The following is a 144,179-nucleotide window of genomic DNA, read 5'->3' as shown; positions in this document are numbered from 1 at the left end:
GGAGATCTTCAAATCATCAAATTCCTCCTTTGATTATCCAAAATCCATGAAAACCATTGTTTCTCTCACTTTCTCTCTCCAAAATTTGAGAGTTTCTCTCTCTAAAAACCTAAAACTAACCTAAAACTACTAAAAATATGAATTCCCCATCTAAAATGAGCAAAAAAATCTATTTATAGCCCTTACTAAATTGCCTAGGAAGCTCCGCAAAAAGTCGAGCAGCGCGTAGAGGAGCGGGCGTGCAGAAGGTCGGAGCGCCCGCTCCAAATCTGGAGGAAACAATCTGTTTTTTTATTTTGGATTTCCTGTGAGGAGCGAGCGTGCAGATTTTGGAGCGCCCGCTTTTGGTGGTGGAGTGCCCGCTCCAAGAACATGAGCGCCCGCTCCTCTCGGACTGGGCAAACTGCTCAGCTTCAAATGAGCATATCTCCCACGTTTTACATCGGAATTGAGCATATGACCTGTCGTTGGAAAGCTCTCGAGATAAAATTTCATCTCCAATTAGAATCGCCCCAAAATGTTTTGTATATCAAAAGATATAGGCGTTTGAATTATGATCTTTGCAAATCAAGTGCACATTTCTTCATTACTTGTTCTTTTATGTTTTATATTTCTTCAATCTTGAGCAATGAACTTATCCAAGTGTTCCTAAACATAAGAGTGAACCAATAAAGTTTAATCTAATGTCATAAGCCACCAAAATATGCAAGAAAAGCCAAAATTGAGCAATAATGACATTTCACACACAAACATGACAAATGTAGTAAAACGCTATTAAAACCAAGTAAAAAGATAGAAAAACTATGAAAAACTAACTACAAAACTCCTAAAAATAGCGACATAAATGACAATTATCAAATTCTCCCAAGCTGAACTTTTGCTCGCCCTCGAGCAAAACAAAAGAAACACAAGGGAATGTGATGCATTTTATACAAACAAAGAAAATTAGAAGGAAAATAATATACACTAACTCACTTTCGTAGGAATCACGAATACATTTAGTGTATGCATCAAGCACTTTAAACCCTTAGATTGCTCTAGAGGACGAGTAAGCTCTCGTAAGGGTGTCCTAAGAGTTTAACCCATAACTCTTGACAAAAATCAAGGCAAAGCAATAAATAAATAAAATAAAATAAATCGAAGTAAGAGAAAAGTTACAAGCGTTCTAGAGTGGACTTTTATGACGGAACAAACACTAATGAATGTCAATATTTCTAAAATAATAAAGGTATGCACGTTCTAAGATGTCCAAGGTTGATTGAAACATAACATATGCTAAGCATAGAGAACTAAAGGAAACATATTCCACCTTTGTTCCAACCAATCATACCACGTTCTCTCTACTAGTTTCAAATCCACTTTCAAGTTAGCTTCTCATGATTCCACGAAGGAACCGGAAAATAAATAAGAAATTAAAAACATTGAGAAGGTTACCTGACATCTTGGCTATGCAAACTCGCTCTGTAGGCTTGATTCCTATTTCCCGCCATCATTGAATGACTTAACCCTCTAGGATCAAAAGGACTTTCAAGGTTGTAACATATAAGCTAGGAGAGTAAAGGTGTGGAGAACTCTTGAAATTGGCGGTAAACCTATGTGAAGCACGGGTGGAACTTCTTCCACAAGATCCAAACGATTCCAAAATAAAAGTGCCAAGTATGCTTATTAAATAACTTTCCCCCAAGCTTATTTAACACAAAATAACAAAAACAGGGAAAACAACAATAACAAAACCTCTTTTTTTTTTTTGTGCTTTACATTCTTCTTTACTTTTTTTTCGATATCTTTTTCCAAGCTTTTGCTTTTGCTCTTTTTTTTTTTTTTTTTTTTTTTTTTTTTTAATGTCCTTGCCTCTTTTAACTTTGGACGGCTTTTTCTCAAAATGCATTTGGTTTTATGCAAAAAATTATATACAACACATACTTGCTTTGCAAATGAACTCATAATTCTAAACTTGCACCATAAACAATAAAACAAGCTCCAAAACAAAATTGCTTCACAAACTAAAGGTAGGAGTTAAAGTGAAACCAAGGCTGGAAGGCTTGTATTGTGGTTAGAGAAAAGAATGTATATGGCTCAAATGGGCTATTAATAGGGGCAAATGCAAACCAAATCCAAAATTGAAAATTAATCCTATAAAAAGAGAAATGTCTTTGTCATCCCCTAAAGTGGCTCAGTCGCGATATTGGGAGCTAAAAGTCAAGTTCTAGATATGAGAATGCAATAGCCAAGGATCCAAATATGCCGCTCAACAAAGTATGATGAAGGCTAGAACAATTATACCTCACTAGGGATAGAAATAACTAACTCTTGATTTCATATCCACTATAGAGAGCAACTCCATCTTACCACAAGCAAGTGAACTAGAGCTTCATGGTCCCAAAGTTCTTAGCCAACTACCTTAGCATACCATATCCTAGAGTCAACCTAACACATTCTCAAACCGTGCACAACTCTAAAATTTAGGAAGAAAGACATTCAAGAATACAAGTCCAAAAGTATTATGTCCAAAGCAAGAACAAAAGAAAATACATTGCAAATCTGCCTTGATAGAAACAAAAATCTTTTTGTGATTTTCAAGACATAGAAAATGGAAAAGCATATACAAATGTGCATGGAATATATATGAATCAAAATCTACCAAATATGATAGAATACCCTCCCCCAAGATTGAATGAGACAACATGCTCAAACATAAATCAAATAATCCATGGGAGGGGAAAACAAGGAGATCAATCCAACAACCCAACATATCTCCTATTTCAAAGCCACTTTAGGTATCAACCAATGGATAAAGAGCAAGGAAAGATATTACCGGATTTTAGGTGGGTGTATATACCTGCAAATGACCCAATTAAACTTTTCAAAGCCACTCTTCTCAAGAATTGAATCTTGTTTTCCATATGCTAGCAATTGTGGTGCCAAACTTCCTTGATTCTTGATCCAAACCAATGCACCAAAGTATATCAAGTTATGTACCTAGAAAAAGGCACACAAACATTTCCACGAGAGAAAATCTATTCTAAAAAGAAAAGAAAATGAAAGCAATAAAACACGGGTTACTTCCCGAGAAAGGCTTGCTTAAGGTCCAAGCTTGACCGCTCTAGTAAATAATATTGCAACGATCGCAAGAGCTTGTCAAATACACTACTACACATCTCATAAGATAACAAGTAAGCAAATGATATAAGAAGGGCATGCACCAAGATTAGTGCACGCAAAAGAAGGTGAAGAGGGAGTTTCCAAGAAGAAGAAGAATCAAAAGAAAATTCAAGAAAATAAGAAGAATAGAAAGGCAAACTCTCTTCACAAAAATATTTTTGGGTGGCAAAATCACCCTTTTCCTCAATAAAAGACGAATGAGGGACATAAAAATATTCATAGGCAAGGGGGTCCCCAATAGGATCATTAACAAAGGAAGGAAGGGATATAGGAGTGTAGGGGATATGGTTGAAATTCCTTGAAAAAGGGACATGAGAGAAGGGGATAGAAGCAATGGTCTTACAAATATTCTCTTCTTCACCACCATTCCTCAAATCACCAATTTGAGCATGAAAATCAATCATAGAATCCTCAAAAGAAGAACAATCATGATCATGATCTCCCTCAAACATCCAACTTCCAAGAGGAACTACATAATCCCCTTCACTACAATCATGAACAACAACTCCCTCAACTTCCTTAAAGCCTAAAATCTCAAAGCCATGCATGAATGGATGCAAATTCATTTCAAAATAATCTCTCTCCCATGAAGCATTCTTAATGAACTCACTCAAAAGGCTATGGGTTTTCATTTGACACTCAATAAACACATTAGACATAACCTTAAATGAATCCAAATACTTATGGATAAAAGGATCACAATCATGCACTTGAGACTCATCAAGATGGGAAAAAGGGTTAGGATTTTCAAAATCAACACTCTCTTCATTCTCAACTCCTTCACCATCACTCATATGCTCACCAATGGGATCCTCACACTCTCTTGGTTGCTCAAAATCATCATCATCATCCTCAACACACACATTAAATTGGGATTTTTCACAAACAAGCATCAAGGGTGACAATTGGCTTTCTAACTCTTCTTTTCTTCTCCTTCCCTCCTCAAGAAGCTCCTCATTCTTTTTCATTATCTCTAATTGACCTCTCATAGAATTAAGAATCATTTCCTTACTAGGCCCAAGATCATTATCAAGCTCAATGCACCTAATTTGAGATTCAAAAGTAGCAATAAGGGATTCAAAAGGTGTTGAAGGTTGAGGCTCAAAAAGAGAAGAAGAAGTACAACCAAGATTGGAAAAATCAACATTAAGATCATGAGCATATACATCACATTGGGGAGTGGGGGCACAATCAAACACATGAGATTCATCATTAAGGGAACGAAGCACATCACAAGAAGACAGGGTAAATAATGAAGAATATTGAAACACACCATTAGCATCAACTTGAGCATGTACCTCATCATCATGAACAAAAGAGGAAATAGAGTTGAAATCATGTGTTTTAGGTTCACTTAAGGGATCATGTAACAAATCATGGGAATTCATGCTAATATTAGAAGTATCAACACATTGCATATCAATAATAGAATCATGATTACCCTTATTATAGACATCCCAAGCAAACCAAACATAAAAATCCCAAGCATCATCAATTGATAATGCTCTAAATTCACCATTATGCATGCATTCAACTTCATCCCTAGTTTGCTCATTCAAACCAAAATAACAAATCTCACAAGCCTCCCAAAGACTACAACAATCAAAATCCAAATATCCCTCAAGTCTATTGAAATATTCACAAAAAGGCTCATTGTCATATTGAGGAAATGAGTTACTTGCCATTTTTTTTTACAAAAACAAGCAAAAATAAAAAATAAAATAAAAAGAAAAGTATACACAAAGACCTAGACTCAAGCAATCAAAAACAATCAAGCATTGACACCGTTCCCCGGCAACGGCGCCATTTTGAGCGCGGGGAAATTAGGTCGTTACTAACCTCCTCACGGCCAAACAAAATTTATTATAATCCTAAACTAACCCCTAAACAAGTCTAGTGGTAAGTTCGGAGTCGAACCACAAGGAACGGTAATGTTGGATTGTTTTCGATCTAATGCTTAAGCTACGCCGAAGTCGGTTTATGGATAGTGGACACTACAACTACACTAACACACATATAAAGATCAAGATATTACAAAGTCTACTAGGGGCAAAGATCCACTTTGAACAATTAACAAGTTAATGGGAATCGATTTGATAATCAATCATGCAAAGAAAGAATTAAAATGGGAATTAATTACCATCAAGAGCAATCTCTCAAATTCCTAGCTAGCCTGGATCCCTCATTAACTAGGTGCATAGAAGAAATTTACCCAAAATGCAATCAAATATATAAATTCTAATTCACAATCCCTTGTCAAACTAGAACTAACATGCAATTAAGTTTGCTATCTTGGGAGATCAATCCAATCTAAAACAAACAACATGCCATCATCAATTCAATCAATTTAATCACACAATTATCATCAAATTTATCTCAAATAACTCAATTAACCATAACAAAGCTTCACTCAACACCTAGTAGAAGGAAATCTACTCAAACATGATTAACAAAGCAATTAATAAAGCATAAAGAGATAAGAGAATAAGAAATGCCCATTGATATAAAATGGAGATCTTCAAATCATCAAATTCCTCCTTTGATTATCCAAAATCCATGAAAACCATTGTTTCTCTCACTTTCTTTCTCCAAAATTTGAGAGTTTCTCTCTCTAAAAACCTAAAACTAACCTAAAACTACTAAAAATATGAATTCCCCATCTAAAATGAGCAAAAAAATCTATTTATAGCCCTTACTAAATTGCATAGGAAGCTCCGCAAAAAGTCGAGCAGCGCGTAGAGGAGCGGGCGTGCAGAAGGTCGGAGCGCCCGCTCCAAATCTGGAGGAAACAATCTGTTTTTTTATTTTGGATTTCCTGTGAGGAGCGAGCGTGCAGATTTTGGAGCGCCCGCTTTTGGTGGTGGAGCGCCCGCTCCTCTTGGACTGGGCAAACTGCTCAGCTTCAAATGAGCATATCTCCCACGTTTTACATCGGAATTGAGCATATGACCTGTCGTTGGAAAGCTCTCGAGATAAGATTTCATCTCCAATTAGAATCGCCCCAAAATGTTTTGTAGATCAAAAGATATAGGCGTTTTAAATATGATCTTTGCAAATCAAGTGCACATTTCTTCATTACTTGTTCTTTTATGTTTTATATTTCTTTAATCTTGAGCAATGAACTTATCTAAGTGTTCCTAAACATAAGAGTGAACCAATAAAGTTTAATCTAATGTCATAAGCCACCAAAATATGCAAGAAAAGCCAAAATTGAGCAATAACGACATTTCACACACAAACATGACAAATGTAGTAAAACGCTATTAAAACCAAGTAAAAAGATAGAAAAACTATGAAAAAATAACTACAAAACTCCTAAAAATAGCGACATAAATGACACTTATCAGCGGTAACGTCTTAGTTATTCCTAAATTGTGTTTTTAAAAGAGTAGAATGGGTATTTAAAGGAAAGGAATTTCTAGGGCGTTACAATAGTATCCTTGCCGTGAAATTTTTTTTAAAAGCATTTTACCATTCATGTGAGGTCCACAAACACCTTTATGAGTATTTTCCATAAGGCGTGTGGCTTTCGGTTGGCCTATACATAGTAAGCCTTGACTATTAGGTCCTTTTTTGCATAATTGACCATTTATTAGACCATATTGGGCCGCAAGTGTTCGTAAGGCTCGTTGGTCTTCCGATGACGTATTTTCGGGATATGTGCCATGAGTAATATATTGGAGGATATGATCATACTAAGGATCATCTCCTTCAATGCCATTTATTTCCTCTATTGCGTTACAATACGCTGGTTCTTCTCTTCTATCAACGCATAATGGCATCATATTTAAGTGATCTGGAATGTTGATCATTAAGGCTAATTTTGCTAGCGCATTGGCAAATTCATTGTCATCCCTTGGGAGATATTTAAAATCAATATATTCAAAATGCTCGATGAGTTGCTCTAGGTGTGCTTGGTATAATATCATTGTGGAGTTCTTTATTTTCAATTTTTTAATATATGATTTATAATCAAACTGGAGTCTCCATATAACTCTAATTTTTGCACACCTATGCTAGCTGCTGCTTTTTATCCAACAATGCACGCTTCACATTCTGCGGCATTATTAGTAACCTCAAAGTCTAATTTAACATAGATTGGAGTATGTGCTCCCTCTGGACTTATGAGTAACACTCCTACGCCACATCCTTTTTGATTGGATGCACCGTCGAAGTACATTACCCATTTGTCATCTTGTGTCATGAGAATCTCTTCATCCGGAAGATGAATAGTTTCTACATGACTTGTTTGAATTGGATGTTGTGCCAGGAAGTTGGAAATTACTTTTCCTTTCATTGATTTTTCAGGAATATATTTTAGCTTAAATTCAGCCAACATCCCCTACCACTTAGATATCCTTCCTTGTATGGGTGGTTGTTCAAACAAATACTTTATCGGATTTTGTTGAGAAATCACATGAGTAGTGTGTGGTAACATATAATATCGTAACTTTTTGGTTGCCCACATGTAGACACCCATTTGTGTCTCCCCAAAACCAAACCCGATGATGAGTACCTTTCACGTCAAATCATAATCGAATGAAACAAAGTGTGGAAAGGTCTAGTGTAACGGAAAGTTTTATTTCTTTTCTCTTCTCCCTGATTTTGAAAACTTTATTTTAAGAAAACAACCAATCCAGTTTGGTTGGTCCATGATATGGGTCCAATAGTGGTGTAGTTGGATGGGGCTTGCAAAGACTTTTCCAACGATATATTATAAGCCCAATTCCGATGAATATTGAGGAAGTTATGGCCAATTTACTAAACTGGGCCCGGTTTGAGCTTTATGTACGGCCCAATGATCTAGGGGAGGGCCTAATATGATTTATCATTCCTAATGCAATTAGGAATGGTTTTAGTCTTCTAGAATCTTCTAGAAGGTTCTTTTCATTCCTAATTCAATTAGCATTGATAAGTTGACTTTGTTGACTTTTCAGAGTTTTAATCAAAATCAAATAGCATTTTCGAAGAAATTATATTATTTTATCTTCCAGTACGGGAAATTTATCAAATTTTCGAAAACGCGTTGAAATCCAGTTTGGCGTCCAACCCCAGGCCTTGGCGCCAGGCGCTAGCCATTGGCGCCTGGCGCTAGCCACTGGTGCCTGGCGCCAGTTAGCCAGGGTTGGCGCCAGTCTTGTTTTGCGATCTCCAGACTCTGTTTTGTTAAATTATCTTTTTTGGATGATTTTCTCTATAAATATCGTATTCAAAAACTCCGTTTTAATTCATCAATTTACACCAATTCACCAATTCTCTTCATTCGCAATTCATTCATCTACAATCATTCATCATCTACATCTCTCATTCATCAATTCACAACAAACATTAATTCTTTAGCATTCTTTTCTTTCTTAAATTCTTTCTTTCCTTTTCATACAAAATTCCGCATTCACAAGATCTAGAAACACCTAGCCATATTCGAAGTTGCCTTCGCCCTAGACGTGAAAGGTTTAATTTATGAGGGTTTGGTCCCAAATCTCTCTTTCAATTATTTAATTTAATTGTTTTGATTATTGTTTTCCTTGAAGTTACTAACGTGTGTATTTTGTTATTAGAAAGAGGTACGAGGCATCAAAGTAAGTTCTTTAATTGATTTATTGATATTATGATGTAGAAATCATGTTTACGTTGATGTTCCTAGTATCATGTCTAGGTTAATTTTAATATTAAATATGATTGTTACGATGCTTCCTATGTTCTTCCTAATATTAATTCATGTTAGTATCATGTTAGGGCTAAAGATTTGATTTTTATTGCTTAGTGACATGCTAGGGTTTGTTATTAATCTTGTTAGTATCATGCCTAGGATCTTGCTATGCTTTAACATGATTATGATTATTATTAATTATGATTGATATTATTATTATTAATGATGTTGATTATTTATTATGTTTCTTGATATGTATGATATTTATTTTATTGCTTGATCACCTTTTTATGTATGTTTAAAGGGAATTGGCACTTGCAATCGTTCTTAATAAGATAATTAATAATCTTGTTAGGGTTAATTGTGATTATAATTCAAGTGATCGCCAATAATAGTTTATTTGTTCATTTAATTCAACCAACATAGATTAAACAGGTTTAGGGTTAATCTATTGATTGTATGTTAATCAGAAAGCGCACATGAATACGATCAGAATAAAGTAGAGGTCTGTTATTAGGGCAGGTTCAATCTCTTTTAGGTTGGATTTGTACCTTCATCCCCGAACCCTTATTTGCTTCATGGCCTTATGGAGTTGACAATCACTTGGATCGTTAAGGGGTGTAACCTTCACCTCGTGGACGGTTTACAAGTTCCTTAAAAACTTGTTGGCGACTCTTTTGCTCTATCTTCTTCCCTTTTGGACGCCACCGTACTTTAGTGTATGATCACAGTGGGGTTCAAGCTAGTGGGATTTTAAAGGCTTGAAATTATTCCCTACACCACACTAATGCTAGGCTTGTCTTTTCCAAAGTGCTATATTTTGTTTCGTATTGGATTAATTTTTTGCTTATATAATATATTGCACGTTCGACTTTTTCTACCTCTTGTGCTAACATGGCGCTTGTGGCTGTGTCTGTAACTGTAATGTATAGCCTAAGAGGTAGTTTGGGTACTGGTGGTGCTAAAATTTGTGTACTTTTGAGATAATCTTTGATTTTCTCAAAGGCCTTTTGGCATTGATCGTCCCATTCATGTTTCTCTTCTTTTTTCAATTTTTTAAATATTGACTCACATGTCATAGTCAATTTGTTGATAAATCGACTAATGTATTGTAACTTGCCAAGGAATCCCCTAATTTCTTTTTCTATTTGAGGGGGAGGCAGGTCAACAATTGCCTTTATTTTAGAGGGATCGATCTTGATGCCACGTGTGCTTACTACGCATCCGAGTAAATTACCAGAAGTGACTCCGAAGGCGCATTTTTGTGGATTCAATCACATTTTATATTCTTTTATGCGAGTGAAAAATTTGCGTAAAGCTTTTATATGTCCCATTCTATTTTTGGACTTCACTATCATATCATCCACTTATCTTCTATTTCTTTATGCATCATATCATGCAAGAGGGTCGTAGCCGTTCTTTGGTACGTAGCTCCTGCATTTTTTAAACCAAATGGCAAAACTGTGTAGCAATACATAGCCCAAGGGGTAATAAATCATGTCTTTTCTTCATCTTCTTTTGTCATTAAAATTTGGTTGTAATCTGCGTATCCACCCATAAAAAATAACATCGCATATTCGGCTGTGTTATCTACCAATATATCAATATGTAGTAGAGGAAAATCGTCTATAGGGCTAGCTTTGTTAAGATCCCTAAATTCGACACACATACGAACTCGTCCATCCTTTTTAGGGACTGGAACGATGTTCGCTACCCATTGTGGGTAATTACATACGTGAATAAAACTGGTGTCCAACTGTTTTTGTACTTCTTCTTTTATTTTTAATGCAACATCAGGTTTCATTCATCGAAGTTTTTGTTTTATTTGTTTAGAAGTAGGGTTCAAGGGAATGGTATGTTTCACGATTTCCCTATCTATTCAAGGCATGTCCTTGTATGACCAAGAGAACACGTCTTCGAATTCTTTGAGCGTCGATATGAGGGTCAATCGCTCTTCCGGATTTAGAGTTAAGCCAATTTTGATTTCTCTCTTATTTTCGTTAGTTCCTATATTAACTATTTCAGTTTCTTCAACAATAGGGTTCTTTTGTTCTCGTTCATTCATTAATTCAACCAATTTATTAATGTTATCATATTCATTAGATTGATTGTTAGAGCATTCAAAAGATTCAAGAGAAGGCATATACTCGGAAATAGAGCTCATATTATTAAAATCAAAAGAGAGTACATCAAGAGAAGAATCCTTTTTGGGATCTTCATCCTTAGAACTAGAAAATAAAGACTTAGTAATGGCCACAAGGCCTAGATTTTCAGCTTCCCTAGAGTCTACAATAGATTTATCGTCCAATTCTTCAAACATCTTCTCTTCGCCTATGACGATCTCCACTTTATCGCCTTTGTGATTGATCCATTTGAAAGATTTCCTCCATCCATGCTCAAAAGTTTCATTTAAAGGGGTGATCAACGAGGTTGGGTCAAAGGCTTCATCTTGAATGGCGTTTTAATTGTTCATTGTTGCGACATGATTTTGCTCTAGTCCAAATAGCAAGTTAAATGCTTACCCATCATAGCACCCTAGAGTTGGGTGTTTTGATTTAACGACACTAAGATCGTCATCCAAGAATTAGCAATCATGAAATATCTCAAATCCAGGCTTCTTGATTCCTTCCCAAAACTAAGGGTTCCGGAAAGTCGTAGCATGGGTAATCTTCTCCCTCCCTAATGAATTGTCCATTAAGGGTTTATTGATAGGATGGGAGTAAAGTGATTATCCCTTTCTTATTATTGTCTCTACGTGCTATGTTTTTGGCATCGTGAGACTCCAATTCTTCTTTGGTTGGTTTATATCCCAATCCAAAGGAGAAGCTTTTCTTTGGGATAGGAAGTAAGAGAGATTTCTTCATTCCTATTCCAAAAGGCATCCCAGGAAAGTAACTACTCTTGATCAAGATGTTGTTTACTATCCGAGTGGAATATGGATCAAGCTTAAATGGTTCTTCCAAGTCTTCTTCCATTTTTATTGTGAATATTAGCTCCACGGTAAATCCCCACATGTCCTCTTCATCATTATCATGGTTTATTTCTAAGAGTGATTGATCATTTATTGCTATTCTAAGTGAAGAAGCATGTATAGTCATAGGAAGCCCTTGATAGTTCAACCTAATCATTTGATGAAGTGAGGATGGTATTGCACCAAGCTCGTGTATCCAAGGATGTCCAAGTAAAAGGTTGAATGTAGGCTTTATGTCCATAACATGGAAATCAACCATCTTTTGAATTGGGCCTGTGGTAATTGGTAGCTTAACAGTTCCACACACCGATCTTCTTGAATTGTCATAGGCCCTTATGCTTTGTTTTGTTGATTGGAAATCTTTTTCTGGATTTAGGTCTAAGTATTTTTCCGTTCATAATGGGCATACGTTTACAACCGACCCATTTTCTACCAAAGTTAGAGGGATGTTGTATCCCTTGCATCCCACCGTTAAGTATAATGCATTGTTGTGGGTAATGTCCTTTAAAGGCAAATCATCATTAGTGAAAACGATTGACTTGTTGGATTTCTCGCTAGTAAGCAAGCTAACAAGATCCTGAGGGGTTGTGTCTGTACTTACAGACAAAGCCGTTAGAGCGTTCATGAGAGAATTCCTATGTTCTTTAGAAGTACTTAGGAGTTCCCAAATGCTAACATTCACCTTGGATTGGCGAAGTTGTTTGACCAATAGATCTTCCACCTCAAGTGGAAGTGGTATTGTATTTTGTGTTTGACCTAGAGCTTGATTTTGTGTGGTCGAAGATCCATTTGGTGGTGCTGCTTGGTAGACTCACCCAGAACGAGTTAAATGATCTATCTCATTTGAGTTAGTCATAGGAATCATAAACAAACTTTCTTCTAGAGGCTTTGGATGTGCCTCCATTTAAAGATGCTCCATGAGTTGTGCTTGATGTCATTGTTCATCCAAGGAGAGATTCAATAAGTCTTGTGATTTCCCCAAGAAATGATCCAAATTAAGCGTTCCATTTGTTTCATTTTGCAAACAAGATGGAGGTGGGACGGCGGCATAATTAGAGACATATAAGTCTTTAAAGTTGTCGTCCCATAGTCCACATACTTCATTAGTTGCCCCTATGAGTATTGTGGATAGAGGTTCTCCTATGGGTGTGATATAGTCCAAAGGATTGAACGTGTCACTTCCCATATGGTCTTCCTCGATATGAAACACCCCTAAGGGGGATGCATTATTGTTAGGTTTAGGCGTGGGAATTCTCCCATCGTCTACTAAATCTTGTATTTTGTGCTTTAAAACGTAGCAACGTTCAGTATCGTGTCCAATGCCTCTATGATAAGCACAATAAGCACTACCATTCCATTGAGGAAACCTCTTTTCTGGTGGAGTGGGTGGTGTTGGCCCTGTTAGGGCAAGTAAGCCTTTTTCATTTAATTTTTTTAAAAATTCTTTATAGCTTAGAGGAAATGGAGTAAATTTTCTCTCTTTTGTCCATCTTTTCCTAGGATCGTCATATCGATTCGTGTTATTGTATTGCGTGAAAGTCGTAAATACGTCAATAAAGGATGATGCTGTAGGGAATTATAGGTACTACGCAGCGGAACTAAACATGAATCATATTCATACAGTACCTAATCCCAAGATCTAATGCATAACACATAAAGAACATATAATCGTACCTTTGAAGCGTGATTCCACGTGCGACCGAGCAAGAACAATGGGAGATAAAGAACCCCAAGCGTGATTCCTCTACTTGGTCCACGGGCATAGATTAAGACCTCCACTAATGCTAGTTAGTTGCAATTGAACCCTTTAATTGACCTTCTATGGAGAAGTGCGAGCAACGAACCACCATGAACCACCACGAACCACCACACGCGCCACCAAGGTGGCCGGCCGTACGGACGAGGGGAGGAGAGAGAAAGCCGTGAGTTAGAGAGAGGAATTAGGGTCTTTGGGATTGGTTGCCTTGATGTCAAAATACACTGTGTGAATTATGACTGTTTGCCTGCAACCCTAGGCATGGATCTTATTTATAGATCTCATCTCTAAATAAGAGCCCATGTCAAAAGCCCAAAACTTAATTCCAATCTATCTATGCTAGCCCAATCCATTTCATGATTAGTTAATTGCTCATGAGGCCCATTAATGGGCCTCTAACTTGCTTAACCCAATACCCTTGTGTGTGACCTCATAGGATCCATTCTAGCAGGCTTTGGACTATTTGACTAGCCCAAAGATCATCTCTCATAGTCTAACAACAGATGATGACGCCCCAAGAGAACGAACTTATTATCTCCATAATAGTGATCCTTGATATATCTAGTAATTGCACTTATCGAAGACACAACTCCTTCAATCTCCCACTTGTCTAAGACAAGTGCGCAATATTCAAATTCCTTAAGTCAATGTGTGTCGATTTGATAATATGATTGCATCTCATGTCGTGATCATATTAGTCTACAAATCTTTTCTTGAAAACTGAGTGAGAATTACAAAACAAATGGTTACTATGTAATCCATTTGAGCATGGCCATGCATTTTCTGAATTCTCCCTCTTCAAGGGGCCAAGACACATTCCTAATTAAATAGGTAAACTTTATCCAATCTTGTGGCAACCAAAGCTCCCACTCAACTTCTGAAATAACCGGGAAACACCCTTTATAATCTCCAGTTACGGGCAGACGTTTGAGTGTACCACAACCATAACATCCATTGAATGAAATCAATGTTCCACTCATATCAAAGGAATTCACTAATATATCCGGAAGCTCTATACTTGAACTTCAAAGTAGGTCAATAGTTCGATCATGCATCATTCATGCATATCCATGTGATTGACCGAGCATCATCACTATGCTCCTATAGCCCATGAAACTGCACTATCCAATCAATCTTACATGCTAGTCCAATTTATGAAATCATTTATGTCCAGTTTAATGATTCCAGACTAGGAACTTAAATAACGTATGAATTTAGTTCACCTGTGGGGTTTCATTCAACAGGTCATCAACCTGATGAACCCATCAATTCATAATTATTTTGAACATTTTATTTAATCTTGAAACCACGATTAAATAAGATTGAAACTTTGTTTCAATTGATAAACATAAATCTGCAAATGAATGTATTACATATGTAACTTGTTTTTCTCCAAAAACAAATACAACTTATAATTACATTATTTGCCTCAATCCAGTTTCATTAGCATGTTTCCCATGCTTTGGAAATGGAAGGGGTTTACTAAGTAGAGTTCATGAGACATTCTCATAAACATGAATTTTGCAATTTCTAAATCTTATAATCATTTTCATCTCCATACACTAAGAATTTTCCTTCGTCCTTTCACAAGGAACTTAGAATCTTCTAATTTGTATTCCAACGTTACATTGGATTTTCGACTGAAATCTATCATCACTTGTTCTTAAAACACGTGAATCAAATAGACGAGTATGGTCCATGACATGCATGATGCATCCTTTGCATATTGCATAAGGATCATCACTCAAAACCTTAATTTCATCAACCTTTCTCAAGGCATTGAATCATTAAGCAACGTGTCATGTTACATGGGATTGAAACTCCTTTCAATATAATGTTGAACCTTATAAGAATCTTATCAATATAAGTTTCTTAACCAAGCTCAAACATCCATCAAAACCTATCTCTATAGATTTTGAATCCCAAATGTACTCATCTTCTTCTTCAAGATTTCCATACAAAATGCATTAGCCATCACTTGAGCCTTCAAGAAATGAATAATTGCTCTTTGTACTAGACCAAGAAGACTTCATAGCTCCCACTAAACATCTTGTACACACAAGACCTTTTCTTCACTTTACGAGAACATCAAACGATTTGATTTACTCACAAAATTAAGAACGCTAACTCCATGATGCTATGCATCCCTAGGATTATTGGATCTTCAAAGTTTTGATTGTATCATATACAAATATTCTTTCATGAACAATTTCAAGAAAGTGTTTTGAAATCCATCTACCAAATCTTATAAGGTAGAAATCATTGAAACATCTTTAATAGATCTTTGCAACGTGACTAATGTAAAGGTTTCATCGTAATCATAGTCATACTATGAATTAGTTGAATCCTTTAACAAGTCTTTGCTTACTTAGAAAACATTTTTCTTTCTTGTCTGTTTTGCTTATAATGGGTCTCACCCAATTAGGCAAATTATTCAAGTGTCATACACTTGCTTACAGACTTAGAATCTATTTCAGATTTCCTGGTTTTTTAAATCACTTGGAGTCATAACTTGTCAAATCATATTTATTACTTGCATAACCATCATGTTCCAAAATGAATATTTTAGAACTCTTAATCAATATGAAATCATATTTTTTTGACTAAGTTTTACATATGCTAGTCATTGTTGTGGGTTTGATGCAACAATTGAAACTCATACAACAACTTTGTTTAGTTTTCAATGAGAAATGACAATATAGGATGTGCACTTTGAATGTACTACCTTCGACACATGGTTATTATTCCCATTACACTTAATGAGACCATGCGTTGCTTTCATTCGATTACTTCTCAAATTTCTTCAAGATTTTCGAAATCACTTTTCTTGAACTCTTTCAAGGCTCTCGAACTTTTCGAGATTCTTATACTCCCACTTGCCTTTTTGAGGAGGCACTTTTAGCATAGGGTGAACCAACCAAGGTTTGAACCATGTTTGTTTGTTGCTTTTCTCGAACTCTTTCACGATTTACACTACTCCCACTTGACCTTTTGGAACAATTTCCATAAGGGCACCTACTTGAGCAACAAACATTTTGTGCTAAGTATGATTTGTGTAGTAGTACCTTGTGCTCTGTATAGGAATTGATCGTGCATTAAACGATTTAATACAACCTTTATTCCTTGCTTTGTAGAAAGACTTTATAAGAACTCTTCTTATCCATATCACATATGAAACCTTTGCTACAATTTGATTTGACCTATGTTTCTTTGTTTAGTTTTGTAGCTTATCTTAAAAGTATATCCCTTGAAAAATGGTTGGAAGATAGGTAATTTTCATCCATTATCAAAATATATCTCATATAGATTGATAGCTCCCTTCATAAATACTTCACAAGGTTTTCTTTCGGAGTATGTTGTAAAACGATTTCACAACTCTTGGATGTTCATCAAGGTCTTAGCTTAAATTTTCATTATTACGATCATATCGCAATATTTTGAATGTGTTGCCAAGTAAATGTCTTGACTCAAATTTTCACAATTACAATCATATTGTAATGCAATTATTATCTTGTCAAGTTGATACTGAACTTCATACTGAACATTTTGAACTTTTCAAAATTTTCACTCTTATGCTTCAACTAAGCACATGTGATCATATCACAAATGAAGTTTTATTGTGCGTCTCTAGTCTTTGAACCTTTGGTTTTATTACATCAATATGTATTCGACCTTGATTTCACATCATCATTTCTCTAAATGGTGATTTTGTCAAAATTTCAAATTAGAATGATAATTACATATATCAATGGATTCATAATCTAATGATATTGAAAGTCCATCCCTTTGGATCTTTCGCATGCAATGTTAATTTTTGTTTGAATTATTTGACATTTTAGAGACGATTCATTTATAGAAATGGTTCAATTATTTCTATCATATAGAACTTTGAACCTATTTAGCAACTCAAAACACATTATGACTCAATGAAGCATAGAATAACATTTATTCCACGTTTTTGAATCTTCGATGCTTAGTCAGTACTAACATTGAATGGTGTTTTGATGATGGCAAGAATAAATAACATTTATTTAATTCTAGTCAATAACAAGGTAAGGTGAAATATAGCTTTTACTTGTAAAGTTGCAACTTTTGCTTCTAGACTCGTAGATTCTACTTGTGAAGTAGCAACATTTTCTTCTAAACTTGTAGATTTATTTCTCCTTTAGCCATACTTCTTCATTTAGTTCAACCTCATTCTCAATGAGAGAGAACTAAACAAGACATCATATGTCCAAGAAGTAGCAATGTGCTAAATCAATTTCTATAATATACTTCTTAAATTGGAACATTTCCATTCTTTTACCTTCCAACTATATGAGGTAGTTTCTAATCAATTGGAATTGGTCCATTTAATTTGAAACATTTGTTTTTCATAACAACTTTTAGCATGTAAGTAGTTCTAGGTTTGAGAAGTAGCAACTTGTTTGCATTTCTTGGCCTATAACTTCTTAATGCAATCCTCATATATTCCTAAACCTTTCCCATTTGAGCCACTTAGAACACTTCTCTTAGGTTCAAAATGATACTTTGCTTAACTACTTTAAGCACTTTTCATGATTTTTCTAAGTCTATTCAATCATTATTTATAATAGAGTTTAATCAACTATTTAACTCTTATATAAAGTGGATGAAGAATAGCGTCATTTGATCAACTTTTGATCATAGAGATTTCCAATCACTTTCTTATATTCAGTCATATTGAATATAAGAGATTTTATTGGACTTCTATACTTGTCTTTTAGAGGCTTTGTACCTCCCATCTCATTATATCCCTTGAAACACTTTTCAAAATGAAGATGTGTTGGCATTTTACTCAAACATTTTGAATAAAACCAACCTTAGACATGTGACATGGATTCCTAAAACTTGTCTTTTAGCACCATCTTAGCAAAATTGGAATATAGGTTTATGGATTATCTTTTAACCTTTTGAGAACGTTTCTCAACTTTATTTTCAATCGAGGAGATTATATATAATAATAAAATTAGAACGACATGTTACTTGTAAGTAAATGCAAAACTCAATTATGTTTAATAAAATTTAAAGTGCCATAAGCGAATTAAATTGGCAACTTTAAAACATTCATTCAATTTAATTGATCCCTATTGAATAGAATGATTCCTAGATCCTTTATTTGTGCAATAATTGACCGGACTTTGGCCCTACCATCAACCATTACATTTTCAAGGTGAGTAAACTCTTTACTGATTACAACTCTTTGTAATTCTTGGTTGAATAATTAACCATCACATGTTTAATTATTACCCTTACCTTCAAGGTTCTAAACTCTTTAGGTAACCTTGTTGAGTATAACCAATCAAAAGTGTAAAATTTGTTTTACCCCCACTCCCCTAAGATATAATATGACACCCTGCTTTGGCATGACCCATCATAAATATCGAAGGTTTCATCGGGTTTTTGATTGGAAAAGCTACCTCAATATTTCTGGGACCTAGATTCATTATGTTGTGATTAAATAGTGAACTCTAGCGCATCATCACAAAACATCAATAAAATCTAACATGCATAAAATACTGAATGCATAAACAATACATAGCATGGCCCCTAATCCTAAGAAAACTAATAAAGCAAAAAACTCCCACTTGAACCTTCATGGATCTCATCCACCTTGCTCCTTTGGGCCTTCACTTCATGGGTTTCTTAGATTAACTGCAACCTGTAATTTTACTCTATTCTATCTACTACTTAGATAAAATGAAACAAAATTACAAAAATACTTTATCGGTACGTAGACCGTATTAACATTACAAAAATACATCACGATATGCAGATCGTATTTAGTTATCTACTGGGCCATACTAGTCATTATATAGCAATAAATAACATCATATATTATAAAATTGCCACATAATAAATCACTCATCATGCTTTCCTAAACTACAACATCGAATGTTCATAATTAAGGAAACATGACACCAAAATATCTCATATTGTAATTAATGCAATTAGATAATATCATATATTATTCATGACCATCAATAAAATATCATATATTCTAAATTAGTCATGAAATAGAATCAAATCTTATTTTAATCTTAAAAGATAAATCATATTTATCCTCAAAGATTATCCTAACAATGTTAAGAAATTCTATCCTAATTACTAGCCAATCACAAAATTTTAAATCAATTATTATCCAAAAATAATTATGGGATAATCACATTATTTAAATAAATTATTATCCTTTTGGAATATGCTCAGAATATCCTAGTCAATCTTATCCATAATTAACCACTTTAATTAGGATAATTACCAATTTAACAACTTTAAATATGGATAATATCAAATATAACAACTCTTGAATATTTGAATTTATCCTAAAATAAAAGATTTTATCCAAATAAAACCAATTTTATCTTTTAACATAAAAGATCATATTTATAAAATATTCTATCTTATCCAAAAATAAATCATATTTATCTTGAAATAATTTTCAAAACAGTTTTTATTTTTTTTGAAAACCGTGCACCAGCCATCGTGTTGTGGCAAGCCAAAGCCGGCCACGGTGGCCGTACACCGTGAGGTGTACGCTGCCGAAGCAGCAGTGCAGCAGCAGCGGCAGCAGTGCCGTGCAACACTTTGCACGGTGCTGCTGCTGCTCTTTTGATCTCGGACCCTGCTGCCCTCCCTCTTGGACCACCACCTGCGGCGGCCACCGTGGCTGCGCCACCCAGCCGTGGCTACCGCCCATAACTACACCAAAATAATTTTTTTTTTCAATTTTAATTAACAACTTTTGTTAAATAAAATTCATGTGGTCCATGATAAATTAAAACATAACTTTTATGCTAATTTATCCGATTAAAATTAAATTCACAATCTAATTTTTAAATCTAGGGTTCTTCATGAAAAATAAATCCCCTAATTTAATTTAACTTTTAAATCAAATCATTGATCATGCAAAATTCATAATTTATACATAAAATCAATTGGATTAAATTCATGAAGTATAAAACAAACGAAATCAAACAAAAATCAAGCACAAAAAATCAGATTTTAGGGCTAATTAGGTTCAAAATTTTCGAAAAATTAGGGTTAGGGTTCGAAAATTTCGAATACTCTAGGGCTTAATTCGGTCCTCTTCATGGCACTTTTGAGCATAATTAAATCACATTTAATCGATTCCAAAAGTTAAATCACATTTAATATAATAATTGACCCATAATTAAATTAATCTCCCTCTTAATTGAATTAAAATTGTGGACTATCAAAGAATTATAGTCAATATGCGTAGATGCAATAGGCTAACTGATACCACTGTAGGGAATTATAGGTACTACGCAGCGGAACTAAACATGAATCATATTCATACAGTACCTAATCCCAAGATCTAATGCATAACACATAAAGAACATATAATCTTACCTTTGAAGCGTGATTCCACGTGCGATCGAGCAAGAACAATGGGAGATAAAGAACCTCAAGCGTGATTCCTCTACTTGGTCCACGGGCACAGATTAAGACCTCCACTAATGCTAGTTAGTTGCAATTGAACCCTTCAATTGACCTTATATGGAGAAGTGTGAGCAATGAACCACCATAAACCACCACGAACCACCACACGCGCCACCAAGGTGGCCGGCCGTACGGACGAGGGGAGGAGAGAGAAAGTCGTGAGTTAGAGAGAGGAATTAGGGTCTTTGGGATTGGTTGCCTTGATGTCAAAATACACTGTGTGTGAATTATGACTGCTTGCCTGCAACCCTAGGCATGGATCTTATTTATAGATCTCATCTCTAAATAAGAGCCCATGTCAAAAGCCCAAAACTTAATTCCAATATAATTATGCTAGCCCAATCCATTTCATGATTAGTTAATTGCTCATGAGGCCCATTAATGGGCCTCTAACTTGTTTAACCCAATACCCTTGTGTGTGACCTCATAGGATCCATTCTAGCGGGCTTTGGACTATTTGACTAGCCCAAAGATCATCTCTCATAGTCTAGCAATAGATGATGACGCCCCAAGAGAACGAACTTATTATCTCCATAATAGTGATCCTTGATATATCTAGTAATTGCACTTATCGAAGACACAACTCCTTCAAATGTATTATCATTCCCCTTGTTGTAGTTATTCTTAGTTTGATGATGATAATGAGGTTCGTTTGCTTTTTCCTTAGCAAGATCATCTTCAATCCTAGTGGCCATAGAATAGACCTTTTGAAAAGTGTCTAGACCAAGGTAACGTAGATGTTTGTTGTACTTTTCATGATAATTGTCAATGAATTTTTGTACTAACTCGAGTTCAGGTGGCCTTTGGGCAAGGTGGTCCATCTTTTCTCGCCATCTACCATAGAAAGCAAGGAAACCTTCATCGTTGCCTTGCTTAAGCATCTCGAGTTCACGTAAAGTTGACTTGAACTCTACGTTACTCTCGTATTGGGTGATGAAAGCCGAAACTACATCTTCCCATGTTGCATTAAATTTTGGATCTATCCCATAGTACCACTCTCTCGCGGTTGGGTCTAGTGATATATAAAGGGAAAGTCAAAGCATAAAGCTTAGGATCAACTCCCTTTAGTGCCATTGTGCCAGTAAAACACATTAAGTGATTTTGTGGATTATTTGTCACCTTAAATATTGGCAATTCCGTAGCTTTGAACTTTTCTGGTAAAGCAAGTCCAGGGGGAGGAGCAAACTTTTCTGCGTCAAAGTACTTGTTCCCCATTGTAGAACGAAGAACTAGTTTCTCTAACGACTTTTCTTTGATGGATAGTTGCTCCATCTTTTCTTGTAAGGCTAACGCTTCAACTTTTTTCTTTTCAGCATTTTCCATCTTCTTAATTCTTCTCTCCTCGGCCTCTTGAGCCTTTTCCTCTCTTATACGAAGAATCTCTTGTTGAAGTTCTTCGACGGTTGTCATTGTTGTTGGACTAGGATTAGTTGTCGAAGGAAAGTGGTTTGCAAGGGGTTGATCTTTGGGTGGTAAACGTAGATGCGAGTGCTTGGGGGTCCTCTTTCCCAAGCTTGAAAACCGGCCCTAAAGGAGTACGAAAGGATAAGTAAATCGATACGCTTGCTTTTGAAAGGAAAAAAAAAGAAAAAAGACGTAAAATATACTCAAACGGATAACATCGCCCTTAACAATTCTTCAATGAAGATATTGTTCGGACGAGTCAATTTGTTTTTTAAGAAATCAAAACTGACTTGTCCAGTGGGTGCACGCAAGTTACTAAGTTGCGCGCGGCTGTCGAGCGCAACAAAATAAGTTGCGCTGGGAGGGGTCGCGCAACTTCTTGAGTTGCGCGCGCCACTGCTCGTAGTATTTTTTTTAATTCGAGCGTTTTTTTAGTCGATTTTGTTTATTTGACCCTCTTTTTTTTTCTTTTTTTTTTAATGTTATCCTTTGAATATGACGCTAAATCACGAAAAGACAACTTCGTAATTGGAAACCTAGACCAAACTAAAAAAAGAAAAAGAAGACCATCCTAACACATTGCACATAGTCACATAATCACATAAGCATGTTATAAGTCAAGATTCATGCAATGTCATTCTAAGGTAAAAAAAGGCATGGGTGTCCAAAGGTACCATACCTTAAGAAACGATGCATAAATCAATCACTCAACGTGTTGACCCATGTGTAGACACCCATTTGTGTCTCCCCAAAACCAAACCCAGTGATGAGTACCTTTCACGTCGAATTATAATCGAATGAAGTGAAAGTGTTGAAAGTTTAGTGTTGCGGATAGTTTTAATTTCTTTTTTCCTCTCTTTGTTTTTGAAAACCTATTTTAAGAAAACAGCCAACCCAGTTTGGTTGGTTCATGATATGGTTCCAATAGTAGTGTAGTTGGATGGGGCTTGAAAAGAGCTTTCCAACGATATATTATAAGCCCAATTCCGATGAATATTGAGGAAGTTATGGCCAAATTACTGGACTGGGCCCGGTTTGAGCCTTATGTGCGGCCCAATGATCTAGAGGAGGGCCTAATATGGATTTATCAGTCCGAATGCAATTAGGAATGGTTTTAGTCTTCTAGATTCTTCTAGAAGGTTATTTTCATTCCTAATTCGATTAGCATTGATAAATTGACTTTTGTTGACATTTTAGAGTTTTAATCAGAATAAAAGAACGTTTTTGAGGAAAATACAATTTTATCCTCCTGTACGGCAATTTCTATATGATTTTAAGAAAACGCGTCAAAAACATAGTCAATGCCAAACGCCAGCATTAGCGCCTAACGCCAGCTTGGCGCCTGGCGCTAACGTCAGCGTCCGACGCTAACCTTGGTTTTGCGTGTCAGAACTCTGTTTTGATTTTTTATCTTTTCGGATGATTTTATCTATAAATAGCTTCCTAAAAACTCCGTTTTTATTCACCAACTCTCATCAAGATTTTCTTGATTATTCTCTCTCTCTCTTTTCTAAACTAGCTTTCTCTCAAATATAAAAATTCCGCATTCATTAGATTTAGAAACACCTACCAAATTCGAAGTTGCCTTCTCCCTAGACATGAAAGGTTTTAATTTCTGAGGGTTTAGTCCCAAATCTCTATTTCAATTATTTGATTTAATTGTTTTAATTATTATTTTCCTTGAAGTTACTAACGCGTGTATTTTTTTTATTAGAAAGAGATACGAGGCATCCACGTAAGTGCTTTAATTGTTGCATTGTTATTATGATATAGAAATTATGTGTAGGTTGTTATTATGATTCCTAGTATCATGTTAGGATGTTTGATGTTTTGAATGACAACAATAAATTCCTAGCATCATGTTTAGGGTAAAGAATATAATGTCAATTATGATTTCTATGATGTCTTTTATTGTCTTTCCTAATAGTATTGTGTTAGGGCTAAAACTTTGATTTTTATTGTTTAGTGACATGCTAGGGTTTGTTATTAATCTTGTGAGTATCATGCCTAGCGTAGGGAATATTTCAAGCGTTAATCCCCTTAGCTTGAACCCCACTGTGATCATACACTAAAGAACGGTGGCGTCCAAAAGGGAAGAAGATAGAGCAAAAGAGTCGCCAACAAGATTTTTTAGGAACTTGTAAACCGTTCACGAGGTGAAGGTTACACCCCTTAACGATCCAAGAGATCGTCAACTCCATAAGGTCTTGAACCAAATAGGGTTCGGGGATGAAGGTACAAATCCAACCTAAAAGAGATTGAACCTGCCCTAATAATAGGCCTCTACTTTATTCTGATCATATTCATGTGTGCTTTCTGACTAACATACAACCAATAGGTTTACCCTAAAACTGTTTATCTATGTTGGTTGAATATTAATGCACAAATAAATCTATTATTGGCGATCACTTGAATTATAATAAAATTAACCCTAAACAAGATTATTAATTATCTTATTAAGCGTGATTACAAGTACAAATTCCCTTTAAACATGCATAAAAGGTGTGATCAAGCAATAAAAATAACTATCAAGCAACATAATAATAATAATCAAAATAATAATAATAATAATCATGTTAAAACATAATAATAGCAAGATCCTAGGCATGATACTAACAAGATTAATAACAAACCCTAGCATGTCACTAAACAATAAAAATCAAAGCTTTAACCCTAACATGATACTAACAATAATAAATATTAGGAAGAAAATAAAAGGCATCGTAATGATCATATTTAGCATTAAATCTACCCTAGACATGATACTAAGAATATCATAATAACAACCTAAACATGATCTCTACATCATAATATCAATAAAAACCATTAAAGTACTTACTTTGATGCCTTGTACCTCTTTCTAATAACAAAATACACACGTTAGTAAATTTAAGGAAAATAATAAACAAACAATTAAATTAAATAATTGAAAGAGATATTTGGGACCAAACCCTCAGAAATTAAACCTTTCATGTCTAGGGCGAAGGCAACTTCAAATATGGCTAGGTGTATCTAGATCTAATGAATGCGGAATTTTGTATGTAAAAGGCTAGTTTAGAAAAGAGAGAGAGTAATTAAGGAAATCTTGATGAGAGTTGGTGAATGAAAACGGAGTTTTTACGACATTATTTATAAAGAAAATCAGCCAAAAAGATAAAAATCAAAACAGAGTTCTGGCGCACGTAAAATTGAACCAGCACCAACGCTGGCTATTGGCGCCAGGCGCCAAACGTAGCGCCAGGCGCTACAGCTGGCGTTTGGCGCTAATTTGGAAATTCACGCGTTTTCTTAAAATCAGATAGATATTGCCGTACAGGAGGATAAAATCGTATTTTTCCTTAAAAATGCTCTTTGATTTTAATTAAAACTCTGAAAAGTCAACAAAAGTCAATTTATCAATGCTAACAGAATTGGTAATGAAAAGAAACTTCTAGAAGAATCTAGAAGACTAAAACCATTCCTAATTGCATTAGGAATAATAAATCTATATTAGGCCCTCCCCTAGATCATTGGGCCGCATATAAGGCTCAAATCGGGCCCAGTTTAGTAATTTGGCCATAACTTCCTCAATATTCATCGGAATTGGGCTTATAATATATCGTTGGAAAGCTCTTGTCAATCCCCATCCAACTATACTACTATTGGACCCATATCATGGACCAACCAAAATGGATTGACTATTTTTCTTAAAATAAGTTTTCAAAAACAGAGAGAAGAGAAAAGAAATTAAAATTATCCGCAACACTAAACTTTCCACACTTTCACTTCATTCGGTTATGATTCGACGTGAAAGGTACTCATCACTGGGTTTGGTTTTGGGGAGACACAAATGGGTGTCTACAGAAGCCCCCACTTTGACTGAGTTTGGAGAAACGCAAGTTTCTAAAACAAAAGTCAAAGTAGCGATAGGGACGGAGAATGATTCAGAACGTTCTGCGATCCTAAATCATTCTTGTAATGCCAATACCTGCAAAACTAGTGTTAGTTAAACAGATAAAAGAGATAAGAAACGCGTATCTTGCACCGTCGAGCACACGTCTCTGAAAGTAATCGATTTGTTGCCGCTTTACTGTTGTTTTGATGACCTCCTGCCAAGAGAATGCCATCCCGCTTGAAAACCGCTACACTTGTAACTGCTTCCAATATAGAAGACTACTTCGCTTGAAATGATCCTCTTATGCTTTGATAATATTCCACGTCCAAGGGAATACTATCGAAGATTGCTTCGCTTGAAACAATCCTCTTCCGCATTGATAATATTCCACGTCCAAGGGAATACCATCGAAGACAACTTCACTTGAAATCACCTTCAGTTGTTTTTGACAACTCTCCACAATATAGGGAATGACATCTTGATGTTTCGATGTTCACTCGTCTCTGAACAAAGAAATTCTTTTTATTTGATATGTTCACGCGCCTCTGAACAAAAGAGATTGAAAATAGGATGTCCACGCGTCTCTGGAGCAAAAGATCTTGAAAGAAATGTTCACGCGTCTCTGAACAATAGAGCTTGAAAATAGGATGCCCACGCGTCTCTGGAGCAAAAGAGCGTGAAAGAAATGTTCACGCGTCTCTGAACAATAGAGGTTGAAAATAGGATGCCCACGCGTCTCTGAGCAATAGAGCTTTGATAATATGCCAGCGCGTCTCTGGAGCAAAGAGCTTGAAAGGAATGTCCACGCGTCTCTGAACAAAAGAGCTTTAATGTATATGTCCACGCGTCTCTGGAGCAAGAGAGCTTTGAATGATATGTCCACGCGTCTCTGAACAAAAGAGCTTGATTAGTATGCCCACGCGTCTCTGGAGCAAAGAGCTTCGATGATTGAACATTTGTTGCGATAATATTCCGAAGAAAAATTTCCGAAGACCAACGCTTGCCGATCTCTAAAGCTCGCTTGAATTTTGCTTCCGCTAAAACCAGTATGTCGGTGTCTCCGTGATGAGACAATTCTTAGGCGCTTTAAGCTAAGTGAGACGATCTTTCATCAAGTCGATCACTTATTATGATTGTAATCAAACAGACTACTTAATCGTGTCAAATTGCTCATAGGGGCTAACTGTTGTACTAAGGAACCCGAAATTGATGTACGAGATTGAAATCACCTTTTTGAGAGGCTTCGAGCTGTGTCGCTACTGAAATATCGCTGGCGCCAAGAATTGGCTCTGTCGCCTGACGCTGAGATCTAGCGCCAAGCGCTGAAATCTATTTCCATACGCTAGATGTTGTTGTCTGGCGCTGGAGTAGGGTCTTCCCTACTCTGCTGCACCTGTTTTTATTTTTTACTATAGAACTTTGCCAATCTCTTTAATTATCTTAGGGTTGACCTAAGGTTTAATGTCGCTTGACTCATTGACTTGACACGACTCAAGGTATAAACTTGACTCTTTGTGACTGACTCGAGGTTGACTCGACTCGAAGTGTTTTACACATGTGTTAGAATCAAATCAAGGTGATATGACACGACATGACTCGTGTGTGCTTTGTAATGTGATCGTATAACTAAAAAATGCAAAAAAGCAAAAAGCAAAAATTTTCCGTCATTTTTGTGGAGGGTACCGACTTTCTCCCGAAAAAGAAAGACGCGAAAAAAGAATCGAAGTTTTGAGGGCATGTTGAATGAGCTTAGTCAAATGTTGTTTGATACTATCTCTCAAGGTGCAAGGATTAATCCATCCTAGGCTATCTCAATTGTTGACTCAATGATGAAAGCATTTGGGTAACTTAGGCACGGAGGCTAAGCACTTCGTACTTTGTGATGCAATGACAATTTTGATTGATGAGTGATGTGAAAAGGCATGCTTCAGCGTTATGTTAAGATTTCATGACAAAGGGTTCCTAAGGGAAGTATATTTGGTCATGTATCTGTGCAGTGTTTGAAAGTGATACTAAAGTTAGGCCACAAGGGCTAAGTGTGTGGAAAGATATTATTTTTTAAAAGGGTCAAATGGTGGTGACTCTTAGGCTAGGTAAGCTAATTATGTAGGGATCAAGCCCCCAAGTCTAGCTCTACATGGATAGGGATGAGCATAGGAGATCCCTTGATATGATCAATTATGAATGTAAATATGAATGCATTTCTATTACGGCCGCACCTCGATGTGAGGTTGCCTACGTATCCGTTAGGAATCAGGACGAACGTAGCTCTAGCCGAACCTCGCACAAATACCTCAAAAAGGTCTTTTGAAGGGTTGTAACGTGGTTAGGCTAAAGGTTTGAAGAAGAAGGGGATAAAAGGCTCAAGACCCTAGATAAGCCCCCAAGGTGTGCAACTTTGCTTTTGAATATTTGTATTTTCATGCTTGAGGTTTTCTACTCTTTTTTAGCTCTTTCTTTTGCTTTAGCATTTATTTCATTTTTATAAGTGTGGGCAATCCCAATCATGCGGTCTATCACTCACTTGGCATTCATGTTTCTCAGGCACGGTACCGAGCACTCGATAAGAGACGCAATCTGAGACGTGTTCTTATCAAAGATATTTTCATATCAACGACATTGGAACACTTGCCCTTTTATACACGTTTATTTATTTTTTTACTTATTTTTGCTATTTTAATTTTTTAAATCACTCAAGATTTTTTGAAATTGCTTAAGTTACACACCATCCCATCCCAAGGTTAGGTAGATATGGGTTGAAAAAATGAAGGGTCTATCGTTAGATGAGGCTCAAAGTGGTTTACCAAAAAAGGATGTATAATTGAAGGGTGAAAGGAGATATTATGTGGCTACAAGAGGTGCCTCAAATCATTGGTATACCTTGTGCTTAGTTCGACATGGATTTTATTTTTTTATTTTTTTAATGCAATATAATGAAATGATCATATGCAAGAAAATAAATGCTCATTTTATTAAAAAAAAAAAAAAAAAAAGGGAAAATAAAGAATCTACAAAATTAATCTAAGGGAAAAGAAAAGGTGCCTATGCTAGACTTATTGGGGGAAGGGTAAATAAAGAAAAAAGAAAAAAGATGTCATGAAATCTCGTCGTTGAAGCTCGCCTCATCACTCGCTCTTCTTGTTAACTGGAGGTGTGGAAATCTTGTTATTATCAATCAAATGTTGGATAGCCTCCTTTAGCTTCCAACAGCTCTCAGTAGCATGACCCCTACCTTGATGGTACTTGCAGCGCACATTGGATTCCAACTAGGCACTCTCTTCTCAAGCGGGGGATCTTGAAGAGGTCCAATAGGCGTAATGAGTCCTTTGGCATGGAGTCGATCGAAAGCGTCATCGTAGCTGATTCCAATAGGGGTAAAATCCCTTTTTGTTGCTTTATAAATCCTAAGATCTCATTAAGGTCGAAAGTACCAACACTGTTGCTAGAGTAGGTGTTTTCGGAAGAAGAAGGATAGTTGTTCTTCTTCCCTTTACAGCCACTGTTGTTATTGTTACTGATCTTGGCCTTCTTGTCGCGCGCAGGAACATGAAGGAGATTTGAATCAATAAGATCTTGAACACGATCCTTGAGGGCGAGACATACTTCAGTGGTGTGATCACGACCTCTATGGTATCGACAATAAGAATTTGGATCCCAATTGGGAAACCGTTTTTCATGTGGAAGGTCTTGACTGGGACCAATGGAGTGAATATGACCTTGATCATGAAGACAGCCAAAAGCTTCATTGTAAGTCGTTCCTATTGGTGTGTATTCTTCAATGGTCCGTTTTGCCCGTGGCTTAGGAGCATTGAGTTCTTCAGTAAACTCTTGGCGAGAATTTTGTTCGATGGCCATCACCCGATTTGCTAGTCCTTCTACCACGTTCAAAAGCATGGCAACGACATCTTAGTTTTCGAACGTCCTCTTTTAGACTTGACGAGTCTTCCTTGGTATTATCTAAGGAAATACTTTCATCCTCCTCAATCATAGCCACTTCATCGAGAGAGGTTATATAAACTGTCTCGATCATGGGCTCTCCTACAGGTGTGATAAGAAGTGATGGATCGAAGGATGCTTGATCATCTTCGATGGCTAGAATCTCGAAAGTTTCATTGTTATCGATCAGATCTTGAATAGCTTCTTTGAGTTTCCAACACTCCTCAGTGTCGTGACCCTTTTCTTGGTGATATTTACAGTGCTTATTAGGGTCCCACTTGGGTGGTCTGGCTTCTGGAAATGGATCTTTGATGGGCCCTATGGGCATGACTAGTCCTTTGTGATGTAGCTTCTCGAAAGCTGTTTCATAACTCATACCAAGTGGAGTGAACACCCTTTTTTATCTTTGGATTCGTGATTTAGAGGCATTCGTGGCATGTACCTCATTAATGGGAGAGGAAGAAGAAGGATGGTCGTTCTTCTTTGCTCTCACACTATTACCCTTCAGAAGGTCATCTTCAATGTCAATGCCTATATTATACACAGCCTTGAAAGTATTCAAGTTGTGTTGGTATCTTAAGTGCCTTGAATACTTCCCTTGGAGGTTCTTGATAAACATCCTCACAGATTCTTTTTCGATAGGATCCTTGACCATATTAGCGGAAGTTTCCCTCCATTTGTTGAAGAAAGAAGTGAACCCTTCGTTTTGTTTTTGTTTTAACATCTCGAGTTGTCTATGGTCTGTTTCGTCTTGAATGTTACGCTTATATCTATCTATGATAGCGTTTTCTATGGACTCCTAGGTGGAGGTTTTTTATTTCTCGAGAGAAAAGAACCATTACTGGCAAACGGTCTCGAGAGATAGTGGGAACAGAGAGAGAAAAACCTTCTTATCGATACCCTTAATACTCATTATGGTTTCAAAAGCTCTTAGATGAAAGTAAGGGTTATCTGTTGCCTTGAATTTAGGGATGTCAGAGGCGTTGAACTTATGCGGAAAAAGTTCCTTGTCCAGCGAGACCCCTTTTGAACTAATGTCCTGAAATTTATAGTCACTAGATAGCTTGCTCAAGCTTTCTTGCATGAGGTTCATTTGTTGTTGCTTCACAATGTCATCAATTTTGAGGGTTAAAGCCTTTAACGCCTCAGTCACGTCAGTCAATTGACTCCTAAGTTCATTGACCTCTTCTTGACTTGCCATTATCTTTTTAGCTTTCTTCTTTTGAGGGATTGGTTTATCAAAAAGTAAGACTTGAATAAAAAGGTTGTCCTTGATTAATCGCCCTTCTCTCCTCGACCAAGTACTGTGGAAAAGGAATTTGGGGATATTCATTGTTAATTATTTGACTCAAACTCTATTCAACATGCAATGGATGGAGGAAAGTAGGAAGAATGAAGGTTGTAATGTGAAGAAAGCATGTAGAGAATGGAAACATGATGTAGATGGAGAAATATGAAAAAATTAGGAATAGAATGTACCCCCAACTCAAATGACGGAGAAAACCGACTCATGCATGAACCTAAGACATGGTCATGGTGTATATACATATTAGTGGGTGCTTTATTGTGAGTGCAAGTGACATGTTAAGACTTGTGTCATGACCATGTGGCTAGACTATGTGACTAGACTCGAACAAAGACTAAGTTAAGACCTCACATATATGCATTAAACTGGACAGGCTATGGTATTTTTGTCATAACTTTTGATCTGTGACTCTGATTGGGATGAAACTAACGCCAAATTAAAGATAAAACTCGGGGCTACAGATTCATAGGTTTTACGACTCCAAAAAAATTTGGCGTTTGTGCAGTATACGGGATAATAATCCGGGTTTATTTAAAGGAACTATGACCCGATTTTAGGCATATTTATTAGCTCAAATTAATTAGTCAATTAATTAAGCAAAGTCCTTTAGTTATTAATTAGTTTATTTAGGCTTAATCACAAGTCAAACCAAATGGTTAGGAAAAAACACATAGAGTATGCACAACAAATAATGCACAATTAGTCAAGTAGGCACAATATGATGCAATGAGTTTACAACCTAACCATGGCTCTTGTTTTCTAAAGTTCGGGATATGGTTTAGTCAATAGAGGGTCCATGGTTAATTGTCCGAATGCCCCGCGCGAAATTCTTACCGTGAAGGGTTGGCGCGAGTTGATGGGACACCGCAAGTTTTAGAAAAAACTCGCTTCCATGGTTTGGTGAATTCAACATTCTCGGATGTACCCTTTGTTGGTCAGAGCGTTCAATCAGGTAGATGGAGCATGAATTCCCAGAGGGTTATGTCCATATGTAAAACACATATAGGTTTCAGAAAAGCGATAAAAACTCAATCAGGAAGTAGGATCGAGCAAACAATGCGAAAAACTGGTCGAAATTATAACGCATATTTTTGGCTCGGTATTGGAAGAATTTGGCACCAACAAACAGAACTTTGCGCCAGGTTTTAGCTGTAGCGCCTAGTGACAAGCCTGTCGTCTAGCGCTACAGTTAAATTTCTTGCGCCAATGCTTTGGTCGTTGACGCTAATTCCTACATGCCTCAGAAAGTTTCTATGCTCGATAAAATTTTCCAGTTTCGCACAGTGTTATTTCGGTCCTAGTTGTGAAAGATATTTCTCAAATTTCCTACGTGTAAAATCCTATGTTTTAACTCATTACGGATGGTCTTTCCAATGAGATCTTTTTTATGCATATGACAATAATGTTAATAAAAATTACGCACATGAAATACTTAGAATGTTTCGAGTCTCATCCACTCATTCTAAATCATTGCCGAAACAAATTCAGGAATTAAAATAGAAATCCTCCCCAATGGAGTCGCCAAAAACTGTAGGGAATATTTCAAGCGTTAATCCCCTTAGCTTGAACCCCACTGTGATCATACACTAAAGTACGGTGGCGTCCAAAAGGGAAGAAGATAGAGCAAAAGAGCTAAAGCCAAAAGCTGGCGCCAACCTCTGTTTGCTGGCGCCAAATTCTTCCAATACCGAGCCAGATATATGCGTTCTAATTTCTACCAGTTTTTAGCATTGTTCGCTCGATCCTACTTCCTGATTGAGTTTTTCTCAGTTTTTAGCATTTTATTCACCCTAAACCGCTTGCCATTTACAACATTGCAAGAGGAATTGCAAAACCGCTTGCCATTTGGGGCTTCCCATTACATTTATTCTACTAGTGCTTACAATGAAGCTTTTGATTGTCTTCACGATCAAGGTCTCATTCACCCCATTGGTCCCAGTCAAGACCCTCTGCCTGAAAAACGGTTTCCCAATTGGGATCCAAATTCGTATTGTCGATACCATAGAGGTCGTGGTCACACCGCCGAAGTATGTCTCGCCCTCAAAGATCGTGTTCAAGACCTCATTGATTCAAATCTCGTTCATGTTCTTCCGTGCGACAAGAAGGCCAAGATTAGTAACGATAGTAACAGTGGCTGTAAAGGAAAGAAGAACAACTATCCTTCTCCTTCCGAAAACACCTACTCTAGTAACAGTGTTGGTACTTTCGACCTTAATGAAATATTAGCCATGGATAATCGAGGATTTAGAAAGAAACTAAGAAAGGATTTCACCCCTATTGGAATTAGCTACGATGATGCTTTCGATCGACTCCATGCAAAGGGACTCATTACTCCTATTAGACCTATTCAAGATCCCCCACTTGAGAAGAGACTGCCTAGTTGGAACCCAAATGTACGCTGCAAGTACCATCAAGGTAGGGATCATACTACCGAGAGCTGTTGGAAGCTAAAGGAAGCAATCTAATATTTGATCGACAATAACGGGCTTCCAATACCTCCATTCGACAAGAACACCAAGTGATGATGAGCCAAGGGACAGGAAGAAAGCTTCAACGACAAGATTTCATGATCTTTTTTTCTATTTTTTATTCACCTTTTCCCCAATAAGTCTAGCATAGGCACCTTTCTATTCTTTTTAGATTTATTTTGTATGGTCATTATTTCTTTTCCTTAAATAAAATGAGCATTTTATTCTCTTACATATGATCATCACATTGCATTGCATTAAAAAAAAATCCATGTCAAACTAAGCACAAGGTATACCAATGATTTGAGGCACCTCTTGTAGCCACATCATATCACATTTCACCCTTCAAATATACAATTCTTTTTTTCTTATAAACCACTTTGAGCCTTGTCTAATGACAGGCCTTTCATTTTTCAACTCATATCTACCTAATCTTGGGATGGGATAGCGTGCAACTTATGCAATTTTCAATATCATAAAAAGCTTGAGTGACTTCAAAGATTAAAATAGAAAAAAAAATAATAAAAGTGTACAAAAGGGCAAGTGTTCCAATGTCTTTGACATGAACATTTCTTTGATATGAATACGTCTCACATTGCGTCTCTTATCGAGTGCTCGGTACCGTGCCTGAGAAACATGAATTCCAAGTGAGTGATAGACCGCATGATCGGGATTTCCCACACTTATAAAAATGAAATAAATGCTAAAGCAAAAGAAAGAGCTAAAAAAGAGTAGAAAACCTCAAGCATGAAAATACAAATACTCAATAGCAAGGTTGCACACCTTGGGGGCTTATCGAGGGTCTTGGGCCTTTATCCCCTTCTTCTCCGACCTTTAGCCTAACCACGTTACAACCCTTAAAAAGACCTTTTTGAGGTATACACATACTTGTGTGAGGGTCGGCTAGAGCTACGTTCGGCATGATTCCTAACGGATACGTAGGCAACCTCACATCGAGGTGCGGCCGTAATAAAAATGCATTCATATTCACATTCACACACTCACACAATGATCATATCAAAGGATCTCCAATGCTCATCACTTCATTTAGAGCTAGACTTGGGGGCTTGATCCTTACATCATTAGCTAATCTAGCCTAAGAGTCACCATTATTTGACTCTTCTAAAAATAATATTTTCTCTACACACTTAGCCTTTGCGACCTAACTTTAGTGTCACTTTCACACACATCACAGATACATGACCAAATATACTTCCCTTAGGAACCCTTTGTCATGAAATCTTAACACAACGTTGAATCATGCCTTGTCATATCACTCATCACTCATCATTGCATCACAAAGTATGAACTGCTTAGCCTCCATGCCTAAGTTACCCAAATACTTTCATCATGGAGTAAACAATTGAGATAGCCTAGGATGAATTAATCCATTGCAAAACATTTGACTAAGCTCATTCAACATGAACCTTCAAAAACTTCACTTCGATTCTTTTTCGTGTCTTTCTTTTTCGAGAGAAAGTCAGTACCCTCCACAAAAATGACGGAAAATGTATGCTTTTTTGCATTTTCGAGTCGCACGATCACAATACAATGCACACACGGGTCATGAGTCACACGTGTCATTTCACTTCGAGTCGAGTCATCCTCGAGTTAATCACAGCGAGTCAAGTTTATACCTTGAGTCATGTCAAATCAATGAGTCAAGCAATGCTAAGTCTTAGGTCAACCCTAAAGAAAGAAATTGGCAAAGTCCTATAGTCAAAGATAAATACAAGTGCATCCAAGCGGCAGCAAGAACAGAATAGGGAAGACCCGACTCCAGTGCCAGACGAAAACATCTAGCGTCTAGCAACAGATTTCAGCGTCTGGTGCTAGATCCCAGCTTCTGGCGACATAGCCAAATTGCGGCGCCAAAGGCATTGCAGTGGCGATAGAACGCTCAACTACTCAGAGCAGTATATTTCAACCTCTTTCAGCAATTTCGAGTTCCTTGGTACGCCAGTTAGCCCCTATAAGCAATTTGACATGATCAAGTAGTCAGCTTGATCACAATCGCAATAGGTGATCGACCTAACGAAAGATCGTCTCACTTAGCTTAAAGCGCCGAAGCATTGGCTCATCGGAAAGACACCGACGTACTGGTTCCTAAATAACAGAGACACCGACATACTGGTTCATAAACAGCAGAGGCACCGACATAATGGTTCACAAGCAGCAAACCGCCGACGTACTGGCATATAGAGGAAGCAAAGTTCAAGCGAGCTTTAGAGATCGACAAGCGTTGGTCTTCGGAAATTTTTCTTCAGAATATTATCGCAATAAACATTCAAGCTCTTTTGTTCAGAGACGCGTGGACAATCCTTTCAAGCTATTTTGTTCAGAGACGCATGGACAATCCTTTCAAGCTCTTTTGTTCAGAGACGCGTGGACAATCCTTTCAAGCTCTTTTTTTTAGAGACGCGTGGACAATCCTTTCAAGCTCTATTGTTCAGAGACGCGTGAACATATTAAAAAAAGAATCTCTTTGTTAAGAGGCGTGTGAACATATCCAAAAAAAGAAGCTCTTTGTTCAAAGATGAGTAAACATCGAAACAGCAAGATGGCGTTCCCTAGATTGTGGAGAGTTGTCACAAACAACTGAAGGTAATTTCAAGCGAAGTTGTCTTCGATCGTGTTCCCTAAGATGTGGAGGATGGTCATAAAGCGGAAGAGGATCGTTTCAAGCGAAGCAATCTTCGATAGTGTTCCCTGGCTTGCAGAAGATTATCAAGGCAGAAATTAGAGGCAGTTGCAAGCGTAGCAGTCTTCAAGCAATATGGCATTCTCTGACTTGCAGGAGGTCATCAAAACAGAAAAAGCAGCGAAAAATCGGTTACTATTTTAGAGACGTGTGCTCGACGGTGCAAGATACGCGTTTCGTAACTCTCTTATCTGTTTAACTAAAGCTATTTTGCAGGTATCGGCGTTACAAGAATGATTTAGGATTGCAGAACGTTTCGGATCATTCTCCATCCCTATCGATACTTTGACTTTTGTTTTCGAAACTTACGTTTCTCCAAACTCAGTCAAAGTGGGGGCTTCTGTAGAAACCCATTTGTGTCTCCCCAAAACCAAACCCAGTGATGAGTACCTTTAACATCGAATCATAATCGAATGAAGTGAAAGTGTGGAAAGTTTAGTGTTGCGGATATTTTTAATTTCTTTTCTCCTCTTTCTGTTTTTTAAAACCTATCTTAAGAAAACAGCCAATCTAGTTTAATTGGTTCATTATATGGGTCCAATAGTAGTATAGTTGGATGGGGCTTGAAAAGAGCTTTCCAACGATATATTATAATCCCAATTCCAATGAATATTGAGGAAGTTATGGCCAAATTACTGAACTGGGCCCGGTTTGAGCCTTATGTGCGGCCCAATGATCTAGAGGAGGGCCTAACATGGATTTATCATTCCTAATGCAATTAGGAATGGTTTTAGTCTTCTAGATTCTTCTAGAAGGTTCTTTTCATTCCTAATTCGATTAGCATTGATAAATTGACTTTTGTTGACTTTTTAGAGTTTTAATCAGAATAAAAGAACGTTTTTGAGGAAAATACGATTTTATCCTCCTGTACGACAATTTCTATCTGATTTTAAGAAAACGTGTCAAAAACTTAGTCAGCGCCAAATGCCAGCATTAGCGCCTGACGCTAAGCTTGGCGCCTGGCGCTAACCTTGGTTTTGTGCGTCAGAACTCTGTTTTGATTTTTTATCTTTTCGACTGATTTTATCTATAAATAGCTTCCTAAAATTTCCGTTTTCATTCACCAACTCTCATCAAGATTTTCTTGATTATTCTTTCTCTTTCTTTTCTAAACTAACTTTCTCTCAAATATAAAAATTTCGCATTCGTTAGATTTAGAAACACCTAGCCAAATTCGAAGTTGCCTTCGCCCTAGACGTGAAAGGTTTTAATTTCTGAGGGTTTGGTCCCAAATCTCTATTTCAATTATTTGATGTAATTGTTTTAATTATTATTTTCCTTGAAGTTACTAACGCGTGTATTTTGTTATTAGAAAGAGATACGAGACATCCAAGTAAGTGCTTTAATTGTTTGCATTGTTATTATGATATAGAAATTATGTCTAGGTTGTTATTATGATTCCTAGTATCATGTTAGGATGCTTGATGTTTTGAATGACAACAATAAATTCCTAGCATCATGTTTAGGGTAAAAAATATAATGTCAATTATGATTTCTATGATGTCTTTTATTGTCTTTCCTAATAGTATCGTGTTAGGGCTAAAGCTTTGATTTTTATTGTTTAGTGACATGCTAGGGTTTGTTATTAATCTTATTAGTATCATGCCTAGGATCTTGCTATCATTATGCTTTAACGTGAACATGTTTATTTCTATGATTATGATTATTATTCTTATAATAGTTGTTATGATGATTATTATTATAATTATGATTGTAATTATTTATTATGTTGCTTCATATTTATTGTTATTGCTTGATCACGCCTTTTATGCATGTTTAAAGGCAATTGGTACTTGTAATCACGCTTAATAAGATTATTAATAATCTTGTTAGGGTTAATATGATTATAATTCAAGTGATCGCCAATAATAGATTTATTTGTGCATTAATATTCAACCAACATAGATAAACAGGTTTAGGGTTAATCCTATTAATTGCATGTTAGTCAGAAAGCGCACATGAGTACGATCTGAATAAAGTAGAGGCCTATTATTAGGACAGGTTCAATCTCTTTTAGGTTGGATTTGTACCTTCATCCCCGAACCCTATTTGGTTCAAGACCTTATGGAGTTGACGATCTCTTGGATCATTAAGGGGTGTCACCTTCACCTCGTGAACGGTTTACAAGTTCCTAAAACTTGTTGGCGACTCTTTTGCTCTATCTTCTTTCCCTTTGGACGCCACCGTACTTTAGTGTATGATCACACTGGAGTTCAAGCTAGGGGTAATGCTTGAAATATTCCCTACACCATGACATCGCCCTCCCAACATTCTGTTGGTGATATAGGTGGGATGAATGTTATTGATTTTGGGATAGACGCCTAGTGTTGGCGACCCCTAGTCAATGAGTCAATTCCCAATGGTTTAAGTGCGCTATGCTTATGCATGTTGTTTGGTTTTTACTTTTGTGCAAAAGGAAGATATTATGCGTTCAAGTCTCGCTCTCTAACTAGAGATTATCCAAGTTAATTCTCGTTACAACCCATAGGCAACCTAGTGTTGGATACCTTGGACCATAACTACGAATTAATCATGTAACCTCTAAGTCCCCAGTGGAGAATTAATCATGTAAGACTAGAATCGAACAATACTAATTAATTAATTAATTCTAGTCTTTATTTAACGCAAGATACTATGTAGAATTGATTAATTAATTATTTTAAAAGTGATCGAACAACACTAATTAATTAATTAAATTCCTTTTAAACAAGAAAAATAAAGGTGATTTAACTAAGTGCTCGGGAATTTACCACTTCTCTTTGCTAGATCTCCGTTTAGAACACTTATGGACACCTTCTTGTTGAGGAACCTCCACCGTAGTAACAAAGTATCGAAATGGTGAGTGTTTAGGACAAGAGGGCTAGGTTGCACAAGTTCACAAGTTATTTCGCCAGAGTTTTAGGTTAATTTCTGTCTCTTGAAGCCTCGATTTAAGCTCGTATTTATAGAGAAGGATTAGGTTTAGGGTTTCGAGCAATCCGCCGCAGCAGGTGTCGCGCGCAACAGATGAAGTTGCGCGCGGAAACCCAACGCAAGTTATAGAGTTGCGCTTCTATATGCAGCGCAACTATTGGTCTTGCGCGCGGCTTTATGGTAAGATTCGATTTTATATTTTCCGTATAATTACAAATCTTCTGCAGCGCAACTCTGGAAGTTGCGCTGGGTGTCGCGCGCAACTGAAATAGTTGCGCGCGGCAGCCCAACGCGACTTTGTGAGATGTGCGCAATTTTTTCTGCGGCAGCACTAAGTTTTAACCTAGGCGCTCCTAAATCCGTCATTGTTAGGGTTTAAGCATGGGCTTAAGCCTAATTATGATCGGGTTTAGTTAATTGGACCTTTGTTTTGGCTTTTCTTTAATTTGGGCTAGTCTTTTGTGTTTTGTGGCTTAACCAATTATCCATAAGTATTCTTCACTTTGATCCAACACGAAGATAACTTTATTTTTCGTCATTGCACTTCCTGTCGGGACAGAAGGCCAAAAGTAGATGTCTACAGATGTCTATGAGGAACAACCTTTATGATTTGAAAATCCTAAATATTTTTACCAAATTTATGAGCCTAACAAAGTTCTTTAAATGTTGAAGCATACAGGTTCATACACAATGGTATGAGAGATTATTCAAGTTCCTTCTTGAAACTAATCTAAAAATTAGTTGTTTTACTTTCAAGAGGAACTTATTGATTTATTAGTTGTACATACTTATATTGTTTATATCTTTGGTGCAACTAACGAATCTTTCTACGAGGGATTTTTAACCTTGTAAAAGCATGATGGGGAACTCAGATTCTCTTTGGATCTGCATCCAAAATAAGAGAAAGGAATAGTGCCCTAATCGACAAAAATGTGACAAGTAACTTTCAAAGAAAGATGGTCAACAATATCAAAGTCACTTAATGAGTTTTCAAGTCAAAAGTGATTGTTCGCATCGAATGTGATTGCATCAAGAGGATGGAACGAATCCTTAAGGAACTCGTAACTTAGCCATCAAATTTCGGTCCATTGCAAATTTATTGTGATTCATGGTGAAATATAACTTGAGTTATGTCCTCTCATATTCACGATATTGCATAGTTGATGTTTTAATTAAGTGTTGTATTTATTAAGGAACTTGCAATATGATGTTTGAATACGTGGAATCTCTTTCTTATGCTTTCACCTAATTAGTAAAGTATGGAATGTTTTAAGGAATAAAATATATTGAAGCACGGCATGAGCATATATACATATTTCTTTCTTATAATTGTCAAGTGTGGTTTCTTGTGCACATTTTAAATGAAGTAAAATACGTATATACATTTAAGTGTATTGTGTCACACTTAATTATTGTGTTGTAAAAGACATATCACTTGCCTAAAAGTGGCAAAGGTCTCGTTGAGAATTATAGATGCTGTCAAAAACAAAAATCCTAAGTTGCCAAAGGAACAATGGAAGAAACTTTGATGGAATAGGACAGGTACATTCCCAAACTATTTTATCTCATATGGTTATATATTCTAGAGGGAACAAACCTACCTTTTTTCCAACTTTCAAATTATCCACACCATTCATGTTCGAAAACAACATTATTCTACAACATTATGTTGTGTGCCCGTGTTGTGTTATGGTTTGTGTTTCTCATTTTCATATTTTACATATACATAATTTCGAAGATCCTTATTCTCATTATGTTTTCCTTAACTCATTTATATCTTCCCACTTTATTTTCACACAACCCATGTGCTCTAAGTTAAAATTCATCATTTTTATGGTTCAATGATACATGAAGAGTTGGATGAATACATGTTGAGGGGGAATGTGTGGAAGGAGTGAAGTACTTGTGATTTATCATTTAATGTTTTGGAGGAAAAATCATCTTGTGGAATTACTACAAAAATATTAAAAAAATGAAAAGGAACTAAGGTGAAATCAGGGAGGAACCAATTAAAGTGGTTCATATATTTGGTGTTGGAAATCAAGAGCATATGAGTAAGTTCCATCTTCATTACTATACGTGAATGAAAGAAAAATTGAAAGTCACCCTTCAACAAAAATAAAGGTGATAGAAGTTACAGATGATGATGAATATTACTCATGAAGCTTGAGAAAGCTAAGGAACAGAAGGAGATATTGGAAGAACTTGATTATGAATCTTAATTCTAATAAGCATGTTCCTTAAGAAAGTTTGGTGGTTGAAGTGAAGGGAACTTGGTAAATTCATATATACCAAGGTAATGTGTGTTGAGTTTCGTTTAACATCCAAGAGTGTGAGATGAAGGTAATTAAGCTCTTATGATTGTTAAGAACCAAATTCAAACATTCTAAACTAAGAGCACAACATCTGTTTCCTTCTACTCGAAATATTTCCATTATATTTTTTTTTCATATTTTTTGAGCTAAATATTCATTATCCTTTTTATTTCTAACAAACTTTCAAAACCGATATTTTCTTGATTTTGTATCTTATCTGTCAAGTTCCTTCATTGGTTTTGAAGTTGGTCTTTGGATTGTGAATTGGAAATTTGTGTAGTAGCATCCTAGTTTGAAAATTGAGTCTCTTAAACTTTAGGAATACCAAGTGTTTAACCATTTTTATGGTGGTATGTGTGACATTTGCCCTTATGTATGTATGCATAAATGATTAAATTGAATTAATAAATGTGTACAACAATACCTTTTCGATAATGACAAAAGGGGGAAGAATATGTGTGTGCGATGCTTATTATGAGATGTGCTTATTGAAATTCTTATTTATTCATGAGTGATGCTTATTGAATAATGTAATTAAGCTAATTTATGTTGGTGTACGTCCATATAATGTACGTCAAACATGTTATTGTCCATTTATGAGTAGTTCCTTATCATACATGCATGAACTGGTCAAATGCTCCTAATTTGCATAATTAAGAGGGAATAATATATGTGCATCTTCTATTATTTATCTTGTGATAAGCATCATTTGTTTGTCATCATCAAAAATGGGGAAATTGTTGTAAGGTTTTGATGATTGTGAACAAATGATGATTATCTAACTAATATGTGTCTTAAGATGTGCATGAACCAAGTCATGAAGCATGAAGATGATTGAGTACAGATTAGATATCATTATTGAAGATTACAAAGTATGAATCATGCTTGAGTTCCTTAAGGGAACACAAAGAGAAGAGTTCCTCAAGGGAACGTAAAGAAAAGAAGAGTTCCTCAAGGGAACACAAAGAGAAGAGTTCCTCAGAGGAACATAAAGAGAAGTAGAGTTCCTCAGGGGAACACAAAAAGAAGATTTCCTCAAGGGAACACAAAGAGAAGAATTCTAAATGTTCAAACGTTCTTTTAGGCTTTATATGCATCTCCTAAGAAGCACTATAAGTTGGTTCTTCGACAAAGGGAACAAGCAACAGTTCCTTAATGGAACAAACAAAGAGAAGTTCCTTTGAAGGATCAAGAAGCTTTGGAGTAGAAGCTTCATCAGAGAAACATGAAGACGACAGAAAAATAGGAGTAGGTTTTTCTAATAATCATGTAAGTATGTTGGAAAAGAGAAATTGTTTGAACAAGCCTAAGGAACTAAATTGGAAATTTAGTCTAGAAGGAACTGAGTCTAACAACTTGGAAGGAACTAGGTGACCAGTCAGTTCCTTATGGGTCAGTTAAAGAAAGATAAGTAACGTTCTTTTTAATGAATGAGTTTATATTTAGTTATTTATCTTTAAAAGATAAAGTTTTTAAATGGATAAAATTAGTTTTCGAAAAAGATTTTTACTGTTTTGGAAAATAAATCTTTGATATTATTTTAAAAAAAGATTTTATTTTGTTTTTGGAAAATAAATATCTCAAATATTATTTTACAAAATATCATTTTCATCAAATAAGATTTTAACTGCTTACTTTATCTTCTCTCCAAGAAATCAATTTTCCATATTTTACTCCACGTTTAACGTAGTGCACAAGACTTTGACTACCACGTTAACACGTTTCTCTACTGCCCAAGTAATTGGCAGTTGCCTAAAAATAAGGGAACTTATTGTTAGTGGAGAATTAAGTGGGCGTAGTGGTTAAGTCTTATGCATGCTATAAAAGGAGAGTTAAGTTTTTTTTTCAATTTGTCTGACTTAAGTGAGTCATTCCAAAATAGCGTATGTTTAAACAAGAAGAGCAGTAGAAAAGAATTATATTTTTTTCTCCACGTTTTTTAGTCAGTTCCTTCAGGTTCCAAGTTCCTTACAAGTCTCAAAGTGTCCAAATTATTAGTTTTATATAGTACATCTTTCATATGTATTTGAAAGTTGTTAAAGGGTTTTAGTGAACTCTTGTAATTGGAAATTTATGAGGGTTTGAGTGAACTCTTATATTGGGGTGAGAACTTGAGTGAGTTCTTTGTATTGAGAGAAAGAGAAAGCTTTGAGTGAAGCTTGAGAGAAAGATCAGAGAAAGAGTAAGGCTTTGAGTGAAGTCTTAAGTCGTTAGAGAGAGAGTTAAAGTAATCAACTGATTGAGGGATTAGTTGATTGGGGAACTCGGGTTCGTTGAGGAACTCGATAGAGGCTCAAGTTCCTTATAGGTTGTAATAGAGCCGTCGGCCTATTTTAGTGGAATGTTTCGAGTCAAAATCCCTTGGGGTCGAGGTTTTTCACTTCCTATTTGTCCTAGGAAGTTTTCCTCGTAAAATCCCTCTTATACTATTTCTCTATTTTAGTTTAGTTTCTTTTATTTCCGCAAAAAGTGACTAGCAACCTCCATACTACAATTCACCCCCCTCTTGTAGTATTTCATCTAAATAACATGTATCCCCAATACAACCACTATAACGGCTCCTTCACCATATCCAACTCAAATCCTCTCATCCTATTCAGTGCAAATCTCCCAATCTTCAATCTTCCTGTCACATTGCACATACAGTTGTTAGATTAATTTTAGTAATTTCAAGAGGAAGACATCTTAAGAGGTAATTGATTAATTTGCTTCAATGTAGCTGTAAAGTTGTTTGATTTTTAGTGTTCATTGTAAAGTTTGGGATTTTTTTTATTTTTTTTTATTTTTATAATTGAACAATTAAGCAACATAAATCCTTCAATTCAAACCCAATTTAGCATTTGTTATTGGTTGCAGATGAGTTTGCAAATTGCTCAAGAAAATAGAAGGATTCGTAGATTGTAGGTGTGGGTTACCTACTTCAATCATGACCTCTTGGACAATGGAGAATCCGGGGAGACGATTTGTTGCCTGCAAGATTTTGATGCAGAAACAAACACAAGGGGCTGCAATCATTTTTACTAGCATCATGAAGAAATGACTCGGTTGCAAAGGGACACCATACTAAGGCTTTTGGAAGAAATAAAGGAATTACTGAGAGTTGAAAATGAGATTATGAAGTGTAGGCGTCGTTCGATGTGCGCCTACGTTAAAGCATGGGTGAATATGCTTGGCCGTCATAGGAAGTGGGAATTGACATAATACGATTAGGGACAAGTTAAGTAGGGAGCCGCCAACAATTTTTTGAGGAACTTGTAAACCGTTCACGGATCATAAAAGGCAACCACAATAAAGGGACAATGAAAGGGAACAATAAAATGACCCATGAAGGTTACACTCCATTCATAATCCATGAGATTACTAACTCCATATGGTTCAGAACCACGAAAGGAGGATCAGGGATGATGGTACGAAGTGAGTCATGGAGTCGCATTCGCCCGTATTGGCCTCTACTCGATTCTTATAGTGAAAAGTGATTCCTGCAATCTTAAAGGCATGCAAACAAAGATTTAATTTGCTCCAAACTATAATTATGATAAATTGGTTGTATATTAATGCAACACATAATTCTTAAATATTGTGATCACTTGAATTAATAACAAGATTAAAAGGATCCTAAACCGGCCGTCCAAATTATCTTATTAGGCGTGATTTTCAATTACATATTCCCTTTAAACATGCAATATGGTGACTATAAAAAATATAATAGAATAAACATCAATATTGGAAGCAATTCAACAGTAACAGCGTTAGTCAAATCGAATAATAAATTAACCTAATCATGATACTAGCAATATAAAAATAAAATAAGTAATTAAGTTAATAAATTACTCACATTCCGCGCGTTCCTTAAAATTGCTACATCATGAATAAATTGTTAGTAACTTTAATAAAAAATATAAATCAAATTGAAAATTAAATTAAATAAAAATTAAAGTTGATTTGGTCCAAACCTCAGTTAATTATACCTTTCACGCCTTAGTTTACGGACGGAACCTCGGGTTAAGAGCAAGTTTAGCCCCAAGTCTTAAAACTTAATTGGGGTGACATCATCATTTTGAGTCTAAAGATTTATACTTAAGACTTTTCCCATTTTTCTTCAAAAATCTCAAGCAAGTCTCAAGTTGAGTCTTGAAATTTCAAGACTCGACTTAAGACTTGAGATTGGGACCCACTTCACTTTTATTTTTATTATCCCCCTTTTTTTTGTACACTTTTCTACATATAATATGTCAAATATTTAAGTCTTAGGGCTAAAGTGATAAATTTGAGTAAGTCTTAGTGAGTCTTAACATGAATTTGATGACATCATTTTCAATGGGGACCACAAAAAATGATGTCACATCCAAGTCTTAAGACTTGGGGCTAAACTTGCTCTAAGTATGGACTCCTTGGAGTGCTGAAGGGAAGAATGGTGTAATTAGGAATATAGGTTTAAGGCTTAGAATATGAGAGAGAGAGAGAGAGAGAAGAGAATGATTTTTGGTGTAAACGAGAGGAAGAGAGAATGATTTGGTGCCCCGAATTGTAGAAAGGAGGGGGGTATTTATAGGGAAAATGAGCAGAGGGAACACACGGAACCCTGAACAGATAAAAACCCTAAAAAAAGGTTGCCGCGACACGGAAAAACTGTCGCGACACGGCAAAAATTTCTGTGGCACGGGAAACTCATGTGTGACGCGGCATACTCTGGAGTGACGTGGGAAATATTTGACCTACGGGAGTAAAAACACGTGAAGGGTTTATGCGGAAAAGACACGAGAAAATTCTATGACACGACACACGTACCGTGACATGGCAGTGTCCACCGTGGCACGGTACAGTACACCGTGTCACGGTAAAAAAAAAAACGCGTGAGAAAACATGGAAATGACACGGAAAAAGAACTGTGACACTATGGTGAGAAGTACCGTGTCATGGCAAAAAGGTACCGTGCCACAATTGAGTTTCACGCAAAAGAAAACATTGAAAATAGCACCGTGACATGTTGTAAATTACCGTGTCACGGCACCAGGCACCGTGCCACATCATCAGGCGCCGTGACACAGAGCTTTTACACTGTGCGCGGTAATTCCAATTTTTTACACGTTTTTAAAATCTTCATAACTTTTGATCCGTAACTTGTAATAGGGCATATAATATATCATTGGAAATATTATCAAGTCTTCTTTCTAATCCAATTAGAATCAGGTCAAAATCATTTGTATATTTTAATATATGACCGTTTTAGTACAAGGGTTTTGATTTTTGGCCGAGTTTAGGATTTTGCTCACATCTTCTTCGTTTTAAATCGGAATTGGGCTTATGATATATTGCTGGAAAGCTTATTTTAAGGCCTATACAACAAAATAATAATTGGATCATAATTTTTAGGCCAAAAAATCAGTTTCTCTCGGTTTTGTGATGTTGACACGAAAAGTAAAAAGTAATTTATGGTTTGGGAAAATGAGCTAGGAATTGGATTGGTTTATGAAACGTATTGGATAGAACATGGATTTAAGTACTCTGAAGATTAAATACTCAACCCGACCAATAATGGCGGTGAAATGTTGTTGATCATCAGGTTTGGTTTTGGGGAGACATTTTTAAGTGTCTACAGAAGCCCCCACTTTTACCGAGTTTGTAAAAAACGTCAGTTTTGAAAACGATAGTCAAAGTAGTCGATAGGGACGGAGAATGATTCAAGACGTTCTGCGATCCTAAATCACTCAGCATACGCCGATTGTAACACCCCAATAATTCTCTCTTTAAACATGTGAGGACCCTGAACAATATTCAAGAGAATTACTGGCGTGCTATCGCCACGTGTTCAAACGTTAAGGCTTTATCAGAAAATAGCAGTGGAAAAGCTAAATCAGTTATAAATAAGTTTCAAAACCAACGAATGAAACCAAATTAAGTCATACAACTTGGAACCATTAAGGCCCTTATTCAAAACCCAATAAAAGTAGTAAGTGATTAAATTCAGTGTTCAAATAAATTCAAACCCAAAAGAAATAGTGTCGAATAAAATCGAATTAAAATAAATTCAAACTTGCAAAAGAAATAAAATGCAAACAACCAACTCTCTACTCAAGATCCCACAACTCTAATGAATGCTGCATGTGTAAAAACCTGTGGTAATTCAGCTCCCCAATATTACAAGTGTAAAAATTGGATCGTCACAGGGTCATTGAAAGGCGAAGGCCATGACCAAAGAAAGACACACAAAGCACGTAATCAGCAAAGTTGAGTACATACAAGCTGCGAAATAAATTAAGAAATCTATAACATGCTACTAATAATCAATCATCATGCGTCCTTAAATTATAGACTCAACACACGACTCAACTATTTATATTACTAAGACTCCATTAATTAATAATAGGTAAATTATTATTTTTATTCATTGGATTACGCAATAGACAAGGTTGTCCAACCCATGCTCCATTTGGAAAATCAATAAAAGAAAAACCCCATGCCTCCTTTCAGAAACTTCAATAAACATCCAACGACCACGGGCGCGACTCCGTGACCGTAGTTAGTATGAGATCTCACCTAACTCCTAGTTTTGAAAAATATTTGAAATAAGAGACTCGTAGATCAGACGGCCTCGAGAAAAGTACACGGCTAATACCCCATGTACCCCAACCCCTGATTGTCATTACTCCAGAAGTGCACCAATCCAGAGTTTTATTGCTCATCCATCTTGCACTTTACGTGATTTACAGGTTTAGACTTGGTGATGACTCATATGCATAACAATACAATCAATCCAATATCAATTCAATCAAGTAAAACAACTTTTCAATTTCAATTCTTAATTTATTAGTGGCAAGCAACATTTATTATTTATTCCTTTACTACCTCGGTGTATAAACACCTTGAGTGCATAAGGCACCCCAAAACCTTAACCTCGTCTTAGAAGACTTAAATTCTTCCTTTACTCATCATGCTTGCATAATCATGAATGAGTAATAAATTAATCATTACACCAATCATATACCTTTGCCTCTAAGCGCACCTTGCATAATTAGAGCACAAATAATACTTGCAATACAAAATAGTGCACGTCATATGAAATTCACAATGTATAACCAAACAATTTAACTCAGTCATCCCTATACATGATACTAAGTTCTCAATCCGTCGTCCTTAAACATGCATCTAAAAGAAAGGTTTCGTAACCTGTACGTACCTTGAGCAAACGAATTGGTATGCCACTTCACAAACTAGAAATCACCTTCAATAAACTCCTCTCCTAAGCCAAATAATAACATCTTAATCAATACCCAATCAATCAAATTTACAGCAATACTAACTTACTTTAAAACCTTCAAAATCCAAATCAAACAACACTTTAAAACCTTCCCTTTAGTTAAAATTAAAGGCTTATATATAGTTCTTTAAATTTTCTTCATAAAAACCTTAAAATTCACTCTTATACATGAAATTACAGCAAGTTCAAAGTCTAATAAAAATCTGAAAATTATATAAAAACCCCTAAAAATCTCCCTTTTTAATGGGTGATTAAACCCTCTTTTTAAAACATCAAAAGTAGTACTTAGAAACTATTTCCAACACTTAAAACTTCAATAAAAACATATATTTATGCTTAATTAACTTTAAACATAATTAATTTTATTAATCAAACTCAAGGATAATATTTTAAGTATAAAAAAAAACTTCGTTAAAATCAAAAACTGCCCGAAAATCATATTTAGAAGCTGAATTTGGCCACGAGATGGTGGTGCTCACTATTAAAGGTAGTGAGTCTTTCTTAAAACGTTGTTTTCACATGGAAAACACTACTTTTTCATCAAAATCGGATGAGTTCATAATCTGATCGGGATTAAAACGGGATTAATATTAACGAACGAAAATCTAAAAATTAAAACACGAATCTACATGTTCAAAATAATCTGGAATTAAGTTAAACTAATCAGTAGTTATAATCACCAAAATTTCAAAACATCATTACTATAAAAGCCCTAAATCAATTGTTCATAAAAACCCTAAAATCATGATTTTCAATAAATTGAAACCCTAGGTTTATAATAAAAAAAAATGAAATTTATAACATAAATATAATCTGAAATTTATAATCTTTATACCATTATAATATAATTTGATACTAAAAATATAATCTTTATACTAAAATCAAAACCCAAAACAATTAAATTAACATTAAGAAAAATAATGAAACACAGGAGGATGAAACTAACAAAGGAGGATTAAATTAACATTAAGCAAAATAATGAAACAATTAAATTAACATTAAACAAAATAATGGTTCGATTAAGTAAACAAATGGGTTAGGCTTGTGTGATTGGACATAAATTGTAGAATAAAGGTGCATAAAATAATTTGTTCAAATAATTTTCGACCCAGATTAATAATTTGAAACTTTTGAATTTTAATTATGAAAAATAACAAATAAATATTATAAATAAAATAAATTTTCATTTATAAAATATTTAAAAATACGGGGGATTACAATCTACCCCTATTAAAAGAAGTTTCGCCCACGAAACTTAACCCAAAAGCCATAAATTTTCCAAAACCATTCAAACTTTTGTGTTTTATATTGCTGTAAATTGATTGATTCTCAACATGCACACTCAACAAACTGAACTTTATGCTTAATAGACTCGTACTTGGCCAAAGTTTACATACTTTAATTGCATGTAAATACAACAATAGTGCATATTAATAAGCAAAATAATGCAAACTCAAGCAATAAATAGCATAATTGAGGTAAAAAGCGCGAAATTACATCGCATTCTACTCCTCTTAAAGAAAAGAGTTACGCCCCCGTAACTCACTTCAATAACATCATTAGGCATTTCTTTTTCATTTCTTCTTTCTGCAATAATTTATCCATAACTTGTTATTCTATAATTTCCTCAAATTTGAATAGTTCAATTCATAGGCACTCAATAATCCCTTTAGCTCTCCTTAGCTAACAACCAAAGGCTATTAAGATCTATAAAAATCTTACAGGTGACACTGTATTTCGAATGAATCTCCAATGTAAACAATATATACGCAATCTCAAGATCATGGTAGGGTAATTGGTCTCATAAGATTTTTCTTGGCAAGAAGCATTATCATTTTTCCATTTTGTTGCAACACACATCCATTAAGTAAAAACTTCAAGTCCAACACTCCCATTAGGCAAGACTAAAACAAGTGCAACGATTAAATGTTCTTTAAGAGTTAAAAGGCTTGTTTACACTTCTCATCCCATTCAAACTAACTCTCTTTCATCAAGGTATATACAACAATCCTCAAAAGTCCTTCACAACCCTCTTTAAACATCTAATCCCAATAAACTCCTTATATCGGTCACATTGTTAGGTGTAGACCACTTACTCACCACTTGAATTTTTTTGTCCCGAAATGAAACTTACTCTCATTAATAAAAAATCACACTTCGAAAACTGAGCATATTACAAGTCGTCCCTAAAATGTCACATAATCCTCAAATGTTTATTATAATTCTCCTCACTCTTCAAGTATAGCAAGATATCATTAATAAAGCCATATATTTATTAAATTACTGTACTCATGGAAATACTCGATTCATTAAATCCATAATTATTGTTAATACATTAATTAACCCAAAAGGCCTGATTTATATTTCCATGTTTATGAATCCATGGGCTCCTCAAAATTTTCTTCTCTCCAACTTGGTTTTCAAATTCTCCCAACGAAAGTCAATTGTCTCATGAATCGTATCCCTATTCTCTTTCCACCAAAGTTATGCTCCTCAAATTCTCATGGCAATTCAAAACAACAAAAACTCATCTTTCACTACCTAGTTCTACAGAAAAGCAGGGTCTCCACTCTCCTTAAAGTATGCGGCTTGACCAAAACAAAATTCATACACTCCTCTCGCGTAGTTTATCATCACCAAATATATATATATTTCATCAATTCTCCAAGTACATTCCTAATCTGATCATAAGGTTTCTCAAATAAACACTCATTGGTTGCAAAAATTGAAGGAGATATCAAATAATAAAAATATAGATCTTACCAATAACCTAAAGCACCTAATAAATAATAAAAACATCATTAAATAAGCATAACCAAATAGTCACATAATTACATGCTTCATATAATGATCATCCATACATACACATTACATTGCACAAATCATCACAAATTAATCTATATTGTATTCTTTAATCCTTACACATGATTCTAGGTGAACACAACACCCAAATTTGCATGATTATATAAAACATATACAATTAAATATAACTTGCATAATAACTACATTCAAAATAAATGGCACCAAGAATTAAATTATAATGCACATAGAAAGAAATCATCTGTCCTATATGCCCTTCTTAAGACTACCCAAATCTCACACATAAAATAAAATAAATAATACTAAGATTCAAAGAATAAAATAAGTACGCAGATTCAACTAATTTCAAAAATAAACAATAACAATGTAATTTATAAAAATACATATATTTTATTTAAACTACCGAATTATTTTAATTAAAAAATAAATTTCTTTTTTTTGAAATTAAATTTTAACCTTAAATCACGTCATAAAACCCAGAATCATAAGATTTAAAACGTTAGGCGCCCAAAAACTTTTAAAGTAACTTTAGTTGTAATTAAATTGAACCTAAGCTCCTAGATACCACTTTGTAACACCCCAATAATTCTCTCTTTAAACCTGTGAGGACCCTGAACAATATTCAAGAGAATTATTACTGGTGTGCTACCGCCACGTGTTCAAACGTTAAGGCTTTATCAGAAAATAACAGCGGAAAAACTAAATCAGTTATAAATAAGTTTCAAAACCAACGAATGAAACCAAATTAAGTCATACAACTTGGAACCATTAAGGCCCTTATTCAAAACCCAATAAAAGTAGTAAGTGATTAAATTCAGTGTTCAAATAAATTCAAACCCAAAAGAAATAGTGTCGAATAAAATCGAATTAAAATAAATTCAAACTTGCAAAAGAAATAAAATGCAAACAACCAACTCTCTACTCAAGATCCCACAACCCTAATGAATGCTGCATGTGTAAGAACCTGTAGTAATTCAGCTCCCCAATATTACAAGTGTAAAAATTGGATCGTTACAAGGTCATTGAAAGGCGAAAGCCATGACCAAAGAAAGACACACAAAGCACGCAATCAGCAAAGCTGAGTACATACAAGTTGCGAAATAAATTAAGAAATCCATAACATGCTACTAATAATCAATCATCATGCATCATTAAATTATAGACTCAACACACGACTCAACTATTTATATTACTAAGACTCCATTAATTAATAATAGGTAAATCATTGTTTTTATTCATTGGATTACGCAATAGACAAGGTTGTCCAACCCATGCTCCATTTGGAACATCAATAAAAGAAAAACCCCATGCCTCCTTTCGAAAACATCAATAAACATCCAACGACCACGGGCGCGACTCCGTGACCGTAGTTAGTATGAGATCTCACCTAACTCCTAGTTTTGAAAAATATTTGAAATAAGAGACTCGTAGATCAGACGGCCTCGAGAAAAGTACACGGCTAATACCCCATGTACCCCAACCCCTGATTGTCATTACTCCAGAAGTGCACCAATCAAGATTTTATTGCTCATCCATCTTGCACTTTACGTGATTTACAGGTTTAGACTTGGTGATGACTCATATGCATAACAATACAATCAATCCAATATCAATTCAATCAAGTAAAACAACTTTTCAATTTCAATTCTTGATTTATTAGTGGCAAGCAACATTTATTATTTATTCCTTTACTACCTCGGTGTATAAACACCTTGACTGCATAAGGCACCCCAAAACCTTAACCTCGTCTTAGAAGACTTAAATTTTTCCTTTACTCATCCTGCTTGCATAATCATGAATGAGTAATAAATTAATCATTACACCAATCATATACCTTTGCCTCTAAGCGCACCTTGCATAATTAGAGCACAAATAATGAAAGGAATGGTGTCCTTCGAACAAGTTTATTATTCTGATAGCGGGTTCAGAATTATTAGAAAGCTAATATATTCAGTAAGGCAAGTGATCGGAATGCCTGGGTGGAGGCCGCTTCCGATCAGTAATATTAATATAATTAATATTATAGCTTAATCTTGACTGAACCCTTCGGGTCACACCCAAGCAAAATATACGAACCGACTCGACGAATTAATTCGGAAGAAATTAATTCGTCGCCCGAGTGTTAAATATTTAGACGTCGGTAATTTGAGCTTGGAGCATCGAAACCGATCGTCGGAAGTCGAGTAAAAAATAACAAAAAGACGAGACGCCCAAAATAATAATAAATCGACCATATTCCCAAAATACCCCTAGCATCGGAGTGCCCCGAGCATCCGAATGCTAGGGGCAAAAAATGTCCAAGCATAGGTGGCTAGCAAGCATACCAAGCCGAGCCTAGCATGGCTTGCTAGGTGCGTGCTAGCGCACCTTGCTAGCAGCCACGCACAGCAGCAGCTAACAGCCGCGTGCACGTGGTGCGTGCAGCAGTTAAGCTGCCGCAAGCTAGGCGTGCTAGCAGCGCAGGCACTAGCAGCCACGCTCAGCAGCAAGCCCGCACCAAGTGCATGGCTTGCGTGCTTAGCAGCAGCCCGCATCTTAGTGCGGGGCTGGGCTCAGGCTGGGCTCGTGGCTGGGCCGTAGGGCCAGTCACTATGGGGAAGCTTGAGGAATATGGGAGCAAGTGGGTAAGGACATGTGGCACAAGGAGAGTATTGATTGGGGAGCAAGTATGGTCCCCTACTCTCCATGTGGTCCTCACCAACCCATTTCACATGGTAATGCCACTTGTAGATTTAATATTAGTTTGCAATTTTAATTTAATTTAGCTTTAAATTAATTTGTGGAATTTCATGATCCCACATTGATGGGATAGAAATTCCCACTCATACTTTCCTCTATAAATACCAACCTTGGGATTTGGAGTAAAGTGCTTGAGTGGGAGTTAGAAAGAGCATTCCATATTTTGGAAAAACTCTTAAACTCCATTAACACTTGGGTTTTGGTCGGACCTTCCTAACTCCAAGGTAGCGGACCTAAAAAGTCGTGTTCGTCCTTTGTGGGTGGATACCGTTGGAGGCACGGCATTTGCGGTGCTCAAGGCTTTCAAGTAAGAGCCCGTTTTGAGAGGGCGAAGCTCGCTTCAAGGGTATGATTCGTTCTTCCTTTTCTTGTGCTTATTTATTTATGTTTTATGGTTTTATTAATTACGAGTGGTTCCTTGGGTCGGGGTTGTTTCCGCGGTGAGTCGGACTCACCAAACCCAACAGCGGTATCGGAGCCCCGCTCGTTTATTTTATAATCATGTTTTTCAAGGTTTATTTTGGCTTTTTTTTTCTGGTTTAAGTTGCTAATTAGATTAGTAGCTCGGTTTTATTTATTTTAATCTCGTTTTTAATGTCGAATTTGGCCCAGAACCCAGATTTTCGCCCAAAAATAGTGAATTTTGGGTGGAAAAGGTGTTTTGGAAAGGTTTTTACCCCAAAGGTACTGTGATTTTAGCCAAATTCTGACCAGAAATGCCTTTTTCGAGGGATTTTTCGTTTTTGACGAAAAGTTTTAAGTCTTTTCTAACCTTGAAATTAATGGTATAACTTGTTGATTATGTGGTTGATTATTTGCATTATTTTCTGCATTTTTAAATCCCCTTAAAGCACACTTACTTGGTAGTATTTGATGCTTAAAGGTTGATTTATTTTCACATAATTGCAAACTAATTGCTTTTTAGTGTGAAAATTTTTGTTTTGAGGCTTCCTAAGTGTTAAAGATTCAATCTTTATTTGTGATAAGTGATTGAAACTTTAAAAACCACTAAATTCCATGTTATTTTGTGTTAAACTTTGTTGTTTTAATCATTTAGAGTTGATTGGAAACATAAAGTTTCAATTTTTGTGATAGAAATTTGGTTATCTACATGTTGGATGATATAATTTTCAAGGATTCACAAAATTTAGATGTTGGAATTTTCATTTGAACATTAAAGTTCATATTTTTCCAACTTCCCCTTACTTTGTCAAATTCTCAAGTTTAATTTAAATTGATTAAATTAAAAGTGAGAAATTGCCTCAACTTTGTTATTGCACCAAGCTAAACCAATTTAATTAAGAATGGTTCTTGGAATTATTTTGGTTATTTGCACTTTGAAATTTTATTAAGTTAGACTTGTTTAAAATTTTATTTTTTTGCTCATTGAGTTAGTTCTAAAATTAATTTAGAATTAATTAATTATGTCTCGCGAAATGGGTCAAATCCCGAGGCCATGGCACGCAAAACGAGGCAAAGAACCACCCTTGGCTAGCCGGGCTGCATAGCAGCCCGCATGTGGCTGCCAAGGTGGCTGCCCGCCTTGCGTGCGGCCACACGCACGGCAGCAGCACACAGCCGCAGCAGCCACGCACCAGCAGCCATGGATGTGCGTGCGCGTGCGTGCGGCAGTGGCAGCAGCCCATGGCTGCTTGCCGCGGGCCGTGTGTGCGGAGTTTTTTGTGTGTGTATATGCTTGGTGCGGTGAGGTGAATAGCCGTAGTATGCTTGGTTTGCATGAGCCGCGATTATTCGAGTTTCCTTGGCAAAATGCTTAAAGCGAAAGCCACTTGAAATGTGGTTGGCTTAATATTGCTTATTTTGCCGTTTTATTTATTTTAATTAATTTTGTTTATTTTAATTAAAATTTTGGGAGGCTAGGCCTCGGTTTTGAGCGGCATTGGCAAAATTTTATTTTGACAAGTTTGGGTGCTACCGACTTAATTAATTGGATTAATTAAAGGAAATGCGGAATTTAGTGGGAGCTTCAATTAATTAATGACGTCAAATTACATAATCGGTTAAACAACTATGACTAGTTTTAATTAGGCGTGTTAATCGGATTAACCACCTAGATTAGTTACTAGTGCGCGAGTTGTTTAAATGCATTTTACTTGTTTGATATTGTAAATTGCATGGGCCATTCACAAATAGTGAATGGATGAATGGAATATATATTCTCTCTCACAGGTTTTATGAAATGGCAACTAGTGGGACCTGATTAGGATAGAAAATACGGACTACGTGCCGTTATGTATTTTTGTAAATCTAAATACGGTCTACGCACCGTTAAGTATTTTTGTACCTTAATATTTAGATTATTCCTAGTCGTAGACACTAGTATTTGCATAGTTTGGTTAAGTCTTGAAGACGGCGTATCTTGGAAGACAAAGCCTTGAATTGCAAATGAAGACCTTTTGAAGATTTGAAGAATTCAAGGGGTCATGCTAGTTGCCAATATGCATCTATAATTTCGCTTTATATTTTATGCTTATATACATGTGAATTATTCGTTAGATGCATGTTTACGTTTTCTTTATGTTGCGATGATTAGTTAAGTTCACTTAAATCAACCAACATAGAAATCCTAGGTCCCTAATAATATTGAGTCAAACTTGCCTTTCCAAAACAACACTTACCAACCGAACGAGGGAGATGGTAGGCTACGCCGAAGCGAGGTGCCATCACTTCTCCAAGGCTCATAAGGCACACCGGGTGTGCACGTTGGTTTTGGTTTAACTCATCGGTATGAGTGAGGAGTCCTCACATACCGTGGCAAAAGAGATACATCGTCAAAGATGCATTAGATGCGACGATTGTCTAACAAAGAGTGGCTTAGAGCCATTAGCAAGGCAATGCTTACCCTACAAGATTGAGTGTTAAGACAAGCCAAAGCATGCTTAACCACTCTTTGTTTCTTCGGATCTTGGAATCGCCTTATTTTCACAAAATAGGGACAATTTTACGTGTAAATAAGACGCTAAATAAGTATTGAAAATTTGCATGAATAAAATTCAATCTTATTTAAGTAATTTTGAATGGTTTTTCATTAAAATTCTTTCAATTGTAGAATCATGTCTTCAACTAATGACAACGACCTTATGTACCCAGAACTTCCCGAAAAGTTACCATTTTTGCTCAATTTGGTGAACTTTAAGGAATGGGAAGATGAACTCCGAAAGACACTCAGAAATTGCTACCTAGAGCATACCTTGGACACTTTGATCCCCAGTTTCTACTCGAAAGGGATCATGAGTGATGAAGCTTATGAAGAATGGAGCATGGATTGCAAGAGAGTTTTGAAACTCATGGCAAACTCCATCCCGGTTCAATGGAAGGAAATTTTCTCCGGCTATTTTTCGGACATGATGCTCAAAGCTCTTGAGGATGTAGTCAATTTGAGGGTCACCAAAAGTGCTAGGGGAAATTATGATGGTCACGTGGAGGATGTGACTAGGTCACTCTCCAAAATGAGGATCAAGCCACCGCAAGATGGTTGTCTCTCGAAAGAAAGACAAGAGGTGTGGGGAAAATTCTACAATGCAAGACTTAGGCCCGGAATGCCACTTCAAGCTCATGTAATTAACATGACAAGGCTATTCAACCATCTGGAGCTAATTGGCAAACCAGTAGAAGACGAGCAAGCGGCTCACATGCTTCTTAGCTCTCTTCACTCGGGATATGTGGGGCTTAAAATGCGTCTCACCGCCAATAGGGATACACTGTCCTTAAGGGAAGTCATCCAAGAGCTCCAAAAGACCTATTCTTGCAAGAAGGCTAACTTTGCCCTTAGACCAAGGAAGAAGGAGTTCAAAAACAAGAGGAAGATGCGCTGCTTCTATTGTGGTAACCCCGGACACTACAAAAGAGAATGCACCAAGTATCTGGATGATGAGGCAAAAGGAAAAGTAACCTCAACCTCAGGTATCATCTTAAACACTTGAATATAAGCAATTTTAAAAGGTATTAGATACCGGAAAATTGACTCACAATACACTCCTTTTTCAGGAACCAAGTGAGCGGTGCTTTTTCATGTGGAAATGAGTACACAAGTAGGATGAAGGTGATCTATCCAAGAAAACTTGTAATCTCAACTTTTGTCTAAAGAAGTAGAACTTATTTAGTTTTATGCACCATACTTTTGATGTATTTCCGACGTTGGACGTCGTTTTCATCAACCAAGACTTTTGTTTTGATGTCTTGAATATATTTATGGAATGACACTTTCACGTGTTTTTAGACAAAATGTTTGATACTAATGCAAAGAAAGCTAAGACTACACTATCTAGTCAAACTTACTTGTGGCACTGTCGTCTTGGCCACATTAACATCAAACGCATCAATAAGCTTCTTCAAGAAGGTATTCTTGACTCATTTGATTTAGAATCCTTTGAGAATTGCGAAGGATGTTTATTAGGCAAGATGATAAAGCAACCATTCTCCAAGTTGGGAGAAAGGGTCGGTGACTTGTTGGGACTAATACACACCGATGTATGTGGGCCAATGAGTACACCCGCAAGGAGTGGTTATCGGTATTTCATAACCTTCACGGACGACTATAGTAGATATGGTTATGTCTATCTAATGTCGCACAAATCTGAATCGTTTGATAAATTCAAGGAATTTCAGAACGAAGTTGAAAACCAACTCGGCAAGAAAATCAAAGCGCTTCGATCGGATCGAGGTGGCGAATATTTGAGCCAAGAATTCGATGACCATATGAAAGAACATGGAATACTTTCATAGTTGACACCTCCGGGAACTCCTCAATGGAATGGAGTATATGAAAGGAGGAATCGAACCCTGTTAAACATGGTCCGATCGACTATGGGTCTTAGTGAACTTCCAATCTCTTTCTGGGGACATGCACTTTTAACTGCGGCACTTACACTGAATCGTGCTCCGTCAAAGGCAGTGGAAAAGACTCCATATGAATTATGGTCAAATAAACCTCCAAGGTTGTCTTTTCTCAAGATTTGGGGATGCGAAGCATATGTCAAGAAACTCATTTCTGACAAACTTCATCCGAAATCTGATAAGGTTTACTTTGTGGGTTATCCAAAAGAAACCAAAGGGTATTACTTCTACAACAAATCCGAGAATAAAGTGTTTTTTGCTCGTGATGGTGTCTTTTTGGAGAAGGAGTATCTCTCCAAAATGACAAGTGGGAGGAAAATCGAAATCGAAGAAGTTCGAGAGGACGAGTAACAAGGACAAGTTGACAATCAAAGTGCTCACGAAGCATCTGTTGACATTGGTCAAAGTCAAAATATGCAAAGTCAAACCGACAATGCAAATGCTCAATCCATTACCCTACGTAGGTCAACTCGGCCAAGATCTCAACCTGACAGATATCTCGGTGTTGTATTAACCGAAGATCAGGACATCCTAGTAGTGGATGGAGATGAGCCGGCAACCTACAAGCAAGCTATGACGAGCCCCGACTCTGCAAAATGGCAAGAGGCCATGAAATCCAAAATGGACTCCATGTTTGAAAATCAAGTATGGGACTTGGTTGATTTACCCGTAGGTTACACACCTATCGGATGTAAATGGATTTTCAAGATGAAAACCGACAAAGATGGAAATGTATTCATTTACAAAGCAAGGCTGGTAGCAAAAGGTTACAGGCAAATTCACGGCGTTGATTATGATGAAACCTTTTCTCCAGTAGCTACGCTTAAGTCCGTTCGAATTCTTCTAGCGATTGCTGCATATTACAATTATGAAATATGGCAGATGGACGTCAAAACCGCCTTCCTCAATGGAATTTTGGAAGAAACTGTGTACATGACACAGCCTGAAGGTTTTGTCGACCAGAACAATCCTAAGAAGATATGCAAGCTTAAGAAGTCCATTTATGGATTAAAGCAAGCAAGCAGAAGTTGGAATCTGCGATTTGATGAAGCCATCAGTAAGTTTGGTTTTATCAAGAATCCAGATGAGTCTTGTGTTTACAAGAAGGTCAGTGGGAGTGACATCGCCTTCCTAATCTTATATGTCGATGACATTTCGCTCATTAGAAATAGCATTCCGTTGTTAGAGTCTGTAAAGGCTTGGCTCGGGAAATGTTTTTCAATGAAAGAATTGGGAGAGGCTCAGTACATACTAGGCATCAAAATCTATAGGGATAGATCAAAGAGGATGATAGGAATGAGTCAAAGTACTTACATCGATAAGGTACTAGCTCGATTCCAAATGGAAGGAGCCAAGAGAGGGAACCTACCCATGTCACATGGCATAACCTTAAGCAAGAAGCAGTGTCCAAAGACACCTGATGAGCGAGAAAGGATGAGTCGTATTCCATATGCTTCGCTTATTGGATCGATCATGTATGCCATGATATGTACTAGGCCGGATGTATCGTATGCCTTGAGTGTTACGAGCCGATACCAATCAAACCCAGGAGAGGCGCATTGTACTTCGGCTAAGAATATTCTGAAGTACCTGAAAAGGAACAAGGATAAATTCCTGGTCTATGGCGGTAAAGATGAATTGGTTGTTGAGGGATATACCGACGCAAGCTTCTAGACAGACAGAAACGGCTCCAAGTCACAATTCGGATACATATTCTGTCTCAATGGAGGAGCGTTTAGTTGGAAGAGTGCAAAGCAAAGCACAACCGCTGATTCTACAATTGAAGCCGAGTACTTGGCAGCGTCTGAGGCAGCCAAGGAGGCAGTTTGGATTCACAAGTTCATTGATGAACTTGGTGTTGTACCCTCCATAAAGGGTCCAATAGACCTCCATTGTGACAACAAAGGATCTATTGCTCAGGATAGAGAGCCACGAGAACATCAGAAGGTCAAACATGTCAAGAGGCGATTTCACATGATTCGAGAATGGAAGACAGAGGGTGAAATCAGAATTTGCAAAGTGGGAACGGATGACAATGTAGCCGATCCACTTACTAAACCCTTGTCTCAAATGAAGTACAACAAACACATTGAGGCAATGGGAATCAAGCATGTCGTGAACTGGCTTTGATTTCCATATTATAGTGTTTTAATTAAATTTTGGACAATGTTAATGTAAAGCACTATGATGAACCATTCAGTTTTTGGAGTAATTAAAATTTTTCATGCAATTTAATTCACTCCGTCTCTATTTAATTGTGGTTTAGAATTAAATAATGAGTCCATTCGATTTTAATAAATATTCAAAATAGGGTATCAAGTCAATGGTTTGGATAAAGAAACACCTATTAAGTGAACATTGAATATTTTAATCGAAAATTATCCCTAATCAAGGTCATATTTTTTGTGGACGATTAATGACCATTAGAGATTAGTGTGTAGTATGATTTATAGCACCGTTTCTTGTGCTATGAGGATATAAATCATTTGCACAGGTATTGGTTTAGAACCATACTGGATCGACCTATGAGAATACTTTAAGAGATTTAAAATCGTCATAAGTATTTTTCTCATTATTACTATCGGAACTCTTTTCCTTGACCATGAGTAGTGGGAGGTCTCTTGTTTGAGTACTAGTCTGCTTTGGTATCCGCCAAACGTCTGCCGTAACTGGGGATTATAACGACAGATATCGGACGGCTAGGTCCTCTTAGTAAGAGAAGCTACATTACAAGACTGGAAATGTCCCCCTACTAACAATAGGAAACATGTCTTGTTGTTTACAAGGCCTCTCGAAGAGCGAGACTGTGAAAATGCATGGCCGTGCTCAGATGGATTTTAGAAATCATCTGCTTATTGACAGTCAAACTCGGATTTCGAGAAACACTTCAGGAAGTAACAGAGATGACGAGTAATCTTCCTCTATAGTTCATGAAGAGACATGAAGAGACATAGGAAAGGGGCTATATACTAAACGCACACTTGTCCGGAAGGACAAGTGGGAGATTGAAAGGAATGGTGTCCTTCGAACAAGTGTATTATTCTGATAGCGGGTAAAGAATTATTAGAAAGCTAATATATTCAGTAAGGTCAAGTGATCGGAATGCCTGGGTGGAGGCCGCTTCCGATCAGTAATATTAATATAATTAGTATTACAGCTTAATCTTGACTGAACCCTTCAGGTCACACCCAAGCAAAATATACGAACCGACTCGACGAATTAATTCGGAAGAAATTAATTCGTCGCCCGAGTGTTAAATATTTAGACGTTAGTAATTCGAGCTTGGAGCGTCGAAACCGATCGTCGGAAGTCGAGTCAAAAATAATAAAAAGACGAGACGCGCAAAATAATAATAAATCGACCATATTCCCAAAATACCCCTAGCATCGAAGTGCCCCGAGCATCCGAATGCTATGGGCAAAAAATGTCCAAGCATAGGTGGCTAGCAAGCGCACCAAGTCGAGCCTAGCATGGCTGGCTAGGTGCGTGCTAGCGCACCGTGCTAGCAGCCACGCACAGCAGCAGCTAGCAGCCGCGTGCACATGGTGCGTGCAGCAGCTAAGCTGCCGCAAGCTAGGCGTGCTAGCAGCGCACGCACTAGCAGCCACGCTCAGCAGCAAGCCCGCACCAAGTGCGTGGCTTGCGCGCACAGCAGCAGCCCGCATCTTGGTGTGGGGCTGGGCTCGGGCTGGGCTTGTGGCTGGTCCATAGGGCCGGTCACTCTGGGGAAGCTTGAGAAATATGGGAGCAAGTGGGTAAGGACATGTGGCACAAGGAGAGTATTGTGTGGGGGGCAAGTATGGTCCCCTACTCTCCATGTGGTCCTCACCAACCCATGTCACATGGTAATGCCACTTGTAGATTTATTATTAGTTTGCAATTTTAATTTAATTTAGCTTTAAATTAATTTGTGGAATTTCATGATCCCACATTGATGGGATAGAAATTCTCACTCATACTCTCCTCTATAAATACCAACCTTGGGATTTGGAGTAAAGTGCTTGAGTGGGAGTTAGAAAGATCATTCCATATTTTGGAAAAACTCTTAAACTCCATTAACACTTGGGTTTTGGTCAGACCTTGCAAACTCCAAGGTAGCGGACCTAAAAAGTCGTGTTCGTCCTTTGTGGGTGGATACCGTTGGAGGCACGGCATTTGCGGTGCTCAAGGCTTTCAAGTAAGAGCCCATTTTGAGAGGGCAAAGCTCGCTTCAAGGGTATGATTCGTTCTTCCTTTTCTTGTGCTTATTTATTTATGCTTTATGGTTTTATTAATTACGAGTGATTCCTTGGGTCGGGGTTGTTTCCGCGGTGAGTCGGACTCACCAAACCCCAACAAATAATACTTGCAATTTAAAATAGTGCACGTCATACGAAATTCACAATGTATAACCAAACAATTTAACTCAGTCATCCCTATACAAGATACTAAGTTCTCGATCCGTCGTCCTTAAGCATGCACCTAAAAGAAAGGTTTCGTAACCTGTACATACCTTGAGCAAACGAATTGGTATGCCACTTTACTAACTAGAAATCACCTTCAATATTCTCCTCTCCTAAGCAAAATAATAACATCTCAATTAATACCCAATCAATCAAATTTACAACAATACTAACTTACTTTAAAACCTTCAAAATCCAAATCAAACAACACTTTAAAACCTTCCCTTTAGTTAAAATTAAAGGCTTATATATAGTTCTTTAAATTTTCTTCATAACAACCTTAAAATACACTCTTATACATGAAATTACAGCAAGTTCAAAGTCTAATAAAAATCTGAAAATTATATAAAAACCCCTAAAAATCTCCCTTTTTAATGGAGGATTAAACCCTCTTTATAAAACATCAAAAGTAGTACTTAGAAACTATTTCCAACACTTAAAACTTCAATAGAAACATATATTTATGCTTAATTAACTTTAAACATAATTAATTTTATTAATCAAACTCAAGGATAATATTTTAAGTATAAAAAAACTTCGTTAAAATCAAAAACTGCCCGAAAATCATATTTAGAGGCTGAATTTGGCCACGAGGGGGTGGTGCTCACTATTAAATGTAGTGAGTCTTTCTTAAAACGTTGTTTCCACATGGAAAACACTACTTTTTCATCAAAATCGGATGAGTTCATAATCTGATCGGGATTAAAACGGGATTAATATTAACGAACGAAAATCTAAATATTAAAACACGAATCTACCTGTTCAAAATAATCTGGAATTAAGTTAAACTAATCAGTAGTTATAATCACCAAAATTTCAAAACATCATTACTATAAAAGCCCTAAATCAATTGTTCATAAAAACCCTAAAATGATGATTTTCAATAAATTGAAACCTTAGGTTTATAATTCATAAAATATGAAATTTATAACATAAATATAATCTGAAATTTATAATCTTTATACCATTATAATACAATTTGATACTAAAAATATAATCTTTATACTAAAATCAAAACCCAAAACAATTAAATTAACATTAAGCAAAATAATGAAACAAAGGAGGATGAAAATAAGACTAACCTTTTTGTGTGGGAAATTTTTGGAGATTCATGGGGTATTTATAGGAGAGAATTATTGTAGGGTAAAAAGAAAGATTGGGCCTCATAAAAATAATGGTTCGATTAAGTAAACAAATGGGTTAGGCTTGCGTGATTGGACATAAATTGTAGAATAAAGGTGCATAAAATAATTCGTTCAAATAATTTTCGACCCAGATTAATAATTTGAAACTTTTGAAATTAAATTATGAAAAATAACAAATAATTATTATAAATAAAATAAATTTTCATCCATAAAAAATTTAAAAATACGGGGGATTACACCGATACCTGCAGAAAAGTGTTAGTTCTACAGATAAAAGAGTAAAGGGATAAAATGCATATCTGACACCAGTGCATCGGTGACAATTATGAAAGGAATGGTGTCCTTCGAACAAGTGTACTATTCCGTTAGTGGGTTCAGAATTATTAGAAAGCTAATATATTTAATAAGGTCAAGTGATCGGAATGCCTAGGTGGAGGCCGCTTCCGATCAATAATATTAATGCATGATTAATATTACAGCTTAATCTTGACTGAACCCTTCGGGTCATACCCTTAGCAGTAAACGAACGGACTCGACGAATTAATTCGGAAGAAATTAATTCATCGCCCGAGTAATAAATATTTAGACGTCGGTAATTCAAGCTTGGAGCGTCAAAACCGAGCGTCGGAGAACCTCAAATGTCAAGACGGAAAAATGCTTTAAGTAACAAGTAAAATCCTAGCCACTCGAAAGGCTAGGAAAGCGCGCCCAATAGGAGCTTGCCACATGGCAGCACACATGGCAAAACGCCATGTGGTAGCACACGTTGGCAGCCGCCAAGTAGCAGCGTGCCACGTGGTAGCATGCCACGTAGGCAGCGCGCCACTGGGGCGACACATGTGGCAAGGGCCGTGGACCCGGGGCGATGGGTCATGGACATGGACCGAAATAAAATGGCCCAACCGAACCTAACTTGGGGCTCAAGGTTGGGTGACACATGGTTAGTTCACATTGCATGTGAAATGCCTTGAGGACCAAGTGGGAAAGTGGTCATCACCTAACTATGTGACACTTGTTACTTGTTCCTTGGTTTATTTAACTAAGGATTGAATTCATCAATCTTTCCATGTGGGATCTTTTTGTGAAAAGTCCCACATTGAAAGATGAGTGGAATTCACAAGCTATCCTTCCTTATAAATAGCCAAAGCATGGCATGAGAATTGCTTGCTTGAGTAGGAGTTCAATAGAGCATTGCATTAGCAAAAACTCTCAAACTCATATAATACTCGGGTTTTGGTCGGACCTCGCTAACCTCGAGGTAACGGACCTAAAAGTCGCTAGTAGTTTTTGCGGGTGGATTTTCGTAGGAGGCTCGCGTATTTTCGGAGTTTAAGCTTTCAAGTAAGAGCCCGGCTTTGAGGGCGAAGCACGCTTCAAAGGTAAATTCTGATTTTATTCTTTTATGTTTATTTGTTATGCTTTATGGTTTTATTAATTGCGAGTGGTTCTTTGGGTTAGGGTTATTTCCGCGGTGAGTCGGACTCACCAAACCCCAACAAAATATGTTTGGTAGCTTCCTATGCTTGAAGGAATCCCCCGGATAATATTTGTTGAAATGCTTTCCATGCCTAAGGAAAGCCGACTGACGAGTTTGGTAGCTTTCTATGCTTGAAGAAATCTACCAGATGATGTTTTCCATGCTTGAGGAAAGTCGACATATGAATTTGGTGATTTTCTATGCTTGAAGAAATCCACCGGATAATACTTTTCATGCTTAAGGAAAGTCGACAGATGATTTTGGCGGTTTTCTATGCTTGAAGAAATCCACCGGATGACACTTTCCATGCTGGAGGAAAGACTTGTCTGATGATGTGATTGCAAGTCTTTGTGTATCGAGAACCTTGCGCCATGAATCGTCTTCGCTTGGCAGATGATCACTAAAATGATAATGGTTCGCTTGTCCCCGAACCTGGGTTGTAGATGGTTTGCTTGTCCCCGAACGTGGGCTGTAGATGGTCCGCTTGTCCCCGGATGTGGGTTGTAAATGGTTCGTTTGTCCCCGGACGTGGGCTGTAAATTGCCCGCTTGTCCTCGGACGTGGGCTATAGATGGTCCAATTGTCCTCGGACGTGGGCTATAGATGGTCTGCTTGTCCCCGAACTTCTCCAAAAGAAAAGGAAAGAAGTTTTGAATTTCCTCGTTGAGCAAGAAAAAATGAGTCACATGGATTAAATTGCTTATCTTGAAAATAAAGTATGCATGATGCATGTTCTTAGTCCAAGAGGCTAAGGACGATTACATCATGTGACACGATAGATGAATGAACTTAGGTCATGGAGCTAAGCATCGTATATGGTGTAAAGAAGCAATCTTGAAAGTCACTTAGGTCTAGAAGCTAAGCACGTATATAGATGAAGTATTTATTGCATAATGAATGTTGCTTAGGTCAAGGAGCTAAGCACGATATGTTTTGTATGAATACAAATCATTGATATATAAATGTTGCTCAGCACATTATGCGATGCATGAAACAATGAACATTGCTCAAATCAGGAAGCTAAGCAAGTATACAATGTTTCTTCTAATGAATGTTGTCTTGAAAGATGATGAAGCATGCGTGGTAGGGAACAAGATTTCATGATAAATGGTTCCTAAGGGAAAGATGATTTGGTTATGTATGTGTGCAAGAAGTGTGTGAAAGTGTACTAAGGTTGGCTGCAAAGGTTATGGTGATGGAAATATATGTGAGAAGAGTCAAAGATGATGACTCTTTAGGCTGAGTAACCTAATGTGATGTGGGTTCAGGCCCCCAAGTCTAGCTCTAAGTGGGTAAGGGTAATCATTGGATATCCTTCGACTCGATCATGCATATGAATGTGGACGCACCTCAATGTGAGGTTGCCTACGTATCCGTTAGGAATCAGGCCGAACGTATCTCTAACCGAACTTTGCACAAGTGTATGTACACCTCGAAGAGGTCTTTCAAGGGTTGTAATGTGGTTAAGCTGATGGTTTAAGGAAGAAAGGGGTAAAAGGCTCAAGACCCATAAGAAGCCCCTAAGATATGCAATTTTGTATTATACTTCGCAAGTTTTATTTTTTATATTTTTTTTTTTGTTTTGAATTTATTTTTTTCTTTTTTTTTTCTTTTGAATCAATGTAGGCAATCTCATATCATGCGTTCCATCACTCACTTAGCATTCATGTTTCTCAGGCACGATACTAAGCACTCAATGAGAGATGCAATTTGAGACGTGTTCATATCGAAAACATTGGAACACTTGCCTTTAGACATTTTTTTTTTCTGAACTTGCTTTATGAATGTTACACAAATTGCACACCTTCCCATCCCAGGGTTAAGTGAATGTGGGTTGAATAAACAAGCTCAATCGTTAGACGAGGCTCAAAGTGGTTGATGAAGAAATGGATATGTAATTGAGTGGTTAATAGGGAATGAATGGGTTGCAAGGGTACCTCAAATCATTGGTATACCTTGTGCTCGATTCGGCAATTAATTTTTATTTTTATTTTTTTTTTTTTTTTTTTTGAATGAGTGAATGAAAAAATTCTATGATCAAGATGTAAGGGAAATATGCTCATTTTATTAATGGAAATGGTGAATCATCAAACACAATGATCAAATAACAGAAAGGGAAATCTATTCTAGACTAATGGGGAAAAGGGAAATGATTAAGAAAAAAAAATATCATGAAATCTTGCATGATGAAATCGCTGTGCGCTTGGTCTTTATTACTTCTTGCCGCCTGGAGGGAAAGGAAGTTTGTTTACATCCATCAAGTCTTGAATGACATCCTTCAAATTCCAACATTGCTCGGTAGTGTGGCCCCTTCCTTGATGGTACTTGCGATGGGCATTGAGATTCCATTTGGCGCTCATTTCTTCGGGTTTTAGCTCTGGTAATGGCCCAATAGGTGTGATCAAGCCTTGACCGTAAAGGCGATCAAAGTTCGCATCATAAGTCATTCCTAAAGGAGTGTAAGTTCTTTTTTGCTTGGGCAATGGAGCATCAAGAGCTAACACTTCATTAAGATTAACTTGGCTTATATTGTTGGTAGTATTTTCGTGCTTAGAAGACGAAGAAGAAGGATGGTCGTTCTTCTTGTTTTTCAAAGTGTTATTATTGTTACTACCAGCAGTCTTTATTAGCTCATCCTCGATATTGATGCTGATGTCGTATACAGCTTCGAAAGTGTTCAGTGGAAGAAATTTGAGGTGTTCCCTATACTTGTGAGTCAGATTTTGAATAAAGAGACGAACTATCTCTCTTTATTTGGGAAGATCTACCAAGAGTGAAGCTGTTTCCCTCCACCTGTTCTGATAAGTAGTGAAGCCTTCATTCTCTTTCTGTTTGAGAATGGAGAGTTCACGTTCAGAAGTTTTAGTTTGAATGTTACACTTGTAACGATTCATGAAACTGTCAGTGACATCTTGCCAAGTTGCAGTACGCTTGGCATCTAGGGAATAAAGCCATTGTTGGCAAGTATGTTCTAAGGAGAGAGGGAACACCATAGGGAAGAGTGAAACGTCCAATCCCTTAAGAGTCATGGTTATAGAGAACGCCTTCAAAATGGAATATTGGATTGTCAGTAGGCTTGAACTTTGGAATATCAGCAGTGGAGAACTTTTCAGGGAGCCTGTCTTTCACATCCAAAGGAGTAGGAGGCTGTTCCACATAAGTGAAATCCTCAGAAATCTTACTCATTTGTTCCTTTAATTTGTCAAGGGTAGAAACAGTGACCTAGTTTTGTTCCATGGTAGTGACCCTAGTGGTAAGGGTTTCCATCATGGCAGAGAGTGCCACGATGGATTTGTTGATGTTCTCAATATCTTCCTTAGTGGCCATTGAAAGGTGATAAGTAAGGTGGAGATGGTGAAGTTCTCTTGAAAGCCTCTTGGATTTAAGAGATTGTTGCGATAATGACTCAAACCGTATTAATCTACCCCTGCTCCTTGACCAAGTACTGTGAAATAAAACAATTCACTTAATTGTTTGACTCATTATTGCTCAAGATAGGAAAGGAAGGGAAAAAATAGACATTTGAAAGCAGGAGAGAATAAACTCCATTCATTTTTTTTTATTATGACGAAAAAAGGTGCATGAACCTAGTATACGATCATAAACGACATGGTGCACGACTCGAGTCGGGACATAAAGAAAATGTGTGGACTATACTCGACTCGTGAGTGATTAAGTGATGTTATAAGACTCGTGGTATGATCGTGTGGCTAGACATGTGAACGGTAACCAAAATGACTGACACGTGGACCAAATTAGCACGGAAGACCAAAATAGGGGCTGACTGGGGTTTGGAAAATCTAAATATGCAATTCTTGTTACAAATAAAGACTACATAAGAATATTTTTAAAATAAAAATCAATTTCGTTCTTTAATACGAAAAACTACTTACACTAAAGTCATGTAATAATTTAGCCCAGAAAAAATTTAACTAATTGGTTTAATTTAAAAAAAAAAAAGAAAATAAGAATGTTGCTTTTCTTAATATTTATAATTACCTAGCCAAAAATGTCAACTTGAACATTATAATTTCTACCATCAAATTAAATCGGCTTGTATCATTTTTATTAATATGAAATACGTGTGATTGTATGAATTTAAAACATTATTATTCCTATTATATCCCTGAGAATATCTGTTTACATAATTTGCCGTTGATTTTGTTGTTTTATCTTCCTTTGCAGCTTTTCTTCTCTTTTGCTATTATGTTACTTTTGTTTCAAAGTAAACAATACATTTAATCTTCCTCCTCTTCTTCTCAATCTCCTTAATCTTACTTTCAAACCAAATTAAATGTACTATCTAAGATTTGATTCTTTGAAAAAAGATCAAATTATTTCTGTATTTACGATTAACCCAAAACTAAAACTAATCAGATATATACAAATCCAAATAAAGAATTGATAAAATTTTAACCCTATAAAAAGCTGAATGAACATTAACCTAAATTCAAAATCAACATTTACATAAATTTTGTATTACTTGTCCTATTAAAATCACTTTTTATTAGTTACTTAAAGATATAGCCAATAATCATTCATAATAAAAAAAAATTGGTTAATTATGCAACCTGCACCTATTATTTTTATAAAAAATTTAAAGGTCTTATTTCGATGGACCTTCGGCATAGTCATTTTGATGGGCTGAAGATTGGACTCAGTCCATGTCATGAATTGGCTGAGGATTTCCTGCACAGCAAACACATGTAAACTGGTTTCGAGGGTTATGCTGAGCAAGCCCTCCGATGCCGAAATCTATAATGAGTAGACAGAGAAAATGCTATGCAAGAGTATTAATTTCTTTAGACTATTTCTGAATGAATGCAGAGTGGAAAAAGTGAAGGCTTTTATGCCTTAGCACAATTGGGGATATGGTCATAAGCCAAATGGGCTAGGCACGTTGACTGGGCTATTTAACTTGACTTGGCATGGATTGGAGGATTGGACCTTTGACCTTGGGCTTATAATTGAATCACTTGTGGACTGGCCCAATTGACATAAATTGGATCCAAATAGCTTGCCCCCCAAACCCGAATTGGAAGCATGACAGGTCGGTTCTTGATTAACAAAAAATGAAGAGAAGTAAATGATTTAATTTAATCAAACGATTTAAATTTGAACAGTTATTAATGAAATAACTGCTATTTAGATAATAATTAAGGAAGTTGAAAGGATTAGTAGGTAGTTAATTTGGAGGGAGTGTGTTTAACGGCTACTTAATGGGAAGTTAGTGGGATTTAACTGGCACGGACTCCCATATTTCACTTCTAGAAAGATTTGAACCGCTAATGTACTCTCTCTCCCCTAATTTCTTTACTAATTCACCTTGAATTTGCGCAAAAACCCTAAGTTATGCTAAAAGAATATATTGACTAGTTTGTCTAAATGCTCCTTTTTGGTCATATATTGACTAGTTTGTCTAAATGCTCCTTTTTTGGTTATAAACCTAGCTGATGTAGCAGGAAACAAAGGCCATTGTGGTGGGATCCTACCACCTTGCTCTACATCCCAACCCATTAAAGAAGAGAATCAAAATCTCCAAACCAAACGTGTCCTTACAAGATGGGCAATAGGGGGTTTCAGCTGTTTTAGCAGTAGGAATAGCAATCTTAAGAGGCAACATAATGTACAAAAGGTGGTAAGCGAATGGTACATGTTTTGAGAGATATGATGATTCAGGCAATGGGGCATGGCCTTAGAGACTAACGGACTTCTAAAGACTCGGGTGTACTACCAATATTTCATCATTTATGTTTAATCCAATGTTTATATGGACACCGGTAGTGATATGGTTTGTTTTCCCTGTTCTCCCTTTGAATGCATTCTTTGTGAAGGCAAGTACCCCGGTTCCCTCTCCCCTCTCAACGTCTCTAATTCCTCTCCTCTCTTGCAAGTCATATGCATGCTCTTCCGCTCACTCTTCTTTGTCTTCCTTTGATTTCAAAAGTATAGAAGGTGAATTACTTTTCTATTTACTTTAAGAAATATTTATTTACTTTAAATTATTTTGAATCTACTTTTATTACTAGAAATTCAAACTCACTTATCCAATGATTAAATATATGAACATGTAGATTAACTCACTTATCCAATCAAGCTCACTTTTGAGTAAATATTACCTACTTTTAATTTAATATTATTTACTTTTGAGTTAATATTAATATTAGTAATATACTTTGATGATATTTGATTTACATTATAGTGTTTTTTTATTTACTTTTAAGCTATTATGATTTACTTTTGAGTACTTTTTATTTACTTTTGAGTAATTTTGTTCAACTTTGAATGTTGAATATACACTAGCCTACTAGCTCAATAGGTAGAGCATTGTGCAAATTCACAAAAGATGTGGGTTCGAATCCCACGTAGGTTTGTTTATTAGATAAAACTATTATTTTATTCACTCTACTTTTGAAATTTTCGTATTTACTTTTAGTGTATTTCGATTTACTTTAAAGTCTCTTTTATTTACTTTAAATTCGATTTTATTTACTAAACTTATCTAGAACTAACGGTCATAAAAACTCTAACACAAATTCAAGGCTAGATGAATCAAATACAAAAGAGGAGCAAGAGAATATAGGTTTACTTTAAAGGTTTTTTTTTATTTATTTACTTTAAATTCAATATTATTTACTTTTAGGACAACTAAGTTTTTTATTGCATACAACCTTGTTAATACCAAACAGCTTATCTAGAACTAAAAGTCAGAAAAACTCAAACATTTTGAATAACTTTAGAGTGTTTTGTAATTACTTTTTAAGATAACCTATGTAGGGATCGAACCTACACCTATGCCTCTGCATAGTGCTCTACCACTTGAGATAATAGGTTTACTTTAAAGTATTTTTTTATTCACTTAAGAGTCGTTTTTATTTACTTTTTATTCCTGCTTCTCTAAACTTAACTCTCATCTCAACAACTTAATTCTAATAAATCAGCTAACAATCAACTAAAATGCTAATCATTTTTCAATACAATGCTGCAATATGCTAATGCGGACGAGTTTAAAATTTTATATAGCTAATGTGTTATATATTTATTATTTGTGCTGCATATTTGCGGGAAGGGATCACAAATTTGCTAATAGTCTTACCTTGCTTACATTTAGAACTTCTTTCGCAGAGCTTTCATCTTTTGGTTGATACAATATCTTCTTCGCTATGATATTATTTTTTGGAACAAGTAGAAATAGTCATATTAGGTATGTTATTTCTGAATTTGCTCCAAATAAAATAACTACTTTTTTGCATATTCTAGAAAAATTATTATCGTTTGAAGTTGTTATTAAAATTGCTAGTAGGTAATGAAGAGTTTGATTATTAATAAATTTACCCTTTCAAACTGATTATGAACAGCAGCTGCCCTTCCTTTTCTTGAGTATGATCGACCTATTTCTCGTTGTTTCTCACTCCTCTTCTTGGATTTCCTGTTACAAGAGTTAAAACATAAAACTATAAGTTTCCGTGCTGAAACTGTTAGAAAAAAAAGGGGGGGGGGGGTGCTCTAGATCAATCTTGTGACCTAGCCAGTGACGAAGAAGAAGAGATTCTTGTAGGAATTAAGCTCCATGAGATTTTATTTTCTGTCATAATGTTGTACCAACAGAGAAAGATTTCGGACAAATGGGAAATTCTACACAATTTCAGTCTTCAATTAGGATTTTACATGCTAAAAGGTTTTGCAAGGTTCAATTTTATACAAATCATCACTCTTATTTCAGAATAAACCTGGTTACTCATCTAGGATAAGGGCTGAGTACAACTTATATTCGAGCATATAACGCTTGATTGCTTTGCTTAGGATTTTTTTTTTTTTTCAGAAAAACGTGGGGGATAAAATTGATAAGAAATCAGACTACATCAAGGTCCGCAATAGCAGATATACCATGTGGGAAAGAGTCTGTATAAACTAGTTCAGTCCCCCCCATCAGATCAAGCCTAGCAGCTAAGTGTGTGACGGCATTTCCCCTTCTTCTTACATGACTGCAAGAGAACACCTCAAAGACCTTCCCAAGCTTACAAATGTCTTCAATTATAAGTTTAGTGGGAATTCTACCTTGCCTTTTCCAGCAAACAGCCTGAACAACTTCAATAGCATCACATTCGAGTTCCACCTTTCTGAAGCCAAGTTGTTGAGCGAAAGTAGCACCCCATCTAACTGCAAGAGCCTCTGCCAGCTTCACCGTACCATCATCTAGCACCCTTCAAACTGCGACAGATAGCAGCCTCCCACCATCATCTTTGATGCACACACCCAACCTCACATCAACGCCATTAAAAATAGCAGCTTTGCTTAGGATCGAACAACTTAATTATTAGACATAAAAAATGCCCCAACTCAATCATTGGGAAAATCTAGCAACTAAATGTGCTAAAGTATTAACCACTATCTTAACATGACTTCATCGAAAATCATCAAATTAAGACATTGAATAAATAACACGACCAGTCGAGAAACAAATAGCTAAGCCCTGACATTTTCCCCTTAATTTTCTCAACGATAGTGAGAGCATCATTCTCCATCCACACCCTGCTATAGCCAATACTACATGACATCTCAACCCCATAACACAAAGCAGTAGCAACACTTGGTTCCCACATGCTAGTTCTTCTCCTTACTATAGTGTTTAAAATCTTGCTATTTGAGTCCCGCACAACCACCCCAAGACCCACTTCCTTCCCATTAATGATTGCAGCACCCACATTATTTTTAATCAGATTACTAAGAGGTTTTACCTACCTAGGCAAAAGTAGACTATACATTTTGAATAACTTTAGAGCTAATTTGATTTACTTTTTAGTTATTTTGATTTACTTTTGAGCTATTTTGAATAACTTTAGAGTGTTTTAATATATATTTTCAGAGAACCTATGTAGGAATTACTTGTACTTTAAAATGCAATTGGTTTACTTTTACTTGGTTTATATCTACTGGAATTGATAAATTTATAACAGCACAAAAACCACCTTCATGGATAAGTCAACAACATCCAACAACAACAACCTAGCATCAAAATAACAACGAAGCTCAAAAAAGTACAAAAATGTAAGCTAAAACATCCAAAAATTCATATAAATTCAATCAATATAATTTTAAAACAAGAGTTCTCTTAATTCACATAGAATTGTTCAAAAAATCACTAAAATTCACATAAATTTGGATGCCAGAGTAATCATATCTAGTTGATTAGGTAAAATCTAGCAACAAAATCAATCTCTAAAATCATTCTCTAATTGAGAACTGGTAATACTAAATGTGAATTTGATATCAAAATTGAACGTATGAAGAAATTCAAAACGTTTGATTTAAGAATTAACAATAAACCCTCAATAATGAAATCGAAATTTAATGATTACTAACCAGAGAGAAATAAAACTTCTTACCTCAGAAGTTGTTTCAACGGAGTAGAGAAAGCTCGGATTCCGCGTCGATGGAGTAGAGAAAGCTTGGAAGCCGTATCAATGGAGAATTATTCAGTGCACTTGCTTCAATGGAGGAGAGAGATTGACCAGAGGAGAGAATTTGGAGTGAGAAAGTTTCGTGATGAATCTGGGCCGTCAGATCACGCGCCTTTTGTGTTAGATCTGACGGTCTAGATTAGTTCCCAGTTCTTATTATAGGATTGGTTCTCATTATACCCTGGTCCTATATATGAATTGAGATCTTGTGAGAACTAAGGTGAATAATAGGAACTAAGAATCAATCTCAACCATTGATCACACTCAATCTGATGGCTCACGTTTCACCCGCATTCATTAATGGCATTTTCGTAATTATGCGTTTTTTGCAACTTTTTTTTCCAGTTTTTAAACTTTTAAAGCAATTTCATTTACTTTATGACCGATTTCATTTACTTTTACTAAATTTTTACTTACTTTTTAGAAATGAAACTAGGGAATCAATTTATAACATTCAAATATTACAAAAATGTCATTAATGACACCAGAAGCATGTGAGTCGTCGGATTAACATGATCTAAGGGCCTAGATTAGTTCCTAGTTCTTATTTTAGCCTTGGTTCTCATTATAACTTGGTTTTATATATATATGTGTGTGTGTGTGTGTGTATTATAGTGAATTAAAAATCTCTCAAGATATAATTTTGCGAAAAAATCCAATATATATAACTAAAGTAAGCAGTTTTAGAGTCCATTTGGAGCGCCACTTAAAAAATATATACTTGATTCAACCAATAAGAAAAAAGATTTGTATTTTATTTTTAAAAAAATTATTTTGCCACATAGATAAAAGTAACGAATTAGATTTAATATATATATAAAATTTTAATGCCACGTGTATTATAATACACGAATCAAATTATTTTAATGAAAAATAAGTAAAAATATAGGAAAATATTAATTTATTAAATCAATACTACAGGTATAAGAAATCCAAAAAATTTAGAAAAAAGATAAATCTCCAATAATAAATAAATATTCAGATGGTAAACACTTATAATAAAGTTTGATACCTACTATATGCCTCATTTGAAGTGCGCCTACATTGAAGCATGTGGTGAATATGCTTGGCACTCTTAGGAAGTGGGAATTGACGTATACAATTAGGGACAAATAAAGTATGGAGCCGCCAACAAGTTTTTAAGGAACTTGTAAACCGTTCACGGATCATTAAAGGCAACCACAATAAAGGGACAACGATAGGCAACAACGATTGACCCGTGAAGGTTACACCCCATTCATAATCCATGAGATTACTAACTCCATATGGTTCGGAACCACAAAATGAGGATCGAGGATGATGGTACGAAGTGAGTCATGGAGTCACATTCGTCTGTATTGGCCTCTACTCGATTCTTATAGTGAAAAGTGATTCCTGCGATCTCAAAGGCATGCAAACAAAGATTCAATTCACTCCAAACTATTATTATGCTACATTGGTTGAATATTAATGCAACACAAAATTCTAAAATATTTGTGATCACCGATTAAACAACAAGATTAAAAAGGAACCTAAACCGGTCATCCAAATTATCTTATTAAGCGTGATTTTCAATTACATATTTCCTTTAAACATGCAATATGGTGATCAATAAATAAACATAATAGAATCAACATTAATATTGGAAGTAATTCAACAATAATAACGTTAGTCAAATCAAATATAAATTAACCTAATCATGATACTAGCAATATAAAAATAAAATATGTAATTAAAATAATTAATTACTCACATTACGCGCGTTCCTTTAAATTGCTACATCATGAATAAATTATTAGTAACTTCAATAAAAAAAATATAAATCAAATTAAAATTAAATTAAATAAATATAGAGTTGATTTGATTCAAACCCTCAGTAATTTGTACCTTTCACACCTTGGTTTAAGGACGGAACCTCGGGTCGAGGATGGACTCCTTGGAGTGCTTAAGGGAAGAATGGTGTAATTAAGAATATAGGTTTAAGGCTTAAAATATGAGAGAGAGAGAAGAGAATGATTTTTGGTGTAAAAGAGAGGAAGGGAGAATGATTTTGTTCCCCGAACTGTAGAAAGGAGGGGGGTATTTATAGGGAAAATGAGTTGAGGAAACACACGGAACCCTAAAAGTATAAAAACCCTAAAAAACACTGCCGCAACACGGCAAAATATACCGCGACACGGCAAACTATGTCGTTACACGGGGAAAAGTAGTGTGACGCGGGGAATTAGCAGCCCTAAAATGATTAAACGCGTTTTAGGTTTTACGCGGAGAAAACCCGGGAAATTCCCGTGTCACTCCATATGCACCGTGACACGGAAAAATATGAAGTAATGCGGCTGCACCGTGACAAGGCAAAATATGGAGTGACAAAGAAAATTTTGGAGTGACGCGGCAAAATTTGGAGTGACGCGGCAGAATATGGAGTGACGCGAGACATTTTTTGCATCCAAGTTCATAAGCGCGTGAGAATAGTAACGCGAAAAAAATACGGGAGAGCACCATGACACTTGAAGAGTACCGTGTCACGGTACTAGGCGCCGCACCACGTCATCAGGCGCCGTGATACGGCAGTTTTACTTAATTCCAATTTTTAACACGTTTTTAAAATTATCATTACTTTTAATCCGTAACTCGGAATAAGGCGTATAATATATCATTGGAAAGTTTATCAAGTCTACTTTCCAACCCAATTAGAATAAGACAAAATCATGTGTAGATTTTAAGATATGGTCGTTTTAGTAGAAGGGTGTCGGTTTTGGCCCGAGTTTAGTATTTTGCTCATATCTTCTTCGTTGTAAATCGGAATTGGTCTTATGATATATGGTTGGAAAGCTTATTTCAATGCCTATCCAAAACAATAATAATTGGATCAAAATTATAAGGCAACAAAATCAGTTTATCTCGATTTTGCGATGTGGACACGAAAAGAGGAAAACAAGTTATGGTGTAGGGAAATGAGCTAAGAAATGGAGTGGTTTATGAAATGTATTGAATGGAAACATGGATTTAAGCACTCCAAAGATTAAATACTCAACCTGACCAATAATGGCAGTGAAAGGTCTTTCACCATAGGGTTTGGTTTTGGAGAGACATTTTTAGGTGTCTACGCCTATCATTATAAATATATTCTGATAGTATTTATGATAAGAAATAAAAAATTGTTTGTTAATTATAATTAAATTAAAATTTTTGATACATACCATTATAAATTGACACGTCATACGACACAAACAAAATTTCGTATCAATAAAAACCCAATCAAACGAATTTTGTGTTAACTATTTTTGGTCATTAATGGCCGGGTAATTTTTAGCTTAATTTTTAAAATCATATGTTTAAATTTGAATTTGTAATTATTACTTAAATTGTGTTAATTTGGGATATTTAACGATTATATGTTTATGCTTTATTTTTCTAAAATTTGCTTACGTGGAGATCTAACGCATCATACGACACAAACAAAATTATTTATTTATTGGTAAATATATTGATTTATTTATTTTATATAAATGTAAAGATTTGATTTATATAAATTTCAATTTTGCTAACATTTAACAGTTCAATTTATCCATAAATGGTAAATTGGTTGTGAACGAAGTATGTGATTCTACTGAAATAAAAGATATAGTAAAAACAAATGAATAATGATTTAACATTTTAATTATTAAAATCATAAAATATTTATCTTTCACATTAAAGATTTTATATAACGGATAAAATATGATACTTACAATTTTTTTATATTTAATAAATTCATTATGAATTACAATATAAAAATTTAAATTAAAATTTTGTAATTTTGTCTAAAATTATTAAACATAATAAATCAAATAACTAAAAACCTCAAATGAAAAAACCATACTTCGCATGAACTTTAATATGGTGGAAAAATAAATTGGCGAAAAAATATTTAACTAAATTTTGACACGTCATTTTTATCTACCTTTAGTATGTAGTTATTGGTTGATTATTGATTATCGGTAACAAACAAGAAGTAATCTTCCTTTAGATTACTTCTTGTTTACTACGCTAAATTTCTATTTACTTCATCATACTCTTTAAAATCAAGTAATTGCAACTAAAAATAAAGTTTATATACATCTAACAGGTTATACAAATGCTAATTTCAAAAGTTAATATAAATTTTTTTTTTTTTTTTTTTTTTTTTTTTTTTTTTTTTTTTTTTTGCTATAAAAATAATTTATGCACTTAATGCAAATAATTGTTTTAGAAATCAATGGGAAGAGCAGTCAAAAATGCCAAGGTATATGGAGAAGTGGACTTCCCAAAAAGAGAACACCAAGAAGGAAGCTTCATCAAAACTCTCTCTGATTTTGGAGTTAATCTGTTTATATCCGTCCTCAATTTTATAAGATATTTTTGTGCATCAGTACTGGCATGACTAGTAGAACGCACAGAATTTTTGATCCATTGAAGGGTAAGATCAAATTTTGTTGGAGCATTCTTTCCTCCAGAAAACTGAATGACATGCCAACCACCAATGCTACTCTTATTGCTCATTGGAACTAGCTCCTTATGATCACCTGATACTGAGAGAGCACACATATGTCAATGTAGAAAAAAATATATACATACTCCGTATATATGATTGTACGATTTTCTCTTTTCTTAAGCGAGATAATAACTCATTTAGATGAGGATGAGACATAAATTAGGACAGTTCCAACCATGATAATATATCAATCTCGATCCCATATAAAAGAAACACTCTTAATAAATATATATATATTACTAAAGAAAAGATTCTAAGATCTGTTATTTTCATTTTACAACAAACATATGACAGGAAAATCAAACTTAAGAGATACAAGTATAACCAAAGCATATGTGTCTCTTTCCTATTACCAAATCTTGTGATCCTCATCATATTAGCCCTAGATAGTGAATGGTTGTTTAACCAATCATCATAAGAATCAAATGCACCCATGTTAACAAAAATGTGTTAGGCTTTCCCAATATTCCAGTAACACAGAATCTTTTCCGTTAACAACCATTCACTATCTATTATATGCAACAAATGTTATTTTCCCTCTTATAGTAAGTTTTTTTTGTAAGAAATGACCAAACTACCCTCACTTAACCAACCTACTCCCTTAATCATTTCACTAACCATACTCTATTATAACCCTAACTTAACTCATCTAAACTTCAAAAAAAAAAAAATATCATCAAATTTCTTGTTCATCAAAATATCATCAAACTTAACTCATCAAACTTAAAAAAACCAAATCTCTCTAACATTCATCTTGTTCATCAAATTTCTCACTCCTCCATCAAAATTTCTCTCCTCCTTCATCTTCCCCATCTTCTGTCAAGATGTGGAGGTGGTTGCCTATAGGTGTCATGGGTATGGTGTGGATGGTGGTTTAGGTTTTGTGGGTTTCGTGGGTGGATCTAGGTGTCGGGGGTCTAGATGGTGGTCTAGGTTTTGTGGGTTTCGTGGGTGGTCTAGGTGGTGTTGGGTTTTGTGGTGGTGGTGGCTTAATCGGGATTAATTCAATTCGTGGGGGTGGTAGTTGTTTTTGGTGGGTTTTGGTGGCTGTTTTTTACAAGTTATGGTGGTGGTTTTCGATGGATTTTGGTTGTTCCAGGGGCTTTAGGTGGTGGTTTTCGGTCGATTCGTGGGTGTAGGTGGTTTTCGTTGGGTTCTGGGTTTTCGATAGTGGTGGTGGTTTCTGGGTTTTTGGTGGGTTCGGCGGTGGTGGTTTCTGGGTTTCGGTAGTGATGGTGGTGATTTAGTGATTTTGGTTGATTGTGTTTTTTCCTTTTTTAATTGGATCAATACTTCAGTACTACCCTTATATTTCACTAATCGTGTTTAAAAACTTTTGCCTAGGAGTCCGCGCTACCCCTTTTGTTGCAAATAACTGTTAACGGAGGTAGTATATATATATATATATATATATATATATATATATATATATATATATAGGGGAGGGATCCGGTGAGAATAGGTCCATATGTGAGAATTCATACTTATATGAGAACTGATTTAAAATTTAGAACATGTGAGTAAAAATTTAGAACATGCAAGTAAAAATTTAGAACATGCGACTCAAATTAAAATTCTGAACATATGAGTAATAATTTAGAACATTTGTGTGAGTAATATATTTAGAACATATGATTTAAGAATTAGAACAAGTGATTAAAAATTTATAAAATTTGATTTATGAAATTTTAAACATATGAGTAAAACTTAGAACATTTGATTTAAGATTATGAACATGTGAATAAAAATTTAGAACAAATTGATATAGAGTATAGAAAGTGTGAGTATAGAAAGTGTGAGTAAAGAATTTAGAACATACGTGTAAAAAAATAGAACATACGCTTTAAAATCTGGAACATATAATTAAAAATCTTAGAACACACGCTTTAAAATTTAGAACATATATATAAGTTAAAATTTTTGAAAAAGTTATTTAAAATTTATGACATTAAACTTAACTAATTTGTGGTTTAGAACATACGAGTACTAAATTAGAACATTTGATTTAATTTAAAACACATAAGGAAAAGTTTAATTTAGAACATAAAGAGTGTTCTCACATAAGAAAAATTCTCATATAAGAAAAATTCTCACGAGAGCCTTCCCCTATATATATATATATATATATATATATATATATATATAAGACACAAAATAATCCATATTTTAACCTTAAGGCTTAATCTTATCTTAAAAGTTTATGGGTGTCTTACTAAGTTTTGAAATTCATTGCTTTGTTTAAATATGTTTTTCTAATTTCTACTATATAAAAAAAAGGTCCAGGTCAATAGGCAACAAATTCATAGTTCGTATAAATAGGAAATTGCTAAGAGAAATGGTGATTGGGAATTACCAAAAGAAGATGCAATAAGTTATTTGAACAGCTATACCTCGGAATTCAAAATTTGTTATTTCATCTGTATTAATTGCAATAGACCATCTCGTGGAGACCCCTGTGTCAATTGAAAGCTCAGTCACTCTTAAATCCATCTTCTTGTCGCTCTTAATTTCAATTTTGGGAATATCAAGGTCACTCCATCCTTGTTCAGTTTCATTGTAGCTCAAGCAACCATAGTTCACAGAGAAAGTAACAAAATCCACAACAGTCTCTCTACCACATTCAAAACCTTCATTGATCTGTTCAATCTCCCTATCCAAGTTCCCTGGAGTTGAGGAAAAGAATGAAATATACGAGGTAGGGTCTCTTGCATTATTATGTCCACCCATTGTATCAACAACGTGAACAACCTGAGAAGCATTAATAAAGGTTATCTATTCGAAAAAGTGAATGTTGAACATCTGAATTTGGTGATATGAGAGACTACTAATAAGAAAAAACACTGAATTCAGACACAACAATTATAAGCCAGTATGCAGCTTTACATGGAATACATGGTATGAACAATTTATTTTCCAATGAATGTTGATGAATCAGGTAATAAGACCTACCTAAGTGCTTTTGTATATGAAATATATTCTGAATTTATTTTTTCTTGTTTGGTAAAGAAACACATTGCATAATACAAAAAAAAAAAAAAAAAAAAAAAAAAAAAAAAAAAAAAAAAAAAAAAAAACTTTATTCCAAAAAGTACATAATAGACTACATCAACCAAAATTAAATCTCATTCAATCATCCAGAAAGAATCTCTCCACCACATTCACTTCTATCTAATGCCAGTTTTGCCACATGCACTTTAAAACCTATTTAATCGTGTGATTTTTAACTCCCTTCACACAATAATAAGAAACGGAGGTAGTACTTTTTTTGTTTAAAATGATATAGATTATTTAGTGATCATATCCCAGGACTAACTTTAGGAATTAAACTTGGATGAGAAAGCACATTATATCAATTCTCTTAGCTTCAATGTTTACTTGTTCTACATAGCTATGCCATGACTTTGAAGATTAGAAGTTCTTTTGAGATCACAAAGGTGAGGGTATTAGGCTGTTAGGTTTCACGCACTTGGATTATAGAAACAAGGGTTTTATAGTTTTATTCTTTCTACATAATGAATCTTAGTCACCAAAACCACTAACATAAGATAACATTAAATAGAAAGGACAGATAGTCTTGATACTCTTGAAGCACAAACTAACTCAGCATTAACTCTCTGTAAAATATTACTTTTTACTACCTTTGTTCCTTAATATTCTTGAAAATTATTATCTTCACTGGAATTAAGGCATCAGGGTAGAATGAGTAAAGGTGGGGAACAAGTGATAAAGGAATTGTGGATATTGCATGTGGATATGTTGTGGTGGACTAAAGGAAGGGAAATTGGTAAAAGTTCCTGGTCAAAAATGGAATAAAGTAGATGTGTAAAGAGCATTAAGGAAGTACTTATTGGGAAAGAGCAAGGAGCCTTTAGGAACAGAGCTAGTACGTTCTATGACTTTGTATAGCTAGAAACAATAAATAACTTCAAGAATTTCCTAAATGAAAGAATTCTAAAAATTATAACATTAAACACCTAATGTGCTTATATTTTAGAATAGGAGTACATAACAATTAGAACTATAGTATTCTCAGATTAACATTATATGCCTTATAGATTTATTACCCAATTTTGAACCCACAACGCATAAATATTACAAAGCCCATCTGCTCAGAGCATCAAAAAAAGTTTTATATTCCATACCACATATCTGCCAAATATTAAATTTAGTGTGCAACTGGAAGTGTGACTGTCGATTTTACTATCCCATATCATTATTCGAAGGTAGGAGAAAGGTTTACGATAGTACTTAGACGGCATACTTGTTTGCTGAGCCCAATCCTAATACTATATCAACAGATATCATATCAAATCCGGTCAGACAAAGAAAAATGTACAACTTCCAAGTTCATAAAGTAATCACATGCAGAATCATTTTATTTAAATATAGGCTGATTGCTGAGGATTATGGCAATGAAAGAACATCTTTTCTGCTGAAAAAGTATATGTTATCAGTAACTTACATTCACAGTTCTAGCAGTCTCTTCGGAGTAACTTGGAATGACACCAGACCATACTGCAGCCAGGGAGAGCCCAAAACAAACAAAACTCACCAGAATGATAGACTTTTTAGCTCCTAGACATGTTGCAAAAAAAACACAAACCGTAAATTAATTTGGAATAAAACTGTACAGAACATTTGACAATCTCATTCTATTTCAAGACTAGGGTGGCTAACATAGCTAATCATGTCCGGGGAGCTATTTCAGTTGTTGCCTTGGCAACATGGTGAGTGAAAATATGTAAACAAATATTTTTAGAGTATATAATCCCTCAGCGTATACTACCACATAACCCTAAAATTTTCTTTATATTTTTTAATTTTTTTTGAAAGGAAAAAATTTCTTTATATACAAAAATAAAAAATAATTCTTTTACAAAGCCAGTAAAAATGAAAATTTTTCTGTGATCTTACCCATGGGTTCAGATACTTTCATGGTCAACCAGTCTATAGAAGGATGGAACTATGAATCTAGATTGGTATTTCTGAGTCACTAGGTTCATGTCGATATCAAAAAATCTCCCTAACAGTCAAGCAATCAAGCATACTAAGAATATATGATGCAAGAGTTGAATAGCAGCAGACCTGAAAGGTGGATGTAAGAAAGTAGATACACCAATGTCAAGCATACAGTAGCAGCTACAACTACAGATACAATTACATTCAGAAGCCATTCAGGAACACCCCCAGGATTTCTGCACAGTAATAAACCAGCAGAATTAGCATCACTCTGAGTGCCTGATGAACATACACTACTTTTTAAGAAGATAACTATTCTGCACATATTTATTGATAATGATATATGAAATTATGAAAGTAAGGCTCAATGAAAATCTTACTATTGCCCTAGTAAGGCAGCACAAATCTAAATTCCTGCCTAGGGTGGGCATGAAATTTATATTTACAATCTCAGATACACAGAAATACAGAATGTGATGAAGAAAAAACTAGAACCAAATGCCAATGAGAAGAAGATGAATTTATGAATCTTTGTGCTGCAATACATCATGAACATATGGGAACTGTAGATCATTCAAGAATGCTCTAAGAAGCACCCGATATGTTTTCTCTATCAAGATACAGAATTTATTCTCATACTTTGCAGCCAACTATTTTTAAGGACGATTTCTTTTTTCTTTTTTTATTCCTTTTACTTAGCTTTAATTCCTTTTTTCCTTTCTTCTTTGCTCTTTTTAACAACATTCTATTTACTATTACCTAAAAAAAAAATTAAGGAAAAAGAAAGCGACAACTAGCTTTCAAATACTTGATATCACTAATAGAAATTTTACCTGTCAAAGCGTACAGCAGTCCCGATAAGTACACCCACTATTCGAATGATCGAACCAATAGAAACTAAGAGAGGAACTGATAAAGAAATAAGTAAGGTTACAATCTTCAGGGGCTTGGGTAACCGAATTGGGGTCAGTGTTGCCTCTAGTAGCCCATCTACATGAAGACAAAAGTTAGTTCGGAAAAATGATTGCAAAAATTGCAAATAAAGAAGATAGCGTTCCAATGCCTTCTTTCACTAAGGTTGCACATGGAATGAACACAAAAGCAAGAAGTATAAGAAGATAGAGAGGAAGGGAGAGAGTGAGCCAAGTATGAGTAGAGTAAATGGGTGAAGTTGTAAATGTTACCATAAATTAAGCATTGTGATTTATTTTTAAACAACTTAAGTTAGCAAGTGTTGCAATTTCAGCGAAATGGAAGGAGTATATAAGATAGATAAGAGAATGTTCTGTTTTGTTTGTTTATAATGATTATTATGTCAATCTACAATAAATTTCTCTAAATACAGAAGTTAACATACAGAAGTGTATTCACTTACATGAGAAAGCCGGCGCAATAAGCCAAACCAAGGGTATATATGAACTACCAACTTTATAGTAATGTGCCAGAACCAAAATAATCAGCCACTGCATTGTTCCTGATTTAAAGAGCCACCTTTCAGCCTCTAACCTGGCTAAATTAACTTGAACGGATGGCAATAAAGTCTGCTTTCCCTGGGCATATGCATTAGAAAGATACTTTTGCAGCAGGAGAAAACCAAGATTTTGACCAGCAAAAGCCCCAAGAAGAGAAGGGAACCCAAATAAACCAATAACCAACCACGGACTTGCAATGTAAGGCACTGCTGCCCACGATATGCTTGAAAGGATGAAGGCAACACCAATAGAGAAGCTCAAAGAAACTATCCACATAAGGATAACACTTAAAATTGACAAAGAAAACGAAACTATAGCTGGATAACCGCCCATAAATAAGGACATGAACCATATCAACAGCGACTGCAAAATCACAGAGTTGTTCAGCATATTTGCAAACTGCTGACTATACACGATCATGTAGCTCCCCTGACAATTGCAAAGATAAAGGTATTATATACCAAAAAAAATAAAACAAAAAAATATACAGAAACTATATATCGAGCATACAGAAAGTCAAATCAAACAATAATCAATTTTCCACAAGTATTACCAATATGTCAAAATATATGGCAGAGTTTTGATTGGCATGTTCTGGTGCTCTGGAAGCATTGCCTTTCACAAGATCAGTTGAAGATGCAACATGAAGCAAAAACGCCAACATATTTTCTCCAAGATGCTGAAGAGAACCAGGCTTTAATAGCTCAACTTTGTCATTCTGCATATGGATATTATCTTAATCAAAATATTTTCGCCAAGATAATGCACGATATTCTCAAATATTCAAAATATTATTCTCTTTCATCAAAATATGTTTAATAAAGGAAGTGGTAAACTAATGGGATCAACTGAGGTAAAAGGCTACTTATTCACCAATCTCATGAGAGGGGCCATGTGGTGGACTGTAGACATAGTCTACAGAAAGCTTTATTGGTGAATGAAACCACATATTGCATTGTAAGGCACAATACAACTATCCAATCACATCTTTTGGGGGTAGTAGCCTTATGGCCTTATGTAATAAGCTATTACTAATTTCATGATTTCTATTAGTATTTTGCCACTCACAACAGAAAATAAATAAACATATAATAACATGTTGCTGTTGCACACAAGAGTCAGTCTAGAGAAAGCTATTCAAGACTTTTTTTTAAGTGCGTAAGGAGCGGTGAGAGGGATAACCTTGGGGGTAGTTTGAATTCTTACCAATGAGAAATATATCAGCTAGAATGCATCCCTTACTAAGCTTGCTCAATAAATAATTCTCAAGTCATTGATTGTTATAAGCATCATTTGTTAAATTTAATTCAAAATATATATTTATCTTACAAATTCATGACTCATATCAATACAAAGAATAGCATCCTTCATGCAAAACAGCAATAGAAAATGCTCTCACAAGAAGTGACTAACATTCGTATTGCAGCCTCTACCATTACCAAAAATACGACCACATCATTTCCAGCTAGGCAGTATTGCAAGGATTTTCAATTGACCATTCGACAAAGGATGTTTCAAAAACCCACAATCTTGTCCAAATCAAATAATCCCACACCAAATCGCCCAGAATTGAAGGCCATATAATGTGTCTCAGTCAAATGTTCCTTGCTATTCAAGTGAATGATTCTCCATGTCTCTCTAATTATAGCTCCAAGCCTCTAATTGTCATCTATAGCTACCCTAATTATCTTACCATTAATATAAAATCCTAAAAAAATTTAATAATCAAATTCATATTGCAACAACCGCAACAAGGACTGTAATCAATACATCAGTTATGTTTCCTCAACAAATGATCATTTCCTTGATCGCGACCAAAACCATATTTTTCAAACCATGGCCTCCACTAAAATTTAAAAGCATATGAAGAGTGTGGTAAGGTCTATAGATCTAGCAACAACGACTAGTTAGGTCATAAAACCTGGAACCAAGACGTATTTTACTCAGCTCATTTCATCAGACACCTTGACACTTTAATTTGGGCCAAAATCAAACAAAATGTTCACAAAGCAAAACCTTGGTAATTAAAGCAACCCTAAATGGAAGTGATAGGATACAAGTGATACAACTCTTAAAGTGCTCAATATATTATTGGTGCCGTTGGTGGTAAGGAATTTCATGAATCTTATGTTCTAGCATTCTTGTTTGGCTTACTTCTTTCATACTCTCCCAATTTTATTTTATTTTTTTGCTGCATGGGTATTAAATATATCGTTAAACAAGGAATTATAAAAAATAATAATAAAAATAATTTAAGTAGATAGAGAGAAATTAAAAAAGGAAATTTTGCAAAAAACCACATTTTATATCTTGTTTTTTGCATATAACCACCTTTTAAATAAAATATTGCAAAAGACCATCAATTTTAAAATTTTGTTGCAAATCACCACTTTTTTAGCCAAATTTATTAATTGTTTTACATTGAATTGGTGGTAGATTGCAACAAAATTTTTAAAATTGGTGGTTTTTTGCAACATTTTTTTTTAAAGATGGTTAAATGCAAAAAACAGAATTTAAAAGGTGGTTTTTTGCAAAATTTCCTTAAAAAAAAGGTAGGGAAAGTATAAATTGTCAGAGATCAAAATTGATGTGGTTTAGAGGGAAAACAAAAGGTTACTTTTACTTTTAAATGAAAAAGGAAATTACATTTTTGCCTCATGGAGGAAACAACAAATTATTTATTTGCTACAATGAAGAAAAGATGAGTGTTACAAGCTCTCATGTACCATTTGCATTCCACACTGCACTATACTTTTGGGGGGAAAAGAGGAGGGTATTAAAAAGATCTTCTAGTCGTGAGTTTTCATAGAATAAAATTTTCACATTTACATGGTATCATTCAGGTACCACTCATAATTAATATGATTAGTTCGGAAGAGTGTAAGCCTACATAAGTGTAGCCCCTACATAAGTGTAGCCTTCAGAGAAATATTATTTTCTTAGGAGGTTTGACTGATAATAAATACTACCTCCGTTTCGCATTATCTGCAACAATTTCCATTTACGGAAGCTTCACATTATGTGCAACAAAAACCAAACTTTCCTAATATAGCAATTTTTTTGTATGATTTTACATTTATGCATATTAAAAAGATGGAGGTTACGGAAATGCGCATGTTAAGGTGGATGTGTGGAAACACTTTAAGAGATAGAATCAGAAATGAGGTTATTCGCAAGAAAGTAGGTGTGGCAGACATTGCAGATAAATTAAGGGAAAATCGTCTGCGTTGGTTTGGACATGTAAGACGGAGACCCGTGGGTGCACCGGTGCGAAGAGTGGAAGAGTGGGATCATGGAGGGATTAAACGAGGAAGAGGGAGACCAAAAATGACTTGGTTGGAAGGAGTGAGGAAGGATATGAAGTGCATGGATTTACGTGAGGATGAAGTTTTGGATCGTAAGGGATGGAGGAGAAAGATTTATGTTGATGACTACACGGAATAATCATATTTGGTTCATGTTAGCCGACCCCACTTTTGGGATTAAGGCTTTGATTGATTGATTGATTGATTGATTTTACATTTATACCCTTACTAAATTTTAATTCACTCCAATAAACAACATATTAACCTCATAATCCAAATGAATTTATCCATAATTAAAACCCTAACCCACATTCTCTCTCCTCCCTCACAACCACATCCACCACCAACATCACCAATTTTTTCTCTCTCCTCCCTCTCAACCACCACCAGGCAGCCCTATTCACTATTCTCTTTCTTCTCACACAACTACCGCACCACCACCACCGCTCATATCAACTCGCCTACTCGCTAGTTCATCACCGCCACCACCGCCCCTCTTTGTCGCTGTTCAAAGTCGTCGTAGTCTGCTCTTTTTCCCTTTTCAAAATTCGCCGGATTTCGAAATAAAATGGGTTTTTGGAACCAATACGAGGTGAGATTTTGGATCTTGTTGGTTGTAAGGTGGAATTTTATATCTTTGTGGTTGTGAGGTAGGATTTTGATTTGTTTCCTTTGTGGTGGTTTGTTAGGGTTTTAGATCTAAATTAGGTTAAATCCCGTGTCATGCACAGTGATCTTTATATATAGTTATATATTATTGATTGAGAAATATTATAATCATAAATTAGTCAAGAAATAATAAAAGTATGTGATATGTTAATTTGATATTTGCAATTTTAATTGTAGCTTCAAATACACAACTAAAACAAAGTAGGCAAAAAATGTGAGCAATATTATTTTTTTTTTTATTGTAAAATAGATCACTAATTATTTAAAAATATTATTTTTTGTTATATATTGCCCAATTTTTTTTAAGAAAAATTTGTGAATAAATCTTTTATTTTAAATATAATTTTTATCACGTGTCAATATGGAATATGTACAAAAAACAAATATATGATTTTTGTAAATGATTTGTTTCCTTAATTAAAATATTTTTTTAAAAGAAAAAGAAAAAAAAATAACTAAGGACACACCAGGAGATGACATGTGTCATCGCTGGTGTATCTTTTAGTATATAATATTGATTAGAGGGGTTTTGTTGGGGTTTCGGTTTGTTGAAGGTGGTTGTTTCAGTTCGTTAGATTGGTTCGTTGGTGGGCGGCTAGTCGATGATGGTCGTGTGAGTTAGTTGGGGTTTCGATTAGTTGGAGGTGGTAAGGTGGTCGGCTGGTTGTGCGAGTTGGTTGGGTGGGTTCGTTAAATGGCAGTGCGAGTTGGTTGGGTGTGTTTTGGGTGGTGGTGCGAGTTGGTTGGGTAGGGTTTGGGTGGTGGAGCGAGCTGCTTAGTGATGGTGACCGGTGAGAAGGTGGGTTACAAGGTGGGTGTTGGTGGCGTTACTTTCTCTCTAATTCAATTAATCCCATGACCCTTTTTTTACTAATCTTTGCTTAACAAATTATGTCTTGGGGAATGTGAAAGGGAGTTTGTTGCATATTATGTGAAACGGAGGTAGTAATGTGTAATTTGCAAACTACTTTTCTTCATAGTTCCTTAAATAAATTATCCTTGTACTTCCTTTGTTTTTATTTTAGTTGTATCATTTTGGTTTTCACGGACTCCTAGGTAAATTTGGGAGTAGAGAGAGAGGTAGAGAGGGAAAAAATAAATGGGCCCATGTGATATGAAAGAAATAGGGAGAATTAATTAGTTAAAAAGGAAAGTGATGCATCTAAATTCAAACTTCCATATTTAGAAAGTGGTGCATCAGAAAAGAAATGGAGGAAATATAAAAAAGATATAACTTGTTCTAGACAAATTATAAAAGGAAAGTGATGCATCTAAATTCAAACTTCCATATTTAGAAAGTGGTGCATCTGAAAAGAAATGGAGGAAATATAAAAAAGATAAAACTTGTTCTAGACAAATTATCACAGCTGCATAAACAAAAAAAAAAATTCTTTCCAGCTAGAAACACCAACACATTGTGAACATGCCAGATGGCAACATATTCTTACCCAGAAATTTAGACCACACAATATGTAATGCCATAATTGTAAAATAATATTTCCTCCTTTTTTTTTATAATTGAACCATTTAGTGTTTCACGTTTGCCAATGCAAAACTTTAGACATTAATATCTTTAATTTGGTTTTAGTAAAAACTATAGTCCGTAAAGATTTGATACAAGAATAATTCAAGACAAGTCCAATAAGGTAACACATGATTATATTTTTTCTTACCTATAAAATACAAAAGATGGTCAGAGATGGATGGGTGAATAGTGAAAGAATCGAAATGGTGCGATTAAAAAAAATGAAGGAAGTAATAATATATGACATAGCTTAAGCTTTTAAGTTGGTCACATCAACTCATCAAATTAAAGTATGATGATGACCAAATCAAAACTATACTTCCAGTTTTTTTCCCATACAAAAATTGAACCAAATCAGAACTGCACCAACCTGAATTATTGATGCCCACAGATTGGTCTGCCGTAAATAGTACTTCCTCCATTCCCTTTTATTCACAGCATATTCCTATTTGTAAGTTGCAAAACAATTGCAACATAGTTTAATTTGGCCAGTGGTTCTCACTTTATCTCTCTCCTCTGTTTAAAATTGTGTGACCCCCCCCCCCCCCTCTTCCTCTCTCCCTCCAACCACTTTGAAATTAAATAAGGGTTGAGGAAGTACAATGAAAACTCTGAATAACAACACATCATATAATCAAAATAAAAAGAAACTAAACCAAACTGAGGCCTTGTTTGGTTCACAGCATAAAATGAGGGAAATGGAAATTCATATAAATTGATAAGTTGGGTAATTGTTTGGTTGTCACACAAAAGTAAAAATAAAGGAACTGAGAATATTTCCACAAAATATGGGAAGTATATTACCAAGTCCCATTAACGAATTAAAATTCATGGGAATTTTAAATTCCCACAATGCCAACCAAACATAATAAGGAAATCCCTAGGAATTTTATTAGGTGAATAACTTCCCATTAAGTGCTTCCTATGGGAATTTAATTTCCATGTCAACCAAAAGAGGCCTGATGGATTATTGCCTGATGTGACCCAAAGCCAAATTTAACCAAAAAACCCAACAAAACAACCCAAGTGCTTTTCTCATTATTTATGCCTAACCCATAAGAAAAAGCAACCTCACGAACCACCTGATATCTATTCAGATGTTTAAGTCAGAGATTGCAAAGAGTGCAGAGTTGCAGACGTTACTGGACAGAGGGAGAATTTTTTTTTCCCAAAAGAGACCCTTTAAACATATTAATAAGTTTGAAATCAAGCAAAACAAACCTTTGTGTGATAAACTGCTGTATTGTCCGTGAAAGCAAAGTCAAGTCCAGATAGACCAGCTTCCTGGTAAACTTGAAAGTCTGTAGCAGATTTAATGATACCGGAAGTAAATAAATCCTGCGACACTAAATCAATTGTAAGTGTTCATGTGTAAAGAAGCTAATGAAACAAACACGAATAAGAAGGTGCACGATGTAACAGAAAACTCTATATTACACCCACGGTCACAATGACAAATCTGAAAACTATTAACTTAGTCTCAGGATAAAGATGTGCGCTAGACGAACATGTAGTTTAAAATTTTATAAGCAAATCGTTACAGTTCATTTATTCTGGCCATATAGTTCATTTCTTACTTCAGCAGCGAAAATGAACATAAATTTCACAAATTATGAGATATTTGGATGCACATCATGGTCCCAGCTCCATGAGTAATAATAAAGTGGCTATATTCATACATGATCACATACCATAGCGTACCTTATTGCTATATGTAGGCCATATTGGGAAGAAAAAGAACAAAATTGATTTGTCATGAATTCAGTATTTATTGGCAAATACATCCAACATTTGTTCTTATTTGAAACTGCAATGTAGCACACAAGGAACTAACCTGTGCCATGATATTACCAGATGGATACTTAGCTACTAAGGCAAATTTTTCGATAGCCCAAGGATGAGTTCCAGCCTGAAAGATACATATATACACAGAGCACATCAACTTAATAGCTCACGATTTCTTATTTCCAATGCGAGCAGGCAGTATTATTGTATAAGCAACAAGAAAAAAGAATTTAGAATTTAAGGAAAACCATAGAGCACTAGAACAAAAAATAATATGGATTTTAATCAATTAAATTTTTTTTTTTTTGAAGGGAATTAAATTAAATTATTTTATCCGTGAGATTGACTATGGAAACCTATGGCATGAAAATATTTAGATTTTGACCTGAAAAATCCCGGCCTTTCCTCCAACGCCCATGGCCTCCAAATCAATAGCAACACGAACAGTTTCGCTCCATGGATGCTGCATAAAGATAGCAGGTCAAACTTAAATTCCAAGCAACTATACCAATTCTCTTCCTTCCCGTGATAAATTGGAAAGATAATGGAAAGAAAACACTATCACCTTGAGCATGTAGATGTAAGATACCTGATTAATGAAGCTATGAGCACCGTTTAGACCCTCTTCCTCACCTGTATTAAACAAGAAAATGACAGAGCTCCTGAAGCTGTGAGCCCATTGTGAGACTCCTCTGGCAAGCTCCAACATGACTGCAACACATGAACTGCAATCACCAGCTCCTCCCCTAAAATACAAACAGTTCTCAACAGATTAAGACAAAGAGCAAATAAACAAGTTTTCAGTAAAATATGCACAGTGCACTTACACAATGCTGCAGGATTTGCAACTATTGTGTACTACTATAACAGTTACAGAAAGCTCGATGCATGTTTCACTCAGAGAGAAAACGACGGTCTACTAAAAAAACATTCAAAAGATGACTAAGGAGCAAGGTATGTGGTCCTTGGTTTCTCACACAACAATGTGCACTTACACAAGGCTTTCCTATGATAATGAATAATCATAAAAAACCTCACATTATATCCCCATGCGGACATCACGGAATTTTCCCTAGTAATTCAAAAGGGGATCTGCAGCCCTGGATATTTAAAGACAAAGTCAAGCCCCAATCTCCTAGTGGCCTAAGCAAGAAATGAGGAAGCAAAACTAATTAACAATAGAAAAGATATATCAATTCCTAGATTATATAAGTTCATTAACCAAAAAAAAATAATAATAATAATAAAATTTAAAAAAAAAAAAAAAAAAAAAAAAAAGAGAGAGAGAGAGAGAAATACTACGTATTTTATTACTTGCTCCATATGCACCTTTTGCACTATTCATTTGACCTACTTTGACTAATGTGTTGCGATTTATACATAATTAAAAATATAGCCTTGTGGGTACTTGTTGGAATCGTCTCAATAAATAAATTATTAATTATCAATCACTATATATTATACTTCTTGATAATTAAAGATATTAATGATCAAAGATTTACATCGGCATACGTGCCAAAGAGAAATATAGCAAGTAATAACATACGGAGGGAGTAAGAGAATAGTCATTTTTTGCAAACGGAGCCAATGGCACTTGACAGTTTCATATTTAACTTATAGTTCATTTTCATCACTCAAAGGGATTTTGCTTTCTAGAATTTTGACTTTAGTCTAATCTGACCATGTATCTGATTTATTAAAAACTTTTCTTTGTACTAGAAATTTTCAGAAAGGATTCAAATAGAAATATTCAGCTCTCCAACCAAGAATCAAGAGAGATTAAAGGAGACATTGAAGCTATAATTAAAAAAATCTCCCAATGCAGCCAGGAGATGACCAATATACTGTCTCCATTTATGTTTTCTTCACACAAAACTATCGCCAACAAGAATTCCTTAATTTCCTTACTTTTAACAACAAAACATCATCTCGTAAAAATTTATATGTAACGCATTTCACTAATGGCCCGTGGTCAAAAGAAATAAAAAGTTTATCCTAAAGAGCATCTATATAACATGTACTTCACTATTATAGATCTAACTACTAAGAAAAACAAGTTCAGAAAATTAATTCATATACAATATGTATAGTAAATGTAGCTTTTTAACATACAATAGGCATGATTCAATTAACTACAGCTGAGGTAATAATGTATAAGTAGAATAGCAGTAAGATGTGGTTTCCTGAAGTTGATTAGCAAATGCAATTATATTAACACTAAATGGCGTATAATTTTTGTTTAGTAAAGGACGTATTTTGGAATTTTTTATGAAACAAAAAATGCTACTAGCTATTTAATAGCATCAGATTAACTCCATCCAATCCTTTAAAGACATGAAACACAGGTCCAAGCTCTAGTCCATCAGAAAGGCATACATAGATATAGATGTTTCAAGAGAATAAGTATATTACTAAACTCTTCTTCAGAAGCTTGTCACAAATACAGAGACAGTCAAAAGTCAAAACAACAGTGAAAGATATTATAATCACATACGTACGTTGAGAAAACAGTATCAATGTGAGATGAAACCAAAACAGAGTTTTCCTTGGCTTGAGATTCATATTTGGGGGTGATCCTCAAGATAATATGATTTAGATCAGCATAAATAAGTGTTTTCCCTACAAATAAGCCGCCATTAAGATGATTTGCACCCTCTTTGACATAAAACTCTTCCACCTCAACATCAACTTCCCAATGAGATGTGTTTTTTATCTTTTCTGCAGCAAGCAGCACATACTGCCCAATAGGAAAAGGAAAACCATAAGAGAAAGATTGAAAATGATGTATTTAGAGAAACTGTATTCAATAAAATAATTGAACAGTAGACAAAATCGCAAGGATCACTTAAGTGAAAGGCGAGTGATGCAAAAGCCATGAGAAGGCTTATCAAGTATGCAAATTTTAGTAGACAGAGGGCATACAAAAGTCCAGACAGCTAAGGGCCAACACAATCAGAGTATAAGACAAAAAACCAAGAGAGAAATAAAGAGTGAAAGTCAAACAAAAAACCAAGAGAGAAACTTTAATACCCAGGATCATTCAAATTAAAAGTATCAGATTTCAAACATACTGCTACACATATTTTTTTTGTCGAAACAAGTTAGCTATTTCTAATTTCGAATGGAATTTTTTAATTTCAAGTTGTGAGTCAGTGATAAAACATCACAACTATTCAGACTTTGTAATTTGCACGAATGTCAGCACTAATACTGTCCAGCAGTCTACCAATTAGAAATGAAACACTATCCAGCAGAGAATTAGTAATCTAGATTTAGCTCTATTAGTTCATATCAACTTGCATGAATAATGGACAAACAATGCAGAAAACTGAAGAAAATGGTTTTTATAGTGAATGGTAGTAGATTTAAGGTTATACTATGTTTGAGCTGATATGTTAAGAAGAGACCCAGAAACGAAAAACAAACCAAACAGTACTAGCAGGCGTCCATGTATTGTTTACAAAGCTAGCTTTTTTGTGGCACTCATATTCCATTTTGGAGAGCTCAATGCTGACTCAGATACCCTACCAACTTTTAGGCAGGGATCAACAGCTAAATCAAGGGAAAAAAGAATTCCTAGGGGCATCATGGGTAGGACAAATAGTAACTACTCCTAGTAAAAAGTCAAAATATATTCTACAACAAAAAGAAACTGAGAACAACAGCCCTTCACAGATTGTTAGAGAGAAATTCACAAAATAATCACTTCCACTTCCAAAGACCTATTTACTTCACCATAAAATACAGCTACACAAATGAAACAAGTGCATGGTACTATGAAAGACGACACGAAACAAACTCTTTTGAAGTTCCCTCCTTATTGATGATCATTCACATACAAATTTTCAAGCACAAAAGAATACAAGTTCGTCCAGGGTATAAGAACATTCAGCAACATGAAAGAACATTAGTCGTTTAGTTAACCACCCCCCCCCCCCCCCCCCCCCGCTCTCCTTGTTGAAGAATTAGTCAAATTTGCCTTGGAAATACATATTATCAACTTACCCCAGTAATCACTTAGCTAATGAGATGAGCAAAGGATCCAATAGTAAGGATAATACGGTGGTACGCTGCTAATTTTACTTTAGTCAATTTATTTTAAACTTATTTTATTCATAATCTGCTTAATCTTTGTTGATGTTCAGCCATCCTAGTAGAACACCTATAGAAACTGATTAATAAAAACAGAAACAGGATATAACAATCACATCGTAGATAACAAGTACCACCATCAAGGCATCAACCCCACTGCCAAATTGCAATAATAATAATAATCGATTTGCCACACTAGCTAAATGTGGCACATAATTTAAAGACAAAAGAAGTTTTGAACTATGAGACTGAGATACATAATACTCAAGAAATAAAACCTTCAAAGCGGGGTCAAGAGCATCAGAACCAACAGAATGAGGACCCAACTGAGTCAATTCCTTGACATGTTTCATAGCTTCTATCTCCGAAAATCCCCGTTTGCCAGCCTTATCAGCACTCAAAGGTACCGGCAACACCTCGTACTGATAATGATAAACACTCCATGAGATATAAACGAGTAATACAAAGAGTGTCAGCATAACATACGATGACCTATTTGCACTACGCAATCGTGGCATTGCCTCATCCCAAGAAGGCTCTTGTGCATTAGAGGAACTACCAACTTCATTACTCCCATCAGCTTTCCATTCTTGTGAGGACCTTTTGTTTCTCTTCCGCATCTTAATTTTTCTGTAAAATTCAATCATTTATAAAAGGCAAATTTGTCAGAAAAAACCTTTTTAAAGCACCATTTTGCGAAAAAAAACCTTTTAAAAGCTTTTTTATTTAAAAAAACCACCACGTCCATTATTTTTGCGAGAGGAAACCGGTTAACTTAATTAACTTCTAATTTACTTATTTAATCTCTAATTTCCTCCTATTTCTTCTAACTAACTTCTAATCCATCAAATAACTTAATAATTAGATTTAATTTATATATATAAATAAACCACCACCCCAACCACCCTTCCCCCTCCCTTGGCAGCAACCCCCACCCCCACTGAACCCGCTGGATCCACCCCACCTCCGGCGACCTAGCTCCACCGTCAGCCGACCCTCCCTCCCTTATCCCCGTCGGCGACCACCACCTCCCTTCAAATTTTTGGCTCTAGTTTACTCAAACATGCTCAAATCAAGTCCAAATCAAATGCAATTTGCTTTTAAATCACCCTAGCATCACATATATACATAAACAAAGCCAAAACAAGTATCAATTGCAAGCAAGAAGCATAAAATTAAAAACCCCCAAATTGATTTTCTAGGGTTTATTTTTCAAAATAAAAAGGTGGTGGTCGCCGGCAAGGATAAAGGGGAAAAACAGGGTTGGACGGCGGTGGAGATAGGTTGCCAGCGGTGGGGGATTTGGGTGGCGGGTCCAGTTAGGGGGAGGGGGTTGCTACCAAGGGAAGAGGAAAGGGAGGAGAAAGGGGAGAGAACGGGGAGGAGGTGGTTGGGGATGGTGGTTTGTTTTATATATAAATTAAATATAATTATTTAGTGAGTTAGTGGATTAGAGCTTAATGAGAAGAAATAGAAGGAAATAGAGCTTAATTAAATAAATAAGTTTCCTCTCGCAAAAAAATAAATGTGGTGGTTTTTTTTAACCAAAAGGCTTTTTTCGAAGGAAAAAAGTTCTCCACAAGATTTGAACTCGCAACTTCTAATTGAAGAACTAAATATCTTACCACCAAACTATGTGATTCTTTACGTAATTTTTTGAATACAAAATATTAATATGTAGCAAATGACATTATTAATAACAAATTTAATTACAAGAAAATTAAATCATAAATTATAATGTTATATTAATAATAAGTTAGTTTCATGTAATAACCGGGGCATCGCCCGGGCCCAAAAACTAGTTTGTCATTATAAAACAATATGATCAGTTTTTTTTTCCAAAGATCAACAATTATGTCATTATATTTCTAGCAAAAGCAAATTAAGGAACATCTTTATCAAACTATACAACAAAATTCTCTAACTTGGTTGTTAGTGTCGCCAATTTTCATAATTAACATGATTGTTTCTCAAAATCAGGCCCGTCCCTGAGGCAGGACAGGAGGGGCGGCAGCCCTGGGCCCAGGGAAAAGAGCTCTGATTTCATAGTTAAATCCTAACATTAAAGTGTTGTGCAATACATTAGCAACCAAATTTGATTCATAGTTATAGGGATATTTGATTCAATTATCGATCTCATAATTTCAGAGATATTTGATATGATGATAACAAAGACAAACAACTTACCTCAGAAGTTGCTTCAATGGGGGATACAAGAACTAGATTCAACGGAGAACGCCAACTGCGCTGCAATGGAGAACGTTGAGTACTTGACTGCGCTTCAATGGATATCTCACTAATCTGAGAGAGAGCAATTCTATGGATCCCTTATGACCTATGGACCAAATTATTGTAATTTAATGCATTTACATTGATTTTGTGCCATCAATATAATTCTATTCTAATTAAAACCCAACTCAATAAGTACTTGAGTTTGTAACTAACTGATATTGCATTTAGTACTAGAGTGTACCCGTGTAAAATGCACGAGATAAATAAGAAAAAAAATATATTTAAAATGTGGAAAGTTGATTTTGATGTTGTAATTTAGACTTGAGTAGTAATGGTCGGTTTTGGACTGGTCTGTTCTGTTGAACCCTAATTAGCTCTGTTGTACTGAGTATTAATAATAATCGTATTAATAATGTGCTGACACCTGATGTGCTATTCTGAAATATGATATTCTAAACAAAGCTTAGAAGCTCAAAAAAACAGGGTTTACTCTTTTATGTCGGTGGCCACACAATACTATTATGTGTTTACTTTTTCAAAGTTATAGAGGTTACCCGTTCAGTATTATAGGGGTTACTCGTGTTACTCAGTTAGTGTCATATGGGTTAGTGTCTTGCTCTAGGAGTTATATACTTTGTTCTGTTGCAAGTAGTTATTCACTGAGGTCAGTTGCACAAAAACGTGTTGTATATTTTTTTTGTTTTTGATGATTAAAGAAATGAAAAATGTTTGGAGGGTAGTCCCTAAAAAAAATACATATAATTAAAGGGTTGGGGATTTAGAGTACTATAATTGAAGGGTTAGGGATTTAGAATACATTTTCTTTTATATGTTATACTACGCACCAAAAAAAAAACACACACATAAAGTGAAATGTTAGTAGTAGCCCATAAAAAAAATAGTGAATGGGTAGTTTTTGATTTTTTTTTTTTAATGATAAAAAATAAATAAATAAAGTAGAGGGATTGGTAGTTATTTTTTCCTGTAAAAAAAAAAAAAAAAAAAAAAAAAAAAAAAAAAAAAAAAAAATCAAATACATGAGAGTTGAGAATTGGGGATTTGGAGGGCTCTCGTTAAGTGTCTCTACAATTATAATATAGATTTTCTTTTATATGTTATACTACGCACCAAAAAAAAACACACACATAAAGTGAAATGTTAGTAGTAGCCCATAAAAAAAATAGTGAATGGGTAGTTTTTGATTTTTTTTTTTTAATGATAAAAAATAAATAAATAAAGTAGAGGGATTGGTAGTTATTTTTTCCTGTAAAAAAAAAAAAAAAAAAAAAAAAAAAAAAAAATCAAATACATGAGAGTTGAGAATTGGGGATTTGGAGGGCTCTCATTAAGTGTCTCTACAATTATAATATAGATATCAAGGCCTTGTTTGTGCTATTGTCCCATTAATTCAATTCTAATCAAAACCCAATTCAATATATGTATTCTTGTTCTCTGGAATTCCCCTCTAGGCTTGCCTATTTCCCTTCAAAAAATGTGAGTCTGGGATAAACAAAATTTGTTTGTCACATGGTATTTTGGTAAATAAATCAACAACTTTATCCAGTCATCATCACCGTAGGACCCACTTTTATGGAAAAAGTTGTTGATTTATTTACAAAATTGTCATGTGATAAACAAATTTTGTGAATCTCAGAGATTAACTTGTATTTACCCAAAAATGTTAGTAAGGAGTATTGTCAATTTAGGTTTTCTCTTTAAAGTTTGCTTGTTCATTTAGTATATCAGGGCCTTGTTTGATTGACAACATAAATGAGGGGAATGAGAATTCATGGTGTTTTGTAAGAGTTTATAGGTACTAATTGCGGAAAACATGAATCATATTCATAAACCACCTAATCTCAAGATCATGCATAACACATAAAGAATAAGAATTAATACCTTTGTAGCGTGATTCCACGTATAATCGAGCAAGAACAAGGAAGACAAAGAATCTCAGATGTGATTCCTCTACTTTGTCCACGGGCACGGATTAAGACCTCCACTAAATAAATGGGTTGAGTCTTTATATGATCGTCCAATTATGGGATAGCGCAGACCTTTTTAAGGGTTTAGAGTAAACCTATTTTAAAAAGTACGGAATATGGAGTATTAGTTTAAATTTACACTTCCTTTTCCCAAATATTAGGGTAGCTAACGCGCACGTTGTGCGTGCCATAGCTAGTCATATCCGAAATCTCTTTTGGTTTAACCTTACATGGAGTTACATCACAAATTTAATGATTGGCAACATAATGAAATAAAATATATAAATAAATGTATTTAGGGGTATCAATGTCCACACATTAATCTTAAGAGTTAAAAATGAAGAGGTAATAATCATAATGAGGGTAAATAAATAAATAAACACTTTAAATGGTATAATTGTCTAAACACTATTCATCAAAAAAAACTTGTACATATTAATGAGGGTATGTATGTAAATACACATTTTGAAGGGTATAACAAGCATAGCATTATTCATAAGAATAATCTTGTACTTTTTATAAGGTAGGGATTATCATCACACACCAAAGCTTGTATAATTTGTCTTTTAAAAAAAAAATAAAAATAAATAAAAATAAAAAAAAAAAAAAAAACCTTGCATAAATTGTTTGCAAGTTTTTTTGTTTTTTTTTTTAAAAAAAATTTGAAAACGACTAAAATTACATTAATTAAACTGATTTTACAGCAAACGAAAGGAAAGTATGGTAACATAAGTCAAATCACAATTTATCATGTGTTTAGGATGACTTTTCCTCTAAGAAATGTGGTTAGGATGACTGTTTTGTCATGGCCATTATGACAAACTAATAGTGTCGTGTAAAGTGTGAACTATGCAATTGTATAGGTAGTGTTACCTTTGCGATTTTAACATCAGTTGACGTTCACCTACATTTATTATAAATGCAGTTGCAGACTAGCAAGTGTAGAATTCACTTAGTTATTGTATGAGTTGGTTAGTGTTCTGTGTAAAATGGAAATTGTTAGTCAATAACTTTGGAAGTGACAGCTTTAATACTCTTTTTTTTTTTTAAAAAAAAAAAAAAACATCTAGATCAACTAAATTTCCAAAATGCGAGAAGAGATTACATCACTCCACACCCATTGGTCAAACTCTCATGGTTGAAAGAGAGTCAATTTGTGTACTAAACTATTACTCCCCCCCCCCCCCCACTTTACAACAGACCATGAAACACTAGTACAATTAGAAGAAAAAAAAATTCTAGAATATCCTATATTATCAGATGATAGCTAGGAACTAGGGTCATACAAACGCTTTCTCATTGCCTCAATCACCACCAGATTATCACTCTCGATCTCAATGCAAATCACACCCTTGTGTCTCACAATCTTCATGCCCTAAAATACCGCTTTCACCTCTGCAAACTTAGTCTCTCATTTTTCGCTCCACTACATAGTAACTCCCCAAAGCACCACCCCCTCACTATACCTACAAACTACACCCAGCCCCATCTCCCCCAAAACACCAGCATCAATAATAATTTTAACCATATCAGATGCCGAAGGAGACCCGCCCACAAAGACACTCTTTCCACCCATCAATTCCCTTTGTTATTCAACTTTCCCACCTCACGCTGCTTCGTATTAATCTTCAAAGCATAGGCAACAATTTGTTCAACATTCGGATTTTCACCCTTAATCATTCATTTGTTCCTTGCACCCCACATAGCCCAATACATGGTAACTGAACTCACCAGTCCCCACCAAAAATTACCAAAACAGTGGTCCCACCAGTCACACATATTACAAAGAGAGTGAGACAAAACCACAGAATAACTGGACTTACTCCAAATTGTTTGGGCTAAACTGCAATCTTGACGAATGCATGACAAATTCTTCTTCTTTCTAGCAAACACCACAAGCTAGTAGCCAGGGCACAAACTAGCTACAAAAGAAATTAGCTTTAAAATCTTATGTAGCCTAAAAAAGCTAATTTGCTAATTAGCTTACTATTGGAGTTGCTCTAATACTCAGACCCGTCTTTAGACATGTTTTTTCTCACACACGGAACAGGGCCCCCGAAAATCAGGGACCCATAATTTAAAAAAAAAAAATAATAATACATCATAACCTTACATATTCACCTTTTTCCCCCTAAAAGACCACCATTTCCAAACTAAAACCTAAATATTCATCTTAAATCTTTGACTTTTAATTTTTTTTAAAAAAAATTAAATTGATTATGAAAATATAATTGAGGATTTTGCTTTAAAAAATATTAAAAGGATGATACTTTTTAAATAAAAAGGTTTTGTTTGTTGTTTTATTCAATAACTATTAAACTTTTTTTTTAACGGAATTACTATTTAACTTAGTAATATGAATATTTTAGCTCTATAATAATTTGTAGTACTGTACTTTAAAAAAATGCCATTTTATAATAATAATAATATTTTTAACCTTTTAAAATAATCCTCTAAAAATTGAAGGACCCTTTAATAGTTAGAACAGGGCCACTAAATTGTCGGAGGCGGCAGACGGCAGTAATACTACATCGATTCCTTTAATTGGATACATTTTAACTTTACACCCTAGTGTCCCAACCAGTCCAGCGAACACTCACCCAAACCTTAACTCTAACTCTCGAACCCCACATATGTGGCTGTAGACACCTAAAAATGTCTCCCCAAAACCAAACCCGATGATGAACAATCTTTCACCGCCATTATTTGTCGGGTTGAGTATTTAATCTTTGGAGTACTTAAATCCATATTCAATCCCAATACATTTCACAAATAACCCAATTCCTAGCCCATTTCCCCAAACCATAACTTATTTTCCTCTTTTCGTGCCTTTAAACCCAAAATAATCATTTATTTCGTGTCCTTTTTATAAAAATGTTTAGTCCAATTTATTGTAGTCCATAATATGGGTCCAATGATTGAATAGTTGGATGGGGCTTGAAAAGAGATTTCCAACGATATTTTATAAGCTCAAATCCGAGTTATAACGAATAAGTTATGGTCAAAATATTAAACTGAACCCAAACCGAACCTATGCCCACCTTACCTACGACCCAATGATCTTGTGGAGGGTCCAAAAAGTTTAATCCCATCCCTAAACCAATTAGGATTAATTGGAAGCTTTTATAAGTTTCTAAAATATCTTAATTATCCTTTTTGAAAAAAATAAGATTAAAGAGTTTAAAATTGAATAAAAATTTTCTTTTTGAAAGTCCTAATTCTATCCGAATTGAAAAAAGTTCAAAGATAGTCAGATATGATTTTCGCGCCTCATAGTTTTTATCCAAATCTTATATTTTTGGATAGCCCTTGAAATTATCTTTCCAATGATATATTATAATATTAATTCCGAGCTATAACGGAAAAGATATGAATGAAATACGAAATTTTTATCCAAAACTGACACCGTCTCACTATTTCGGCCATACTTTTATTCTACAAAGGATTTTAATTTGATTCCAATTGGTTTAGAAAGTAGATTTCAACAGCTTTCCAACAATATATTATTTATCTTATTCCGATTTCTGGATCAAAATATATGATAAAAACAAAAACCACAAAAACTGTTGTCTATCGAGTTTTATTCTGATTAAATCCTTATCTTTCTTAATTCTTCGACCCTTCTTTTTTCATTATAATTAGAGGTCACATCACCCCTTTTTTAATCATCAACAAGCTTGATCATCAAATCATTCTCTCTTCCTCTCTTTTACACCAAAAATCATTCTCCTCTCTCTCTCTCTCTCTCTCTCTCTCTCTCTCTCTCTCTCTCTCTCTCTCTCTCTCTCTTATTCTTAGCCTTAAATCTATTACACCATTCTTCCCTTAAGCACTCCAAAGAGTCCATACTTAACCCGAGGTTTTATCCTTAAACCAAAGCGTGAAAGGTACAAATAACCGAGGGTTTGGACCAAATAAAATCTACATTTATTTAATTTAATTTTAAGGGAAATTCTACATGATGGTGGTCTCCTACTTTTAAGTTTTCCACGTGGGAGATGATGTTTTTTTCGAATCTCTAAAGTGTCATCTATTTTTTTTTTTTAATTTACAATTAGTGGCCTAATTTTCATTAAAGGTGCTAACCATCTCCTAAATGGCTACTTTTTTAACTAAAGTAGACAAAATGACTAACCTGCCCCTGATTTAATGCATTCCCTCCCCTTTTTCATTAATGCCAACCACACTGCACTGTTCCTTGACATTCATTCAACAAAAATCCCAAAACCTTTCTTCTTCCTTCAACATACATCAAATCACAAACTGAAACTTAGTGTGTTTTAATTAGGGTGAAACAAACACAACCGATTGACGTTTTTTTTTTCGAAATTATTGAGCAATTGGTAGCGATTAAGGGTTTGGTGAAGATTGAAATTTGACAAATTTGGGAGAGAGAAATTTAGGGTTTTTGGTGGGATTTGAAGCAGAATTCGGACAATCGTGGACATCCTAGGGGTTGCTAAGTGCTATACAGACCTTAAGCAAGGTATGTCTTTAAATATTACGGTTTTTTGATGTTTTTTTAGACTTGCAGAAGTTAGGTGCTCTGTTTTTTGTTGTGTGTGTATATGTTGATTAAAGATGATAACTTTATGCTTGTATGTGGGTGTTTGATGTTTAAATTTATGCGTCTGATTGTTATGTTGCAGAATGGATCAAGTTATGCTTAAGTTTGCTCATATGGGTAATGTAATTGATGTTTTTGTTGAAGATGTGGACAAAGTCATGTGGATTGATTTGATCATTGAGTGTGAGGAAGGGTTTAGGAAAAACAACTATGACTTCCCTAAATTCCCTAAGTTTCACTACTGTTATAAAATGAAAGATGTTAACATTACTTCTGATAGTGATCTAATGAGTATGCTGGATAGATTGAAGGATAAGGCAGATATTACTATTTGGATTGGGTTGGGGATAAACCCAGTGACTGTGTTATTGCTGCTAGAAAGCTTGCTGAAACACTAAACAAAAACAACCCTGCTAGCCCACCTAAAAACTTGAATAGTCCAGAAAAGGAACAGTCTTAGATAAATGAGGGGTTAAATGATCTTGAACAAGGTTGGATTGTAGGAAATCATGAAAGTGATGATTACATCAATGATATTAGGATAGAAGCTGAGTTAAATTACAATGCACCAACTAAAGAGGAAGATGAATATGAAGAGCAGATTCAACAAAAGAGGAAAAGAAAGATTGCACCTAAATCTAAGAAAAGTAAGAAACTACCTGTCAAGAGAAAGCTACAAGTAGGCTATCAACAAAATAGGTATAAGAAGAATGTGTATGGTGAGGCTATCAACTAGAAGACAAAAGTGCAACAGTTGGAATGAAGATGAACCTTGCCCAAAAATAGTAAATAGAATAAGGGTGTTGACCTTTGAATCAAGAACTTGCAAAGCTTATTAATCAAGGGAGGGTGTATATGAAGTGAGGGATGGGAAGTCTATGCTTCCTGTATCACTTAACAAAAAAACTTGTATTTGTGGTTTATGGCAAATTTCAGGTTTGCCTTGCAATCATGCAGTTAGAGCAATATTAGCTGCTGGATTGAACCCTTACAACTTATGCAGCACATGGTTCTCAGTCCAAACATATAAGAAAGCTTATGCCAACTCTATTCACTCTATACCTAATTTTGAGCACTGGCCAGAGATTGACATGCCCACAATCCTACCACCACAAATGACAAGAGCCATTGGTAGGCCATCTAGACAGAGGAAAAGGGCAGCTGATGAACCAGACAAAGGGAAAAGGTCAACAACAGTGCAATGTTCTAAGTGTCAGTCCTATGGTCACAACAAGCAGACCTGTAAGGGTGGACTCACTGCAGCTGAGCAAAGTGCAAAGGTTGGCAAGAAGATTGCAAAGGCTAGGGATAAAACTGTAGCAAGGAAAGCTACTAAACAAAGTGCAGAACAAAGCACTTCCACATCACAGCCAGTTTGAAAGACAAGATTCACAAGATTCACAAGAAGCTCACTTAAGTTTGCTTCTCAACCTAAGCCCTTCATTAATAAAACTCAGCATTCCCATAAAGCTTATGAGGGTCCCAACAACCAACATGTTACTAGGTCAAAGACAAATGCAAAAGGAATGAACAAAGTCTAAGCTGTCCTGTGACATGTAGCTTACTGAACTAAGTCTAAGCTTAAGTATTGTGGTTTTTTTTTTTTTTTTTTGAGCCTAAGATACATATATGATCTGTATTTTGACTAAATCCTTTATTGTCCTGTATTTTGACATTGCAACATGCTTTTGATATCATATGCAGAATATCATTTCATATTAGTTGCTATCATTTCATATGAGATTATTGCAACAGGCTTTTGATATCATATTTAAGTCATATTCTGCTTTTCAATCTGTTTTGTAACATACTCCATAAAATTGTTGGCTAAATTAACATAACCACAGAAAATACCATAAATAAACATCCATTAAATGTAATAGACAATAAAACTTCCAATCCCAATTTTTATTTATACTCAGAAGAATTACATAACTTCATTCATAAAACCCGTACAATTTAGGATTCACCTACTTGCTACCCATACTACCCCTTTCCCTTCATTACCCTGAGTACATCATTTCATGTAAACAAGAACACAATTGCAGCAATCTCTGAATTTGGTGAAGCATCATAATAACTCACAATTGCATCAGATGCGCCCCTCTTCCTTGAAGACAGTCCTCGATAATTCATCCTTACCCAAATGCAATTGCAGAGCTTTTTTTTCGCAATTGAAATTGCATATGAAACCCTAGAAAATGAATTGGAAAAGGGGAATTGATGTTAGGCGGGAAACTGATAATAAAAAGGGGAGGGGATTAATTAAATCAGGGTTAGGTTAGTAATTTTTGTCTAATTTAGTTAAAAAATTGAGCCATTTAGGAGATGGTTAGCCCATTTAATGACAATTAGGCCACTTATTGTAAATTAAAGAAATTTAGATGTCACTTTAGAGATTCGAAAAAAACATCGTCTCCCATGTGGAAAACTTAAAAGTAGGAGGCCACCATGTAGAATTTCCCTAATTTTTATTTGATTTATATTTTTTTTATTGAAGTTACTAAAAATTTATTCATGATGTAACAATTTAAAGGAACGCGCGGAATGTGAGTAATTAATTACTTATTGGGAAATTCTCACTGGTAATCACTAACTAATTTTTTTTCTCAATGGTAAAGGGTGCAACTTTTACTTATCTTTGGTAATCAAATAGTAATGTCATTAATTAAATGGTAACTTGTTTTTAAGTATTGCTTAATTCTTAAACCATGGTGTAGGGAATATTTCAAGCATTATCCCAAACTTGAACCCCACTGTGATCATACACTAAAGTATGGTGGCGTCCAAAGGGAAAGAAGATAGAGCAAAAGAGTCGCCAACAAGTTTTAGGAACTTGTAAACCGTTCACGAGGTGAAGGTTACACCCCTTAACGATCCAGGAGATCGTCAACTCCAATAGGTATGGAACCATGACTGGTAGTTCGGGGATGAAGGTACAAATCCAACCTAAAAAAGATTAAACCTGCCTTAATAATAGGCCTCTACTTTATTCTGATCGTACTCATGTGCGCTTTCTGACTAACATGCAATCAATAGGTTAACCCTAAACCTGTTTAATTTATGTTGGTTGAATATTAATGCACAAATAAACTATTATTGGCGATCACTTGAATTATAATCATATTAACCCTAAACAATATTATTAATTATCTTATTAAGTGTGATTACAAGTACAAATTCCCTTTAAACATGCATAAAAGGCGTAATCAAGCAATAACAATAAATATACATCAAGCAACATAATAATAATCATAATAATAATAAGAATCATAATAATAATAAGAATCATAATAATAATAATTAAAACAATCATGTTAAAGCATAATATCAATAGCAAGATTCTAGGCATGATACTAACAAGATTAATAACAAACCCTAGCACGTCACTAAACAATAAAAATCAAAGCTTTAATCCTAACATGATACTAACATGAATATTGGGAAAAGAATAGGAAGCATCATAATAATCATAATTTTCATATTTGATATTATAAATTATAGTTATTATCCTAAACATGATATTAGGAAGATCAAAACATCCTAACATGACACTAGGAATCATAATAACAACCTAAACATGATTTCTACATCATAATATCAATAAAAACCATTAAAGCACTTACTTGGATGCCTCGTACCTCTTTCTAATAACAAAATACACGTGTTAGTAACTTCAAGGAAAATAATAAACAAAACAATTAAATTAAATAATTGAAATAGAGAATTGGGACCAAACCCTCAGAAATTAAAACCTTTCATGTCTAGGGCAAAGGCAACTTCGAACAATGCTAGGTATTTTTTGGTCTTGTGGATGCGGAATTTTGTGTAAAGGTTGGTTTAGAAAAGAGAGAAAGAGAACAGCTTTAGCTTCGAGAGAGAAGAGAATTAGAGAATTCTTGAGAATTGATGATTGTAGATGATGAAAAACGGAGTTTTTAGGAGGCTATGCTATTTATAGAGAAAATCAGCCAAAAAGATAGAAAAAATAAATCAGAGTTTCGACGTGAAAAAGCAAAGTTAGGCACTGATCAAATTTTTTACACGTTTTCTAAATTCAGATAAAATTTAACCGTACAGAAGGACAAAATCGTATTTTCCTTAAAAACACTCTTTTATTCTGATTAAAACTCTAAAAAGTCAACAAAAGTCAATTTATCAATGCTTATTGAATTAGGAATGAAAAGAACCTTCTAGAAGAATCTAGAAGACTAAAACCATTCCTAATTGCATTAGGAATGATAAATCCATATTAGGCCCTCCTCTAGATCATTGGGCCGCATATAAGGCTCAAACCGGGCCCAGTTTAGTAATTTGGCCATAACTTCCTCATTATTTATCGGAATTGGGCTTATAATATATCGTTGGAAAGCTCTTTTCAAGACCGATACAACTACACCATTATTGGACCTTTTCTACAAACCAACCAAACTGGATTGGCTGTTTTCTTTAAATAGGTTTTCAAAAACAGAGAGAAGAGAAAAGAAATTATAAAACTATCTGCAACACTAAACTTTCCACACTTTCACTTCATTCGATTATGATTCGACGTGAAAGGTACTCATCACCGGGTTTGGTTTTGGGGAGACACAAATGGGTGTCTACAGAGTCCCCACTTTGACTGAGTTTGGAGAAACGCAAGTTTCAAAAACAAAAGTCAAAGTATCGATAGGGACGGAGAATGCTATTACATTTTTGACCTATTGCAACCCCCAAATCCGTTGCATTAGGCGTCAAAATCCGTGGTATTAGGCCTAATGCAACGGCTATGTACCGTGGCATCTGCTGGCGTTGCAATAGGTCTAATGCAACGGTATATGACACCGTTGCATTAGATCATTATCTGATGCAACGACAACATTATTGCGTGGCATTAGTTATAATACCTAATGCCACGGTTTTCTTATACCTAATGCCACGGTTCCCTATACCTATTGCCACGGTGCATATACCTAATAATAATAATAATAATAATAATAATAATAATAATAATAATAATAATAATAATAATAGTAATAAAATCAGAATTTTATTAATATAAATTAAAAGTTTGTACATTGCTCATAAGGAATATTACAAAGTTAAACTTTCACTAGTTAAATAAGAAAAAAACAATTAAAAGTTAAAACTAAATCACTTTGTCCCCCCAAAAAATTTTTCAACAATTTTTTAAACCGCATTATCATTTCTTTCTCCTGCTTCTCCAATTTTTCAAGTAAAACAATTCGAGAGCAATTTGGGAAACATCTTAAGCTTTAGTATCCACCTTTGTCATTGTTGACACATATTCAATGTATTTAGATCCCCTGAAAACAAAACATACAAACAAATAAAAATGGGATTATATAAAATTTGAGCAATAGGAAATGGAACAATAGTTAGACTGCTAGGAATTGGCCTAACTTAAAGGGAAGCGTGTAATAGGTAGTGCAATTTACTGATGCTTATAATGCTGTGAGGAGAAAGATACTCAGTTTAAAGAGGGAAATGGGAAAGCTGGAGGCATACATAGTGGTCTAACTTGAATATTAACTATTCCATGGTTTAGCCATGATGAAAAGTAAGCTTTATCATTGACTCTTAATCTCTCATTATTCACAACCCCTATGTTAGCTTGGAAAAAAATAACATACGGAGTACGTCACTGAGTATATTATGTCCATAAAACAATAACTAAGTATATTATGTCCATAAAACAATAACTAAGTACAACGCAAGTGACTTAATAAATAGAGTAGCCAAATAAAGAAGAAACAATTTTTATAGCTTCAAACAGATACAACTATACAATCCACCAAAACTCTCTCCACCTAGCAAAATGCCATCGATACTAGATTAGAAGCTGTTTTGAGTTGATTAGAAGATTAAGTTACAAATGTTGACGAAAGTATTTTTTACTTACGATTAACTAAGGGAATGCGGCTAATTAAGCATTCACTCTAATTTTGACGGAACTGACATTGTCAACAAATTAGCCGTATTTTTTTGCATTTTGTTGATAATTAGCCAACTTTCAGGTACTCTAAATACAAGTACAACATTTATATTCACTCTGCACAAACACTTAACTGGACATCTATTCAGAAATAATAAAAATTGTTATATGTATAAATATAGTGATTAAACTAACTAATAGAAACAAAACATAAGAAAACAAGATAAAGAGCCTTAAAACAACACTAACAAAAAGAATATAGGTGGAAAGAAGGGGAAAGAGCCGTGCAGGCAGAGAATTTGACATACAGAAAGTAAGCAATAATTTCCAAAAGAATTTCATTGCTATTTAGCCAATTACAACTACTCAAACCAAGCACAAAATAATGGAATAATCCTTGTTATTAGCTGATTGTATCTATTCAAATGGCTTTAACTCCATTATCAAATGACAAGCACTAAATAAGTCAAAGGGTAAAATTAAAAAACTAAGATTTAGCAGTTCCTATAATTGGGGAAAAATCCCAAGTTGATTATCTTTTTCTAAACACTAATTAACCTCTAATAACAAAAAAAATTGTACAATAAAAACCCAATGAAAATTTTCTCCATAGAATAGGATGAACCCATTCTATTCTTATTTTTTACTTTTATTTTAAGCAATTTCCCAATATCCCTAAATTGTCAAATCTCTGAGTAAATACAATCAATGTTAGCAAAAAAAATCTCAAAATCGTCAGCATCAGCCACAGATTAACAATTTCAAATTACGTCAACTCTAATTATTCGTGCCAAACTGACAAATACCCAGAAAGTTGAACTGAAAACTAGAACTCCAACCTCCACAAAACAGTAAATTAACAACAACAAAGATCACATTAACAACAAATAACGAGTAGAGATAAAATACAAAATTGAGAATACATACACATATTTTTTAGATTGGACAATTTCTCGACTTACAAATTATAGGCTGGCGAGGCGGCAATGTAAATGGCGGCAACATAGAATTAACTGCAGCGATAGAGGACTTTTTACCAGCAACATATAATTCAGGGCGAATGAAGATTGAAGGCGGCTGTTCTCCATCGCCTTATCGTCGCCGTGTTGTGGCTATTATAAATTAATTAAAAAAAAATTGAACAACTTAGGGTTAATTTGTGAAGTTATTAAGTGGATATTGGAGAATGATTGGAACTAATTATGAAAAAGAAGAAGATTAATTAACTCTGTGAAGCAACTGGGAATGATAAAAAGATCTAGCAATTTCTCAATATTTCTCTCTGTGTAATGAGCAGGGATGGTTTTGTTAATTTTTTTTTTCTTAGATTAGATTGGGGCGGGCTTTCAAAATTTAAGGAAAATAATGAGCGGCGAACCCTAAAATTTTAACAGCTTGCTAGTATAACTTTTCTACCGTTGTAGTAGCTGTTATTGTCGTTGCATTAGCCTATCAAATGCGATGGCAAGTTACATCCGTTGCACTATCCGTTGCATTAGCCTTATATTAATATAAGTCGTTGTAATAGACTTATCTAATGCGACGGAAATGAAATTGTCATTGCATTAGATCTTTTCTAACCGTTGCATTTGATCGAAAATGTAGTAGTGATGATTCATAACGTTCTACGATCCTAAATCATTCTTGTAACGCCGATACCTCCAAACTAGCGTTAGTTAAACAGATAAAAGAGTTAAGAAACGCGTATCTTGCACCGTCGAGAACACGTCTCTAAGGGTATCTGATTTGTGTTGCATTTGCTGTATTTCTGTATCTTTGACAACCTCCTACAAGCTAGAGAATGCCGCCTGAAGACTGCTACGCTTGTAACTGCCTCCAATTCCGCCATGATAGACTTCTGCAAGCTAGAGAACCCCATCAAAGATTGCTTCACTTGAAACGACCTTCTAACACTTTGTGACCATCTTCCGCAAGCCAGGGAACACGATCGAAGACAACTTCGCTTGAAATCACCTCCAGTTGTTTGTGACAACTCTCCGCAAGCTAGGGAACGCTGCAGAAGATATCCTTGCTTGAAGCTATCCTCATGTGCTGCGATAATATTCTAAGGAAAATTACCGAAGACCTACGCTTGTCGATCTTGAAAAGCTCGCTTGAACTTTGCTTCCGCTATGCTTGTACGTCGGCACTTCTGCTGCTTTTGAACCTGTATATCGGTGCCTTTTGCTGAATTTTGAATCCGTATGTCGGTGCTATTTGCTGAATGAACCAGTATGTTGGTGCCTTGCGATGAGCCAATGCTTAGGTGCTTTAAGCTAAGTGAGACGATCATTCATCAGGTCGATCACTTAATTGTAATCGAGTCGATTATTAAATCATGTCAAATTCCTTAGAGGGGCTAACTGGCGCACCAAGGAACCCAAAATGTATTGCAAGAGGTTGGAACAACCGCACTGAGTGACTGGACAATCTGTCGCCGCCGAAATATTGCTGGCGCCACACATATGGCTCTAGCGCCAGACGCTGGAACTAGCGCTAGGCGCTAAGCCTTATCGACTGGCGCCAAGGCCTGTCGCTTGGCGCTAAAGTCGGGTTTTCCATAAATACCCTTCTCTTCTTCATTTTCGCTGTTGCTGCTCGTTTTTTGCTCGAGAATTGCTCAGAACTTCAATTTGCTCGTTCTTGTTCTTTTCTCAATCGAATTCGCTCAAATTTGTTTCAAATCAAAGCTTATTCCATCCATTTTCCCGATCTATGTAAGTTTTCTTCAAACTCACTCCGGTTTTAATGAATTTCGCACATGTTTGTTCACGAATTTCTTAAAAATTCGAAACATAAATTGCTTAGTTCTCTTTGTTTGTCAAATTTTATGCCATGAAATTGCTTGATTATGTTTATATATTGCCTTGGGAGTAATTTGAGACTTGTTTGACTCAATTTGGTGAAGAAACGAACAAATCACCATTGTTGGACCTCTTAAGGTCGGGAAGACAATGTGGCTTGTTCTTGACGTTTTTGCTAGCAATTCTTGTCCAATTTGTCACAATAATTACTATAGTATTACAAGAAATTGTTTGAATGCTTGAAAAATGTCATATATGCTCAATTTGAATTTGTGCTCTGTTTTAGTACTACGTACTCTGTTTTTTTTTTTTGCAAACATAGTATCATGCGGCTAGGCAAACCTTAGATACTATAGAACCTTAATTTATGATAATTCTGCAAAATGTAGCATGGCTAGACAGCGAGGCTTGGGTTCACGGTCCCGAGACGTTCGACGGGAGCACGAGCCCGTAGAGGACGACGCCGACCCGTCCACTTCTCTCGGCCCTCTCTCTGAGTGGGATGAGCGGACTTTGTACTTTTCTCCCGTTCACCACATTTCTGAGAGGGTGCGACGGGGAATCACGGTTGGTAGGACGCACTGCCATGGTTAAGGTTGCGATACTTTGGGCCACCTGTACAAGATGTACATCGGCAATGACGGAGAGGCGAGACTTCTCTGGGAGTCTTGCGGACTGGCTGCGCTTTTTGAGACCTCAGAGGCTATGATTGCCTCTAGCGGGGGTCATCACGTGGTTCGTGCTCGGGTGGAGTTCTTTTGAGACACCACCAACACTTTCCACTTTCCTTGGGGTGAGATGATGGTCAGCCCGACTGACTTCAGCCTCATTATGGGACTGGAGTTTAGCTCTGTTGCGGTGCCGTTTGACAACGAGATCAGCGTCTTTTCTCCTGAGGTCGTGGAGCTGTTGGGTCCGATTGTTGTTCGGGCTCGTGCTGAGGTAGAGTTGACCCAGTTCAGTGCGAAGGGGATTCGCCGTTCAACTCTAGCAGCGGCTTTCGATGATGATGCGACCACCCGAGAGCAGAGGGTGCGCATCTTTGTGCTTTTTTGCTGTCAGGGACGTTCTCCCCTGACAAGGGTAGTAGAGTGTTTCTTTACTACCTACCTGCACTTCGTGATCTACATTTGATCGGGACCTATGACTGGGCTAGCTTGGCCTATGCTGACTTCATTCGAGCGTTACGAGACTCGTGTCGACATCGGTCCTTCACGGGGAACTTCGCTCTATCCGGCTTTTGGAGGGTCGTAGGGGTATACTTTATCTCCCTTTAAAGTTTAGCTCTAAACTTTGATTAGCACTTGCTGATAATTTTTGCCTTTTGTAGATCTGGTTTTACGAGTACTTTCCCTCGGTTGCGGCGGCGAGATCGTCGCCGCGTAGGTTTCCTATGAGTGCTTCCTGGGGAAGCCGCCGTGCTGGGATGTCTACTGCTTACGTCCGAGATTGGATCATCTCGGTATGGTTCTTTACATATTTGAACACTTTGCATTACCTTTGATGGATCCTTATCTGATAGGCATTCTTTGAAGGAGCCTGACGTGTTGTACCGGCCGTGGGTCGGTTTGGTTGTCCCTGGGTTAGCCGCGCAGTATACTGCTGAGCGTCGCCACTTCTTGGGGACATATGGAGCGATAACGTATCTTGGAGAGAGGGTTGCTATTCAGCATTCCTCGGACACTTTTGTCGTTCCTACTCCTTCACCGCGTCACATGTTCAATGCCGCGAGGTTGGTGAGCATGTCAGAGAGAGCTGGTACCCCTTGGTGATCTTATACGATCCCTGGGCGGTGCTATGAGGAGGAGCTACTGCCGTTGTTAGCTCCAGTCCTTGTACTGGCTGAGGAGGTGGCGGTATGATTTTTAGCTTTTTCCTTTCGTTAAGTAGCCCCCAAGTAATACTTTACTGACTTTGATTTGCTTTTGCAAGGCTGGACCTACTGAGTTCGTGCCACCTCGTATGTCCATCCACTATTAGGGGACATACGGGCCGATTGAGGAGATGATTCCTCCGGCTCCCTAGGGTGAGCGCTTCATGGAGTGGTCGATCCCTCGTCACCAGACTCGGGTAAGCTTATTTATTTGCAACTTTTGTCCATATATGTTATGCATCATTACTGACTTTACTTCTTTGATAGTTCTCGTGCGAGGTGGTCACGGCGATGGCACGGTGCATAGATGCCTTTCGGAGCCAGCTCGTTCGGATGATGAACGTGGCTACATGTCGTTGCGACGACGCCGTTCAGGAGGTAGTTTCCTTTCTTATTTTGCATTACTGCTTCTATTTTGCATGTTTCTGATTTTAGTTTCTTTTGCAGGGTCAGCCTATTCCTTCTCGTACCCGTACGAGACGTGAGGTACGGAGAGATCCGACGAGGTCTAGCTCGAGAGGTCACCGCACTAGTTCTGGCAGTCAGGGTGGTCGTTCTGAGGCTGCCCGCACCGAGGTGGTGGAGGGCACAAGCTCTTCATCTGAGGGTGCACATGCTGCGCCAGTAGGCCAGGGAGAGGCTACCTCGGCTCTTAGAGGTGGTGGGATGTACGAGGTCGGCTCGTCATTGCAGAAGCCTCCGCAACCTCACCCTCAGGTTGATCTTAGGTGGACGGGTCCTGTGCTGAGTTTTCCACATCCCGAGGAGACCGGAGTTGGAGCTATTGGAGAGGTTACTCCTCGTACGGTGCAGTTTTATGAGATGATGGGTGTACGTCCCCCGGCGCCGTAGTTTATTCCTGTGCTTTTTTTTTTTTTTTTGACTTTGTATAGAACTTTGCCTTTATTTAGACTCATTATTTAGACATGCTTGTATATACATATTACTTATGAGTTTATTCATTATTTATTTATTATTTATCATTTTTTCATTTTTCAATTTTTATGTGCATGTTTGTGTGTGCAAAGAATTGTGAAAATTAATTTTGCGCGAAAATTCCGTCATTTTTATTATTGATGGAGGGTACCCGACTTTCTCCCCCAAAAAGAAAAAATGAAAAAATAAAAGTAAAAAATATTGGACTTATAAAACTTAAAAGTTAAGTCTAAATAAAATCAGAAAAAAATATAATTAATATAATGGTTATATTAATTAAGAAGAAGAAATAAATATAATTAGAAAAAAGGATATAAAAAGAATAAAAGACCGTAAAGTCATTGGACAGACTTGAATCAGGCAAAAAAACGCGGTTTTGAGAAGCTCATATGATAAGACACGTCAGCGCCATTTGGCGCCACGTGTTTTGGTTTAGCGCCAGGCGCCAATGTTTGGCGTCTAGCGCTGATGAGCGCTGACTTTGAATCATTTACGGATTAAAACTGCGCCGATTTTGTGCATAAATAGCCCCCTGCCCAGCCGATTTTCTTCATAATTTCAGCAGATTAAATATATTCTTAGCTTTTGAAAAAATAATAATCATGTCTCTAGTCTCTAAAAGTTTTACCAACTTCACTCATGAATGCTGTCAGTCTCTAACTGCCAAGGAGAGAAAAGAGTTAGATGTTTTTCATACGGGGGGTATTTATGGTGTCAAAGGGGTAGATCTTGATGTAGACTTTATTCATACCGCCCTAGAATATTGGGATGTGGACACACATTGTTTAAGATAAGGGTATGATGAAATTCGCCCTTTGCCGGAAGAATTCGGTGCTATTTTAGGTTTCCCTGCATTAGATCTTGTAGTAATCCCTAGAATAAACGAACATTATTATAAGGATTTTGAGCGCTTCTTTAATTTAAAAGACAAAAATCTTACAAAAATAGTAGATGGTAGCATAGTTAATTTGAAGGAATTTGCTCGCCATTATTTTGATAGACCTTATTCTGAGTCTTTTCATGTTTTTAGAAGAAGGGCTTTTCTTTTTTGTATGCTTAATCAATATCTTCTCACTAGTGGTAAAACTAATAAGGGTCAAGCAATTATATCAACTGTTTTGGAGTAGATTGAATCTGGGAGAAATCCAATGCCATTAATAGTTGGAGAGACTATGCTTAGTCTTGACGAATTAAAGAAGAATCCAAAAGCGCCTTTTCAGGGCTCTCCAATTTTATTACAGGTAGAAAAATAATATATTTAATTACAGAAATCAAAAACATATTTTTGTATAGTAATAATAATTTATTTGCATTGAATTTCTTTACAGATGTGGCTAATGGAAAGACGAGAATTAATTAGTCCTCCAGACAAAATTGAAAAGTACACTCCAAACTGCTTTGTGAGAAGGAAGAAACGCTTCTCTAAGATGGGGCGCCATGAATGGAAGAAGGTCTTCGGATCTTGCAATTTTACCATCAAGTGGATCATCCCTTGGTGGAAAATAGAAAAGATGGTTGGTGTCAACAAGCAACCTTTCTGCCATCTTCCAAGCTTGTCCCGAATGACTTTTTATTATCCCTGCAGGGTAAAAAGACAGTACGACCTACTTCAAACAATTCCTTCCGGGGATCTTTGCCGTCCCTATGAATTTCCTGTCTCTCAAGAAGTAGACAAATTTGATACTTATTGGAGCGCTAGACCTTTATGGGAAGTGATTACCCAAAAGGTTCCTCCTTCCTTGCCCAATGATGTGAAGAAGTGGCTTATGAAGAAACCTTCAAAGGACATGAAGAAAAATCAGAGTAAAACTGATGTGAAGAGTCGTCTAGGTGACAAAGTGATTCCTGTTAAGGAACGCTTGGGTGAAAGAGTTGAGTTAAAAACACCTACAATGCCTAAGAAGAAAAGCTCTACGAAGGATAAAGGAAAGAGAAAAGCTGACACTACAGAGAAAAAGGCTTGGGTAGAGAAGAAACATGGGGTCCTAGCTAAGGGAGAAACTATTTACTCCAAAATTAAATGTAGGTCCTTTAAAGGATGCCTACTAGCTAAAGTTATGGATGAGGAAGAAGATGCAGATAAAAATTAGATGAGCTAGAGCAAAGAAAGAGAAAAAAGATTAGCGCATTGCTTAACTTTCAATTATTAGACTTAGTTTTAAATTCAAAGTTAATTTATTTAAGATTTATTTAAATTCCATCAATAATGTAATTGTTAGTTTATTTTATTAATGAAATTCCATCTTTTTTAATTAAATTATCTCCTTTAAATTTAATTTATTAAAGCAATGAAAACCGAAAATTTAATCTTCAGGAATTTTTCCGAGTACGGAAGTCGGAAATTTTCCGAAAAACACTGAAATATTCCAAGATACTTTACAAAAAATTGGCGCCGTGATTTTATGACTGGTGCCAGCTGTGGGAGTCTGGCGTCAGGCGACAGGGGTTGTCGTCTGGCGTCAGTTCATCGGCTGGCGCCATAATTTTTTCTGTGACGCCGATGTTTTGTCGATCTTCTGTTGATTTTTTTATTAAGTCTGGGAAGTGAGGTTTGGAAAAAATAAAGTGGCCGCACCCGTGAAGGGTTGCCTACGTATCCTTTCTTAAGGAATCAGACCAAACGTAGCTCTCTTGAGTGACCTATTCAAGTAATTATGGGTAGTACTTTTTATGTTGGTCAAGATTTGTCATGTTCGAGAACTTATTGCCATCCATATCAGTTAATTTTCCTGCACCTCCTGACAGGATTGTTTTGACAATGTAGGGTCTAGACCAATTAGGTCTGAATTTTCCCCTTGGATATAAAACATTCTTCCTTAATGCTTTTAACACCAAGTTTCCTACTTGATGTTTCTTGTCTTGACCTTCTTATTAAAATGCCTAGCCATACGAGTTTGATAGGATTGAGTATGATGTAGAACTTCTAGTCGTTTTTCATCAAGTAGAATTAGCTCCTCATATCTCGCCCTAGTCCATTCAACTTCATCGAGTTTGCTTTCTAATGCGATGCGTACAGATGGAATCTCTAGCTCTACAGGTTGTACGACATCCATTCCATAAACCAAAGAAAATGGCGTATTTCCTGTTGATGTGCGAATTGACGTGCGATAACCCCACAATGCGAAGTGGAGTTTGTCAAGACAATCCTTGTAATTTTCCGTCATTTTTTCGATGATAGTCTTTAAATTTTTATTGGCCGCTTCGACTGCTCTATTTGCCTGAGGTCTATAAGGAGAAGAATGATGATGTTGAATGCCATATTTTTGTAGCAATTCTTCACACTCGGCTTGAAAGTGAGTTCCATTGTCACTTATCATTTCATGTGGGACTCTATATCGACAAATAATATTTCTTTCGATAAAGAGTGCTACATGTTTTGCGGTGAGTTTAGCGTATGATTGTGCTTCGACCCACTTTGTGAGGTAATCAATTGCCACTAAAATGTATTCGTGACCTCCTGTTCCTGGGGGAGTGATTTTGCCAATGATGTCAATTCCCCGTGTAGAGAATGGCCATGGCAAAGTGTAGGTGTAGAGTAGAGATGGAGGAACATGTTGTAAATTAGCGTAGATTTGGCACTTAGGGCATCTTTTTACGTATTGATGACAATCCTTATTCATGGTAGTCCAATAGTATCCTTCTCGCATTACCTTTTAGACTAGGATTTTGCCATTCACGTGAGTTGCACAAATTCCTTCGTGGACTATCCTCATTGCTCTTTGAGCATCCTTTTTTCCTACACATAAGAGAGCTCGACCCTTAGGTACCCTTTTGTGTAACTCGTTGTCTACGAGCACGTATTGGGAAGCCAAGAGTCTTAATGCTCGTTTTGCTCTTTTGTCAGCATGGGGAGGGTATTCTCCTTTGGTGACATAGTTGAATATATCCGTATACAACGGTTCGTCTCCTTCGTCTTCTTCATCTTGGATCACTTCATCATCTTCTATAGCTTGAATGTAGGCCGGTTTATGCCTTTTTTCTATAGTTAGAGGCATTTGCTCGATTTCCGTAGGAATCCTAACCATTGAGGCTAGTCTTGCCAAGGCATCAACAAATTGATTTTCTTCTCTAGGTAGATATGTGTATTCCACCTTCTCTAACTGATTAGTGAGGGTTTCCAGATAAGTTTGGTAAGGGGCTAGGCTTTCGCTCCTTACTTTCCATCTTTTAGAGATTTGATTGATGATCAACGAAGAGTCTCCGAATATCCGTAATTTTTTCACTCCCAATTCCAAAGCTGTTTCAAGGCCTACCACGCATGCTTCGTATTCAGTAGCGTTGTTGGTAACGTCGAAATCAAGCTTTATGGAGATTGGAACATGCTCTTCTTTAGGCGATACTAGTAATACTCCAACGCCACATTCCTTTTGGTTTGAGGCTCCATCGAATGGCATTACCGTGTAGCACCCGCGTTTTTCAACCCGAATGGCATTACCGTGTAGCAGTAAGTACCCCATGGTGTTATGAAGGTTGTTTTCTCCATGTCTTCTTCCGCCATGAGAATCTGATTATAGCCCGCGTATCCATCCATGAACGAGAGAAATGCATGATTTACTGTGTTATCCACCAGAATATCGATGTGTGGTAAAGGGAAGTCGTCCTTTGGTCTTGCCTTATTTAGATCTTGATAGTCGACACACATTCTTACCTTTCCATCCTTTTTCGGAACTGGGACGATGTTGGCGACCCATTTAAGGTATTTGGATACTTTGATAAAACCTGCAGTTATTTGTTTTTGAACTTCTTCTTTTATTTTAAGAGTTACGTCGGGTTTCATTCGACGTAACTTTTGTTTTACAGGTTTCATTCCTGGAATTAACGGTATGGTGTGTTGAGCTATTTCTCTATTAATGCCTGGCATATCTTCATATGACCAAGAGAATACATCGATGAATTCTTTAAGCAAGTTAATTAAATCGGTTCTTTCTTGTTCATTAAGTGTTAATCCGATTTTAACTTCTCTTTTATTGGTTGAACCATTTGAGATATCAACCGTCTCAGTTTCCTCAATTATCGATGTTTTCTTTTCAAGTGTTTCCATTGCTTTAATAAGTTCTTTGTCATTTTCATTGTTAGTTAAGCAATGCTCGTCATCTTGGGTTAAAGAAGAACACAAGGAGTAAGGAGAAGAAGACATGTTATTAAATTCTGAGATCATTACATCAAAGAGAGATATGTCCTCAGGGACTTAACCGCTAACTATCCTAGGGGAAGAGATAGAGGGAGGGGGCGCTATAACTAAGGACTTAGACGACTCTATAGGGAGAGACTCTGACTCTGACTCAGACGACTCTTCGAACATTGGTCCTTGCCCCGTTGTGATGGAGATTTTCCTTCCATTTGGAGTAGTCACCTTGACGGTCTTGCGCCACCCTTGTAATGATCCTTCCACTAGAGTGATGAGCTTTGAGGGATCAAAGCTTTCGCTTTGTAGGACTGTTTGGATGAGCGAGGAGTTATCCTCTTTGTATGTTGGCTCATCTTTTTCTCGCCCAAATAGTAATCCCATGACATTAAAGTCAAAGCATGGGGGTGCTTTCTCCTTATGAATAGGAGTTGGGATTTCATCTACAAAACAACAATCTAAGAAAATCTTGAATCCCGGTTGCCTTATGCCATTTACGACAAACGGTTCAGGAAATTCGTAACATGGATAGTCCTCTCCTTCTTTTATGAATTGTCCATTGAGGGTAAGAGCATACTAATCCATTGGGATTGCTTTCTTTTGGATGCAAGCGTCCTTACGTGCCTTTGACTTTTCCTGGGCTCGCTTGAGATCTTCCCTGGTCGGTTCGAAACCAAGTCCGAAAGTGTCTAATTTAGGGAGGCTAGGTGATTCCAGCGGTTTTTCTATTCCTTTTCTTTCCTAGGTTCATCCCAGGAAAATGTCCTTGCTTCTTCAGAATAGCGTTCACTATCATATTGGAGTGGGGGTCGTGGCAGAGAGGGGTCCTTTCATCCTCCTCGATTAAGGAGACCTCTTCATTAAATCCCCACAAATCTTCATCGTCTTCATCGTGCTCCACATTAATTATTGGATTCTCTATAGCTTTAATCCTCATGGGTGAAGCATCGATTGTAATGGGAATTCCTCCAACTATGGCCTTTACCTGTTGGTGGAGAGATGAAGGGACGGTGTAGACACCCATTTGTGTCTCCCCAAAATCAAACCCAGTGATGAGTACCTTTCGCGTCGAATCATAATCGAATGAAGTGAAAGCGCCGACGAACAGGCATAGCGGGAGCAAAGTTCAAGCAAGCTTTTAAAGATCGACAGGCGGAGATCTTCGGTAATTTCTTTGGAAAATTATCGCAACAAATGAGGATGGCTTCAAGCGAGGATATCTTCGACGACATTCCCTATATTGTGGAGAGTTGTCACAAACAACTGAAGGTAATTTCAAGCGAAGTTGTTTTCGACCATGTTCCCTTAGACGTGGAAGATGGTTATAAAGCGGAAGAAGATTGTTTCAAGCGAAGTAATCTTCGATAGTATTCCCTTGGACGTGGAATATTATCAATGTGGATGGGGATTATTTCAAGCAAAACAATCTTCGATGGTATTCCCTTGGACGTGGAATATTATCAAAGCGGGAGAGGATCGTTTCAGGCGAAGCAGTCTTCTATATTGGAAGCATTTACAAGCGTAGCAGTTTTCAAGCAGGATGGAATTCTCTTGGCAAGAGGTCATCAAAATAACAATAAAGTAGCAACAAATCGGTTACATTCAGAGATGTGTGCTCGACGGTGCAAGATACGCGTTTCTTAACTCTCTTATCTGTTTAACTAACACTAGTTTGCAAGTATCGGCGTTACAAGGGTGACTTAGAATCGCAGAACGTTCTGAATCATTCTCCGTCCCTATCGTTACTTTGACTTTTGTTTTCGAAACTTGCGTTTCTCCAAACTCAGTCAAAGTGGTTGCTTCTGTAGACACCCGTTTGTGTCTCCCCAAAACCAAACCCAGTGATAAGTACCTTTCGCGTCGAATCATAATCGAATGAAGTGAAAGTGTGGAAAGTTTAGTGTTGCGGATAGTTTTAATTTCTTTTCTCTTCTCTCTGTTTTTAAAAACTTATTTTAAGAAAACAGTCAATCCAGTTTGGTTGGTCCATAATATGGGTCCAATAGTAGTGTAGTTGGATGGGGATTGACAAGAGCTTTCCAACGATATATTATAAGGCCAATTCCGATGAATATTGAGGAAGTTATGACCAATTTACTAAACTGGGCCCGGTTTGAGCCTTATATGCGACCCAATGATCTAGGGGAGGGCCTAATATAGATTTATCATTCCTAATGCAATTAGGAATGGTTTTAGTATTCTAGATTTTTCTAGAAGGTTCTTTTCATTCCTAATTCAATTAGCATTGATAAATTGACTTTTGTTGACTTTTCAGAGTTTTAATTAAAATCAAAGAACATTTTTGAGGAAAATACGATTTTATCCTCTTGTACGGCAATTTTTATTTGATTTTAAAAAAACGCGTGATTTTCTGAATCAGCGCCAAACGCCAGCTGTAGCGCCTGGCGCTATGCTTGGCACTAGTGTTGGCGCTTGGCGCCAATGGCCAGCGTTGGCGCCAATTCAGTTTTATCTGCGCCAGAACTCTGTTTTGATATTTTATCTTTTTGGCTGATTTTCTCTATAAATAATGTATTAAAAACTCCGTTTTCGATAACCAGTTTTCATCTACAATCTACCAACTCTCATCAAGATTCTCTTGATTACTCTCTCTCTCTTTCTAAACTAGCTTCTCTCAAATATAAAAATTCCGCATTCATTAGATCTAGATACACTTAGCCATATTCGAAGTTGCCTTCTCCCTAGACGTGAAAGGTTTAATTTCTGTGGGTTTGGTCCCAAATCTCTATTTCCATTATTTAATTTAATTGTTTTGTTTATTATTTTCCTTGAAGTTACTAACGTGTGTATTTTGTTTTTAGAAAGAGGTACGAGGCATCAAAGTAAGTACTTTAATGGGTTTTTATTGATGTTATGATATAGAGTTCATGCTTAGATTGTTATTTTGATTCCTAGTATCATGTCTAGGGTAACTTTAATATCAAGTATGATTTAAAGTATGATGCTTCCTATGTTCTTCCTAATATTTATGATTGTTAGTATCATGTTAGGGTTAAAGATTTGATTTTTATTGCTTAGTGACATGCTAAACTCAGACAAAATAGATTCAGAAACAGACACATCAGTACCAAAAACACTTGATTCTAAGGACATATCAGGTTTTTGCTTTAAATTGATGTAAAACTCACGAATAGGATCAACAAAAGCATCATTCAAATCATCAAACAGAGACAACCAACCTTGAAACTCTAAAAGTTCCTTAACTTCTCTCATAGCAGGAATATCAAAATACCCTTTCTCAATACCACAACTAGATAAAACTGACCTAGAATTCAGAGTAGTAGCACCGGTACTAGGGGTTGCATGTTTAGAACATCAGAGTAGTAGCACCAGTACTAGGGGTTGCATGTTTAGTAGCACCAGTACTAGGATTCAGAGTAGTAGCACCAGTACTACTACTAGAATTCAGAGTAGTAGCACCAGTACTAGGGGTTGCATGTTTAGAATTCAGAGTAGTAGCACCAGTACTAGGAGAATTTTCAGACATTCTTTAGAACATCCTTGATCATTTCTAGAGATATTGATGAGGGGGAACTAGCAGCATTGCCCTTCACATTACCTTTCCTTCCTCCTTTCTTCCCGGAACCAGCTTTCCTGACCATGATTTCTTGCTGAACTTTGAGAGATTGATCGATATTTTTGAGAGAAAGTTGAGAACGATGATGAATAGTGAATGATCACGGAAAATTGAAGGGAGTAGAGTATATATAGCAAGAGAATATTTGAGAGAGAAAGCAAGGAAATCAGAATATTCAAAATATGGGAAGTTAATATTTGGAAATAACTTCCATAAATATGCAACTGCCAAAATTGATTAACTGTCACATCAAGTTGCCGTTAAGGGAAATAACTGCAATAATTGTGAGATTTTGAAAAATAAATTAGGAATAAAAATATACTCACACGGTTTTAAATTGAAAAAAAAATTCCAAAGTTAAACCGTCTAAATCTGCTGTTGTTTCCTCTGCTGGTAGGGTTACTGAAACAGCTGCTCAACTGTTCAATGTAAATTGCATACCTGAAAGTGTTTAGCTACAATATTGCTCATATATGAATATAAACAATGACATGGAGATAAAGGAAATATTGCAAAGGTATGAAGCACGCACACATTTAAAGAACACTTAATTAGCCAATCATTGAGGGAACCAGCAGAGAAGAAGCCTCTTAGCTTAACCTAGTTAGACCTAACATGACTCTAAACTTGCAGAAAGACTCTTTAGTCAAAGGCTTAGTGAAGATATCTGCAATTTGCTCTTCACTTTTGCAAAAACTCAGCTCAACAAGACCTTTTTCAACATTATCCCTTAGAAAGTGGTGCCTTATCTCAATATGCTTGGTCTTGGAATGCTGCACAGGATTCTTAGAAATATTAATAGCACTTGTATTATCACATAAAATAGGGAAATTTTCATAGATAATAATAAAATCTTTCAACTGGTTCCTTATCCACAACAGTTGGGAACAGCAAGCTGCAGCAGCTATATATTCAGATTCTGCTGTGGATAAGGCAACAGAATTTTGTTTCTTTGATCCCCATGAAATCAAACAAGGACCTAAGAAATGTGCCATACCTGAAGTACTTTTCCTATCTACTAAGAAACCAGCATAATCAGCATTTGTGTACCCTAACAGTTCAATAGATCCACCTTTGGGGTACCATAAACACAGATCATCTATTCCTATCAAGTATCTAAGTATTCTCTTGACAGCTTTTAGGTGAGATTCTTTGGGATTCCTTTGAAAACGTGCACACAATCCCACAGAAAACACTATATCTGGCCTACTAGCTATCAAATAGAGAGGGAGCCAATCATACCTCTAAACAATGTAGCTTCCACACTTTCACCTTTGTCATCACTATCCAACTTTGCATTAGTAGGAATAGGTGTGGCATATGACTTGCTGTCTTGCAAGTTATATTTCCTTAACAGCTCCTTTAGATACTTCTGTTGATGTATCATAATACCATCAACTGTTTGCTTGATCTGTAATCCTAGGAAGAATCACAGTTCTCCCATCATGCTCATTTCAAATTCACTTTGCATCAGATCTGCAAACTCACTACACAAGATTTGATTAGTAGCACCAAATATTATATCATCCACATAAATCTGTACAACAATCAAATCAGCATTTCTGGTTTTGATAAAGAGAGTTTTGTCAACTGTTCCTCTCTTATAGTCATGTTCTATTAGAAAAGTGGACAGTTTTTCATACCAGGCTCTGGGAGCTTGTTTAAGACCATAGAGTGCTTTGTCCAACTTATATACATGGTTAGGATACTGACTATCAGCAAAACCAGGGGGCTGCTCAACATATACCTCTTCTTTCAAATAACCATTAAGGAATGTTGTCTTAACATCCATTTGAAAGAGCTTTATGTTCTTATGAGCACCAAAGGCAATTAAAATTCTTATTGCCTCTAATCTAGCCACTGGTGCAAAGGTTTCATCATAATCAATTCCTTCTTGTTGATTATAGCCTTGCACAACTAGTCTGGACTTATTTCTGACTATAGTACCAAGATCATCCAATTTGTTTCTGAAGTCCCACCTGGTACCTATGACTGACCTGTTCTCAAGTCTTGGCTCAAGATGCCATACTTTGTTTCTTTCAAACTGATTTAACTCATCTTGCATAGCCAAGACCCAATCAGGATCTTTTAAAGTCATCTTATAGTCAGTTGGTTCTATATTAGATAAAAATGAGAAAAAGGCACAGAAGTTTTCATAAACAGCTTTCCAAGTCTGAACACCTCTACTGATATCACTCAAAATTTGTTCAGTAGGATGAGAAGATTTATATTTAAAAGTGTTAGATCTAGGTGCATTCTCATTTGATCTATAAGAACCATCTTGCATCTCTGATTCACCTATACCATCGATTAGGTTTTGCACAGATGAACCAGTATGTTGAGATGTTCCCCCTACCTCATTTACCTTGATATGATTTCCATCATTGAAGTTTTCTGTTCCCCCTGAGGTAGTGCTTTCCTTCTTTACTTGGGGATCTTCATCTCCATCCTTATGATTGTTTCCTTGGTGAGGACTTGTAAAATATAGCAGTCCTATTTCTTCTAAGGCATCAACCTGCACATTCTCACAACACATGTTAAATTCATCAAAGACTACATGAACACTTTCTTCAACACACAGAGTTTTCTTGTTGAAAACTTATACGCCTTACTGTGAGAAGAATACCCAAGAAAAACAGCTTCATTACTTCTTGGATCAAACTTATCCAAGTTGTTCTTACCATTGTTGTGTACATAGCATTTACAACCAAATGTTCTGAAGTATGCTATGTTGGACTTTCTTCCTCTGAGAAGTTCATATGGAGTCTTCTTCATTTGAGGTCTTAACATCAACCTGTTCAACATGTGGCATGCTGTATTTACAGCTTCTGCCCAAAAGGACTTAGGGAGATAGCTCTCAATCAGCATTGTTCTAGACATTTCTTCCAGTGTCCTATTCTTCCTTTCAACAACTCCATTTTGTTGAGGAGTACTTGGAGCAGAAAAATTATGTGATACACCATGTTCCCTACAATACTCTATGAAACTAGAGTTGTCAAATTCTGATCCATGATCAGATCTAATGGCAGCCAGTTGATGATTTACTTTATTTTGAACCTGTTTCACTAAGACAATAAACTCATCAAATGTTTCATCTTTAGATGTCAAGAATAAGGTCCAAGTATATCTAGAGTAATCATCAACAATGACACACACATATCTAGAGCCATTTCTACTTTGTACACGCATGGGTCCACAAAGATCAATGTGGATAAGCTCTAGAGGTCTGCTGGTACTGATAGATTTTTTTGGCTTAAAAGAAAATTTGACCTGTTTCCCTTTAGCACACTCTTCACAAACTCTGTCTGCTTCAAACTTAATATTAGGCAAGCCTACCACTAGTTCTTGAGACCTAAGTTTGTTAAGAAGTCTAAAGCTGACATGTCCCATTCTTTTATGCCAAAGCCACTGGTCCCTATCAGAAACAGCACTCAAACATATGGACTTGTTCTCAGGATTTTGGTTTAAATAAGTAATGTAAACATTTTCATGTCTAAATCCCTGGCATACAAGTTCATTTGTTTGTGCATTCACTATGTGGCAAAAATTTTCTTTAAATTCAACTTTATTTCCTTTGTCACATAGTTGAGAAATGCTCAAGAGATTATGTTGTAAACCATCAACATAATATACATCACTAATTGCATGGGAAAGTGACTTACCTACCTTACCTATACCAAGAATGGTACCTTTGCTATTATGACCAAAAGTCACTCTTCCCCCTTCATGTGTTGTAAGTGAGAGAAACTGTTTCTTATCCCCTGACATGTGTCTTGAGCAACCACTATCCAAGTACCAATACGTATTGTCTCTCACTTCAGCCTGCACAAGAAAATCAAACATTAGTTTTAGGAACCCAAACCTTATTGGGTCCCTTTCTAACAACAACATATTCAAGTAAATCCTTTCTAACCCAAATCTGTTTAACAATTTTCTTGTTTTTGTTCAAGCTGTTTTTCCTGTTAACACACTCAAACTTTTTTTGGCCATTCTTACCACAATGATAGCACACATGCATGTCTTTGGCTAAGACATACTTACCCTTTTTAAACTCCTGTAGCCAAGTGGTATCTCTGGGGGACCAGTTTCTCCTGTTTCCCTTCCCTGTGTAACCAAGTCCTCTTTTACTACTGTTACCAGCAGTTGAAGTCAGATGGTTCAATGAACTTTGGGATTGGAGAACCTTATCCATGCGTTTCTTGAATTCAACAAATTCCCTTTCTTTTAGATTCATTTTTTCATGCAAAGATAAGTTTTGATCCACAACAGTTTCAAAATCAAGCTTGGCTCTTTCAAGATCAGCTTGTAACTTGGCAATAATAGAATTATTAGGCAAAACTACAGAATCACAAGTCTTGGATTTTCTAAGATTATCTAATTCAGTTTGTAAACTAGATATCTTAGCTTCACATTCATCATGCTTAACATCAGAATCAGTATGATAAACAGTATTTTTACTGTTCTTTACTAGAACATATGCTTTGTATAGCTCCTCTACATCATCAACCAAGAGGTTGAATCCTTCTAGTAGTTTGGATCTATTCAAAGCACTTGCTCTAGTCTTAATACTGTCAAAATCATACAAGTCATTCTCATTATGAAGCACATCAATAACATAACTTGTAAACTGTTTCTCACATTCATCATCACTGTCATCATATAAACCCATGTCAGATTTCATTCTCTCCAACTCAAGTTTGCTTTGATCCAAAGCAATCTCAAGTTCAGCTACTTCATGTTTCAAATTAGCACATACTCCTTCCAACAAATCACAACTGGAACTGATAATATCATATTCTTTAGATTTTTCTTTAAACTTTCTTTTGAAATCATGATATGCAATTCCTAGTTCCAAACATTGATCTAAAGCACTACTAGCACATTCCATCAAATCACTTCTTTCATAAAAAGGCATATCTTTCTTAATCTGATCAATGTTTACCTGATGTTGGCCCAAAGGGTCTTTCTTTGCCATGAGACAGTGAAAATCTGAACTGGTTCCTCTGCTGTTCCTGGAACCTTCTTCTTCATTTTGGTCTAGTATAGCTGTCATGCATACATCTGACTGACTTGAATTATCTTCCTCTTCATCACTGTCTGTATCTCCCAGACAGCAGCAACCATGGCTCTTTTGTAAGCTTTCTTCTCAGCTTCCTTGGACTGGTTATCCTTCCATTGAGGACAGTTCTTCACAAGATGTCCCTTTTCTCCACATTTAAAGCAACCTGTAGTAGAGAAATTGTTAGATCTTTTATTTGAATTTGTATTGGACTTACCCTTGATGAATTTTCCCTTTTGATTCCTGAAGCTTCTTTTAAACCTCTTAGCCATCATTCCTATCTCATCATCTTCATCTTCAACTGTTCCCTTAAGAGCTATTCCCTTTGCTGGTGCCTTGTCTGTCTTGGAACCAACCAGCATTTCATGAGTCATAAGAGAACCTATCAGTTGTTCAACTGATAGAGTTGTAAGGTCCTTTGCTTAATAGATAGCAGTGACCTTGGGAGTCCATTCACCTGTAAGACTTCTCAAAATTTTTCTAACAAGATCTTCATCAGTAAAACTTTTTCCAAGAGATTTAAGATCATTAACAATGGTCATAAATCTACCTGTAGGGGATTTTTGTCGTCCTACAATTACGTCGCGCTTTTGAGGCGCGGCGGCTCACCCAGGCTAGTCGGGATTTAAAGAAATGGAGTCGCCACCAAATTTTTAAGCAATTTGGAAACCGTTAAACCGTTCGCGATTGCAAAGGTTACACCCCTATCCGCCCTTTTCCCGTTTGAAGGTTAAAGGGGTGAGTTGTGCCCGGATCGTGGTACAAAACCAATATGCGGGTTCGAGGATGATGGTACGAAGTCGGGTTCGATCTTAGATCGACGCCTACTCCGCCCGTTAAACGGCCTCTACTTGATCCAAATAACAACGATTCGCGCGTCCAATTGATATACATTACAACATGTTAGCCCTAAACATGATTTAACTAGGTTGGTTGGCTATTATGACACATAAGGCTAAAGTTGGTGATCACTTATGATTAGAATCCGTGTTAAACCTAAATAGGATTATTAATTAGCTTATTAGGCGTGATTGCACATACAAATTCCCTTTAAGCATGCAATATGGTGATCATACAACGATAATAACAATGATAATAATAGCATAATAGGCACGCAACAACATAGCAATATCAGTAATTGATAATCGTTTACAACGACTATCTAGCCCTGCAGGAAATCGTTAGTAATATTCCTGCAAAACAACGTTAGTGACAGCATAGCTAGTGTACATGAAAGATTTTCATGGTTAGAGGCAATACTCACTTTCTTATAACGATCTCCTCGCTGTCACACGAATACACACGTTAGTAGATTTCAGGAAAGATAAATCGGAATTGAAATAACGATAATAAAAGGAAAAGAAAGTACGAAAGTTAGACTGATTTGGTCCAAACCCTCAGAACTGTATTAACCTTATGCCAAGGGATCTAAGATCGTATGAGTGACTAGGCGTAGGGCGTCTAGGGCGTCGTGGAGGACGTATTTTGAGAGGGTTTAGAGAGGCTTAGAGAGAGAAGAGAGATAATGCGTCAATACAGATTAAAGAGAAAGGGTTTTGGATCTTCTGATCGCTGATCGCTTTTCTCGAATGCGGAATGGAGCCAGGTATTTATAGGCGCAGAGGTAGTCTAAAAGATAAAGACGGAATCATCTGGAAACAACTTGACGCCAGGCGTCAAGGCTGACGCCAGGCGTTGGCTGGCGTTGGGAGCTGACGCCTGGCGTCAGGCTTGCTGCTTTAGCGTCAGCTTCCCGAAGTCGGTTTGTATGCGTTTCCCGAAGTGTCTCGATTCATTGAACTCCGGGTTACGCATTTCAGCCAATAAGAAGCTTTCTTAATAAGGAACTTAATGATTAAGAGTTAATAAAATCAGAAAAATAATTTTAAAAAATCATAAAAATCAGAAATAATAAAATAATTAATTAAAAATGGATTTTTAATTAAGTGTACGGACTGGTACGGACATGGGCCAGCCCGGGTACGGTTCGGGCCCTGACGGAGTATTTTGGCCATAACTTTCAATCCGTAAGTCGGAATTGGGCTTGTAATATATCGTTGGAATCGTCTTTCCAAGCCCTATCCATCTAAATAATTAGTGGACAGAAAATATTGACTTATTTCCTCCATAATGTCCGAATAAGCTCCAAGCACACTTAAAAGGACACGAAAAAATATTGTTTTAATAAAACATGGTCACGAAATACGTTTTGAAGTAAAAACCAATTGTTTTGGACACGAAATAGGGTTGGGCTAGGCTAGAAAAAAGGATTTCCACGACTTCCTTCTGCGGCTTCACCTGAATCACAGACGAACCCTTGAAGGTTATTCATCACTGGGTCTGGATTTGGGGAGACACAAAATTATGTGTCTACATTACCAAAACATGTATTGATATCCTCATCCTTAAACATATTAAAAGAATCATATTTAGACATGAGTAAATCAATTTTAGATCTTTTTACCTCACTGGTACCCTCAAAAGCCAGTTCAAGGGTATCCCAGGTTTCCTTTGTTGTAAAGCATGCTGAGATCATGTTTGTCTCATTTTCAGCAATGGCCTGCTGTAAGATGGACATAGCCTTTGCATTCTTCTCCAGTTTTTTTGTAATCTGTTGAGATGTATTCTTCTTCAGTCTTTGGAACAAGCTTCCCATCTGAGTCAGTCTTCTCAATGGTCAAGGGACCATTTTTCACCACCAGCCAACATTCATAATCAATGCCTATGATTATGTTCTTGATTATGTTTTTCCACCATGCATAATTTTTGCCATTGAATTTTGGAGTCTTGTTATCATAGCCCATAGCATTCATCTCTTGAGTACTCATGATCTACTTCTCTAGGTATTACACTTGTAAGAAACCGTGAGGTTTAATTTGTTCAAGCCTTCATCACTTTGTTTAAGTGGCATATTAGGATCCTTAACCATACATGTCTTGATCTTTGGTTTGACTACTAGCTACCCAAGACCGTGACCGAATCATTTAGGGGAAGACGAAGGCACTTTTCATTTTCTTTTTGTTCTTTTTATTTTGTTACAAATTTTTGTTTTTATTTGCATTTACCCCTCTTGCTTACCCCTTTGAACCTATTCCCTTTCTTGACTTTTAGCCACATTACAAACCAAATGGCCTATTTCCTAAACCCTTAGTTTTTTGAAGCTTGGGTCATGAGTTTGTTATGTGTTGTGTTCAAATGAAAATGAGAAAGAAGTAAGTTCAAAGTTTAAGCAAGTATGTAAAAGTTAGTAGTTGTGTAATAAGTAAATGCAAAATAAGGGACAAGAAAAAGTCGTCCTTAATCAAAAGTGAAAGTGCAACTGGTACTCAAGAAGGGGGGTTGAATTGAGTACAAGGTAGTGTACAAAATTATTGAATTTTCTTCGAGTGATAAAGGGGGACCAGTTATCCAACTGAACCTGCAGCCGAAACAGGAAAATGCAATAATCAAAAGGCACAAGAATTTAACGAGGTTCAGCTCAACTCTGAGCCTACGTCCTCCACTACCCTAATTACTCTTATAAATCAACTTAGACAAATAAAAGCAATTACAATGATCACCTAAATGATCCCCACACCTAACTCTAGGTGTCACTCGCACTTGAACTCACAAGCACTCGCACTTAGCCTTGTAAATGCTACCCAATCACTAATCCCTTAGTGATTCAATTACAAACCCTTGATTACCTTTTAAAACTTTCATACAAAGCTGATAAAGAGACAATTACAATCACTCTTACTGTGTGCACAAACAGTTTGCATAAAATGAACCAACTGTTTCCCTTAGAGTGTGTATCAAGCTTTTCAAAATATGAGAGAATTTTTCCAGAAAAGCTTGGCTCGAATGAGACTACGTTCATGCTTATATATGCTTGGGAGATGATTTATCTCGTGATCTTAAATTGATCATAACTTAGGTAAATGGAATATCTTTTATTTTGCAAATATAAGATATTCCATTAGACATTATTCTGTTTCCATAAATAAAACAGAATAATATCCTAAGTTATATACAAAATAAATCATCTCCAAAATGCATGAACATAATCAATTAGTCCAGCAAATATTTTCTAAAGATGGAAAATAATTATTCCAGAAAATATTTGCCAAACTAATGTCCAAGTTCATGTAACAGATTACGAAGCAACTGTTACCTGAACTGGTAGTATCCCAGGGACCAGGTCAATTGTTCCTGATCTCTACAACACTACTCATACTCTAAGTATGGGATCCACTTGGTTCACTGATACAAATAGTTATGCACAGTTAACAATATAAAGACTAATTAGACTAAGTATCCTAATCTAAAGATCTTCATATTCTTCAAGTATTGAGAGCTTTCCTTGATCAATCTTTTTCAATATGATTTCTTAAATACTTTCATTCAAGAGGACTTCTATTAGCTTCAAGTACTTGGGCTAGCTGTTACTGCTCAAAAAGTCAGTTGATAGAGAGAGTATCCAGCAGGAACCAGCTAGAGAGTTGTTTGTCATCACTTCAAAACCTAAGGGTCTCAACAAAAAGGCAAGGATATTCCCTAATCAAAAATCTCAAAATCCAAAAAAATGAAAAAATAAAGAAAAATGCAAAAAAAAAAAATTATATTAATTTTCTTAGTTCCCTCTTTTTCCAAGCATTGAGGACAATGCTTCACTCAAGCTTGGGGGACCGGGTTTAGTTTTGTTTTTGTATGTGTAATGAGCAAGCTTGGGGGAAAAAGTTGGTATTTTTTCTTGTTTATTGGTGAAACTCTTGAAGCTATTTTTGAGAGTTTGTTCGGCCCTCCAATTTTAATGTTCATTTTGGCTTTTTTGTTTGAGTTTTGGTAATTTCTTGAGAGTGTTTTTGAGGATTGATCTCCCTTTTATGCTTCACTTAGGAAATAACACCAAAATTTTCAAAATTAACAAAATTGGGAAATTGTTTTGCTTTTGTAGAGAGTTAGATGCAAATTGAGGGTGGTTGCTTTGTTAGAGGTAAAACATTTTGGCTAATTATAGTTAATCTGTGTTTATTTTAAACTTTTACATTTTTTATGATTGAAATTGTGTATGTATTTAAGTATTTTAAATCATTTTTGTTGTTGTATTAGCTAATCTGAAATTGGATTGTTTGTTCTCGACAAAATAAAAGTAGTAATATAATTTATTTATTTATTTATTTTTGCGCAACAGGCAACAACAATATGCTTTCATGGAAAAAGTCGGTAGATAAATATATAATCACCATCATCAAAATGTTATCTTCGGCCAAAGCTTATTGCATAACATCAATAACTTTTGATGACTCAACTTTTTTTCATTTTTTCTTTCTTTTCTTATATAGAGATATACACCAGACCAGGGTAAGCCTAGTTATAATTCAGAATCTTGTATTCAGTTATCGTGTATTCTCACTGACTTATTTTCTTGACAGTTCCCACACGAGGTGGTTTCGGCTATGGCACGATGCATAGATGCCTTCCGGAGCCAGCTCGTCCGGATGAGGAACGCGGCTACCTGTCGTCGGGACGACGTTGTCCGAGAGGTAACTTTTCTTCACTCATTATTTCTGCATTATGGCTTCAGTTTTACCTTGTTTCTAATTTAATTCTTTTTGCAGGGTCATCCAATCGCTTCTCACACCCGTACGAGGCCTGAGGGGCGGAGAGATCCGGCGAGGTCTAGCTCGAGACGTCGTCGTACTTCGTCAGGAGGTAGAGGTGGTCGTTCCGAGGCTGCTCGAGCCGACGTTTCTGAGGGTTCAGGATCTTCTTCTGAGGGTGCTCCTGCTGCACTGGTAGGAGAGGCTACCTCGACTTTCAGAGGTGGTGGGATGTACGAGGTTGGCTCGTCATCGCAGCAGCCTCCGCAGTCTCAGCCTCAGGTTGACCTTGGCTGGAGCGGTTCTGTCTTGAGTTTTCCTCATCCTACGGAGACTGGAGCTGGTGCTGAGGCCGGAGCTGGTGGAGAGGTGACTCGTACGGCGCAGTTTTATGGCATGATGGGCCTACGTCCTCCGGCGCCGTAGTCTGTTTCTGTATATGTATTTTATTTTGACTTTTTTATAGAACTTTGCCTTTGACTCATTATTTAGACACTTTGTATTTTTATGTTATGTTATTGTAAATTCATTATTATTTATTATTATGTTAGTGTATGTTAGTGTGTGCAAGTGTGATAACAATTTTGCGCAAAAATTCCGTCATTTTTATTATTGATGGAGGGTATTATCCGACTCTCTCCCCCAAAAAGAAAAATAAAAAGGAAAAATTAAACGGAGAAAATGCTGGTTTTTTTTAAATTAATATAAAATCCAAAAAAGAAATAAAATTAACTAAAAATAATTGCTATATTTAATTAATTAAGAAAAAAGATAGAAAAAATATTTAGAAAAAATTAAAATGGGGCCATAAAGTCATTTACCGACTCAAGTTTAATATCAAAACGCAACTGAGCACGCGCGGCTTCTCTGCTGACTTGGCGCCAGCCTGTGGCGCGTGGCGCTAGGCGCTACACTTAGCGTGTGGCGCCAAGCACTGATGGGTGGCGCCAATGTCGGGGCTGTGACGCCAATTGACGCTGACTCCGTATTTCATTCAGATTGAAATTCCTCGCAATTTGTACAAAAATAGCCCCCTGCTCAGCCGATTCTTCTCATAATTCCAGCGAAAAAAATATTCTTCTCTTTAGAAAAAAATAATAACCATGTCTTTAGTCACTAAAACCTTCACCCAAAATTCTCATGAATGGTGTCGATCTCTTAATGCTAGAGAAAGAAAAGAATTGGATTTGTTTCACTTGGGGGGAATTTATGGCATCAAAGGGGTAGATTTAGACATAGACTTCTTACATACCGCTTTAGAATTTTGGAACATCGATACACATTGTTTTAGAATAGGGTATGATGAAATTAGCCCTTTGCCAGAGGAATTTGGTGCTATCTTAGGTTTCCCTGCAATAGACCTGGTAGTAATCCCTAGAGTAGATGCATATTACTATAAGGATTTTGAGCGCTTCTTTAATTTGAAGGAAAGGGATTTATCAAAAATAGTAGATGGCAATGTAGTGAACTTGAAAGAATTCGCACGCTATTATTTTGATAAACCTCTTTCTGAATCTTTTCACATATATAGAAGAAGGGCGTTCTTATTCTGCATGCTTAATCAATATTGTCTTAGTAGTGGTAAAAATAACGAGGGTCAATCAATTATAACCACTGTGCTAGAACAAATTGAATCAGGGAGAAATCCAATGCCATTGATAGTTGGAGAGACTATGATTAGTCTAGACGAATTGAAAATAGACCTAAAAGCACCTCTTCGCGGCTCTCCAATTTTATTACAGGTAGAAAAATAATATTTTTAATTACAGAAATCAAAAAATATATTTTTGTATTGTAATATTAATTTATTTGCATTGCAATTTTTTTTACAGATGTGACTAATGGAAAGGCTAGGATTAATTAGCCCTCCGGACAACATTGAAAATTATACTCCCACTTGCTTCGTGAGAAGGAAGAAGCGCATCCCTAAAATTGGGCGCCATGGGTGGAGAAAAGTCTTTGAATCACGTGATTTTGCTATCAAGTGGGTCATCCCATGGTGGAAAATAAAAAGGATGGTTGGAGTTAACAAGCAACCTTTCTGCCGTCTCCCAAGCTTGTCTCGTGTAACATATTATTATCCCTGCAGGGTAAAAAGACAATATGGCTTGCTTCAAAATATTCCTTCCGGGGATCTTCGTCCTCCCTATGAGTACCCCGTGTCTCAAGAAGTAGATAAATTTGACACTTACTGGAGCGCTAGACCTTTATGGGAAGTGATTACCCAAAAGGTTCCCCCTTCTTTACCTAATGATGTAAAGAAGTGGTTGCTAAAGAAATCTTCAATTGATCAGGGTAGAAACGATGTGAAGAATCGTCTAGGTAACAGGGTGACACCAAAAAAAGAACGCTTAGGTGCAAGAATTGAATTCAAAACACCTATAATGCCTAGGAAGAAGAATACTACTAAAGATAAGGGGAAACAGAAAGCAAACACCACAGACAAAAAGGTTTGGGTGGAAAAGAAGCATGGGGTGCTAGCTGAAGGGGAAACGATCTATTCCAAAATTGAATGTAGGTCCTCTAAAGGATGCCTACTAGCTAAAGTAATGGATGAAGAGGAGGAAACAGAAAAGAATTGGATAAGAGCAAAGAAGGAAAAGAAAGATTAAAAACATTGCTTAGCTTTAAATTTATTAGATTGTTAATTTTTATTTAAAGTTAATTTATTTCAGCCTTATTTAAATTCCATTAACAATGTAATTTTATTTTATTAATGAAATTTCAGCTTTCAATTAAATTGTTACTTTAAATTTATTATTAAAGCAATGAAAATAGAAAAAAATTAATTTTCCAGAAATTCTTCGAGTACGGAAGTCGAAAATTTTCCGAAGAACACCGAAATTCGCCCAGATTTTATTGCTGAGTTGGCGCCAGTAGTTACAGATTGGCGCCAGCTATTGAGGTCTGGCGCCAGGCGCCAATACCATCGTCTGGCGCTAATGGCTTGTGGCTGGCGCCAGACTCTGTTCTGCGACGCCAATAGCTTGCCGACTTCTTGTTGACTTTTAGTTGATTCTGGAACGCGGAGATGTCGAAAAATAAAGTGGCCGCACCCGTAAAGGGTTGCCTACGTATCCTTTCCTAAGGAATCAGGCCGAACGTAGCTCTCTTGAGTGTCCTACTCAAGTAATTATGGGTAGTATTTTTTAAGTTGGTCAAGATTGGTCATGTTTGAGAATTCATTGCCATCCATATCAGTTAATTTTGCTGCACCACCTGACAGGATTGTTTTGACAATGTAGGGGCCAGACCAATTAGGTCTAAACTTTCCCCTTGGATCTAAAACATTTTTCCTTAGTGCTTTTAATACCAAATCTCCTACTTTGATATTTCTTGTCTTGACCTTCTTATTAAAATGTCTAGCCATACGAGTTTGATAGCACTGAGTGTGATGTAGAGCTTCTAGTCGTTTTTCGTCGAGTAGGATCAATTCTTCATATCGTGCCCTAGTCCATTCGACTTCATCTAGTTTACTCTCTAGCGCAATGCGTAGAGATGGTATTTCTAGTTCGACAGGTTGTACGGCATCCATTCCATACACCAAAGAAAATGGTGTATTTCCTGTTGAAGTACGGATTGACGTGCGATAACCCCACATTGCAAAGTGGAGCTTGTCAAGCTAATCCTTATAATTTTCTGTCATTTTCTCGATGATAGTCTTTAAATTCTTATTAGCTGCCTCAACTGCTCCGTTTGCTTGAGGTCTATAAGGGGACGAATGATGATGTTTGATACCATATTTATGTAGCAATTCTTCACATTCGGCTTGAAAGTGAGTTCCATTGTCACTTATCATTACATGTGGGACTCCATATCGACAAATGATATTTCTCTCGATAAAGAGTGCTACATGTTTTGCAGTGAGTTTAGCGTATGATTGCGCTTCAACCCACTTCGTAAAGTAATCAATTGCTACTAGAATAAATTCGTGGCCTCCTGTCCCTGGGGGAGTATTTTTCCAATTATGTCAATTCCCCATATAGAGAATGGCCATGGTGATGTGTAGGTGTAGAGCAAAGATGGAGGAACGTGTTGTAAATTGGCGTAAATTTGACACTTAGGGCATCTTTTCACATATTGATGGCAGTCCCTGTTCATGCTAGTCCAATAATACCCTTCTCGCATTATTTTCTGGACTAACATTTTGCCATTTACATGAGTTCCACAGATTCCTTCGTGGACCATTCTCATTATTATTTGTGCATCCACCTTTCCTACACATAGGAGAGCTCAACCTTTAGGTACCCTTTTATGTAGCTCGTTGTCTATGAGTACATATTGAGAAGCCAAAAGTCTCAAGGCTCGTTTTGCTCTTTTGTCAGCATGAGGAGGGTATTCTCCATTGGTGACATAGTTGAGAATGTCTGTGTACCATGGTTCTTCTTCTTGTTCTTCATCTTCGTCTTGGACTGGGTCGTCGTCTTCTATAGCCTGTATATATGCTGGTTTGTGCTTTTTTTCGATAGTTAGAGGCATTTGCTCGATATCCGTGGGAATCCTAACCATTGAGGCTAATCTTGCCAAGGCATCAGCAAATTGGTTTTCTTCTCTAGGTAGATATGTGTATTCTACCTTCTCTAACTGGTCGGTAAGAGTTTCCAGATAAGTTTGGTAAGGGGCTAGGCTTTCGCTCCTTACTTTCCACCTTTTAGATATTTGATTGATAATCAGAGAGGAGTCTCCGAATATCCTTAACTTCTTTACTCCCAATGCCAGAGCTGTTTCAAGGCCTACCACGCATGCTTCATATTCAGCAGCATTGTTGGTAACGTCGAAATCAAGCTTTATTGAGATTGTGACGTGTTCTTCTTTAGGTGATACTAGTAGCACTCTGACGCCACATCCCTTTTGGTTTGAGGCTCTGTCGAAATACAAGGTCCAAGTATCATCTTCGGTGACCATCAAATCTTCATCTGGAAATTCATTATCCTGTATCGGTGTCGAGTCTTCTATTGGAAAGTCTGCCAGAAAGTCTGACACCACAGATCCTTTAATAGCCTTTTGTGGCATGAACCGCACGTCGAACTGGGCTAAGTTGACTATCCATCTTGAAATTCGTCCATTGAGTGTTGATTTCTCGAACAGATATTTGAGTGGATCCAATCGAGATACTACGAAAACGGTATGCACCAACATGTAATGTCTCAACTTAGTTATGGCCCACACCAAAGCGAGGCACAATTTCTCGAGTGGTGTATAGCGTGTTTCGTATTCGAGCATCTTCTTACTTAGGTAATAGATTGCATTCTCTTTGTTTTCTACCTCTTGTGCTAGCATGGCTCCCATTGTCTCTTTGGTAACCGTCAAATATAACCTAAGAGGTATTCCGGGAAGTGTTGGCGCTAATACGGGAGGATTTGCGAGATAGGCTTTGATCCTGTCAAAGGCTTTTTGGCACTCATCATCCCATATTACTGGTACATTCTTCTTGAGCTTTTTGAAGATTGGTTCACATATCGTTGTCAGTTTTGATATGAACCTACTTATGTATTGCAACCGGCCAATGAATCCTCGAATCTGTTTCTCGGTCTTGGGCGGTGGCATCGACATGATTGCTTTAATCTTGGTTGGATCTATCTCTATTCCTCTAGAGCTTATGACGTATCCCAAGAGCTTGCCTGAGGTGACTCTAAAAGCACATTTTGATGGATTCAACCTCATATTATATTTTCTTAGCCTTTCAAAAAATTTCCTTAAGGCTACTTGATGGCCTGGACGGTCCTTTGATTTCACAATCATGTCGTCGACATATACTTCAACTTCTTTGTGCATCATGTCATGGAGTAAGGCAGTTGCTGCACGTTGGTAAGTAGCACCTGCGTTTTTCAACCCAAATGGCATTACCGTGTAACAATAAGTGCCCCACGGTGTGATAAAGGTCGTTTTCTCCATGTCTTCCTCTGCCATGAGAATCTGATTGTACCCTGCATATCCGTCCATGAACGAGAGAAGCGCGTGATTTGCCGTGTTGTCTACTAGAATATCGATGTGTGGCAAAGGGAAGTCGTCCTTTGGACTTGCCTTATTTAGATCTCGATAGTCGACAC

At 36.0% G+C, this 144,179-nt stretch overlaps 2 protein-coding genes and 1 long non-coding RNA gene across 6 annotated transcripts; all 3 read right to left on the bottom strand.

Annotated features, from left to right (window-relative positions):
• Positions 1 to 47,849: 47,849 nt before the first annotated feature.
• LOC145634741 (uncharacterized) lies at positions 47,850 to 76,156 on the bottom strand. Of its 3 annotated transcripts, none has more exons than XR_014113521.1 (7): positions 76,060 to 76,156; positions 74,732 to 74,967; positions 74,009 to 74,102; positions 73,770 to 73,834; positions 64,102 to 64,164; positions 49,113 to 49,175; positions 47,850 to 48,049 (listed from the first exon to the last, which is right to left on the bottom strand). It is a non-coding gene; the product is annotated as an uncharacterized LOC145634741 (long non-coding RNA). The 3 variants fall into 3 exon arrangements; XR_014113522.1 differs by having other exon boundaries at positions 74,732 to 74,962; positions 76,060 to 76,151; XR_014113520.1 differs by lacking the exon at positions 76,060 to 76,156 and having other exon boundaries at positions 74,732 to 75,677.
• A 4,029-nt stretch (positions 76,157 to 80,185) lies between these two features.
• Positions 80,186 to 100,889, bottom strand: LOC145635958 (uncharacterized). Of its 2 annotated transcripts, none has more exons than XM_081687376.1 (14): positions 100,621 to 100,888; positions 98,712 to 99,063; positions 96,840 to 97,078; positions 94,931 to 95,087; positions 94,727 to 94,804; positions 94,391 to 94,465; positions 93,778 to 93,894; positions 87,611 to 87,775; positions 86,961 to 87,486; positions 86,419 to 86,575; positions 85,712 to 85,821; positions 85,089 to 85,201; positions 83,017 to 83,374; positions 80,186 to 80,663 (listed from the first exon to the last, which is right to left on the bottom strand). In XM_081687376.1, the coding sequence occupies exons 2-14, from the start codon at positions 99,051 to 99,053 to the stop codon at positions 80,341 to 80,343; spliced, it is 2,760 nt and encodes a 919-aa protein (XP_081543502.1). In that variant the 5' UTR covers positions 99,054 to 99,063; positions 100,621 to 100,888; the 3' UTR covers positions 80,186 to 80,340. The 2 variants fall into 2 exon arrangements, with proteins under 2 accessions (XP_081543502.1, XP_081543503.1); XM_081687377.1 differs by having other exon boundaries at positions 80,524 to 80,663; positions 82,980 to 83,374; positions 100,621 to 100,889.
• A 26,843-nt stretch (positions 100,890 to 127,732) lies between these two features.
• Positions 127,733 to 133,089, bottom strand: LOC145636791 (uncharacterized). Its single transcript, XM_081688339.1, has 12 exons — positions 133,005 to 133,089; positions 132,765 to 132,944; positions 132,601 to 132,713; positions 131,402 to 132,430; positions 131,285 to 131,310; positions 130,096 to 130,840; positions 129,766 to 130,003; positions 129,518 to 129,603; positions 129,032 to 129,220; positions 128,731 to 128,860; positions 128,486 to 128,560; positions 127,733 to 127,761 (listed from the first exon to the last, which is right to left on the bottom strand). The coding sequence occupies exons 1-12, from the start codon at positions 133,087 to 133,089 to the stop codon at positions 127,733 to 127,735; spliced, it is 2,925 nt and encodes a 974-aa protein (XP_081544465.1).
• Between the last annotated feature and the right edge of the window lie 11,090 nt (positions 133,090 to 144,179).

Source organism: Chenopodium album, chromosome 6, assembly GCF_948465745.1.
Source record: "Chenopodium album chromosome 6, dcCheAlbu1.1, whole genome shotgun sequence".
Taxonomy (NCBI): Eukaryota; Viridiplantae; Streptophyta; class Magnoliopsida; order Caryophyllales; family Amaranthaceae; genus Chenopodium; species Chenopodium album.
This window is presented reverse-complemented; position numbering and strand designations above follow the sequence as displayed.

Excerpts from the sequence above, each read along its gene's own strand:
- LOC145635958 (XM_081687376.1), bottom strand. The coding sequence starts at position 99,053 with ATGCGGAAGAGAAACAAAAGGTCCTCACAAGAATGGAAAGCTGATGGG. Across the intron at positions 94,805-94,930 it reads CTCATAGCTTCATTAATCAG|CATCCATGGAGCGAAACTGT; the intron begins GTATCTTACATC and ends ATCTTTATGCAG. Across the intron at positions 87,487-87,610 it reads CCATATATTTTGACATATTG|GGGAGCTACATGATCGTGTA; the intron begins GTAATACTTGTG and ends TGCAATTGTCAG.
- LOC145636791 (XM_081688339.1), bottom strand. The coding sequence starts at position 133,089 with ATGACCATTGTTAATGATCTTAAATCTCTTGGAAAAAGTTTTACTGAT. Across the intron at positions 132,714-132,764 it reads AAAGGGAAAATTCATCAAGG|GTTGCTTTAAATGTGGAGAA; the intron begins GTAAGTCCAATA and ends TCTCTACTACAG. Across the intron at positions 127,762-128,485 it reads AGATAGGAAAAGTACTTCAG|TTATTTCCCTTAACGGCAAC; the intron begins GTATGGCACATT and ends CAATTATTGCAG.